Genomic DNA, 121,857 nt, shown 5'->3' with positions numbered 1-121,857 from the left:
GTTGAGTCAGGTACATTTAGGAGGCTGACACGGATAGGAATATATCTTGAAGGGTTGATTTCCTGTGACATATGGTTAAAATATACTGTCATGAATTTTGTTTGAGATCGAAGCTCGACTAGTCGTTCGAAATTATTAATTACCATGGGATTCAGCACATCACATCTTATTAGCAGGCGTGATGAAAGCTCCCAAAATCGATCTTTTAATGGAAGAACTCCCGCCAGAACTTCAAGACTCATTGTATGTGTCGAATGCATGCAGCCTAAAGCAATTCGCAAACAACGGTACTGAATTCGCTCAAGTTTGATAATATGAGAATTTGCAGCGGAACGAAAACAAACGCATCCATATTCCATCACTGAAAGTATCGTTGTCTGATACAATTTTATTAGATCTTGCGGATGAGCACCCCACCAAGACCCTGTTATTGTTCGAAGAAAATTTACTCTTTGTTGGCATTTCGTTATCAGATACCTAATGTGTCCTCCCCACGTGCATTTGGAATCAAACCACACCCCGAGGTATTTGAAAGTCAAAACCTGTTCGATTATTCTTCCCATCATATGAAGCTGAAGTTGCGCGGGATCATGCTTTTTTGAAAAGACGACCAGCTCTGTTTTCTCCGCAGAGAATTCGATACCAAGATGAACAGCCCAAACGGACAATTTATCTAAGGTATCTTGCAATGGTTTTTGCAGATCAATAGCTTTGGATCCAGTAACTGAAACCACGCCATCATCTGCCAATTGTCTTAGTGTACATGGGGTTACTAGACAGCTGTCAATGTCATTCACGTAAAAATTATAGAGGAGCGGACTGAGGCATGAGCCTTGCGGGAGACCCATGTAGCTAATTCTGATTGTTGCCAAATCGCCATGTGAAAAATGCATGCGTTTCTCTGACAAAAGGTTGTGCAAATAATTATTTATAACCGCTGGGAGTCCATGTTGGTGGAGCTTGTCTGAAAGAACATCAATGGAAACTGAATCAAATGCTCCTTTAATGTCTAAAAATACAGATGCCATTTGTTGCTTTTGAGCGAAGGCAATTTGGATGTCAGACGAAAGTAATGCAAGGCAATCATTCGTCCCTTTATTTCTACGGAAGCCAAACTGAGTATCTAACAACAAACCGTTCGTCTCGACCCAAGTGTCGAGACGTCGTAGAATAATTTTTTCGAACAATTTTCTGATGCAGGACAACATCGCAATGGGTCTATATGAGTTGTGATTGGAAGCTGGTTTCCCCGGCTTTTGAATGGCGATAACTTTCACTTGTCTCCAGTCAGGTGGAACAATATTTTGCTCAAGAAACTTGTTGAACAATTCCAACAAACGTCTTTTTGCGAGGTCGGGCAGATTCTTCACCAAGTTGAATTTAATTCTGTCCAATCCAGGAGCGTTATTGTTACAAGACATGAGTGCTATGGAAAATTCCATCATTGAAAAGGGGCTATCAATGGAATCATCATTTGAAGAAGACTCCCTAACAATGCTATGCGTAGGAACGGAATCTGGACAAACTTTCCTCGCAAAATCAAATATCCATCGATTCGAGTACTCCTCACTCTCATTTCCTACGTTACGATTCCTCATTCGTCTGGCCGTATTCCAAAGAGTGCTCATTGAGGTTTCTCTTGACAAACCTTCCACAAAATGTCTCCAATAGCTGCATTTCTTAACCCGAAGTATGTTCTTGTACTTGGTTTCTAAAACCAAGAATTTTTCAAAATTCTGAGGAGTTCCTCCTCCTCGTTTTAAAAACGTCTTGAAAGCATTTTGTTTCGCGTGTTTAGCATCTGAGCACTCTTTGTCCCACCAAGGATTTGGAGGTCTTCTGTTAGACGATGGACCAAGAAATCGTTTGGTTTGGGCTTGTTCTGCGGCCTCCAGAATCGAACAAACGAGGAAGTCATATTCTTCAAGTGGGGGAAGCTCTTCCATTGAAGTTAAGACACTTGAAATATTACTTTGGTATTTAATCCAGTCAATATTTTTTGTCAAATCATATGGAATATTAACTGAATTAGCAATGCCTTTGTTACTGCTAATTGAGATGATGATTGGTAAATGATCGCTACCATGTAAATCAGGAAATACTTTCCAGGTGCAATCTAGTCGAATTGAAGTCGAACAAAGAGATAAATCTAATGCACTTGGACGTGCAGGAGGTCTTGGGATCCGTGTCATGCTACCCATATTTAGTACCGTCATGCTAAAATTGTCGCAAATATTATATATTAGAGATGATCTGCTATCATTGTAAACGGAACCCCACATCATTCCGTGCGAATTGAAATCTCCTAAAATCAAACGTGGAGCAGGAAGGGCTTCGACAATTTCATTAAGCTGTCGTTGTCCAACTTGAGCTCTTGGAGGAATATATACCGAAGCAATGCAAATGTCCTTTCCTTTAATGTTTATTTGACAAGCAACAACTTCTATACTAGAAGTCGAAGGAATGTTTAATCTATAAAAGGAATAACATTTCTTAATTCCTAAAAGCACTCCACCATACGGGGAGTCTCTGTCGAGACGTATAATGTTAAAGTCATTAAAATTTAAGGCTATGTTTGATGTAAGCCATGTTTCGCACAAAGCAAATACATCACATTTTTGACTATGCAACAAAACTTTAAATGAATCAAGTTTTGGCATGATGCTTCGACAATTCCACTGCAGGACAGTGATTGAATCATTTGCGGCGGATGATAAATTATCCATCAAATGATACAAAACCTGAAAGAGCTGGCCATTGAGCTGATAACTGTTTCAAAAAAGTTCTAGCTATTGGAAGGAATGCTGTTATGATGGTCTTTAGAGGTTCAGAAATATTGAATGCAGCGAAAATCCATTCTACAATTTCCGAAAATTTCAGTAATCCTGTTGGTGAATGTGAAATGGAGCCCACTGGATTATTGTCTTTTCTTGAGCTAGTTCCTGGATTGGTTTGTGAATTTGACAAACCAGGAGGCACAGTTTTTGGTTTTAAATTTGGCTTTTTAGCTTTAACACGGGGATCTTTAATCGTAGTAGTGACGTAATCGATTTATAGCACTGAAGCATATTTTTGATAACTACCGAAATCAAACTAAACGAATTTGTATCAAAAAAGAGCCCAAATTCGTGTTAGAAATTATTCTAATAATAAAATGTTTTAATGAGACTTTTTAAATAAATCAAAATAAAAAGTTTCCGAAAATGTTTGGTATGAGCGAGCATTAAGGTGCCATTCAGTGCCAAAATAGGACGCGCAAAACTTCAACAGCATGAATAGAAGTAATCATCACACAAAGCGTATCGTGCAAAACCGATTACATATCAATTTTTACTTAATAAAACTTCACTATAGTCATAATGGTATTGATGCTGGTTAAAATACCGAAAATACTTCTTGTTTTCAATCGTTCTATAATCTATGCTTGCTATTAAACTCAGGCATATACATTGTTAACATGTTAGTCAGTACATATACATATAACCTCATGTTAGTCAAGTATGAATATTAGTGGTTCATAGTTCTAGTGTAATAGTAATCAATATCAATAAATATTAAATTAATATATATATATATATATATATATATATATATATATATATATATATATATATATATATATATATATATATATATATATATATATATATATATATATATATAAATAGTGAAATATTCACAAATCCATTACGGGTCACTTTAACAAGCCAAAATAACGTTTGGTAAGTCCACTGTGCTTAATCACTGAAAATATTCCTGGTTTCCAAGTGTCGGGTTTGCCTGTTATGCTTTGTGTGACGATTCGTTCAACTCAAACGGTTAAAACTTTGTGCGCATTTTTTTGGACTACATTTCACCTTAAAGGGCTATTCACACCTTTCCGATTCGGTTCAGTTCCGTGATGGCACAGTGCTTTCAGGGCGCCATCAGTGATTTTTACCAGAACCCTTCTGTCCCTTTTCCGTTCTGGCAATGGACAGGTGCTGGCAGACCGACTTCAGTGAAAATAAAAAACAGCGTTGACGACGAATTCAAGTTTGCCGAACGGACGCTACACAGATGGCGAGCTGCATGGAAACGGCACTGCACCGGATAAGTGTGAATGCGCGCATAGAAACCAAATGAAATAATTACTTACGAACTTAACGGGAGTTCGTAAAAGTTTACAAAAAAAAATTGGAATCATATGATTTTTTTCGAAACGGAAAAAGCTAATGCAGAAAAATGATGCGTGAGATAGTTGCTAAAGAAATCTAAGGTGTTTTCCGGGTTATTGAAATTTGAAGCATCTACTCTTAAAAACACGTGCCTAGTAATATTCAAATCGATTTATCCATGTCAGAAAAAATACAGCGGAATGAGTTTGGTCGTTTACGTCATTTAAACCAGCAGAACCGTAAGTAACAGCCATTCGAACTTCAAACCAATATTAATTTCCAAACAAGCCTATGTTTATTGAAATCGGTTTAGCCATCTCAGAGAAAATTGTGCGGTAAAAATAAAGTGCGCTTGATCGGTTACTCCACTCATACTATCATATATTCGGAAACAGAATTGACAGCCAGCTGTTCTTCGAACTTGATCGATGACTTAAAGGCAAAGGCAAAAAAAAGCGAATGGTATTACTAAGCCACAGTAACTTTATCTAATACACTTCAATTGAAGTGAAGTAAACTATTTGAAAAATTTAAGAAAAAGTGCGTTTTATGCTCCACGTTAAAATTCGTTGGGAACATTATAAACGACATAATGTCAATGCGAATTTAACAAAACGTTGTTTGCCAAAGCTTCGGTCATGGTAGAGGTAGTACCCCATTCTCCCCTAAATTACGCGAAGTGACGGGTAAACATCCATCAAAACAACGGAATCAAGCTCATGACAACCACGGGGCAATATGTACCCTCATAAAGCTTCTTCTTTTTCTTTAAAGAAAGCTTTAGACTTTTCGTTGACGAAATATTTGCCAGGTGGACGATTGTTCACTACTATTCATTAAATTGATAACTTATGGATAATTGTTGTAAGCGAATTATTGAGCATTTTGCCTCATTTCGGGTCGTTTTGCCCCCAAAAATTATTATTATTATATCGTTTATTTATATCCGGTTTCTAACCGGTGCCCCCAAAAATATGAGACGATAAATATGACGATTTTTCTATAAAATTGCAAATACATCATCTGTATTAGAACTAATTTCAGAAACACGAATGATTGGCAAAGAAGTTCATTGGTTACACAATGAAAATCGTCTTCCTCACCCTAGAAAATTACTATGGAACGAACATCAAAAATTACTTATAACAGAGACTTATTTGGGTTTTTAAAAGTTTTCCAGATATGATTGAACCATCGCTACCAAAATTTTATAGTAATCTGTTGTTATGGCGGACTTTCAGTTTCATTAAAATTTCAGTGAAAAAAATTGGTAACTTATGTGAAAAGCAAAAGATGCATTATGCCTCGGGAATACGTTTTACCCCATCTTCCCCTATATCAAATTTTCATACATTTCGAAAGACGTCTGTCCAACGAATGAAAAAAAAATTCTTGCTCTAACTGTGATGGAAATCCTAAGTCCGATTACTTGAATCAAGGAAAAAAATCTTCGCTCATTCGATTAGACGACAAATACGAGTCAGTTCATCAATTTTAAATTTGCAGAATATACCTGAAATTCAATAAAAACAATTTACGGTTTATTCTATTCTACATCCATAAAAGACGTCACGCCGCAAGGGGGAGGAGGTGTTTCACAAAACGTGACCTTTTGTGACAGGGGGAAGCTTTTTGGAATGTGACGTCCAATATTTTCAATGAACGCATTTTTGAAATACCTAATTATATTACTACTTTGCCCTATTTCCTGAAAAAATCTCCACAATAAACGTTTACATTCTATAGGAAAACGTGTATTTGTTGATGTAAAAGCTTCTTCATGTGAATTCGGAAGTGAATGATGCAGGAAATCATTTCTGTTGTGATCAGCAAAAGAGCACGGAGGGGTGAGTAAATTAGCGAAATTAATAAATTTGCCTAATATGAGTAAAAAACTACAAGGATCAGCCCCATGAGGTTGTTCGAGCCATTGATGTGGAACAAGGCAACCAAAATTTCTAATGATCTATAGTCAAACAGTTCAATCAATCGTCACACTTTTGAATCCGCAGTTGCACGAGAGTCCTAGATTGATCTAGATTAGGAACCAACACCGACTTGATACATTCAAATCGAATCGTAGAAATATTTTCAATCAGATAATGAAATAATATTAATAATTGATACAAAATATACTGAGCTGTGAGTGTTTACAACCTGACCACATTTCTGCGTGTATTTTTTCTTGAGTTTCTAATTTGCACCCCTATATAGAAAATAAAGATGTGTTGCACATAAGAAAAGATGCCTTCAAACGGTTTAACTTAAGTTATGCACTGACAATTTAAGTCAATGTCTACGAGTTTGGGTGCACCAATCGCTTGGAATTATGGATTTTTTAACTTTCGGAAATTATATGATAGGTAGAAAGCAGATGTGGAATATAAACCACACAAAGTATGAAAGAATTTCAAAAAGTTTGTTTGGTCGGTCGTATCAAAATTTCATGCTTCTTGATGTATTTTGAATTCATTCAGCAATACCATGTTGGCGGAGTAATATCAATAAAACCAGTAAATAACATTAACATATATGTTGTGATTATCAATAATTATAATGATAAGACAAACATGTTCAATCATAAAGCATGTCATGCAGCTGATTAATTTACCCTGGTTAGCTTGAATATCATACACAGAAGTAACAGCCCGGGTTAACATTATTTAGTTTGAAATAAGAGTTAAAATATCCAAAATCATTTCAAAGCCTGCATGAGAAAATAGCAACAAAATATAAAATTCTACCATTGTAACTTCAAAGCAAGAGCAAAACATTTATAGAAGACGATTTTTTCAGTATTAGATTTTCTAGATTTGAGAATAGAATTTATCTTATCTTATTCTGATGCAGTATATTCAATTGTATTCCATTTAAAAAAGGAATCACTGGATCAATTGTACTTAATGAAATTGATATGACTCATCAATAACGAAATAAGATATAATAACAATTTTTGATGCTAAATAGAGTTTGTCTAATCTATCAAGAAGATTCCTTCGATTAAAAAACAAGAAAATATGAAGTACTGCTAAGACAGCACAGGAACATCAAGACAGGATATGATGATATTATTTGTTATTATTTTGATTTTCGTTTACTATTCACATCTACCCGGAAGTAATGCAAGTTTTGGTAGGGCAATTCAAACGCGCCTTTCAAACGCAGCGCCTGCTGTGTGCTCAAACCCTGTGCTCCTGTTACTTCCAAAAATGTCAATGTTAATGTCACGTCAAAAAGGGTTTTATTGAGTTTAATCAAAATAGTGCATCCTCATTAACATCATCAACCAACTGGAAGTAAAACAAAGTTTTTTGTCGCTTTAATCACTATGTGGTGTGAAATATTTTTCTAAACTAATTTTGCATGAAGCATTGCTATTGCGTAGAGAATGCTGTCAAATTAACAATATCAATGTGATTACGGTCCAAACTTATTATTTTCATAAAATTTTCATCAAGCATTTATTTTTCTTAATCTAGTATTCATTTTATTGCGAATGAAACAACGGTTGCGTACACGGGATGCATCAAACGAGAATATATGTTGAAACTACGTAAACCGTAACGTAACGAAACCGGTATTTTCCCCAACTCTGTTGATAAGGAGTGTTAAAAGAGCATTTTCCAAAGATACAAAATTGACAATGTTCCATGATTTTTGTAAAGTTCCATTGACACACGTAATCCTTGGTTATAAATTCCTGCAGGATTGCTGTTATTACTAATTTTCACACCCCCCCTCTGAGAGGTGTGAAAATTAGTAATAACAGCAATCCTTCAACGATTTCAGACGAAGATCATGTCATGTCTTATCTTGATCATATGTTATTTTCCTCCATCAAGATCTAAGCTGATCGAATCATCCAATGATTAAACTTACATGAATCAAGAATCATTTTAGCTCAAAATCACTATCGATTTTGTGTGACGGAAAATCCGTACCTGGTCAGAAGTGATCTTTACTGGGAAAGATCACAAGCGGCAGTGCTCTCGATTTTATGAGGTTTTGAACTTTATTTGCTAAGCCCTGTAAGCTACACTAAGGAAGTATGATTCCTTAGCTAATGAAATAATATATCTGTGTACCGCTAGGAGAATTAAAACAGATGATTAAAATGTTTCATCAATTCCAATCAAATACTTTTGTTAAACTATATAATAAATATTAATAGAATAATTTCGATGGTTTTGTAGTCTTAGAGATATTTTTTAATCTAATGACAGCATGTAATAAATCGATTTTCCCTCATATTTGTATTGTTTGTCATACATATTAAGTATGTATTGAGATGAATTTTATTTAGTTTAGTATCACAATTTGTGAAAAAGGGGGCGACGTCTTTTATGGACAGCCCCTATGAGAAAAACAAAATTCTATAATAAATCAGCGAAAAAATGAAGAAAACATTAAACATAATTATTCTAGCAAATAAATAATGTATTTCATATTTAGTTACTGAAATTTACCCTACACACACTAAGTGAAAAGCTACTTTATACACAAAACCGCTTCGGAATTTCTTATGAATATTTACAAAGATTTAGAATGATATTTATATAAAGAGGAGAACTACTGCTTCAAACACTTCTAAGTTACAGCAAATGGAATCCTTTTCTTAGTCTAAAACGTACTAGAATATAAACTAAATCCTAGAAACGATTTTTTTTAGCCTAATTTAACATCCTACTGTACTGTCATTTCGTTACACAAATATCACTAAAAGTATTTCCATGAATTGAACATCATATGCTCAGGCGGCATTGGCATCAGAAGAAAATATCCCCTATAAAAATTTCACTGTATTCTTCTCATTCAAACAACGAATGTTTCTTTCGATTTTCTTGTACTAGAATTCAATACTTAATTTTTGCTTATTTGTTAATCATCGCGTGGACTCGGTCTTTGTGTTTCGTTTTCTCATTCTCCGGTTCATCCTTCATTTTTGACCTCCTTTGTGTTGTACCGGTTTCGGGATACAGCCTATCGATTAAAGCTCCATGTAAAGTACTTGGCTTGCAGCAATCGCGGCGAGAAATGAGAATAAGCTCGCCGAATAGATCACGACCGTTGTCGTACCGAATGCATCAATGACGCTACCGATGGCAAGGGCTATTATAAGCTGAAGAGAATAGAAAGAAGACGAAAATCGATTTAGTTGATAAGATTCATTGCTGTAGCTAGAGTTTTGATATTACTAGTATTCGCCGTGACTAACCTGTGCCAAAAACAGCATACTACTCATTATAGATACGTCCGCTCCGAACCCCCGCCGCTGGCTCGATTCTACGTACATTCCATCCTTCATGGCAAACTGTTCTTACAGAAAAAAAATATTACATTATGTCAGGGTGATTGATCGATGGGAAATGTAATTGTACATTTCCAGTCGGGCTTTCAAAATAAGGATCAAATTGAACAATTCAAATTACCGAGTTTTTCGCGTGGTATTGTGAGATCAACAGAAACGGAATCGAGTAGATGGTGGCGTACATGATTCCTACGGTGGAACAGCTCACGAATACCATCCACTTCTCGTTGAACAGAGCCATCAACAGCATTCCGAGGCTATACGTTAACAGACCACCGATGTAGACCGGCCGTGCACTGGAGGAAGCAAAAAAAAAACAGACCAGCGTTAAAGGATATTCGATATAACAGTAATTTCATGCACTGAGAATGCAAGAAGATTGAGATTGAGTAATTCAACGATTTGGGTTTTAGTCTTTGTTAAGACGTAGAGCCGTCATGAGCTAGTTTTTAATATGATCAGTATCTAACGAGGAAAACAGATTGAAGCCTCTCTAATGGCTTCGACTTAACAGACGTTTTCTTTTCCAGATGTGATTCTTGCTTCCGGTAATTGATGAAAAAGTTCACTAACCAGAAGTAGAGTAGCGAAATATACATCAAGGAATGTTTACAAAAACGACTTCTACCCATGATTCGAAGCCACAAGGATCCTTTTGTCTTCTGGCCAGATCTTGCTTCTTGCCACTACTCAAAATCAACGGTAGAATGGAATACTACCAAAAATGTCACTTTCGTCCCAAAAGACATGAATCCACAAAATTGCCCACAACTTCGACCAATTGAGGAATTTTGGGCATTAACGAAGGCACATCTTAGGAAACATGTCTCGACAGCCGAAACCATTCAACAGTTCGAAAAAGATTGAAAAAATGTGTTAAAACTTGTCGCCAAGTAGTCTGTACGGAATTTAAAGAGGAACGTTCGCAAGAAGGTGCGCCAGCTAGTCTACAAAAGCTAAGTAACAGTTCGGCTGAAAAGTTCGTATCGTTTAATAGAAACACACATTTTTTTGCCAAAATTCGTTTTTATTATTCAACATAATTGCCATCAGAGGCGATACAGCGATTATAGCGATCTTCCAACTTTTCGATACCATTTTTGTAGTACGATTTGTCCTTTGCCTCAAAATAGGCCTCAGTTTCAGCGATTACCTCTTCATTGTTTCTAAATTTTTTACCAGCGAGCATTCTCTTGAGGTCTGAGAACAGGAAAAAGTCACTGGGGGCCAAATCTGGAGAATACGGTGGATGAGGGAGCAATTCGAAGCCCAATTCGTTCAATTTCAGCATGGTTTTCATCTACTTGTGACACTGTGCATTGTCTTGATGAAACAAAACTTTTTTCTTCTTCAAATGAGGCCGTTTTTTTGAAATTTCGTCCTTCAAACGCTCTAACAACGCTATATAATAGTAACTGTTGATGGTTTTTCCCTTTTCAAGGTAGTCGATGAAAATTAGACCATGCGAATCCCAAAATACAGACGCCATAACCTTACCGGCCGATTGTTGAGTCTTTCCACGCTTTGGGTTCGGTTCATCGCGTGCAGTCCACTCAGCTGACTGTCGATTGGACTCCGGAGTGAAGTGATGGAGCCATGTTTCGTCCATTGTTATATATCGACGAAAAAAATCGGTTTTATTTCGATATAACAGCTCCAAACACTGCTCAGAATCATCAATTCGTTGTTGTTTTTGATCGATTGTGAGCTCACGCGGCACCCATTTTGCACAAAGCTTTCTCATATCCAAATATTCGTGAATAATATGTCCAACACGTTCCTTTGATATCTTTAGGGTGTCAGCTATCTCGATCAACTTCACTTTACGGTCATTGAAAATCATTTTGTGGATTTTTTTCACGTTTTCATCGGTAACAGCCTCTTTTGGACGTCCACTGCGTTCATCGTCTTCGGTGCTCATATGACCAGTACGAAATTTGCAAACCACTTACGAATTGTTGCTTCGCCCGGTGCAGAGTCTAGATAACACTCATCAAGCCAGTTTTTGGTATCGGCGGCACTTTTTTTCATCAAAAAGTAGTGTTTCATCAACACACGAAATTCCTTTTTTTCCATTTTTTTCGCAATAACAAAAGTAGCTTCACTCAAAATGCAATATCTCACAAACTAATAATCAGACAGCTGTCAAATTTATACACGTATCTTTTGAAGGTTGGTACTAACTGAAAATGGTATGGATTTAATTCTAGTGGCGCCCTCTCATAGAAACGATACGAACTTTTCAGCCGATCTGTTAGCAAATGTTGAGAATAATATTCTGTTGTTGTAGTTTAATATTATAAGTATATCGAATAAAATTTGAATATCTAAAAAAGAACCTTTTTTCAACAGCCTATATGGTAGAATTTAATAAATAAGCGATTCCATAGAACAACATTTGAATTTAATATAATGAAAGAAGTTGAAAATTAATAAACTAATAAAAAGATTCAAAATTAGGCCTATATTTATTTATATATATATATATATATATATATATATATATATATATATATATATATATATATATATATATATATATATATATATATATATATATATATATATATATATATATATATATATATATATATATATATATATATATATATATATATATATATATATATATATATATATATATATATATATATATATATATATATATATATATATATATATATATATATATATATATATATATATATATATATATATATATATATATATAGATATATATATCATATCGATTTTTCTTTGTAACTTTGGATCTTTAGAGCTTAGGAACTTGGGAAATTCGAAACTACAGAACTTGAAAACTTGTAAATATTGAATTCGGAAAAGTAGGAGCTTGAGGGTTGGGAAAGTTTGGAACTTTAGAACCTTAGGACTTTAGAACTTTAGAACTTTAGAACTTTAGAACCTTAGGACTTTAGAACTTTAGAACTTTAGAACTTTAGAACTTTAGAACTTTAGAACTTTAGAACTTTAGAACTTTAGAACTTTAGAACTTTAGAACTTTAGAACTTTAGAACTTTAGAACTTTAGAACTTTAGAACTTTAGAACTTTAGAACTTTAGGACCTTAGGACTTTAGAACTTTAGAACTTTAGAACTTTAGAACTTTAGAACTTTAGAACTTTAGAACTTTAGAACTTTAGAACTTTAGAACTTTAGAACTTTAGAACTTTAGAACTTTAGAACTTTAGAACTTTAGAACTTTAGAACTTTAGAACTTTAGAACTTTAGAACTTTAGAACTTTAGAACTTTAGATCTTTAGAACTTTAGAACTTTAGAATTTTAGAACTTTAGAACTTTAGAACTTTAGAACTTTAGAACTTTAGAACTTTAGAACTTTAGAACTTTAGAACTTTAGAACTTTAGAACTTTAGAACTTTAGAACTTTAGAACTTTAGAACTTTAGAACTTTAGAACTTTAGAACTTTAGAACTTTAGAACTTTAGAACTTTAGAACTTTAGAACTTTAGAACTTTAGAACTTTAGAACTTTAGAACTTTAGAACTTTAGAACTTTAGAACTTTAGAACTTTAGAACTTTAGAACTTTAGAACTTTAGAACTTTAGAACTTTAGAACTTTAGAACTTTAGAACTTTAGAACTTTAGAACTTTAGAACTTTAGAACTTTAGAACTTTAGAACTTTAGAACTTTAGAACTTTAGAACTTTAGAACTTTAGAACTTTAGAACTTTAGAACTTTAGAACTTTAGAACTTTAGAACTTTAGAACTTTAGAACTTTAGAACTTTAGAACTTTAGAACTTTAGAACTTTAGAACTTTAGAACTTTAGGACTTTTGGACTTTTGGACTTTTGGACTTTTGGACTTTTGGACTTTAGAACTTTAGAACTTTAGAACTTTAGAACTTTAGAACTTTAGAACTTTAGAACTTTAGAACTTTAGAACTTTAGAACTTTAGAACTTTAGAACTTTAGAACTTTAGAACTTTAGAACTTTAGAACTTTAGAACTTTAGAACTTTAGAACTTTAGAACTTTAGAACTTTAGAACTTTAGAACTTTAGAACTATAGAACTTTAGAACTTTAGAACTTTAGAACTTTAGAACTTTAGAACTTTAGAACTTTAGAACTTTAGAACTTTAGAACTTTAGAACTTTAGAACTTTAGAACTTTAGAACTTTAGAACTTTAGAACTTTAGAACTTTAGAACTTTAGAGCTTTAGAACTTTAGAACTTTAGAACTTTAGAACTTTAGAACTTTAGAACTTTAGAACTTTAGAACTTTAGAACTTTAGAACTTTAGAACTTTAGAACTTTAGAACTTTAGAACTTTAGAACTTTAGAACTTTAGAACTTTAGAACTTTAGAACTTTAGAACTTTAGAACTTTAGAACTTTAGAACTATAGAACTTTAGAACTTTAGAACTTTAGAACTTTAGAACTTTAGAACTTTAGAACTTTAGAACTTTAGAATAGTGGAACTTTGTAAAATTGAAATTTTTTATTTTTGGGACCTAGGAATATTTAAGCTCTTGAACTTTTGGCTGGCTAGACCGATTCGCACAAACTGAGATGCTAATGAAAGATTACTTGGTCCCATCGCCTGCTTTTGGTTCGGGAGTAACGGTGTAAAATGTGCAAAAAAAGAAGAAAATACACTCAATTTTCTCAGAGACCGCTCATCCAATTTTCACAAGCGTAAGTTCAAACGAAAGGTCTTATAATCTCATATAACCCAACTTTGGGTTCAAAAACTACTGGCGGATATGCATAAAATTTCATTTTCAGGAGCATGTTTTTTATACATGACACGGAAATATCTAGCTAGATACATTCAAATAACCGTATAATTCTTCAATCAGACAGGTATGGTTAGTTGATTTTTGGTATAACGGATCATCATTCCGATTCCGAAAGTACCGGGAAAGTGTTCGTGTGGTTCAATCCGGAAACAACTAGAATTTTTGGAAACGCGTGACCCACCTTCATAAACTCAAATTTAAATGTAAAGTATTATGTTTCCAAAAGTTGCTGTAGAATTTTATCTAAATCTGGCTTTCGGTTTCGAAAATACCGAGTAGTGTGAATGAAATTGCAACCTTCAATTTATAGGTTATACTAGTTGCTGACCCAATGAACCGATTTCTGCTATACCGATTCCCAGCTCTCGGTTCCGAAAGTACCGAAAGTATTAGGTATACAAATTTATAGTAATCTGATAGAATTTTAACATATGCTTATCATGAAAATTGTCGTATTGTGAACTATGGAGGCTTCTCCCTTGTGAGGTCGGAATCATGTCATTTCTTGTAGATTGTTTTTTGACGGTTGAATGAAAGGTACGTAACTGAAATTTTGCACAGTCATTAGGTAAGATTTATTTATGACATATATTTTTAGGAGAGCCAAATACAAAGAACAGAGGAGCTCTATAAAGCGCGGTAATTGAACAATAGCTTTGAATTTTTTTTTTCGTATCTCAATGCCTCTAGTTTATTCTCTGCTCACCTTTTTACTGAACATACGCTAAAAAAATCAACGATCGCCCAATCGCTTTTGAGTCGCCATTTATAAATACCTCTCCTCCCCTATTTTTCTTATTTGACTCTAACGAATATTATGTATTATACATACACCTCGTCTAAATTCTGTTTGCTTTTCATACAACCATACACATACAAAATACAATATCTTCAGGAAATGACATGATTTCGACCCCACAAGGTAGAAACCCCCAATTTTATTAAAAGTATTTTTTTTCATATCTAACCTGAAACATTTGATGATCTTCTCTATGAACACTGAATAGAGAGCAGCAGAAGCGGTGAAGATGGCCATTCCCCAGCAACCGAATCTCACGCCTTCTTCGTATAAGTTGAGTTCTGGTGAGCCTACTGGCGCCTACATATATAGTAAAATATCAATGAAACATGGAATTGTTCAATATCAATATAATCATCTAACTTACAGCAACATCACCCCCGTAGACGGCAGTGCCTACGAAATCCGTGAAATACAGACAATAGCTGAGATAGCCTAATTGAGAGAACCATTGAGTGATGTAAATAATCACTAATGACCGAGGCATGTGACAGATATTTTTGATGAAGTTGGAAAAAGTTAGTTGCGGGTCTTCTTCTTCTTCAATGGTAAGGGGGACTATTTCCAACTTGTTGGGGTCTTTGACAGAACTGGAAATGTTGTAGATGGTTAGCTGCCGTCGCTTCTCAGCCTCGAACATAGTCTGTGTGATTGGACGTAGCATTTCATCTGCTTCCAGTTCAGGTAGCGAAACTTCTCGGAAGCTAGACAGCGATGCAATCAAACCAACGACCATGACAATAACAACAATTGAGAAAACCGTTGCCTCATTGCTTCCCATCAGGGATCCAAAATCCGTTTGTACCCAATTGATTGCACCCAGCATGTACCCACCAGTTCCACCGATGCCACCAATAATCATTGCCGTGGTAAGAACTCGGGTGTGATCCTCTGGAAACAGTCCACTGTACAGTTGTTGTTAAACACAGACAAAATGAAATGAACTTACCTAAAATGCACACATCCATGAAATAAGTCCGTCCTACTCCGCTGCTAGTCTCGACATCAAAATCCGTCAGTACCAATCCGATAACGGTGATCAGAACACCCCACCGAAAGCCGGTCATCAATTCCACTGGCACGTCTGGATCCCCCAGTAGTATTCCGATATCCTTGCCATGCGGCAGAATCAATAGCCCGGTTATACACGCAGCACCCAGCGTCAGCAGAATCGGTCTCCGACGACCCCAAAAAGCTCGAATCTGATCGCTGAAGGACGCTATCATGGGGGCACAAAAAAATCCCAAAACCGGAGCAAAAGCCCAACCCATGGTCATTACGGTATAGCTGAGCCCATTGCTCAGCAACAGTGGAGTGACGTACGCAGTTTCAACCGCATAGCAGAACTCCACACCCAGCTGGTACAACGTTAGCCATAGTATCTCCAAGCGAGTTTTGGGTCTGGAAATGAAAGGGTTCATAAAGAAGTTAGTTTATCGTTGATAAAATAGTAATAGTAATAACAATAGTCAGTTGAAATTGGTATCACACATTTCATAAAATCAACCAAACACAACCAACTTCACAATTGGCGAAAGCAACCGATTAACGTGGGCATTCTTTACTGTACGCACAGATAGGTAAATGATACGGCATAGTTGCACGAAAAACTCTCGTATAGATGCACCAACTTAAACATGGTATGCCTCGTAACATGAAATAAACACTGAGAAAGTTTTGAGATCAGTTTGGAGATATCGTGTTTATTTGACGTCGTCGGCCTCGAATGAAATGTCGATTTTTAAGGTTATACACGGAACGACCGAAATCAGCTCTGCGCCTAATTCGTATTACTGTTTTTGAATTAGTTGATTTTAACAACAAAATTGCCAAAATAACTATGAAATTAGTTAAAATTGAGAATTTACTTTGCTGAAAAAAAACTCTTATTTTTAGAGAATTTGTTTAGTTGGCGAATATTTTGGACAGAAACCAGCAATATTTCAAACCAACACGAAATTCTCATTGACAACTAATTTTGTTATTAAAATCAGAAAATTTGATTCTATTTGTCTATCACTATCATTGCTGAAGGACAGTACAAAGAAAACAAAAATGAAATTGGTTTTATTAACAAGTTTATTAGCCAAAAGCCCATGAGAAGTGTCAACGCAAAACAATCCATTAAACAGCTAAAAAGGACAGTCTTGTTGAAACTGCTTGCAATTTATTTAGATGTTTTTCGCATGTGTTACGATATATCCATATATAAATTTCTAAACCGATATGTAAAAATGACGTAAACTGTTAGTGGAAAGTGTATTTATTCCAAATTTGTGCGCATTTGATTGTGCGATTGTGCGTAATAATGTTTTTACGCGGAACAGTGAAGTGAGTTTCGAATGTACTCTAAATGTACATGTCAAATGATGTTTTTTGTATCTTCCAACCTTCCGGGCCACGCCGTCCCGTGTACTACTTGTATTCGGTTTTTGTTCTCCGAGTGCTCAAAGTATTCAGTGAGAGAGTCGATTTCGCGAAGTCGAATGAAGAAAACAGCGATTTAGAAGAAAAATTTTCAAAAAGAAGTTTATGTTTCGTTTATGTCTTTTTCTCCAATACAACATCGTATTTATACCTGCCAATATAGAAAAGATAATCGTGACTGAAATTTGTTTCGGTAGGAGTGTGCCATCTAGTGGCTAGTAGTCACTACGGTGTTAACGTTTTTTCAGTGACAGTGCGCCATATAGCTGCAAATTGCAGAAGCCAATTCAACCATTTGTGTTGGTTGAAAACAACGTTTTATTTCTCTAATTCATCTAAAAAATTTGTTGAATGGAAATGAAGTGTGCCTTAGCTAAGAAATGACAGCAGGTTTAATTGGTGAATTCAACTAAAAAAATAGCCATTTCAACAAATATTTTATTATTATTAAGGGAATTAGAATTAAAAAATCTAAACTAACAAAAGTAAGATTTTTTAGTTGTCTCAAAAAATAACTAACTAAAATCAGAAAATCAACTTATATCTTCGCCAAAATGCTGATTTCGGTCTTTCCGTGTATAAATACAACAAGGTAAATAAAAACTACTATAAATTATCGTACTAAGATATGCATTTTAATCTTATTAAATACTTGCAGCAGTAATCGAAGTTACTTCACGGAGTCTAAATGATTCAAAATTCAAGAAAGTTTTAAAACCACAAGGATAATTTTTTTTTTAATATTACCATTTAATTCTGTTATAAGTATATCACGTCACTATACAAATTCACTATGTATCTCACGACACTATAAATCTTGTATAATAAACGTCACATCACATATGCACATTTCGAATACAATTTATATTCTTCTTCAGTGTGATAGTTTTGTTTAGTTATTGCTAAAAATCATTCTGTTCAAACACTCAAACGAAAAGTTAATTTTAAAACCAGCTAAATGATCAACAATAAATTTATTCGGAAGTAAACTGATATTTTACTAATACTTTTCTTGAATATATGTAAGTCAAGTCACTTTTTGAAAGATTCCGTAGTAAGAATACCACAGATTTTATTTTAAGCTTTGAAATTTTCTTTCAGTTGAAATATTAATTCAAAAATAGTTTATTTGCTCGGAAAATTTTTCTTTTATTTATGCTCGGAAAAATTTTCGCTCGTGTCATAAAGTAAAGAAATTATTTAGAAAATTCAAAATTTCAACTACATGAACTATCAAGTCTATGTATCTTTACACATAATTCGAATTCATTCATACGCTAATCTTGCGGTCTTGTCTCAGACATTCTCTACTCCTAGATTTTCTGTAAACCACTGCGATTAGTAGGGCAAGAAAAAGGGTAATCTCTAAAATACTTTTCATGGCCCATTAAAAGAACACCAAAATGTTTGTATGGGCATCCTCTTGCATAACCTACAAATTGAAACAGTTCTCTGGTCGGTTAAGTAATCTCTGAAAAAAACACGTATTCCGCAACCTGAATATGAGAATCGGTTATGCCGAAATCGGTTCGTATGGCCACCAACTATCATGACATAACTCATGGGCTGAACAGTCCCGGGCCCAACACATAGATGGAGCTAGTTTTATTGCAGTCACCATTTTGCCTTTCTCATATAGAAAGGCTGTACAATCACTGTGAAACCCAACGTTTGAACCGAGGGCCGATTTTCATATACCATTCGACTCACCTAGACGAACGCAAATGTTTGTGTGGAGTTCTGCTGATTGTGTGTGCATATGTGTGTATGTAACAAATAATGTCACTCAATTTTCTCAGAGATGGCTAAACCGATTTTCACAAATTCATTTTCCAATATAAGGTCTTATGATCTAACAAAGTGCTATTGAATTTTATCCAGATCCGACCTCCGGTTCCGGTAATTACAGGCTGATATGGACAAAAAAAGGAAAAAAAAACTGTCACTCACTTTTCCCAGAAATGGCGTGGCCGATTTTCCCAAGCTAAGGTTCAAACGAAAGATCTTACGGTCCCATATATCGCCACTGAATTTTATCTTTATCCGACTTCTGGTTCCGGAATTACAAGGCAATATGTGCAAATCTATGAAAACAAGCGCACTCAATTATTTCGGAAATTTCTTAACCGATTTTCAAAAACTAAAATGCAAATGAAAGTCTTGAAATTCTTAAAAAAAGTCCCCGAAAAGTTGATCCAGATCCGACTTTTAAAGCGCGATAAATGGAAAATTTTCAATTCCATGAGGATGATTATCCTAAATGCGCATCAAGTGTCGATCGAACGATGACGATTTCTAGTAAACAACTTCCGTTCTAATAGCGTTGTAATTAGTGTTCATAAAGCAAAGTCTTGGCATTACATTCCTTTGGTGGAATTTGGCCTTTCTGTTTCAACAGACTTCGCAGCCGATTCTTAGTGTACAGAATCATTGCATGGCTAGTACTATGGATCCTACTGACACTAAGAATCCTTCCAGGTCGGGGCTCGAACATACGACATCTGGCTTGTAAGACCAGCGTCCTATGCATTGAACCGCCAATCCGGGACATACACACTATGAAAAATCATGTAAATTTGCGTCTCGATAGATGCACCTAAAAGGAACGTTGTAATTCACTTAAATTTTCAACACAAAGCTTGTAGAAATATGTTTTAACATCGAAACAAACTTAAAATTGAATTTTACATGACAAAAGATGTAAAATTCTATCATCACCACATAAATTACGGCATGCTTGAATTTACGTCCAAAATGTCAACAAGAAACAGAAGGAAAATGAGGGTATCGTACACACTTAGGAAAAGTTACATCTTTATAAATTCGCATAAAAGGAGCGTCGCGATTCACTTACATTCACAATACAAAGCATGTAAAGATAAGTCATATCATTAACTTCATAGTTAGTTTAGCTGAAGCCTACATCGATACAGACGCAAAATTTATGTTTAAATGTAATATTGTGTCATCACCGAAGAAATTACGGCATGCTTGAATTTACGTCAAGCGTAAATTTCTTTTTTTTAAGAGTGTAGGTTGAAACCGACACGAATAAAAATCCGTTGCCGGTGCCATGAAAGCATGAACTATGTCAATCATACCTTATTATTCATGATTTCTTGAGCAAAATGGTTGATATCATGAACAATAACTCATCGACCATGAACATTTTCATGATATCAATTATTTTGCTCATGAAATTTCATGAGAAAACATGTTTCGTGATTTCATGATTTTTAATCCTGGCACCAGCAATGGATTTTTATCCGTGCATACAAACTATCGAGATTTTATTCAAGTGCCAAAAAGGAAAAGTATTTTGAAGAATATTTTGAGAATATTAGTGATATAAACAAAGCACTATTGCGCCACTAGGTGGATTCAAATAGGTCCTCTTATCCATTAGTGCAACTCATTTGAAGGTGGAATTAAACTTGTTGCCTGTTATGTTTGATGCCGGGTACTTTGATTATAATCATGAGATTTTTGTGTGAGGCCCCCCTTCGTAAATGGTTCTCAAGGCTGCAACTGGTACTTTAACTCGTTTTTTTCTCTTACTATGCATCCTGCATTCAAAATATGCCAATCATGATGACTGGTGGTGCCTATTGGATCGATAATTCTCTATATAGTGTTAAATTTGTTCTTTCACGAATCAATTTCAATACGTCATTCTATTCATTTTCAATGTTAGACGAATACAGAATAAATGATTTTTTTTTTGTCTTTCTTATATAGCATTTCAATGTGTTTTGTCGCTTACGTCACTTATACCATCATATATCTGGAACCAAAAGTCACAACCATTTGATCTTCGAACTTGATCAATGACCCGACAGTAGCTTTCAAACGAGCCCAAGTTTGTTGAAATCGGTTCAGCCATCTCTGAGAAAATTGAGCGCGTTCAAATACAACGCTTTTTGTCGGTTACTTCACTTATACAATCATATCTCCGAAACCAAAAGTCACAACCATTTGAACTTCGAACTTGATCAATGACCCGACAGTAGCTTTCAAACGAGCCCAAGTTTGTTAAAATCGGTTCAGCCATCTCTGAGAAAATTGAGCGCGTTCAAATATCTTCGAAAAGTGCACACACATACACACACACATACATACACACACATACATACACACACACACACACACACAGACATTTTCCGATCTCGTCGATCTGAGTCGAATGGTATATAACACTATGAGTCTCCGAGGCTCCGTTCGAAAGTCGGTTTTTCCAGCAATTCTAATACCTTTCTATAGAGAATGGCAAAAACCGTTACTTTTGTCATGATTAAAAAATCATAAAACCAATCATTTTATGTTTTCCTGAAGTCATGATAATTGTTTGTGATTTTATGATCCGAAGGATTTGAAGCAAGGTTAATACGTTTTCAGCCATGACAATTAATCATGGTAGAAAACACGTTATTTGAGGAATGTATTCCGGATGTCACTTTGAATCAAGTGATAATCTGATAGATTTTGGAATAGATTATTGAGAGTACGAAAAGGAGACATTGAAAAAATGATAATGAACGGACTAGGCACGGCTATGCTTTTCATTTGGCAGACAGCAAAGTAATTAGTAAATTAGTATGGTTAAATCTGAATGCATTCGTCTATGTTTAATTTTGTTGTTAGAATAGCATTCTAAGAGCTAGCATAAACCAAAAAAGAATTCGATTATAACTTTGAAACGCTATCTTATTAAAGTCATGAAAACTGCTTTACTTGGCCACCTGTTTTAATTTTTTTTTCATAGACATAAAAGCACAAGCTGTATTGACTTAGTTAAATATTTAAAACAATACGATTTTTCAAGCAGTATAAAGTTATCATTACTCGGTTAGTTACATAAGTATTTCTAAGATTTCGATATGAAATTTGTTTTTATGAGTTCAACTAACACGTTTTTTCACACAATTCATTTGAGTGTATTCTTAAAAGCAAAATCGAGCCCGGAACAAGATAACACATTTTTTTATCTTTGAAAACGAAATATTTTCATAACAATTTAAAAGAAATCGGATTAAATAAATCAAAATTATCTTCTAAGGATATCTACTAAGTGGAACTCACTTTTTTCTCTTACCATGCATCCTGCATTAAAAATATGCCAATCATGATGACTGGTGGTGCCTATTGAATCGATAATTCTCTATATAGTGTTAAATTTATTCTTTCACAAATAAATTTCAATACGTCATTCACTTTATTGCTATTCAAAGGCGTAGCATTTGATCATTATTTGAAGTAAAAAAATCCAAAACCAAAGGAATCGTATTAAAATGTACGTTCAACACTCTATTTAATTTCATTTATATTTAAAATCTTTATATTTTTTAACATAATGCCTGAGTAGATGCCATCACCATCGTAGCAGAAAAACGCCCAAAGTTACTCTCATCAGTTAAAGATGCGTTACGTTTAAATTTAAGCGAAGTTAGTTCATGACCTGAAGTTAGTTCATTTTAACCATGATATCGGTATAGCGATCGATTAAATGGAATGATGTGAAATTTTAACACAGAGGGCAGTAGTGTCCTTGATGCAATGCGAGAATAAATCAGCTAAATATTGTTTACAATTCGATTTCAGTATATTTCCAAAATGAGTACGCCGCCGCGAAATACATGAAAAAGTTGTGCGGGTCTGTCGGTATATTGTCGGAAAAAGACGAAAAAGTGATTTGTGACCTGTATTTGAAAAAAAAGTTTAAATATATCGTGCGGAACTTTTCCCAAATTATTTGAAATTTCGAAGTACTTTGCCAAAACTGATGTTGAGTGAAAAACATGTGCAAAATTTTCCCTAGTAAAAGTAAAGTAAATTACAACAAATCTATTTTCGGCTATAGTTTTTGTGTGTTTCATTTCTCGAAAAGACAATATATGGAACACTTGTAGAACTAATTTGATACTATGATTTTGCTGAAGAAAGTATGTTGATACGTTAAGGCGTTTAAGAGTTATGTAATGTTTTTGAGTTTTTTGAAGGTATTTTTAAAACTAATTTAAATCAGTTAAAAAAATAACACCCTTAAAATTTTCTCTTGAATTTTTATTTATATAATGACCTTTCAGGAACCACATAGGATACATTTTCATCGATCTGGCATCTAATTAATATTGATATTTCAAGCTTGACTAGTTTTTGAAGAAAAAATAATCATAACTTTTTACTGGTAGCTCATATGAAAAAGCTTGGTTAAGCAAAATTATGCGCAATAATTAGTACAACAACTCTTTCGAAGAAAACTTTTCCGTAGAACGTTTCACAAAAAAGTGAGAACAAAATAAGTGATTTTTCAGGAGCCACCCTACTTTTACTTGGGAAAATTGATATAACTCGATCAAACGAAAAGCTACAGCTAAACTTTATTGCACAACAAAATTATTTTTGAGTTCAATTAAAAAAGTTAGATTTCAGATTTCAATCTAAATGAGTACCATCCTAGTAACATTTTTCATCAAAAGGAGCGCCATTTGATTACAAACAACTTTCGTGAAGACACCAACTACAAAAAACTAATATATAATAGTGAAAATATTTTTGTCACGCTAATTTCCCATTTCGGACCATAGTGCAATCCAATTGAGAACGTTCGGACTCAAATTAAGATGAAGCTTGGGAAGAATCGACCACACAATTTGAAACAGCTTGTTCGCCGAAGGTGTCAAGCCATTATAAACGCTGGAGAAGACTGGACTTGCTATTAATGTATTTGCATGCAAGTTTTTGATCTAATAAAACAATATTCAAAAGTATTTTCATGTTGAGTCTTTTCATTTTCTCACAACAGTGACCACACTCTTATGTAACAGACTGTACAAGCTGCTTAAAGTAAAAACGTCAATTTGAGGAGTATGTTTTTCATAAGTAGAGCACATGGCTACTTTTAGGTAACGAATTCTTTAATTTTGTTAAAACATTTCTCTAGTTTGCAGAACTATCATGTTAGTCTATGACTAAATGAACACATTCTGATTTTCATAAAATCAAATTCAAATAACAGGACTGATAGTCCCATAAATAATTTGCTGCATGTTATCCAAATCCAATTTCCGGTTCTTTAATAACAAGGTGATATGTTTTAAATTTTGTAACCATCATACGAAAATTTTTTTATGTTGGGCTCAAAACTGTTCCTAGTTGTATTTCATATTAGTTGATGCTTGTTCCGGGTTGGCATACATAGGGCACTGGTCTTACAAACCAGTTGTCCTATGTTTGAGCCCCGACCTGGAAGGATTCGTAGTGTCAGTACACGAAACGACCGAAATTAGCTCTGCGCTTAATTCGTATTACTCTTTTTGAATTAGTTGATTTAAAACAACAAAATTTCCAACATATCAATTCAATTAGTTAAAAATTGAAAATTTACTCTACTGAAAAAACTCTTATTTTTAGAGAATGTGATTAGTTGGTTAATATCCTAGACACAAACCACCAATATTTCAATCCAACACGGAAGTCTCACTGACAACTAATTTTGTGACTAAAATCAGAAAACTAGGCTCTATTTTTCCATCGCCATTATTTCTGAAGGACAGCACAAAGAAAACAAAAATGAAATGGTTTTATTAACAAGTTTATTAGCCAAAAACTCATGAGAAATGTCAAAGCAAAACAATCCATTAAAAAGCTAAAAATGACAGTCTTGTTGAAACTGCTTGCAAATTGTTTTGATGTTGTTCGCATGTGTTACGATATATCCATATATAAATTTCTAAACCGATATGTAAAAATGACGTAATCTCTTAGTGGAGAGTGTATTTATTCAGAATTTACACGGAACAGTGAAGTGAGTTTCGAATGTTGCACTCTAATTGTATATGTTAAATGATATTTTTTGTATCTTCCAACCTTCCGGGCTACGCCGTCCGCTGTACTACTTGTATTCGGTTTTTGTTTTCCGAGTGCTCAAAGTTTTCAGTGAGAGAGTCGATTTCGCGAAGTCGAATTATGAAAACAGCGATTTGGAAGAAAAATTTTCAAAAAGAAGTTTATGTTTCGTTTATGTCTTTTTCTCCAATACAATATCGTATTTATACCTGCCAATATAGAAAAGACTACCACGACAGAAAATCAACTAATTTTTTCGTCAAAATGCTGATTTCGGTCTTTCCGTGATGATAAAAGTCCAGCATAGTATCTTTACATGGACACTCGTACCGTTGATCAAAATGGGTTAACTACAGTAAACAATTTGGTCGAAATATCCGGTAGAGCACCGTAACGTTTCTGGAAACCAGTTGCTCGTTACTTGATGAAACCGGTTAACCTAACACTTCACGAAGTCCGATGCTCTTGGTATTGAGTATCGGAAAGACTGGTACCTTTCTAAGCTGCCGCAAGTCCTTCAATAAAGGTAAACTGCTTTACATGCTTACGAACCCCATCTGGTTCAATCCGGAACAACCAACTACTTGAACTTGTTTCTGCTAGCGTTCAACGGTAAAGCCTCAGCTGCCGGGTCAACTTACCTGAACAGATGCGAGTAATCCTTTTTCTGGTTCTTCGCGTGCTCGAATCGCGTCCGCAACATACTCTCCATAATGGCAGCATCATTCGGCTGATGGAGCGCAGTTCCCTTTTCCGCAATGTGATTCATTCTGATTTCGTTGTTGTTGTTTTGTTGTTCTCCTTCAAAACTCCACTTTACGAAAAAAAAAAACACAAATCCGCTAACACACGATCGACTCGTCACGATCTACTGCTATTATCAACCGAACGCCACTGTAGCACAAGCCGAATATGACTGCGGTATTATTCCAAGACGCACGTGCCAACGACCCGCACTACTGTTATGGTTGCCTCTGATCAGGCGGTTATCCTGCTCGAACGAAGCATCCTACTGAACGGACGGGTAAATTCCATAGTTCTACTACTGTTGACGCGTTCGATTGAAGCTATTGTTGTCGAAGTGCTTCACTAATCGCATACAAAATATTCTGTCACAATCCGAACGATCGTTCCGAGCGAACTGAAACCGTGGAAAAATGGCAGCACACCATTTATACTGAATCCACTTGGAGGGAGATAATTTGTCACCCATTCACAGCAGCAGATAATACGTTATGGTTCCAATTAAAAGCCCATTCCGCACGGGTCATTGGTGAACATGAATAATAAAAATCGCAATCCGATTTTCGACGACTGCTATATAGATTAGCTTGTTTTGGATTCGGTACCTTTAGCAGCTGCTGTTAGACATGTGTGTAATCATCTCACAGTTATTGTTGTAAAAATGCCACGGTAATCAGATTCCGTCTAGTCCATATTCAAGCGATAAGTCTACGTTGGCACTTCAAATCGTTCGTCTCATCGGGACGGCGATTGACAAAGATCCTGCTGCCTACAGGCCGAGAAGATTCCCCCGAGAAGCCCTCACTACAGGTACTGCTGGAACTCGCTTACCTTATCGGTCTCTCTGCTTGTGAATAGACCGTGAACTCGTGTAGGGGTAAACGTAGAACTGAATTACAGACACATTGTCGCGTTGTCTACAGTAAAAATACGAGGAGAGTTTTCTTCGACGCGATAGTTCTTCCACTGGCTGATAAGAGCAAGCTACCTTCCATTGAGAAGTTACATTTATGACTATACAGATCGGTGTTTATGTTTTCGGTGCTCGCCCTTCATTCAAATTTCAGTAATAAAGTATCAGGGTTTCAGAAATGTGTGATGCCACACCGCACTCCAACAGAAGATGATCATAATAAAGGTGACAAGAATTAGCTCATTGTTTCCAGTATGGTCCTCGTCGTGTAAAGAATGTACTACTCATAACATAATTAGAGTCTTTGATCATCAAAACAAAAAAAGAACACACTGACAAACCGACTCAACATTTAACTATTATTATTTGAAATGGATTGATCAGTTACGTTTGGCCAGTTATGGAAACTGATTACAATTGAGTATTGATCAATCCAATTAATGAGCGGTACGCGAGGGCGAAACAGGGTAATAAATAAAATGCATCGCTATTCATGTAGTCAACCTTGGTTTGATTGCCATAGGAATCAGGTTTTCTCTGATCGGCGAGGCGAATGACCACAAGGTTATATAACATATGAATTAACCCCTGGAAATGCAAATTTGAAATATTTTACCCAAGACAAAACTCCTTAAGGTTATTAAGTATCATTCTTTTTGACCTCATTTCAGCAGTACGTAGAGTTAGACAAATAATTGAATGATTTTAATATTTATACAATAGGACAAGTATTGGTAACATTGGTAATATACACAATATCATCTGGCATAATTACCCATTGTTCAGCATTTCGGTTGGTTACCGCAAAACTCGGACATTAGATTTCACCGTATGCGTGATCATGTTTGCTCCATCCCTTGGTTTCCTTTGCATACATGTAAGATATAACACTTACCATGACAGGATCATACAACACAAGAAGGAAGATGGTCACAGGTCTACTCGGGTTCCGAGGGTTATCAAAACTAGGGCTCGGGTAATTCAAATGTGTTCAATGAGAAAAAGTTCTACGGAATCAGCGACTGCATGACATGGAAGATGGCGGAGCGAAATCGAGGGATCCGGTAGAAATTCGGTAATCCTGTTCACAAAGAAGATAATTTTGTTTACCGTTCAGGCGTAGCCAATGAGCATATAAACGTGTATCTAATCAAGCATCCTGTGTTATAGTATTTAAGTTGATGACTTCATGGTGACAAGATAACCATAGAAGTCTATATTCGGATTTTAAGTAAGTTTATTCCTCTGTGAATTAAAGAAAAGTATGGCCCATAATCTAATGTTGCATTTCTACCAGATAGGACTCTTTGCCACATCTCGAACCGCACTCAGAAGTTATTGCAAGATCATTTGCCGTTATGACGAAGGACATGTGGCCGCCTTCCAGCTCCGATCATAATGCACTGAATTACTCAGTATGGCGCATCATGAATGCCTAGGACTGTTCTTAACGAAACCCGCGTACAGTAAGTCTCAGAAAAACTGTGCACCGGTACTCTAAGAGACATATCCCGCTCTCATTTTCATAAATAAAAACCTGTTTTAATCCACCTAGTGGTGTAATGATGCCTTTCTTATATCAATCATACTATCATATATAATACTGTGGCATTCTTCAAAATATTTTTCTTTGATTCTTGAAAGAATAACCGAAACCGATTTGTTTGGCCGTCTACTGACAAAAACTATCAATTGAAGAAAATTTGAGTATTTTTTTGCCCTTTTCAATGATGGTATAAAATTTTTAACAGACTTTGCCCTATATTTCCGAATCCGGAGGTCGGATCCGAATGAAATTAAGGAATTTAGTATGAAGCCCAAAGAGCTTTCATTTGTATATAAGTTTATGAAAATCGGTCGCGTCATCTATGAGAAAAATTTGAACACATAATTTCTGTTTTTTTTTTACATTTTACCCCAAAACTCCGGAACCGAAAGTCAGATCCAAATGAAAATCAGGAATTTAGTATGGGACCTAAATAGCTTTCATTTGAATCTAAGTTTGTGAAAATCGGTTCAGCCATTTCCGAAAAAGTTAGTGCAAAAAACGTTACATACATATATACGCACATACACACACACAAACATTTTGCGTACTCGACGAACTGAATCGAATGGTATATGGCATTCGGCCCTCCGGGTCTCGGTGCAAAAGTCGGTTTTCACAGTGATCGCACAGCCTTCCTATACGAGAAAGGCAAAAATATCGGAACCGAAACATTGAGATTATTCTCATTATCACGCATACGGTATTTTGATTCCACGCGATAACCTTAACGAGTTGTTCGGATTGTTGACATATGACTACACAACCAAACGGATCATTGCCATACTCAAGCATTCAGCATAATTGAATGCATTCTTTTAATTTCTCATGGTGTTTGTGGATTCCAAAAATTGTGCTAGTTTGCTTTTGTTTCGGATAATCGAAGAGTTCGCTTTCGTGTCACGTACGGTATAGCCGTAAGTCACGTTCAGTCGGGATGACAATATAAGTGAACATCAATGGGCTAAGATCAATGTGACTACTTCAAATGGACATATTCTATAATAAAAACGTGTTTAATCCACCTAGCAGTGAGATGATACCTATTTTTATCAATCCGCATGTGTTTTTTGCATGAATATTCTTCGGTGTTTAAGTTTTCATGACATTATTCTAATGACCCTCGTTTTAAGCGACAATTTGAGAATTTAATCACTCATTACTCTGTAATGTCGAAACTGCAAATCGGATCGAATTTGAATCTAGAAGTGTGATAATCGATTAAACATGCCATGATATGTAAGTTCCACTCTAGAGTTTACGGTAATTTAAGGTACTTCCAGAGCCGGTATTCAGGAACCAGCATAACCCAAACCGATTCGTATGGCCATATGACGAATAAATTACAACAGTTTTGAGTTCAACTTTGAAGCTTTTCGGGATTGTCATCTTCTATATCGGTTTGAATTTTAAAAATTCATCATCATGTAATTCGAGAACCGGAAGTCATAATTGGATAAAATAATTAATTTTTGTATATAAGTTTGTTTTAATTAAAATTTTTGTATCTGAAATTTGATTAGGCTTTTTTTGAGAAAACGATTGAGCTTTGAGAAACGATTTTATACTGGAACCGGAATTCTAAAAGCGGTATGGCCGAAGTCAGATAAATTCACCTGAGTAGCTGTACACTTTACATTTGTTTCAAAACATTTGAAAATCAGTTAAGACATCTTTGAGAGATCATAGCACGAATTAAATTTTTAGGTGCCTTCTGATCGACAACTGAATACCACTAAAACTGAAAAAAGTTAATTTTTTTATCGACTATCCAAATCTGCTAACCCGATAAACCTGATTAAATTTTGTGGAATAGACATTTCTATACAATCCCCGAAACCGGAAGTTGGATCTGACTGAAAAGCAAGATGTTTTATAGAACTTTGAAACTTTTCATTTGAATCTTAGATGATTCTTAGATTTCATTTGCATCTTAGATCGGTTCAGCCATCTTCAAGAAAAATGAGTTACACAATTTTGATTTCGTTTCACATATCATCCTGTAGTTCCGAAACCAGAGGTCGGAACCAAACATAATGCAGGAACTTTGTTTGGGAGCATACGACTTTTCGTATGAATCTGAATTTGTAGAAAAGAAATTTTCCGAGAAAATTAATTGAAGTTATTTGTCACACACGCATTTGCTGATCTCGACGAACTGATTCGAATGGTATATGGATGTTATGTTGTTCCAGCATTTATTGCTGTAAGTAGTTTAAAACCAAATAATTAAAAAAAATTCTGCCATCATCTGGTTTATATATGTCATATTCGAACGATTATGTTGCCAAAAACGAGCCGTGCCAAAATCGGTCCGAGGCTAAATGTCATGAAAAAGAATGCTGTACACAATCCTTTTGGTTCTTAGAAACAATTGTATGTAACAGTATAAAAAATCGTGTTTTCCGTTGCTCCCAAGTATTTCTTTGTCATACAGCGCTCAAAACTCCTACTGCTGGAATAGGGGGAAAAGTCGCTTACAGAAAAATTTCGATATCTCCGTTAAAAATGGACGGATTTTAACAATCTATGGCTTGTTGGATAGGTATTACCGTGCGGAATCTAAGTCTGAAAACATATTCTGTTTTCAAGGTCAATTGTGACAGATACTGTCAAAAAACTGAAAATTTTGACATAAAACTTTGTATAACTCAAAAAGTAAACATCCGATCTCAAAACCATTCAATAGCGTTTTGGGTGACGGGGAGACCTTTCATTTGCGACTAGTTTGATGAAAATCGGTCCAGCCATCTCTGAGATCTCGACCTCTTAGTTGACAACACACATACGGACACACACACATACACACACACACACACACACAGACATTTGCTCAGTTCGTCGAGCTGAATCGATTGGTATATGTCATTCGGGCCTCGGAAAAATTTTCCGGGGCCTCGGAAAAATTTTCGAAAGTTTGAGCGAATTCTATACCTATTTTTTATATATATAAAAATAGGTAAAACGTGATTAATCCACCTAGCAGTGAGATGATACCTTTTTTATCAATACGCATGTGTTTTTGCATGGATATTCTTAGGTGTTTTAGTTCTCATGACATTATTTTAATTATCGTCGTTTAAAACGGCAAATTGAGATTTTAATCACTCATTACCCTGTAATTTCGAATCTGCAAATCGTATCGAATTTCAATCTTAACGTGTGACATTCGATTGAACATTCCATGAGATGTCGAAGTAAGTTCCACTTTAGAGTTTTTCGTCATTATTTATGGTACTTCCAGAGCTGGTATTCAGGAATTAGCATAGCCCAAAATGATTCGAATGGCCATAAATTATTACGCCAAACAATTTACATGAAATTTATAAACTCATCATCTGTAATTCCAGATTCGGATAAAATTCACCAATTTTGTATGGGACCTTAAGTCCTGTAATATTTGTTTTTGAAGTTCGATTTGGTCTTTTTTGAGAAAATGATTGATCTTTGAGAATCGATTCGATACTGGAACCGGAATTCTAAAATCGGTGTAGCCGAAATCAGTTAAATTTACCTGAGGAGTGTGTAGACATCTTTGAGAAATTGTAGTGTGAATTAAAATTTGAGGGTACATTCCGAATCCAAAAACGAATACCGCTCAAACTGAAATAAATTTATTTGGTAATCGACTATCCAAATCTGCAAACCCGATAAACCTGATTAATTTATGTGAAATAAACATTTTTATACTAATCACCCTGCATTTTCTAAACCAGAAGTCGGATCTGACTAAAAAGTAAGAAGTTTTATAGGATTTTAAGACCTCTCATTTGAATCATGGATGATTCTTAGATTTCATTTGAATCTTTGATCGGTTCAGCCATCTACGAGAAAAATTAATTGCATTATTTTAATTTCGTTACACATATCATCCTGTGGTTCCGCATTCAGAAGTCGGATCCAAACGTAATTCAGGAACCTTGTTTGGGAATATACGACTTTTCATATGAATCTGAGTTTGTAGAAAACAGTTTAACCATCTCCGAGAAAATTGAGTGAAATTATTTGTCACACACGCATTTGCTGATCTCGACGAACTGAGTCGTATGGTATATGGAAGTCATGTTCTTCCAGGATTTATTGCTGTAAATAGTTTAAATCAATATAATTATGGAATTACTTCCAACTCGATAATGCTGGTATCATCTGGTTTACATATGCCATATTCGAAAGATTATGTTGCCAAAAATGAACCGTGCTAAAATTGGTCCGAGGCAAATTGTCATAAAAAAGATGCTGTACACAGTCTTTTTGGTACTTAGAAACAATTATATGTAACAGTAGAAAAAATGGTGTTTCATGTTGCTCCCAAGCATTGCTTTTTCATACAGCGCTCAAAATTCCTTCTACTGGAATAAGGCTTACACAAAAATATCGATATCTCCGTTAAAAATGGACGGATTTTAACAATATATGGCTTGTTGGATAGGTATTACCGAGCAAAATCTAAGTCTGGAAACATATTCTGTTTTCAAGGTCAAATGTGACAGATACTGTCAAAAAACTGAAAATTTTGATATAAAACTTCGTATAACTCAAAAAGTAAACATCCGATCTCAAAACCATTCAATAGCGTTCTGGGTGACGGGGAGACCTTTCATTTGCGACTAGTTTGATCAAAATCGGTCCAGCCATCTCTGAGATCTCGACCTCTTAGTTGACAACACACATACAGACACACACACATACACACACACACACAGACATTTGCTCAGTTCGTCGAGCTGAATCGATTGGTATATGACATTCGGCCCTCCGGGCCTCGGAAAATTTTTCGAAAGTTTGAGCGAATTCTATACCTATTTTTTATATATATAAAAAAGGTAAAAAGGGGCTGGTACCGGATCATTTGCGATCAAGGTTATTGCATTTGCCTTCGATTTCAAGGGTTATGACCTGTAGTGAATTAGATTGAAATGTTTTGATTCAACAGCAAATGCACTGCGATGTAAATAAAGTGCTAGAATTGATTTTAAACAAACAAATAGTTCAATACTTATAAAATTCGTATTATTATTACATTAAGCTGAATAAACATACATGCGTCTTGAAGTCCAGGATTTATTCCACTGAAACATCGTTTTGACATAGGGCTACTTTTCTATACAGGGGTACAAATGCAAAATACGAAACTGAACTGTATTCAAGTTCAACTATTTAACATAAAATCGAAGTGCTTGCAGAAGACTGAATAGAGTATTTCTGATGCAAAAAACTTACATCGATTATATATAGTTGTAAGGAGAGCACGAAACTCGTTGCTCAATTTTATCCCATTTATTTGCTTGTTATAATATTCAGATTAAATTTGATCTGCAATCCTTAAGCAGATCAATGTTGGTCCATCCTAACTAGCACCTGTAACTTATTCATGAAAAACCAGTTTTAATTTAAGTGATGATGTCTTTCTCATATAACTCATGTTTTCATTAATGTTATTAAGGGATTATTCAATAAACTTTTCTTAGAATTTTGGATAAGAATAAACAAATTTTCTTGGACATACACTAGCATGAATTTTCAAATGTTTAACAGTTTTGACAGATTTTTGCATTTTCGTCCTAAATGACGGTTTAAACACACCCTGTTGTTCCGGAACCGGAAATGAGATCCGAACAACGAACAAAAGCAGTCTATTTTCATAGACGTTGACCTTTCTATTTGAGTCTAAGTGTGTAAAAATCGAATCAACTGTTTCTAAGAAAATGTAGAGAGTTCCGTTTTTGAGATTTCGACTACTAAGGAGTGTATCGAAAAGTAATTAGCAACATTGATTATTAAATAAAAAAGCGAAAAACACATATTTTGACATCAGTTTTCGATATATTGTAGAAAAATTACATTTTTATGCATTTCACTGATTATATTGAAGAAAATCTTAGTTTCTGTGAAACGCTCGCAATTTGGACTTGACATTCTTCATCAAATTCTGCACAGTTACTTTTGTGACTATCCTGGTGGCAGCTGTCCAGTTTTTTTTTAACTCCTGCATGTTTTGGGACACTGTACCTTCCTTCCGAAAGTACCGCTTGACAATTACCCAATACCTTTCAATTGGCCGAAGATCCGGGCAATTCGGTGGGTTGATGTCCTTTTCCACGAATTGTACATTATTTTTTGACAACCACTGTAGAACGGAGTTGGCGTAGTGGACTGAAGCCAAATCCGGCCATAAGAGAGGAGGAGCCTTATGCTTTCTGTACAGTGGCAGCATTCTCTTCTTCAAACATTCTTCCTTGTACATCTTGGCGTTAATTGTGCCCTTCGTGAAAAAATCGACGACCGCAAACCACAGGTACAAATTGCTTGCCAGACCAACACCCTCTGTCCAAACTTTTCCATCGGCACCGTGGTGTCAGCGTCGTCCAGGTCCTGGTACACCGATTTCGTACAATATTGCGGTCCGGGCAGCGCTCGAGAGTCTTCCTTGGCGTAGGTTTCGTCGTCGATCCGTCTTTATTCTGTAGAATCCGGTTATAGAGTTTTCGCGCGCCTGAACTTGCTGTACCAGGGACTTTTTCGGCACCTTCTGTTTCTTGTACGTTTTCAGCGAGTTCCGAACTTTGATCCGTTGAATCATCCCGATGCTGGTGTTGAACTGCTTGGCCAAATTCCGCGTCGACACCGATGGGTTTTTCCTGATGTACTCAACCACTTTTAAGTCCCGGCCGGGCTGGCTGAGACCCGTTTTCCTACCGGATCAGGGCAAATCCTTCATGGAAAGGGTCTTACCGAAATTCTCGATAATATTTTTGACACTGGTGTGGTGCACTTTCACCCGTTTTGCAATTTTGTTGTACGTGACACCACTTTCTGAGCACCAAGTGTGCAGAATTTTCTTTCACGTTTTCCGGATCAATTCGACTCATCATTGAAATGATAAACCGTGCCGAAACCAATCGAAGGCGCAGCTGTTATTGACATGTAAACAAACATGTCACCGCAAAACACGCTGCAATAAATTAAGCCATTTCAGAGTAATAACTGTTTGAATGTTGCTAACTACTTATCGATACACTCCTTATCTCGGTACTTCCTGAACCGGGAGCTGAGAACCGGTATAGTTAAAATCGGTTCGTTCGGTCAGCAACTAGCATAACCTACAAATCGAAACAGTTTTGTTCCAAATTTAGAAAAAAAATGCAAGTTTTGAAAGTTTTTTGCATTATCGCTCTATATGACAGGTTGCAATTTCATACACACTACTTTGTATTTCTGGAGCCGGAAGCCAGATCGATCTGGATAAAACTCTACATTAAATTAACGTTTCTGAAAAACTGGACTGATTTTCGGTTTGGAGCACACGACCACTTTCTCTGTACTTCTGGAACCAGAAACGATGATCCGCCAAAATCAACGTATGTGATCATCAAACAACCGGTACAGGCCTAGTTGAAAAATTATACAACTATCTGCATGTTTTTGGCTCGATTCTTCCATGTCATGTATAAAAACACGCTTCTGAAAATGAAATTTGTATACTTGTTAGCCTGTTAGCCTGTTCTGGAACCGGAAGTCGTTAAGACCTTTAATTTGATCTCTGAGAAATTCAAGTGAACTTTTATACATTCATTTTGCACATTTTACCCAGTAACTCCGAAACTGGAAGTTGGATCTAGATTAAATTCAAGAGTAAACTATGGGAGTGTAAGGCCTTACATTTGAATCTAAGTTGAAGAAAATTGGTTGAGCGGTTTCTGAAAAAAATCGAGTGTACTTTTTCTTCATTTTTTGCACATTTTACCCCGTTACTACCGAACCAAAAGTCCTATCCGTATTAATTGCAGCAGCAAGTTAGGGGACCAAGAGACCTTTTACAAAAAAAAGATACATGAATACACACATACACACACAGACACACATTTTGCGTGCTCTACGAATCCTCCGGGCCTCGCTTCAAAAGTCAGTTTTCACAGTAATTGCATGTTAGATATATAAGAAAGGCAAATACTATAACATTGTTTGATATATTTTAACGTGTATGTCTTACTTTACTATGAGACGCCTTTTCAAAATTTACTTTATAAAGGGTGATTTTTTAAGAGCTTGAGAACTTTTTTAAACAATAAAACGCATAAAATTTGCAAAATCTCATCGGTTCTTTATTTTAAACGTTAGATTGGTACATGACATTTACTTTTTGAAGATAATTTCATTTAAATGTTGACCGCGGCTGCGTCTTAGGTGGTCCATTCGGAAAGTCCAATTTTGGGCAACTTTTTCGAGCATTTCGGCCGGAATAGCCCGAATTTCTTCGGAAATGTTGTCTTCCAAAGCTGGAATAGTTACTGGCTTATTTCTGTAGACTTTAGACTTGACGTAGCCCCACAAAAAATAGTCTAAAGGCGTCAAATCGCATGATCTTGGTGGCCAACTTACCGGTCCATTTCTTGAGATGAATTGTTCTCCGAAGTTTTCCCTCAAAATGGCCATAGAATCGCGAGCTGTGTGGCATGTAGCGCCATCTTGTTGAAACCACATGTCTACCAAGTTCAGTTCTTCCATTTTTGGCAACAAAAAGTTTGTTAGCATCGAACGATAGCGATCGCCATTCACTGTAACGTTGCGTCCAACAGCATCTTTGAAAAAATACGGTCCAATGATTCCACCAGCGTACAAACCACACCAAACAGTGCATTTTTCGGGATGCATGGGCAGTTCTTGAACGGCTTCTGGTTGCTCTTCACTCCAAATGCGGCAATTTTGCTTATTTACGTAGCCATTCAACCAGAAATGAGCCTCATCGCTGAACAAAATTTGTCGATAAAAAAGCGAATTTTCCGAATGGACCACCTAAGACGCAGCCGCGGTCAACATTTAAATGAAATTATCTTCAAAAAGTAAATGTCATGTACCAATCTAACGTTTAAAATAAAGAACCGATGAGATTTTGCAAATTATATGCGTTTTATTGTTTAAAAAAGTTCTCAAGCTCTTAAAAAATCACCCTTTACAATAATTTGTTATATATGTCCAGCAGTTTATGATGAATGAAATTTTCAGTAGTATAAGAAAAAACATGTAATTCAAAATTGAAACACCGTTCATGTTGTATAAATAAAATAAATAAATAAATAAATAAATTAATTAATTAATTAAAAAAACCGCTTAAACTGCGAGACGTCATCTAATCCGTAGCTAACTCCTAACCGGGAAAATTGTTCTGCCAATTAAACTACTCTGCATATGAGAACACATGAAGAGAAAGTTCAATTCATTAGAAGAAACCAAGTATGCTTCGCTGTACTTGGTCACCACGGCATTCATTCGCAGTCCTATATCTACGGAAACAAATTAAACGGAACACACACACTGATCACAAGTCTATTTTTCCCTTCTACTTCGCCGCCGACACCGATTCGAGATTTTGTCAGCATTATACATCTATTTGACGATCTCAGCGGATTCTAGTCCCGTGCGGTAACATTTTCGTGGTTTTTATTACACAATTGCATTCACGTGTTAATTTTCCAATCTGTTCTCTCCGTTATATACTGATCGTATTTGAAACTAACTCAAGGCGGCTCTACGTCTTAACGAAGACTCGTAGTAATTAGGCGTCGATAAGATAAATGGTTCTGAATAGCCGAATTAAAATATATTCTTGATTTGTTTCATTTCGTAAATTTTCACATCTAGTGTATTGAAAATACCAATCTGTTCTACAACACGTAACGAACAAATCAACGAAAGCGTTAGTCGTGTTCACGAAAAATTTCATTTACGAACAAAGATGGGAAAGCGAATTTTTTAATGGATATTGTTATAAATACTTTTTTTACCACGTTCGACGAGTACATATCAATAATTTGTAGTGGTGGAATTCTTAAAATCCAAGACGACATGTTCAGGTTTGAAGATATTTCTCAAATTGCTATAGTTTTTTATTCTCATTTGTTCCGCTTTAATTTAATGTATGATAGAATATGTTTATCGTTTGCACCTAAGCATGGATGCATCTTTACAATTATGGAAACGCATTTGTTAGTTTTATTTGCATTCACGTCCTCCTGTTATGTCTCTGACTTTACACACTCGCCTTTTTTATATGATCGATTTTCTCGATGATGGCACAACATTCCGCTTGTTTGAAAGCTGCTCAAGGGTAAATGATCATTTCCACTTCTATTATTGCTGATATTTTCGAGTGCAGTGATGTTACCGAATAAGTGTCAAGGGGTCACATGCATATTTGATTCATGTGGTTCATCATTCCGAGCCACGTGCTTAATTGGGTATCAACATTATTGCTTGCCAAATGATTTAATGATGGAACGCATATGAGTGTTCTAGCTATACCGTAAACAGGATCAAAAGTTCTGATATTGTTTACTAGAAGATGCATTGTGTGCAATGTAATCAGCTGGATGATTAATGTTGGCCATCGTAGACGTGAGTTGAACAAATCACATTATAGAACGATTTTTGTACGAATCAATCCTGTTTAAATAATGAGATCAAACAAAGATGTTTGTCTTGCATTTAGCTTGTTGAAGTTCGTTCGCCTCGGATAAATTCGGGTGGATTGAAATCCATTAGTTGTGAGATTTTATGCATTGACTCGAACGATAAACTGGTATACTCATAATCACTAATCACTTCTCATCTTCACTCCTCTATAACAGAAAAATTGCACAATATTTTCAAATAAAACTTTCTGATATAGATTCTCAGTACCGAACTACACCATTCATCAATTGTAGGTGGGCTACTAAACGAAATGATGTGGTGTCGACTAATGAGACGACTATTGATAAAACTATTAAACGAATTCAGTGCTCATGTAAAAGTTTATGGACACAATATTTAAAGGAATTTTAACTTGAACTTTCGTATGTCCAAGAATTACTCATTTTTATCGAAGTGCGGAAAAATTCGACGTACCAAGGTTCATTTAAGGGGCGGGTAGGGTCTAACACTTTTAAAAAATCATCTATTTTTTTCTTTGTATTTTCTGATAGTAAAACATTTCAAGAATATTCTGTGAAATTTTCAAGCCTATCGGAACAAAACTCAGCAAGTTATGGGCCTTCATCTTTGTTCATCTTATACTGCGAAGAAGTAAGAACTCTGCACACAGGCTTAAGATTTCTGCTTCGATTGACTTAAAAACTTGACAAAATATTCTTGAAATGTTCATTATAACAAATTATAAAAGAAAAATATATGATTTTTTTTTAATATTAGACCCTGGAGTAATAAATTGTTTCCATTGATTTTATACACAAAAACTTTAAACGTGTTTTCCTCTAAAACAGGTTTTGAAAGTCCGTGTCCATTGTCATTCAAAAACTACGGCACCAATTTTTTTTTCAACTTTTGCACACACTTTCTACATATAAAAAACTAGATCCCAACGTTTTGCTTTTCGTTGTTTGGTACTTTGGGGAGGTTTCAAAACCACAAAACGGCGGATTTTTTCATGAAAAATAGTTTTCACTTTGAACAACCACCAAAAATTGAAAAAAAATCAAACAGAGACTTGGGGTCTAGAAAAACTTCTACTCTAACTACGCTGGTTTGATTTGTTCACTTCTGTGGACACCGCAAATCATGATTTTCAAGAAGCGTCCTAAAAATACCTCTTCACCGACTAATTCCTCAATATTTTTTCACGAAAAAAAATACAAAATGTTGTTTGAATGATGCTTCTCATCATGCAAAACATTTGAATTTATTTTGTTGAACGATCATTCTGACAAAATCAAATGATGTGGTGTCGACTAATGGGACGACCATTGATACAACTATTACACGAATGCAGTGTTCCTGTAAAAGTTAGTGGACACAATATTTAAAAGAATGGTAACTTGGAATGTCCAAGAATTACTCATTTTATCTTTCGATTTTTTAACAATATCAAACATACGTACATACGAATAGTACATATTTTGTTATGTTTGTAATTGAGATTGTAATTCGACTCAACTGATGTCTATTTCGAAGTAGTATTGATTTACATGTAGTGTAAAATTAATTAATTTTTATGAGCTTGCCCTGAGCATGGCTTATCGAATATATTCGATGAATGAAAAATTATATTTACTCTGTGCCTATTGGAGTCTCTGTATTACCAGAAAATCCAATTTTTTACACAACCGGAACTGTGCTATTGGGCTGAGTATAATCTCGTGTAACCGCCTAATATAAACATGAAACGGACAAAGTATTTACGTTAATATAAAACTTCGAGCACCATGCTTTGATTATTATCGCTATCGCTGCCATAAATTACGACGTGTATATTTCATCGCAAAATTCCAACTAATTTATGACCAATAGCAGCAAGGCCTGTAACGTCAAGTGGTTCGTGAGAATAGGTACAGTACGGGTATGCACTGATTTCCCTTTTGATCTACCCACGCAAATAATTAACAAAAATCAATTGCTTAAGCTTGAAAAAGCTATATGTTGACGTATCTTTCGGCTACAGTCGCTTTTGAAGTTCCAATTAGCATAAGCGTAAACAACGAATTTCTCTGACCTAGAAATTTATTATTATTGTATTTCAATGCATCAATTTATGGACAAGTGTTTTAGTAGAATATGTCAATGGTAATACCTAGTTGGGTACGTAATGGCCTTTGATCTTCAATACACTGGACTCTCAATTAATGCGCAGAATCGGGGTTGCCTGTTACAAGTTTTTTTCGGGTAGGGAATCCGAATTAAACATTTTTTTCACTTTTGCTCAGTTAAAGGAAAAGTAGCGCAAATGTTTGCCCAGGTTAATACACCAAGGCAAAAAGCATTTGAACCAAAAAGCAAAATTGAAATGTTTAGGTTTTCACTAAGCAGTACAATTTGAACTGTTCTGCACTGACGAGTCGAGGATAAAACTAGAAGAATAGTGAAAACGGTTATGTGCATTTAGCACCTAACGGCTTTTAGACATGCCTCTAAATAACTGATTTCTTTGAACAATGCAACTAAATAATTCAGTGGTGTATTCAGCAACACTCCATTTACTGAAAAGTGTTGGATTCATATAGAAAGATTATGCAATCACTGTGAAATCCGCCTTTTGAACCGAGGCCCGGAGGGCCGAATGTCAGATACCATTCGACTCAGTTCGTCGAGTACGCAAAATGTCTGTGTGTGTGTGTGTTTATATGTGTGTATGTGTGTGTATGTGCGTATGTATTTATGTAACGTTTTTTTGCACTAACTTTTCTCGGAGATGGCTGAACCGATTTTCACAAACTTAGATTCAAATGAAAGGTCTTGTGGTCCCATGTAAAATTCCTGAATATTATTTGAATCCGACTTCCAGTCCCGAAGTTAAGGGGTAAAATGTGCAAACAAATTAAAATATGTGTTCTAACTTTTCTCATAGATGGCGCCACCGATTTTCACAAACTTAGATTCAAATAAAAGGTCCTGCGGACCCATACGTAATTACTGAATTTCATCTGGATCCGACTTCCGGATCCGAAAATATTGGGTAAAGTGTGTTAAAAATATTATACCATCACTGAAAAGGGCTAAAAATGATTGATATGAGAAAGAAATCATTACACCACTAGGTGTAATAAAACACCATTAATAAATAAATTAATAAAATACCATTCGACTCAGCTCGACGAACTAAGCAAATGTCTGTTTGAGTGTGTCCGTCCGTGTGTGTGTGTATGTAACAGAAATATGCACTCACTTTTCTCATAGATTGCTGAACCGATTTTCACAAACAAAGATTCAAATGAAAGGTCTCATAGTCCCATAGCCTGCTATTGAATTTCATTTCGATTCGACTCCCGGTTCCGGAGATATAGGATGATATGTACCAAAAAAATGAAAAAAATATGCACTCACTTTTTTCACAGATGACTGAACCGATTTTCACAAACTAAGATTCAAATTATGGTCCCATAGCTTGCCATTGAATTTCATTTGAATGTGACGTCCGGTTCCGGAGTTATATGGTAACCCGATCAACAGAGCATAACAAGATTCTATCAAAATTATAAGTGATCTTAATATTTATATCTCATTAAGTTATAAATATGATTCCAAATCAGAAGCAAACATTCCAGTTCGGTTTTACATCTCATCCAAGTCAGTCGATAAAACAAAACCGCTTACGTTCGGGACAGAAGAAACCAAGTACAGTATTGTGTAGTGAACAATAGAACGACCTCGAAATGAGTAAACCAAACGAACAAAAGCTACCGCCGATACGAAAGAATACAATTGTTGTTGACTTCAGGCAGTGCAAAATTCGACCTTCGATACGAGAACTTGAAGGTTTGCTTAAGGAGCAAATGCATCTTGACATTAAACGTGTGCATTTACTTCAATGCAATAAGACGAATAATGTTGTTTACATACAGTTTTATAAAGAGTTGGATGCAATTCAATTCGCAAAAGACAATAACAATGTGCACTATGTGGAGCACGAGAACATTAAGTACAACATTCCAGTATATATGGATGATAGTGCTATAGAAGTGCGTGTGCATGATCTTCACTCAAGCGTCGCCGATTCTTATATTCGCAAAACTATGTCCCAATACGAAGGGATTCTCTCTATCGAAAAAGAAAAGTGGAAGAATTTTTCCCCCGGTATTCTAAATGGCGTACGTTTATTACGCATACACTTGAAGAGGCCTATACCTTCTTATGTGATTTTCGGTCAAGATACAAGAATTCCGTGCAAATCACTTATTACCTATGACAATCAGATGGCCACATGTCAATATTGCCAAAAAGCTGTTCACTACGGTAAGCCATGTGATAAACTGGACAAGGAGACAACTACACCAAAGGACAACGGTGCTTCCTTCACACCAACCCAAAGCAACCCCAGTTCACCTGTGACAGCCACCAAGTAAAGTTTTTATTCAAATATTAATTTTAAATTGAAAATAAATATTTTTCGAAATGATTTTGCACTTTTTCTCTTATGAACAAAGAAAGGTAAGACAAAAGCTTTAAAACTTGACTAATATATATGTATATTTTCACAAGCTTGGAGTAAAATGAATACTTAAATTCTTCAATTTTATCGGTGGCCGATTTTCGAAAACACAGAGTGATAAGTGTTAAAAATTTCATAACGTCTTCAAAAGTGACGCTGCAATAAGCGGAAAATAAAATCTAAACTGAACTCAAAAACAAAATCTAAACTCAGCTCAATACTTTCTCGATTTATAGGTCTTTTAGTTGCAGATTGAAAATAGCGACTTTATTTTAAAGGACACCGGATGTACTGAAAATAGAGAAAAAAATCTTAAAAAATTCGTATCGATTTATGTTTAGTTATTACTGTACTTTATAGTATGTTGATCTGATGATTTTTTATGTAGTTCTAAATAAAAATATCTTCGAAAAGTGCACACACATACACACACATACATACACACACACACACACACACAGACATTTTCCGATCTCGACGAACTGAGTCGAATGGTATATAACACTATGGGTCTCCGAGGCTCCGTTCGAAAGTCGGTTTTTCCAGCAATTCTAATACCATTCTATAGAGAAAGGCAAAACTGTGTTAATATTACATTGAAAAATGTTCACTAGAGGCACTGATGATATCATCATGGCCTAACGCAAACTAAAGTAATATCGAATCACTTTCACAATTTTTGGATCAAAAAGCAGTAAAATCGAAATGAGTTGGTTAGGTCATCAATTAATAAGATCTACGAATTGCAGATATCGAATTTTGCCCGTTGACATCTATATCATTGCATGAACATTTTTAAATTCATGAATCAGACAAAAACGATTTATTGCACCAAAATACCTTCGATTTGAAAAGTTCAATCTATCCATATCTGATGAATTTATGATAGTCGCATTTCGTAGTATTTTGATTACTTGCAATCCGGAACCATCAGCTGAAATTCGAAATTTGCAATGTAGATTTTAAAGCGATCGACCCGCATTATGAGACTTTCCATTTGAATCATTTTCCTTTGAGTTAATCTAGGTAGATATCAAACAATCAAACCGGAATGAAAGTTCAATTTTGATGGATTTTGAACAATACTTGCGGGGCTTCAGGCTGCGAATATCGCAAACTAATGTGACTAATAGGCAAATGGTTGATCATCAATCATAAAAACTTGCTATTTGAATCGATATTATATACACATCTTCTGATTTTTCACTGTCTTTCAAATGAATTTTTATTCTAATCTAAATTTACGAAAATCGATTCAGCGATCTCCGAGAAAATTAAGTGCACTTTTTAATCAAATTTGCCCGTCTATCGACATACATACACGTACATACAATTCACTACTTAAGTTGAACGAGCGAAATGATTCGAATCGAAAGTCGAATTTCCTCAGATTCTATAAGGTAGTTTTGTTTCACTGAATTTAGTCATTTCCATTCAGTTACAACTATTCTTCAGTACCAAAAAAAAGCTTGCTCATAGTTCTAAAATAGCCCCTTTGTCATTCCTATGCCGGTTCGAAGGAAACGACGAAAGAGGTGGAGAGCAATAGATTATTTTTGTAGCAATATGGACTTACACTAGTTCTAGGATGCCAATATATCCTCCCAACCTCAGTTGGTTCTCATGCCCCGATGCAATCCTAGCGTATGTTGGCAAATCAAAACTTCCCGGTTCAAAACCAGTCGCTTAACTGTTCATGTTTTTTTTTTATCGCAAATCAAAGCACCTAAAGGTATGCAATTTCATCTTACTTCGCGAAATCTATTTTTAGATTGCACGATAGAGCCTTTCCCTTCAAAAAATGGGTAATAACAGCTGAAAAGTCGTACTAAATTTGTAAAAAAATTTAGATATAATATTGATATTTACATATCAAGGTTTGTAACAATTTTGTTATAACCCAGGTTAAATTGAGTTACAATTTTTGTTATTTTAACTATTAACGAGACCAAGACTATGACTAATTTAGATAGAAAAAACGAAACAACCCCAGATACAATTTTGTTATCCCTTGTTGATCGGGAATATGTGAAAATTTGAGAAAAAGTTTACACTCAATTATCTCTGGAATAACTCAACCGATTTTCGCAAATTAAGATTCAAGTGAAACTAAGATTCTTATATTATCCTAAAATTTTGTAGAACATTTTATCTGGATCCGACCTCCGATTTCGGAACTAAAGCGTGATAAGTGGAAAATATCAATTTTATTAGTATTTTTGCACGAACGATGGTTAAAAGCAGGTACAAAGCCCATAAACTGTCTGATAAAATCTTCTAGTTTGCAGAGCTTGTTAGTTTGTGGGCATGAAAACTTAATTCGGCACTACTGGTCCCCACTTTTCCTGTTCCGAGCGCACCGAAAGTGGAGAAGAAAAACCAAATTCACTTCGATTTCTCTGCGATGCTTAAACCGATTTTCACAAATCTTGATTTGAATTAAAGTTCATACTGTCTTTAAAGCTACTGTGAAATTTCATCCGGATCCGACTTACTTTCCGCTGTAACAGGACGATGAGTGTCAAAGTTTTCGGATCGCCATATAGAGTTACAATATGTACCACACCGAAAGAAGAAAAAACACAAAACGAACAAGGCATGCTTTGTTCTATTTCGTACACGTTGTGTAGTGATGTCAATAATAATAATAATAATAATAATAATAATAATAATAATAATAATAATAATAATAATAATAATAATAATAATAATAATAATAATAATAATAATAATAATAATAATAATAATAATAATAATAATAATAATAATTATAATTATAATTATAATAATAATAATCCTACTACATGTTTCATGCTACTGATTCATGCTGTTTAGATTGACTTACATATGCAGAAGTAACCATAAATTACGACGCGTATATTTCATCGCAAAATCCCAACTAATTTATGACAAATAGTCGCAAGGCCTGTAACGTCAAGTGATTCGTGAGAATAGGTTCAGTACGGGTATGCACTGCATACGTCAGTGATTTTATGAGCATTGATTTTACCTTTGATCTACCCACGCAAATAATTAACAAAAATCAATTGCTTAAGCTTGAAAAAAGCTATATCTTGACGTATCTTACGGCTACAGTCGCTTTTGAGATTCCAATTAGCATAAGCGTAAACAACGAATTTCTCTGACCTAGAAATTTACAAACCTCGGGTCCTTACCCCTTCTAATACCCGAAAACCGACAAAATTTATTAACCCGAACGCAATCCGCACCCGTTTAAAATGATAAATGTTTCGCTACCGGTTGAATATCACTTCGACACTTCGACCTCGAAGGCATTCACACGTGAATGTCTAGCCCCTAGCAGACTTCCGTATTTGATTAGTTTTTTGATGAGAGTCGTGTCGTGGATCACTGGTCGCTAATGTTCCAATATCTATGAGCACTTCCGCAACATAATTAAGTACCTTATCTACTTCCAAGGTGGTTTATTTGTTTGAAATGTATCGATGTCGTCGGCAATTCCAGAGGAATTATTGAAATTAGAATTTCGAAGAGAAATATACAACTACGACGGCCGTGTGCGAAACTTTGAAATCTCTCCTTATCCAGTGAGTCCCTGGGGGAAGAGTGATCTCTTTATAACTATTTTATATAATTTCATTTTAATAATCACTTCTATCACACTGTTAGTTGCAGTTTTTCTTTCTTATCCAGCCAACTTACTATTCCTATTGCTGCTGAGTTCACGTCGTTATTTTTCATAACTCATATTATATCTTATCTTGATGGTTCAATTCACCGAAACCCAAATAAACCGCTGGACGGAAACTTCCTCCTCTTTTGTTCGATTCGAGAGAGGAACCTCTCGGTCATTGATAATAGCGGGATCAGGGATGTATTCCGTTTTAATGAATCGGTAATATATAAACATTATACATTTTTTAAATAAACGTATACATTTTCGACTGCTGAGTCTCCCATAAAGGGCGTATGCGTTAAAAATGCCACACTCATATTTACCCACCAAAATTCAACCGATTATCATACTTTCTTCCACATTTCCAAGGAATAAAATACTACGAATGTGTTATTATTTACAAAATTTGTTTCATTTGATTTCGTGTACCATACCGAGTGCTGTACAACCGATTCACCTAGAGTTTTTGTAGTTTTTACGTTATTTTCCTTCAATTCTGGCTCTGTTTTATTAGTTTTGGAATGTATGCAAAGTTTCATTCTCTTAGTTGTTCCAAACGTGAAAAAGACGGAAATTACAATCTGCCTCTTGTAGTAAAAGAGCAGACAATCAAACAGCATTCATAGAGTCTGACGATAGCCAGACTACGATTGGCGCAATGAAGATGACAACAGACTATTTTGAACATTTTCTCCTATACAGTAGAGATGGTCGGGTATCGGGTATTTTACCCGAAACCCGACCCGTACCCGTACCCGACGGGTTTTTGGTCGGGTACGGGTAAAAATTTTTATTTTCAATCGGGTACGGGTCGGGTACGGGTAAAAAATTGACTGCTCACTAGGGTACGGGTCGGGTACGGGTAAATTTTTTTTCTGATCGATTACCCGACCATTTGTACTTCACATAAATATGTTTACACGTTGACGAGAATTTTTTATTGCAAAACAGTTCTTCCGAAAAATAAACAATTTGATTCAAGGGGTTTTGACATTTCCAGAAAAAAACATTTCTTTTCTTCATTTAAAAAAAAGCGATCAAAGAAGTTCAATTGCTGTAAAAACCACCAGCTACCGTTAAGATCGTGGGTGTGGGTTTGTGAGGCTTATAAAACGGGCATAGTTGACAAATTAATTTAAATCAAAATCATAATTCATTTTGCTTTGTATTAAAAAATTGTAACCAAAAAAATTTCCTGCGAATGTTCAAACTACTTACACTTGAAGGACTCACCGTTCACCATTTTCAAAATTGATTTTTTCACACCGGGAATACACGTACATTGTTTGATGTTTGGTCAATACACGTAAACGAACTGATGATACTCTATTCATTTTAGGGGATGCTCGCATAACATTCATTTTCGTCACGTATAATATTCAATTAGACATTTGGAACCATTTTACGTGATTTTTCAAGTGATTTGAATGTGAATTTTATTTGTGTGTCAAGATAATGAGCACGCTTACTTGTGGCTCTAAAGAATCGAATCAAAAGTCACACTGTTTCGTAAAAACCATACCTACCCAAAATTGAATACAACGGTTATTACGACATATTGGGTAAATATGCTTCTCGAAAAATTTGAGTAGATATTACTCCCTTTGTTGACATTTGTAAATGAGTATAAAGTACCAAAGACATTGAAAATCTACAGGGTCCGCCATCTAACATTTATTTTTGAACTAGCGGTTATTTCGACATTAGTAACCTCAATGTCACTTCTGATTTGACAGAAACCTAGTTGTATCCTTCCGCTGAACGAAAATGGTTGTGTATACGCTTGAGAAACGCGTGAAAATAGTGCAGTTTTACTTTAAAAATCATGGTAATGTTGCGGAATGTGTGCAAAAAAAATCATCTTCTCGGATGAGGCACATTTTCATCTCGGCGGGTCTGTTAATAAGCAAAATTGTCGCATCTGGGGGACGGAAAACCCGCACGTTATCGTGGAGAAGCCGATGCATCCTCAGAGAGTGACGGTTTGGTGCATCATTGGCTCATTTATCTTCGTAAATGAGGCAGAAGCCGTCGCCACGGTCAATGGCGAGAGCTACCGCACCATGATTAGCGATTGGTTCTTCCTGTTACTTGAAGAGGAAGACTTGGACACCATTTGGTTCCAACAAGACGGCGCTCCGAGCCACACAGCCAACGCTACGATCGATCTTCTGCGCACAGTCCTCCAGATCAAATTATCAGTCGAAATTCGAATGTCGTTTGGCCGCCTCGGAGCTGTGATTTGACGCTATTAGACTATTATCTTTGGGGAGCTGTCAAAGATAAGTGTTATGTGGACAAGCCAGAGACAATTCAAGCCTTGAAGGACAACATTCGTGCAGCCATAACTGAAATAAAGCTGCATACAATCGAAAATGTACTAAAAAACTGGACCGACCGTATGGCGTACTGCAAGGCCAGCCGAGGCAGCCATTTGAATGAAATTATATTCCACAATTAAGCGGAAGGATTGTACTTTAATATTAAAAAAATAAATTTTGAAATCGGATGAACCGTTTGTGTTTCATTGCATGTTTAAAAAAAAAGTTACATGGCGGACCCTGCATTCATGCTTCACAGTGTATTTATATTTTTAAATGTAAACAAGCATTTTAATGAATTTTACTTACCAACTAGAGTCTGATACGGCTCGATATCTAAAACACTTTAATTTTTCCATACTGAATTTTGGTAAAATTTTTACTACTCATTCGGGTCGGGTACGGGTACAGGTAATTTTTATTCGGGTACGGGTCGGGTACGGGTAAAATTTTTTATTTTTTTTCGGGTACGGGTCGGGTACGGGTAATTTTTTTAATTATTGATCGGGTACGGGTCGGGTACGGGTATTTTTTTTAATTTTTGATCGGGTACGGGTCGGGTACGGGTAAATTTTTTTGCTGATCACTCGGGTACGGGTCGGGTTCGGGTATAAGAATTTCTATACCCGACCATCTCTACTATACAGTGCTTGAGTGGAAACAGAGGCTGGGGTGGCGGAAGCCCTATTGGGATTATACTGAGCTCCACATCGGGAAAAAGTTTGGGTGTGAAATTCCTCACCTGCAATCTCGTTTTTTGCCTTTCTCATATAGAAAGGTTATGCAAACACTGAAAACTGACTTTTGAACCAAGGCCCGAAGGGCCGAGTGTCATATACCATTCGACTCAGTTCGTCGAGTACGCAAAATGTGTGTGTGTGTCTATTTGTGTATGTAACGTGCACTAACTTTTCTCGGAGTTGGCTGAACCGATTTTCACAAGCTTAGATTCAGATGGATTGCGGTCCCATACACAATTCCTGAATATTATTAGGATTCGACTTCCGGCTCCGGAATTATGAGATAAAATGTGCAAAAATTGTAAAAATAAATGCACCTACTTTTTTTTTAAGATGGCTGAACCGATTTTCACAAACTTTGTTTCAAATGAAAGCTCTTTAGGTTCCATACTAAATTCCTGAAGTTCATTAGGACTTGCCTTCTAGTTCCGGAGTTATGGGGTAAAATGTGCAAAAATTGTGAAAATTAGTGCTCCAACTTTCTTCGGAGATGGCTAAACCGATTTTACCAATCTTAGATTCAAATGAAAGCCCATTGGAGTAAGCAAAAAACGTAAAAAAATTTCTAAATTGACCTCAAATCTTCTTCAATTGATAGTTTTTGTCAGTAGACGGCCAAACAAACCAATTTCGGTTATTCTCTTAAGAATCGAAGAAAATTAATTTGAAGAATACTACAGTATTATATATGATTGAATGATAGATATGAGAAAGGTATCATTACACCACTAGGTGGATTAAAACAGGTTTTTTTGTACTTCCCTTCGAAATAAAACAACTGCCTCCAGTTAACTCACCTCCCACACTTCTTCGCTCCACACCTAGGTGCAATCTGTTCCACCGTCCCTGCTGGTTTCACTAGGAGATTGGTAGTATCTATCATCTTTTTCCGGGCAGTACCAGCATAGATATTGTGCGGAAGCCGGCGTGGAAAAAACTTGTCCTAGAATCCCATGTCGTAAAAGTCGTTTCGTTTTTCCTTCAGTTTTCACGATTTTTAACGTTTCACATCTTGTTGCTTTAATTTAATAATTTATTTTATCATTCAACAAAAACAGTTTTTCTCAAAAAAGGTTTTTTCTTAATTTTTCGACAAAATTATTTTCTAGCTACTGAGAAAATGATTATTAGGTAGTTTTTCTTCTTCTGTGTAGTGCTTATCTCTCAAGATTATAAATAGAATGATATAAATCAATTAACGCGAAGATCTATTGATATTACGATGCCTAATATCATGAAAATAAATTAATCGTTTTTTCTCGGTAGCCATCTTAAGGCTTATTCGAGACAAAATCCGGACAGATTAAATTTGGAATGAAACAAATTTTCTTGTAAATAACTTATCGAAATTCCAGGATGTTTTATCATTGTTTTAGATTTGTTTCTTACGTTAGATATGTTCAAAAAAACTTTTGAACATATCAAAATCGGCTCTGCAACTTATCACTGTTAAGTTTCACAATACTGTCGAAAAATCATTGTAGAACATTTTTGAGTACATCTAAAACGATTGTGCAGCAAATTACCAACTTTCTCATGTTTCACTAGCAGTTATAGAAGTTCTGCCAAGATATTCACATCGTCATGGAACTGGAAGGAACTATAATAGTTGTGCAACTTATCAAAAATGGTACCAATAACTAATAACAACCTTTCTAGATCTCAGTAGAGCATTTGATAATGTAAATGTTGAACTATTACTAAAAAAACTAGACAATGCAAGGCTGTCCTCTCTCTCCCATAATTTCCAACATATTATCACCTCTATCAATTAAAAAAGCCAACTAACTCCATCAACAACAGTACTAATTACAAGAACAAACTAATAAACCAGGCTTTACCATAATGAACGCGGAAATAGTCGCTATCATAACAGCATTAGAGTACGCAATAATTCAGAAAACAAATAAATTGGTTATATTCACAGACTCCAAAAGTGCATGTCAATCTCTAAAAAATCAAGACAATAGACATAACTATCTCATCACAGAATTCAAAAATTTAACATTAGATTACAACATTGAAAAAATAATTGTTCAGTTTATCCCGAGTCACATAGACCTGATAGAAAATGATAGAGCTGATCATGCAGCAAAATTAGGCACTACTAGAAACACTATAGAAAACGACAATCTCACATTAACAGACCTCCAATCAGCAGTTAAAACAGAACTTTGGCCAATATGGCTAAATAAATACAGTAATATATCTGAGGAAAAAAGACGATTCCCTTTCGAACATTCCAAATTAGTATCACCAAAGCCTTGGTTCAAACAATCATGGCTTAAACAATACCATCTCACCAAACAATAGTCTTATCTAGAATTAGAACAGGTCATACAACAACCAAAGAGAAACTTGCGCAATGGAATTACTTACCAAACGACCGCTGCCAATACTGCAATGTTACTGAGGACCTGAATCACATTCTGTACAACTGCAGTCAGTTCGATATAATTAGAGTTTGCTTCCCAGTATTACATAATAAAACAACACTTAGTGATTTTTTTCTCAAAAAAAACGAATGAACAACTGCAAATAGTCGGATATCTAAGAGCAATAAAAAAACATGTTTGAGTTGTCAATAAAACTATAAAAAGAAAAACAAAAGAAAATCGAACTCAATGACTGCTCGATTACAGCCGCTATAAAAAAAATACACACCATAAATCATCATCACAATATAGCATCAAATCAGATTCTATTAGCTAAAAAACTGTCCCAGAAAGTATGGACGCAACCACCCCAGGACGCAGCTGAAGGAATACCTTTAATCACACCAGTAGAGAAGGCAAATGCGCTAGGCCAGCAGTTTGTGTGTTCTCACAATTTAGGACTCAACATTGTTAGTCCACATGAAAGAGCCGTTGCAGATAGAGTAGCTGAGGTTGACCAATCAGACAGCTTAGTTCCTGAGGAAAGTAGAGTCACTGCGAATGAGCTGATGGCTATTGTGAAAAAATCCAAAAATATGAAGGCCCCCGGTTTCGACAACACATTCAACATTGAGCTGAAACATTTGAGTATTCGCTCATTTGTCTTCTTAGCTAAAATTTTTAACAGGTGCTGGGAGCTTGGTTACTTCCCTTCAAAGTGGAAGTTAGCTAAAGTTATCCCAGTTTTGAAACCGGGGAAAGATCCTTCCCTTTCCAAGAGCTATCGGCCCATCAGCTTACTCGCTGCCCTATCCAAGCTGTTTGAAAAGTCAATACAAAGGCGAATTCTTGCTTTCGCAGATGAACAGGATATATTTCTGGAAGAACAGTTTGGGTTCCGGAAAGGAAGATCCACCATCCACCAACTCACAAGGGTTAACAACGTCATCCAGCAAAACAAATCAGTGTCCAAAACGACTGCCATGGCAATATTGGGTATTGAAAAGGCATTCGATAATGTGTGGCACGATGGCCTGGTGTTTAAACTGCATCGGTATAATTTTCCCATGTATCTTATTAAAATTATCAAAAATTATCTTGCAGATAGAGCTTTCCAGGTTTCTCTGATTATTCACTTTCAGAAAGATTTACTATTCCTGCTGGTGTACCCCAAGGAAGTATCCTATGTCCCATTCTATACAACATTTTCACATCAGACATCCCACCTCTTCCAGGTGGTGGTGTTCTGTCACAATTTGCTGATGATACTGCCATTCTTTACAAAGGTCGTGTCATTAATGCTCTGAAGAATAAACTACAGACAGGTCTGGACGCTTTAACGGAATATTTTACAAGCTGGAAAATTGTGATCAATGCAGCAAAAACTCAGGTCATCTTGTTTCCACATTCAAGATCTCCAAAACTTGTTCCATCAGACGAATGCCGAATACGATTCGGTGATGAGGTCATTCAATGGTCCGATGAAGTTATCTATCTAGGACTCACCTTTGACAGACATCTGATATTCAGGTCACATGTTGACAAAATCGTTCAAAAATGCAGCATACTCATCAGGTCTCTGTATCCGCTGATTTGTAGAACATCTGAACTGTGCCTGAATAATCAGATGGCTGTCTATAAACAAATCATCTACCCCGCAATTGAAAACGCAGTCCCTGTTTGGCGGGGCTGTGCACGAACACACAAACTTAGGCTTCAGCGCATTCAAAGTAAGATCTTAAAGATGATTCTAAATCTACCCCCTTGGACAAGGACTAGTGAAGTACATGAGATGGCCTCACTGGATATACTAGAACAAAAATTCGAACAATACTGCACGAAATTTGAAAAGAGGTGCTCAATCTCTGAAATACAAATAATTCAAAATTTGTACGTATTAGGTTAGGGATAGTTATAAGTAGGTAGATATTTTATTAATAATTAAAATAAATATTATGATTAAACATTAGTATGTAAAACAAAAGTAACTAAAACACCTATTATTAATAACGAATCGTATGAACAACAAAGATGAAAGGCCAAAGGGTCAAAACACTTGTACTGTAAAATGTTGATGTAATACACAAAAATAAGATTAATAAACAGATATTTATGCAAAAAAAAACGTAGTCCGAAACAAGAAGCATCGATCAGGCCGAGGGTTCGAAAGCTGTACAATACGATTCTTGCTGGAAATTTGAACTGCATAGTCATGGGCGACGAAACCTACGTGAAACTCGATTACAAATCCTTGCCAGGACAAAAACGACTTCTACCCATGATTCGAAGCCACAAGGATCCTGTTGTCTTCTGGCCAGATCTTGCTTCTTGCCACTACTCGAAATCAACGGTAGAATGGTATACTACCAAAAATGTCACTTTCGTCTCAAAAGACATGAATCCACCAAATTGCCCACAACTTCGACCAATTAAGGAATTTTGGGCATTAACGAAGGCACATCTTAGGAAACATGTCTCGGCAGCAGAAACCATTCAACAGTTCGAAAAAAATTGGGAAAAGGTGTCAAAACTTGTCGCCAAGAAGTCTGTACAGAATTTAATGAGGAACGTTCCCAAGAAGGTGCGCCAGCTAGTCTACAATGGCTAAGTAGAAAATTTCCATCCATGGAAATGACCATCAATGTCAACTTCCCTCTCTGAGCAGCCTAGATAGCCGTGTAGTGTCGGTAGCGGTTTCCCAACTGGCTAAGAATAACGCTACGGTCCACCTGTACCGGTAGTATAAGTCCACTAAACAGGTAAGCCGTGTGGCATCCGGCGGAATTATTTTCTACCAAGAATTGATCCACTGGTTTCCTGTTCCATGTCGTAAAAGGCCACAAAAATAGGATCTCCTAAGTCAAGGTGTATTTCCGTGCCGATGACTGAATGGCTGCAGGAGGTTAAACAATGCAGTCGTGAACGGAATATCTTGGGGTTTTCCCTTACTGTGTTAAGCGAAGCTCTGGCACAGTGGACGACTTCTTTCTTCGCAGCTCGTGGGATTTAAATGATTAAAACATTTAAAAAAATCCTTACATGGTTCGCTATAGGCGATTACAAGCCAATATATTTGGTTTCTTCTAGTTGTTGTACGATAAGTGCTGGAGATGGGGTGTTCATTACTCTGATTGATAATGGTTAGAGTGGCACAAATCAATCTCCAGCATAAACGTACAGCAACTATGAATCTATCCAGACTTCTGCAAGAAGGTAAAGCTTCTATAGCTTTGGTTCAAGAACCATATTTCCAAAAGGGAAACTTCTACGTTGGAAAATTGTTAAACCCAGTCTTTGTTGCCTTCAACAAGACCGGAATGACAAATCCACGTGAAATGCCTCGAGCATGCATACTTGCAAATAGTGCTCTCGATGTTTCTCTCATATCGGAGCTCACAACTCGGGATATTTGTGCTGTCACAGTTGATATGTCTATTGATGGCATAGACAGAAAATATGTCTATTGTTCGGCATATTTGCCGCATAACCAACCTTCGCCAAGCGATGACTTCAAAAAGGTTGTATCATACTGCTGCAAAAGTGATTTACCGCTTGTAATCGGCAGTGACATAAATGCTCACCATATCATTTGGGGCAGCACAGATATAAATTCGAGAGGCTCTGATATGATGGAATTTGTGAGCAGTACAAACCTGCACATAGTCAATGCAGGAAACCGTCCAACTTTTGCGAGATCTGGAAGAGAGGAGGTTTTGGACGTAACTCTCTGCTCTGATAGGATTGCGCATGAGTTGGTGAATTGGCTCGTCTCCAATGAGCTTGAACCTTCGTTGTCTGATCATAAGTACATCTTCTTTGATCATTCAAACGTTAAATTTGATATTATCACATATCGTAATCCCAAATCTACAAACTGGGACCTCTATGAAGAGGGCTTGGCGACTAGATTTTACGGGTACCAACCAACAATTGAAACCCCAATTGATTTGGAAAATGTTGTCGACGAGACAAATTCACTCATAGTTGCAGCTTATGAAGAGGCTTGTCCACTTCGGATTGTGCGAGCTACTAGAGGAACTCCTTGGTGGAATGCTGAACTTGCTAGACTAAGGAAACTATGCAGAAGAGCTTGGAACCACCGACGCAGAGATGGGTCGGGGGCATTCGTGTCGGCTCGAAGGGCTTACAAAAATGCTCTTCGATCGTCTGAGCGAAGTGGTTGGAAAAGCCTCTGCACAAATGTCTCTAGTCTCAACGAGGCTAGCAGATTAAATAAGTTACTTTCGAAGTCTAAGGACTTTAATGTCAGTTTCTTAAGAACTTCAGATGGTGAACACTTGTCTGATGAAGGTGATGTACTTCACTATCTTTTTAACACTCACTTTCCAGGATGTATGGATCCATCACCAACAGCTCTTCCCGAGACTTTTTCAGGTAGTTACGATTCTTGGGCCCTTGCTCGAAGCGTTGTGACGATTGAATCGGTCAAATGGGCAGTTGAGAGTTTTGCTCCGTACAAGTCTCCTGGAAAGGATGGAGTTTTCCCAGTGTTACTGCAGAAAGGGTATGAACATTTCAAACATGTTTTGAAGAAAATACTTACTTTTAGTCTTGTGACTGGATATATTCCAAGAGCCTGGCAGGAAATAATTGTCAAATTTATTCCCAAAGGCGGTCGCGACACTTATGAGGAAGCGAAGAGTTTCAGGCCTATCAGTCTTAGCTCATTTCTTCTTAAAACAGTGGAACGCATAGTAGATCACTACATCAGGAATGTTAGTTTGGGCGTGCATCCGCTACATGGAATGCAACATGCTTACCAGCGTGGAAAGTCCACTACAACCCTGTTACATGATGTTGTGTACAACATTGAAAAAGCTTTCTCACAAAAGCAATCTTGCTTGGGAGTTTTCCTAGATATTGAAGGTGCCTTTGATAACGTGTCTTTCAATTCAATTCTGGAAGCAGCCCGTGGTCATGGCATACCTTCAAGTATCACAAATTGGATACACGCAATGCTTAGCAATCGACTTCTTTGTTCATCGCTTCGGCAAGCAGAGATTAAAAAGCTGAGTGTCTGTGGGTGTCCTCAAGGTGGTGTACTATCCCCACTTTTATGGAACCTAGTCGCTGATGGTTTGTTAAGGAAACTTAATAACCTTGGATTTCCGACTTATGGTTTTGCCGACGATTATCATATATTGATGACCGGTATAAGCATTAACACTCCCTTTGATTTAATGCAACAAGCCCTGCGATCTGTTGAACAATGGTGTTGTCAGGTTGGATTATCTGTAAATCCGGGCAAAACATCAATGGTGCTTTTCACTCATCGTAGGATAATCACAGGAGCTCGTCCGTTACAGTTCTTCGGTTCAGAGGCTACTGTAGTCGATCAAGTTAAATACGTCGGGGTTATTCTTGACTCAAAACTGAATTGGTCTGCTCACATTGATTTCAGGATTAAAAGAGCTTGCATGGCTTTCGGCCAATGCAGACGAGCTTTTGGAAAATCATGGGGACTCAAACCCAGATATATTCATTGGATCTACACAACTATTGTTAGACCAATTTTAGCATATGGATGTCTTGTATGGTGGCAGAAAGGAGAAGTCGCGACAGTTCAGTCAAAGCTAAATCATCTCCAAAGGATGGTCCTAATGGCGATGACAGGAGCATTCACGACAACTCCTACTGCTGCTCTAGAGGCGCTACTGTGCATTAAACCACTACATGTGTTCCTAAAACAAGAAGCATTATCTTGTGCATACCGTCTTAAGGTTACAGGGCTTTGGAACAGTAACCCATTAGATTATGCAACCAGCCACACTCGCTTGTGGTCTCAAATGGTTACGTGGGATGAGTATTTACTCGCTCCTAGTGACCTAACTCTCACATGTAGTTTTCCTTTCAAAACATTCAATGTGAGCTATCCTCTTCGTGAGGAATGGTTGTCTGGTTGTCTGGAACGACAACTTGATGAACACATAGTTTGTTATACGGACGGTTCTCTGTTGAATGGTCGTGCTGGTGCTGGTGTCTACTGTCGTGAAATGAGGTTGGAACAGTCTCATTCACTTGGTAGATACTGTACTGTGTTCCAAGCAGAAATTTACGCGATTCTGTGTGGAGTACAATCGGCACTTCAGCAGAGGATCTGTGGTAAACGAATTTATTTTTGTTCCGACAGTCAGGCAGCCTTAAAAGCACTCAGTTCGAATGACTCGCGGTGGAATCTAGCGATCGCATGTCGAACTCAAATTGAAGACCTCAGCATTTCAAATGCTGTTTACTTCTTATGGGTACCCGGCCATTCTGGTATTACTGGAAATGAATGGGCTGATGAGTTGGCTAGAGCTGGTGCAACGAATGATTTCGTTGGTCCTGAACCAGCTTTACCACTTTCAACTAGTTGGATAAAGCACAAGATTCGTTGTTGGGCTGCATCCAAACATGCCAGCTACTGGCGCAGCTTGCAAACTTGCGCTCAGACAAAAGCATTTCTACCAGATTTAAATCTGAAAATGTCAAAGTGTCTACTGCATTTCTCCAAGCATCATTGCAGTATTCTGGTCAGAGCTCTGACTGGACATTGCAAACTCAATTATCACATGGCTACTATTCAACGTGCTGAGTATTATTCGTGTGATTTGTGTGAATGCGATTATGGTACTTCATATCATCTGATATGTAACTGTCCCGCATTGACGCAGCTACGTATCCGGGTTTTTGGTTCTCCATACATGGTTGAGTCTGTGTATGCGGAGCTAAAATTGAAGGATATTCTCTCGTTTCTCACCCAATGTGGTAAGGAGCTATAGTCGGAAGGGTTCATCGTTCTTCCTGGAGTGAATGAATCCCTTCTGTGTTCACCTTAAATAGGGTTTAGCAGATTGTTTGGCATCCTTTAGGGGTTACCGAATTTACTTCTGCTCGTACATACTGCGAATCGTTCTGCATTCTTCCGAGAGTGCAGAATGGTGTCGCTTTTGTAAGATCTCTAAATCCTCTCGGGGGTTGGAGGTTTTATTAACAGCAGACTGTTCGGGACCTCGTAGAGGTTCAGAATTTACTTCTGCTTCCACTAAATGTGATCCCCAGCAGATTGTTCGGCATCCCTTAGGGGTGCAGAATTTACTTCTGCTTTTATGTGTTTTTGTGTCGTCAATTTTTCCCATCCTCCTAGTCCAACCCTTACCATTTCCTTTCAATCCTTCCCTCTTATATATCGGGAAAATGATGCTAAAAACAAATTGATGGCAAGGCACAAATCTCCAAATATCAAGGGGAACGTGCCATTTGAGCCAATTTGTTCTGATTCCTGATTCCTGATAGGAAACATGTCTCGGCAGCAGAAACCATTCAACAGTTCGAAAAAAATTGGGAAAAGGTGTCAAAACTTGTCGCCAAGAAGTCTGTACAGAATTTAATGAGGAACGTTCCCAAGAAGGTGCGCCAGCTAGTCTACAATGGCTAAGTAGAAAATGTTGAGAATAATATTCTGTTGATGTAGTCTAATATCATCAGTATATCGAAAAAATTTTAATATCTAACACTTGTGAATTATTTAGAGCGAAATCAAAGTGCGTCCATACTTTCTTCGACAGTCTTTAGCAACACAACTAAAAATAACACAAGACCTGGTTTTATGGACCGACAGGTCTGAGCCAAACAGAGAGTAAAGAAAAAAATGGTAATTTCAGCGTTCGTTAGTGCAGTTTAAAGTGTTTACTCATGACTGTGATAAAGCAGCAGATAAAGTATATTTTTATAAAAAGTATCATTAAGCGTCATTAACCCTAGAACGCTCTTAGGGGTAGAGTTATACCCTAAAAAAGGCCATTTTGACGTAATACAGAGACTTGTTGTACCAACAATTAAATATTTGAAAAAATATACTCAATACTCAGATATTATTATAGGATCTGCTTTGCAAAAGGTTCTGTAAGAAGACCGTACCGCCTGTTTGTAAATACTTTGCAATATATTAATTTAATTCTGGGTTACAAGTGCACCCCAGACAAGCGTTTACGTATAGAAAAAGTCACGAGAGTATTTTAGGATTAATAAATGCTTTGCTGATAGAACTAAAATATAATTAACGTTAGTTGCTCACGTTCTAGACTAGCTAAATACCGAAATAATATATGATGAGATTCACGTCACTCAAAGGACATTTTGAAGGCATCGGAAAAAATTCATTGCGGTTTTTTCATCTTTTTCAATAGCAAGTGTATTTACTGATGAAACTAATTTTCCGGTTAATTTTTTTTCTCAAACAACGTACATTAAGTCAAGGTGAAAATAAGCCTTATAAAATAAGATTAGAGCTCTGCTAAAGATCCGGGTTCCGAATTTCTAAGTGATAACGATAGTGAATGCCGCCTAATAGCTCCCCATAAAAATTAGATCGATGTCTGCGACATTGCCAATATTACTCATCGAAACGGAACTGTACTGTTTATATAAACAACCAAAACTGCTCAAACCATCAAGGTAGTCAAATCCGGTTGAAACTGATTAGCACTTGTTACTTGAAGAGCTAGGGTCGACAGGTACATGACGTTTATTAAATAGTTTTCAAATATCGTTGTCGTAAACCCATTTCATCTTTTCAATGCAACTTCAAGGCGACATTTTTAATTGAACAAGAACCATGAATATTAAAACTCATAACATTACATCTTTCAATATAAAATATATACTTGCAACTAAAATTATTAACTGATGATTGATGATATTTATCACCTTAATTAAAACATGAATAGTTGTTTTGATCCATGTTGAAGGCATACTTCCGGAATAGAATTTTCGTCTCCATCGATTACACAATATGGCAGTGTCTCATTTTAATTGCCCTTCAATACAGTAAATATACCTTCAAACATGCGTCAATGTTTCACCAGACGAAAGCAATAAAGTGATTGCGTCTTTTATGCACCACATACCGAATAGCACGAAGCCGCTATCTTTTTATGACAGTACAGCGAAAACGCTGTGCAGAATTTCGCTGGTAATTCCAGTCAATTGGCCCAAAAATAGCCTTCAACACTAAGTGTCAAATCAATTGAAATCAGACACGTAGATGACGTGTGACATTCCGATACTGCGCTCATTCAAACTTTTATCTAATTTCTCTGATTAAAAGATAGTGAATACAAAACAAGATTACCTTGAGATAGTTATGTAACTATCTTAAAAAAAAGGCTTGTCACAGGGAAAGCGAGCATTTTGCTTTCTATTTTTAGTTTTTTATGTTTTCAAAAGATGGCTCTGGCAGTTATGAATATTGAACAGTAACCGCTGATGTCGATAGTTTCAAGAGGTTTGACATCTGTCATTTATATTCAGTTCATATTGCCTCGAATTTTGTCGTGAATACGACTTACTTTACTATGGGGCGCTTTTTCAAAATTTACCCCTTGAGAGAGTGATAAGTTTTTGATCGTGAATGTCTCTCGTTGCATCTAACGTATCAACATAATTTTTGCTACATGTCATCGGAAATATGATCACAATTTTATGATAAAACTTTCAGTTGTGTGACGTAATCTCAAATAGTTCAAAATTAAACTTTTCTAAAATGTTTGGTATCAACGAGTATCAAAGAGGAAAACACATGACGATTGTTTGTCTTTCTCGTATTTTGAAAGCTTATAGCTCAGTGATCTGTGGAAGGATTTATATAATCTAACTACCAATAGAATCGAAATTTTTCGACTTAAACGTGTATAGCAACATTATTGAAGTATTTCAATAGTATACTATTGAAAATGCGATTGATATTCGGAAGTGTTAAGGAACTAATTGATATTCGGAAGTATTAAGGAACATGTCAGTTGTTTTCGTATTCACGACATTCAGTTATGTCTCTGACATTACCCGCCCGCCATTTAACAAAAGGGTTCGAATACAAAACTGACCAAATTTGCAAGTTATGATTATTGTGAGATCTGAGATGGGACACTGATCATTCGCAGTCTGAGCATGGACGGAGTATTGTTCAATCGGGTTGTCGTCTAAGTTGTGTTTCATTTCAATCAGAGTATCAATGGGGAGGACAATTTCTAGAATTTTTTCCGGCCTTTACTTCACGAAACATTTCCGAGCAACGCCGGGAAAATCAACTAGTTCGCGATGAAGTTCTGCCTATTCTTGTACAGGGTAAATTTTGAAAAGGCGCCCCATAGTAAAGTAAGACGTCAAGATAATTTATGAACAAGTGAAACAAGTGAAAAGTGATCCTAATGTGATATTTTGCTTCACTAATTCTGCCGATTTTTCGGATCTTCATACTATTTGCACATCTATAATAAAGCTGATAGAAATATATTAAATGCATTCCATTTATCAACTAAGCTAGGTGACTCCAAACTTAAACTATTCAACGTATTTGTTTATCACATTAAATTCCAATAAATCTAAAATGTGTGATAAATTATTTTACAACATATAACAATAATAAAATTAAGGTGAATCTTAAGCCCGCTACTGCTGGTGAGATTACGAATTTCCACGATCTTTACAAGTCCATGTAGACTATCTGCGTTGCCGAGATAGCCGCCAAGAAACTGCACGTCCCGGCAGCAAAGATGACGGCTTTCGTTGAACCCAGCCACGATATGAACGTCCCGATTCCCAGTGAAACTATGATCTGGGCCAAGAAAATCATCCCTCCTACGACCGCAATATCAGTCGCCAAACCTCGTTTCCTTTCAGGCTCTGCTGATTTACCGGGTTTGTTGGATTTGAACTAAAATAAAACACGATCATTAGTTTGGGCAAGAAATCGCTAGTTTGCTCACAACTCGAACCTGTTCTTTAGCGTGGTACTGTCCCAATAGAAGAAAAGGCATGGTAAATAGCAGCGCATAAACGATTCCGCCGGTCGCACTGAAGACGAAAACGGTCACTCTGTTTGGGAACACTGCCATCAAAATCATACCAACGGCATCCAGCAGCAATCCACCACAATAAACTATTCTGGCTCGCAAGATCTTGATCAATTTTTCGATTGTAAACGAGTAGCATGAACACGCTAACGAATAGATTGCCAAACCAAAACATCCATATCGAACTCCTTCCAGATACAGCTGGTAGTCTTCTGATGTGGAATGTGCCGCCGGATTTCCTTTGAATACTTCCTCGCCAACGAAGTCAGTGAAGTACAAGCAAAAGCTCAAATGACCCATCCAGCATAACAGATTCGTGAGACAGAGAATCGCAATCGATTTAGGCATTACAAAGACACTCTTTAGGAAATCTTTTAAATTCATTGCTTTCTCCTCGTCCTCCGAGTCAGAATCGATTGGCACCGGTTCCACCGCACCCTTTTCGATCTCAGTCAATGCATTGTTAATCAATTGCGGTGTCGGCTGGTCCTTGTTATCAATCATCTGTAGCTGCATGGTAAACGTCCGGCTGACATCTTTGATGTAGAAAATCTTGTCATTCAGCTTGGCTCGCTCCCGCTTGATGGTTGATTCCGTGAGGGGTTTCAGCAGTTCGTCCTTTTCAATCACCGACAGTGGTATCTCGCGGAAGCTGGTGACGGTAAGCAGCAAGCATACCACAAAGATAACACCCACTAAGGTGAACACGGTTTTGATGCTTCCTCCGAGAAACTCTCCGAAACTGGTCCCATCCCAGTTTATACCACCGAGGGCATATCCGAGGCTACCGCCGATGCCTGCCATGATGGAGAAGGTGCTACAGGCACGGCCATGGTCCTCTGGAGGTTAGAAAAATGAAAAATAATACAAACAAAGAAATATATAAATTATGAAATAAGGATTCTCTGTGAATCTGGTAGAAACTTTAGCTAAAATCTAGGATTATGCGACTTAAAAATATACGATGAACTTAATGAGAATGTCAGAAAAAATGTTATATCTAAGGCAGCTAATTACGACTCAGTGTTAGCAGATCAGTGTCAGGCATGTGGATAAAAAATCTACCCTAGGCGATTAGTGCGGATGCCGAAACCATTCGAGTGTGTCAAAAATGCACCGACGTCTAGGCCGGCACTCGGTACGCAATGTACCGTTGCAGTAATCAGCAATTCACACTGTTGCAAAATGGTACTTCCGAAGGGCAAAATCTTTATACATTGGAGCATTCATAAATTAGGAGATGAGTTTGAACCGAAAAATCGATTTCTTGACGTAAGATTACGAGTTTTTATATATGGGCTCAAATTACAAATTTGGAAAATAAATCTTAAAACCGATGATTAAGTTTTAAGTATCTACAGCTTGGCCAATGACCAAATTGGTTCAAATGGCACGTTTTAGATAATAAGTGGTCGAAGCTTCCATCAATAAAGAACAATGTCTAATTTTCTCAGTTTTCGAGGCCATTATCGTGACAATTTAGTATACATTAGTTCATTTTGTTTTTCATATAGAATAGACGCTACTATCTAAACCTGTACACAACCAAAATTAGTATCGAACCGATTAGGACTTTGCGCGGTTGCGCCAACCGTTCAAACAACCCCAACGAGGTAGCTGATTTAAGATTATTTAGTCATCTTCTAAAAAGATCTACAAACTAAAGAAAATTTTGAAACATTTTCAAAAAAATGCAGGTTTCACACGGTAATTTAGGAAAAAACATTCTTCAATTCAAATTGTTCATGCTAATCACTCTGTAATTCTGGAACCGGAGATCGGATCGTGAAAAATTCATAAATTTTGTTGCATCTTAAGACCTTTCATTTAAATATTAGTTCAAACTAGGTTTGACTCCCAACACCAACCCGGAATTCTAAAAAAAAAGTCTGTAATTTTGTACAGGACAACGAGACCTTTTATTTTTAAATAAGTTCATAAAAATCGGTTCAGCCATTTTCGAGAAACGTGAGTACAATATACATACATACATACACAACTTATACAATTTATAAAGGTTACCAAATCTTAAAATGTCTTAATGAGCGTTACGGAAATGAAACCATGTTTGAATGGATTGTCTGTTGAATTCAACCTTGCGTGAGTGTGTTGATCCTATTGTCTCGAAACAGGACACAATGCAGTACCAAATAATTGATACTGGAACTGACCTTAGAGTTTTTATTGAAGACTATCTGATTGGTTCCCTACATATAATAACCATTTCGCTTGGATTGTTAGTAAATCCAGTGTTAGCACTAACATGACATGAACACATTTGACACCAAACTGAATTGACTAAACGTCATCCAGCTGAATGTAGTCTGTCTATCACATGAAAGTGCGTTTACAGAGTCAATTCATGGATCAAAATAATTGCTTGTTTATAAGATATTTAAGCAGTCCGGTTCAATACTGTGACCGGTCTAGCCCCAGTCTCCTCTATATGACACTAGGTTTAGGTTCTCATAATGAATGTAGAACGTTTTTATATGGAAAAGCTAATAATTCCTGAATTTTATTTAGAACCGCTTTCTGGTTCCGGAGTTACATAGTAATAAGTACAAAGATTTCAAATTTAGAGTGTTTTGTGAAAGACACCATATAAAATAAAACAGAATCTTCAAAACTGCTAAGTTGCAGATCGTGTTAGTTGATGGTCAAACAAACCCTCTTCGACAATACCGGTAACCAGTCTCCGGCTCCGAGATCAACTTTGCTTCAATTTTCATATTACCAGTAATGAGAAAGACATCACTGAAAAACGTCACTAGGTCCGAGGTCAGCAACCTGCGGCTTGCGATCCACATGCGGCTCTTTAGTTCTATACGCAAATATTGTTTTTCTTTTCATAACTAGTGCTCAAAAACCGATCTTAATCGATCAACAAGGATTAGAAACCACTTCTATTTCTCAACCATTTGTACTCGTGTTTCACCGAACCGCATTGTCAATGTCAACATTTTCGGTAAAATCAGTGAAGGTTATTTGTAGAAATATTTGTAGAAATGGAGACTCAATTTTCTGCCCAATAAAGTGCAATATATAATGTTGGGACGTTTTGCTTTGTGCTTGAATGAAATGAATGCATTTCTCAGTGAAAAAAATATGAGCCATTCTGAGTTAGAGACTGGCAAATGATTGCAAATATGTCACCTAATTCGACAAGTTCACAGAATTCGTCGATTTTTTTCGAATTTCCAATGTAGAATTCGTTTGGAAATGAAAATTTCGGTCTAAATATGACATAAATCATATACCAATAATTCGTCAAGTAACGGAGTTTCACAAGAATAATATTTACGAATATTTACACAATTTAACACTTGAAAATGTTTCAGAATGCATGAATTATCGTTTAACCCTCCGTTTGACTGATGGGTCCAGCCGTTTTTCATTTTTACCATCAATTTTACATATTTATAATTTATCTATCGACTTGAGGTTTCAGGATCAATGCAATTTGCAATATAGACATTGTCCTCGAAAAACGGCTGGTTTGAAACATTACCCTCGGTCTGACTAATGGTATCTGGCTGGACCCCATACATTTTGTATAGAAAGACATATGATATAATATATGTTTGTGATTTTTTTAAATGTGTTTGTTGTATTTCTCCATTCTAACCTCCATTTAAGTTCACATCATACATATATAAGTGTTCATTCATAAACGTACAAAGTGAAATTATTCTATTAAACGCTCAAACGCTGATAAATTATTTCCTAAACTTAGTTTTAGAATCCTAAGTTGTGTTTCGCAATTATTTGTCTATTATTCAAATTTAAATCTGTTGATAGTAGAGGTTAAAAAATGCATTCTTTATGTCATCCTGATCGATCGAGTCTCGTAGACAACACTGTAATTTTTAACAACATGTTAGGTGTGATGGCATTGGTGGCCTATTGCATTTGCAAAGAACTCGAGGATACAACAAAAACAATGCAAGATGCACTTTTCTCCATTCTTTGTCTAGAACTCTAGTTTTGCCGAATAATGTCCATATAATCAAACATTTTGTCGTTCGTTCGTCTATTGAAACTTTTTTCGGTAAAAAAAAAATAAACAATCCATTGATTGTTGTGGCTAATAGTACAAGCATCGGTGCCGAAACACTTATGATCAAAAAAGAACCAGAATTTTCGTTTTAAAATTCCCGCGCTTGTCCAATCGGTAAACTTTTATTCTCTCAACTTTGGCAACACTTTTATACACTTTCTGTCAAATTTTGACGCATATCGTACGATTGATTTTTGTTTGGCGTCTATACAAAGAAGTTGAAAAATTTTCGTGTGGCGATTTTTATAATGGATGAATATTTAGAACAAGGCGCGTGCATCAAATTTTGTGTTGCAAATGGATTTAAGCGTTCCGAAACGTTGAAAATGTTAGAAAATGCCTTTGGTGAATCGTGTCTAGGAAAAACACAGGCATACGAGTGGTATAAACGCTTCAAAGGTGGTCGTACAAGCTTGGATCATGATGAGATCCCTGGCCGCCCAACAACATCTGTTACTGAAGAAAACATTGAATCGGCGAAACATATCGTGTTGCAAAATCGTTCTGTACCGATTAGAGAGATTGTTGTGTTATTGGGCATCAGCCGAATACATTTTAACTGATGTTTGGGTTTGAAACGCGTCGCTTCTCGGCTGGTGCCAAAAAAGCTGAATTTCATTCAAAAACAGGGTTGGTTGTGTCGCAGTTTTTGGCCAAAAACTCAACCAATATCATCAACCAAGCACCGTACTCTCCAGATATGGCCCTGTGAGACTTTTTCCTCTTCCACAGACTCAAAATGTCATTGCGGGGAACGCGTTTTGAGACCATAGAGACCATAAAAGAGAATTCGCTGCATGAACTAAAGGCCATACCTTCGGCGTTTTATAAAACTTCTATGGAAAATTGGATCAAGCGTTGGCATGTATGTATTGCCGCAGGTGGAGAGTACTTTGAAGACGATAATAAAGAAATTTATTAAAAATTGAAATTTCGCTTTTTACCTTTTTTTATAAATATAAAAAATAGGTATAGAATTCGCTCCAACTTTAATGTCATTTACCAATCGATTCAGCTCAACGAACTGAGCAAATGTCCGTGTGTAGGTGTGTGTATGTGTGTGTGTCTGTATGTGTGTTGTCAACTAAGAGGTCGAGATCTCAGAGATGGCTGGACCGATTTTGATCAAACTAGTCGTAAATGAAAGGTCTCCCCGTCACCCTGAACGCTATTGAATGGTTTTGAGATCGGATGTTTACTTTTTGAAATCGAAGTTACGAAGTTTTATGTCAGAATTTTCAGTTTTTTGACAATATCTGTCACAATTAACCTTGAAAACAGAATATGTTTTTAGACTTAGATTCCGCACGGTAATACCTATCTAACAAGCCATAGGTTGTTAAAATCTGGAAATGCTGGAAGAACCTAATAGTCATATACCATTCGAATCAGTTCGTCGAGATCAGCAAATGCGTGTGTGACAAAAAATTTCACTCATTTTTTTTCGGAGATGACTCAACCGTTTTCTACAAACTCAGATTCATATGAAAAGTCGTATACTCCCAAACAAGGTTCCTGAATTATGTTTAATTCCGACTTCTGGTTCTGGAATTACAGGATGATATGTGAAACGAAATTAAAACTGTAACTCATTTTTCTCGTAGATGGCTGAACCGATCTAAGATTCAAATGAAATCTAACAATCATCTAGGATTCAAATGAAAAGTTTAAGATTCTATAAAACATATTGTTTTACAGTCAGATCCAACTTCCGGTTTCGGAGATACAGGATGATTAGTATAAAAATGTCTATTTCACATAAATTAATCAGGTTTATCGGGTTAGCAGATTTGGATAACCGATAACCAAATAAACTTATTTCATTTTTGGTTGTATTCAGTTTTCGTTTCGGAAGGCACCCAAAAATTTAAATCGCACTACGATTCCTCAAAGATGTCTACATTGATTTTCAAACATTTTGAAACAAATGTGAAATATATAGATACTCAGGTGAATTTGTCTGACTTCGGCTACACCAAATTTCGAATTCCGGTTCCAGTATCGAATCGTTTCTCAAAGCACAATCGTTTCCTCAAAAAAGCAAAATCGAGCAAAACGACGGACATTAGAATAATGTCATGAAAACTGAAACCCCGAAGAATGTTTATGCAAAAAACACATGCGGATTGATAAGAAAACGTATCATCTCACTGCTAGGTGGATAAGGCACGTTTTTCAATAAAATTCCGGTTCTTTTTTGATCATAAGGTATATGCAAGAGAGATTGCAAGATATGTTTACATGAAGCAGAAAAAAATACCGAAAAACTTGTTTTTAATGCTTCAAATTGTTCATATCCAGTTTGCCAATAGCATTCAAAGGTTCAATACATATGTTTTGTTTGCCTAAATACTACAACGATAAACTCATAGAAATGTTCTGATCATATGTCATGAAAAATATCTTTTTGTATATTCAATAAAATTTAAAAAAAACGCTCAAAAACATTATTGGTTTTATTAGTCCCAATTTTCCGTGTAATATCTTTACTTAATAATATTTCAGAAAATCGTATGCCATGTAAGAAATGTAAGAAACGAAATTATGAGGTTTGTATAGAAATGAACCTGAATACAGTTCAAATTTACACCGAAATTCTTAAAAAATACACGTAAATGAATAGGTCAGACCGAGGGTATAAAAATATCTGTCAGACGGAGGGTTAAATCAACTGTTAAAATGTCACTATTTTTCACCTGGAGCTGTTAGCGGAATATATTCAACAGTTGCACTATTTATATACCATTTAATTTGCACTATTTCACTGTCACGTTATTACACTTTCACAAAGTCACTATACTTTAATGAAGCATAACAAACGTTACAATACAGATACGCGTATTTCGGAATGTTATTTACATCCTTCTTCAGTGTATCGGTTTCATAAGTTTGTTTGAAAGAATGGTGTAATGCTGCTCCTTTTATACGAAATGTCTTATTGTCAACGGGTAAAAACGGGAAGAAACAGGTAGTAACAAACGGGTAGGAAGGTAGTTTGATTGTCAGCGGAGTGCAACAAACTGAAGAAGTGGGATATTTTGCTAAGAGATTAAGTATTACCTAAATCTATTTGTATCTTATGTTTAGGTAATAACTTGAATAGCCAGGAGGGCTTATTTCCTTGGTCACGATTTAATAATGAAATGGAGTTATTTTTGAAGATTTCTAAACTTTCGGCTGTGTCTAATTTCCATGGGTTGGAAATTTGTCTTATGATTTTTATGTCGTTGGTAGTGAGTTCATGATCTTCAGAAAAGGCATGTTCAGCTACTTTTGACTTGAAATGATGTGGTAGTCCTTTCTCTAATTCTTTAGATGCTTTCGCTATTGCAGCGACGTGCTCTTTGAAACGGATGTCTAGAGTTCTCTTTGTTTGTCCAATATATATTTTATCACAATGAGAACACGAGATTTTGTATACCCCAGATTTTTTCAAATTATCCGTAGGATCTTTTGTAGAACCTAGTAAATTTTTCAATTGACAGTTCATGCTGCTGAATACTAAATCCAAACCAAATTTATTTAGTTTTGATTTCAAAGGATGTGCAATGTTTGGATTGAAGTCCACCGATATTCTTTTTAAATTTTCCGATAGGGGAGGCAGAGTTGTAAGTGATTGTTTTTTCAACAATCTTAATTTTTTGTCGAGGATTGTTTGGATTGAACGCTCTGGATATCCATTGACCTTTCCAATTTCGAAAATACAGTTTTTCTTTTTTATTGCAGCATCTCTCTTAAGGGATAAGGTGAATCATATGGTGGAAAGCTGCCATATTGTGTTGGTTGGAATGATTAGAAGTATTTGGTATGACCCGATCTGTGTTGGTTGGATTCCTGTATATCTCGATATTTAAGGTTTTTGCCTCTCTGACAATGAGGATATCTAAGAAAGGTAAACTGTTGTCTTTCTCCTCCTCATAGGTGAATTTAATGTTTTTATGTAAGTTATTAATCATTTGTAAGAAAGTTGATAAATCATTGCGTTTGATGATACAGAATATATCATCAACGTATCTCCACCAGCGATTAGGTAATAATCCCTGGTTTTTCAAAAGTTCTTCAAGATTTGCCATAAACAATTCGCATAAAAACGGTGAAAGCGGATTACCCATTGGTGCCCCTTGTAACTGTTTATAAAATCCGCCTCTGAATTTGAAGTAATTTACATCCATACAAAGCCGAGTTAGGTTCAGATATGACCTTACTTTGCTTTTCCATAAACTGTTACTATGTTGAAGTAACCAATCTTCTAATAGATTGATTGAGTCTTTCACCGTGACACTTGGGAATAAGGCGGTTACATCGAATGACACCATTATTTCGTCTTCTTCGATTTCACCAGAGTTCTGAAGTTGAGTCGTAAATTCTTGTGTGTTGGGGACTGATCTACTGAAATTTTTTTTTGGCATAGAATGACATTCTTTTACTAGCCATTTGGCGATTTTTTGGTAGGGGCTCCCACTAAAGAAATAATTTCCCTTATTTCGTTACCAGGTTTGTGAACCTTTGGTAGTCCTTTGATTTTGGGTAAAGAAGGGTTAGGAACTTTGAGGTAATTGAGGTTGATGTCGAAGTTTGGATTACATTCAAGAAGAGTTTTATCCACTTTTTTGATAATTTCAGGAAGGGGATCGGTTCTTTGTTTCCTATAAGGACCGTTATTAATTTTTTGGGTTATCAAGTTGTCATAATCTTGTTTGTCCATAATAACTACTTTATTTCCCTTGTCAGCCTTTACATAAAAAATAGGCTTTTCTCGCAATTGTTTCACTAGTTCTTTTTCATCAATGGTTTGCTGATTATTCAAAGAAGTACTTCTAATGACGTCAGCTATGATAGTTCTGGTGTCATTTATTTGAGGAAAGGAAAGATCACAGTTATTTAAACCTGTTTCTATGTCTATAATAACTTGTTCGAGATTTACTTTTGAAGAAATTGCATAATTTAAACCAAGATTTAGAAGATTAGTTTGTTCATTGGTAAAATTTTGAGATGATCGATTTACAAGAAAATCCTCCAAAAATTGTACTGGAGGTTTTGGGGGACGGTCTGAAAGATTTTTGGAACGTAAATTTTCGAATTTCTTATGAAGAAGAATTCGTTTGCGTTCGGATTCGCAATGTTCTGCAATTTTTACTTTGTTTAGAAAAGTTTCGAAGCCTTGGGGATATTGTTTCGCTAGTTTTAAGTGAAGGTTATAGCATTCCAAAGTTTTTACGCTTAGTTGCAGTTTTCAGTAATTCTTCAGTCAGAAAAAAATACAACACGAGCGATAACCTCAATGAACCATTCGGAAAATTTCACAGAATATTTTCAACTAAATTTCGAAGATATTGTCAGGTGAGTTTTTAATTTGAAACGGAAAAATAGCAAAAAAAATACTATGTCTTTAGCGTACTGTCCTCAATCCACCAAAGGCATACAATTTTTTCTATACGAGCGCTGATATTTTGCCCATCAACGAAAAATATCCTACTTCAATGTGCAGCGATGGTTGCCTAGCTGTTGGTACTGATGCCGATTAAATATCAGCCGACAGTGCTACTATACATTACGTTCGTTATGGAACTTGACCTATGAATTTTATAGGCACCGTAACTGGTTTGTAGTTCACATATGATAATTACGGGGCTGCTGTCAATATGAACCGTTACCGGGCAGGGTTTCTTCGTAAGCCGAATGACTGCTTAAACAACTTAATTATTGATTTCCAGCACCCTAAAATGCTTAGCTGATCATATCGAACTGTGCGACATCTCGTTGGGTCAACATTTTCGAGTTTTCAGATTGAGCTTCAATATAAAGAAAACGTAACTGTTATAATGCTATTGTAAACTAATTTCCTTTGGTTTTGCGACTTGAATCTCTTTATCTAAACGGCTAACAATTTTGCTCACCTGGTAAGCAAACATCCAACAAATAGGCTCGAGCTGGTGTTTGACTAGTATCTGCACTGAAGTCCAGCAACAGCGTTCCAAGAATAGTAAAGAAAATAGCCCATTTGTATTTCATTTCGTGCTCAATTATTTCCTCTTCGACTCGATAGAACTGGTACGGTATAAACTCCGTTAGGTTTAAGTTCAGCACCTCGGATAGATTGCTAGACTTATCCGGAAGGATTTCACCCAGATCGCCAAACCATTTGCCAATATTTTCACCGAACGGAACCAATATGCATCCTAGAATTATTTATTCAACGCATCGGTTATTCTAAAATCAAAATCTAACCACTGCATTATGCTACCCACCGATAATCATACTAACGGACAGACCCAGCAGAACCGGTCTTCTACGACCCAGTTTCGAGAGGCAACGATCACTAATGGTTCCCAGGATGGGTGCCAAAAAAAATCCAACCAATGGAGAGATGGCCCACACCAAGGTCATCAGTTGATGTTCGACTCCGATACCAAGTAAAATGGGTGAAACAAAAGCTGTCTCTGCCGAGTAGACGAACTCTATACCCATTATGACAAAGGAAAGCCGCATGAAGTCCCAGCGTGATTTGTTCCTGAAAAGGTGATAAAGTGTGTTACAATGGGAAATGCCAGATATAACAGTATACTTTTAGAAAGGATTGTGCAACCTTCCACTAAGAACACTCACCGGAACACGTGCGAGTAGTCCTCCTTGTACCGTCGGGCATTCTGCTCGCGAACGCGGCGCATCTCCCGAACCAGCGGGTCATTCCGCAGTTCGGTGTGGAAGTTACCAACCGGTCCGGCCACCATTGTGTTTTCCTCGTCGGTGAGCTTCGAGTAGGCTGGCTGCGAACGGACGTTTTTCCCGTACTTCGGTGGATCGTCGTACCCCCTGCCCCGACCACTCGGCTTTGGATTCTTCCAGATCAAGCTGCTTTCGAGGAAGCTGACTGCAATTAAATTTAGGGCACATTTTATATTTCGAAACATCAGGATTCAGGATTAGAACGGCACAGGATTAGTTGTCAAAAAATGCGACTTTGATAGCTTCGGTAAGTTAAGGATCTCGAAATTTATTCTCTGGTATAAGATTATTGTCTGCCAGTTTGATTAGTTGTAAGTCATTGATTGCAAACGGCTGTGCATTATCTCTTATAACATTCGCATGCTGTACCGTAGTAGTTCAAATACCGACCAAGTTTTATTTTGCCATGTTAATGTTTTGAATGGATTCACAACTATTTCGGCTTAACTGGCTGTTAAAGAGGAACATTTAAAATATTTGAAGAAAACACGAACAGTTTAAAATTCACTCAACTACAGTATTCCCTTAATTGATGAAGGTTGAGATCATGATAGTCGGATGCAATACATTGCCACGTAATACTGAAAAGTGAAGTTGAAAGTGGCTGCGTCAACGTAATTCTTAATGTTTCTGTTTGCAAATGGTTAGATCATGCATTAGTTGTACCGAACTGAGCAATAGGTCCTACCTCTGATGGAAGCTAACATAGCGTTAAACTTTTCCTTTAATCCCATGATAGTTGGCACTGCTGATATAGGAAATGATACTGGTTAATATAAATAGTGACCAGATAAGTGAAATATCTAGCATTCATGATGTGATTGTGACAATATGCCCAATATGCTGTGACAGGGTTTTATTATTTGCCAATCAATCATATAGCAACCAAAGATGCTTGGCTTGATTGATGTTGTGGTTCTGCTTGTAGGGTGTGAACCATGAAACAGAGCAATTATGTTAATGTCGAAAATTGAGCTCAGAAAAAAATATTAATTGAATTGGGCGCTATCAAAATAAAAGTTGCAAAAACGCACGGCTCGAGGGATTTTCTTTTCTGCTCCACAGGAAGAATTTGATTTCGAATACACTTAAACATATTAAAAACGTTTCCACGGAGAACCCATAAATCGCAAAACTGCAATAAAGAAATTATCATTTATTTACATACCTTATGATCAAAAAAGAACCGAAATTTTCATTTTAAAATTCCCGCGCTAGTCCAATCGGTAAACTTTTATTCTCTCAACGTTGGCAACACTTTTATACACATTCAGTCAAATTTGGACGCATATCGTACGATTAGTTTTTGTTTGGCGTCTATACAAAGAAGTTGAAAAATTTTCGTGTGGCGATTTTTATAATGGATGAAAATTTAGAACAACGTGCGTGCATCAAATTTTGTGTTGCAAATGGATTAAAGTGTTCCGAAACGTTGAAAAAGTTAAAAAAGGCCTTTGGTGAGTCGTGTCTAGGAAAAACACAGGCATACGAGTCTAGGAAAAACACAGGCATACGCTTCAAAGGTGTTCGTACAAGCTTGGATCATGATGAGATCCCTGGCCGCCCAACAACATCTGTGATTTCGATATTCGTGGTGTGGTGCACTATGAATTCCTTCCGGACGGTCAAACGGTTAATAACGAATATTATTTGGCCGTTATGCGTCGTTTGCGTGAGGCCATTCGCAAAAAAGGCCAGACTTATGGAAGGAAAACTCATGGATTTTACACCACGATAATGCGCCGGCTCACACAGCGTTGGTTGTGTCGCAGTTTTTGGCCAAAAACACAACCAATACCATCAACCAAGCACCGTACTCTCCAGATATAGCCCCGTGTGACTTTTTCCTCTTCCCCAGACTCAAATTGCCATTGCGGGGAACGCGTTTTGAGACCATAGAGACTATAAAAGAGAATTCGCTGCGTGAACTAAAGGCCATACCTTCGGCGGCCTATAAAACTTGTATGGAAAATTGGATCAAGCGTTGGCATGCATGTATTGCCGCAGGAGGAGAGTACTTTGAAGGCGATAATATAGAAATTTAATAAAAATTGAAATATTGTGTTTTGCCTTTCTCATATAGAAAGGTTATGCAATCACTTGAAAAACCGACCAGTGAAAATTGGCCCGAAGGGCCAAGTGTCATATACCATTCGACTCAGTTCATCGAGCTGAACAATGTGTGTGTGCGTGTGTGTGTGAGTGTGTGTGTGAGTGTGTGTGTGTGTGTGTGTGTGTGTATGTGTCAAATAATCTCACTAGGTTTTCTCGGAGATGGCTGAACCGATTTTGACAAACTAGGATTCAAATGAAAGGTCTCGTGGTCCCATACGGAATTCCTGAATTTCATCCGGATCCGACTTCCAGTTCCTGAGTTATAGGGTAAAGTGTGTTCAATATTGTACACCGTCACTTAAACCGGCGAAACAAAAAACGTAAAAAAATTTCTAAACTGGTCTCAAAACTACACAAATCAATAGTCATTATCAGTAGGCAACTAAACAAACCGATTCCGGCTATCCTGGTTCCCGGTATCCGGTTCCGGAAGTACCGGAAATAGTGGTCATATATAACAAAATGGATCTCACTCACTTTTCTCAGCGATGGTTTGACCGATTTCCACAAACTTAGATTCAAATGAAAGGTCTTTCGGTCCCATACGGAATTCCTGAATTTCATCCCGATCCGACTTCCCGTTCCGGAGTTATAGGGTAAAGAGTGTGTTCAATATTGTACACCGTCACTTAAACCGGTGAAACAAAACACGTAAAAAAATTTCTAAACTGGTCTCAAAACTACACAAATCAATAGTCATTATCAGTAGGCAACTAAACAAACCAATTCCGGCTATTCTGGTTCCCGGTATCCGGTTCCGGAAGTACCGGAAATAGTGGTCATATATAACAAAATGGATCTCACTCACTTTTCTCAGCGATGGTTTGACCGATTTTCACAAGCTTTGATTCAAATGAAAGGTCTTTTGGTCCCATACGGAATTCCTGAATTTCATCCGGATCCGACTTCCGGTTCCGGAGTTATAGGGTAAAGTGTGTTCAATATTGTACACCGTCACTTAAACCGGCGAAACAGAAACCGTAAAAAAAATTTCTAAACTGGTCTCAAAACTACACAAATCGATAGTCATTATCAGTAGGCAACTAAACAAACCGATTCCGGCTATCCTGATTCCCGGTATCCGGTTCCGGAAGTACCGGAAATAGTGGTCATATATCACAAAAGTGATCTCACTCACTTTTCTCAGCGATGGTTTGACCGATTTCCACAAACTTAGATTCAAATGAAAGTTCTTCCGGTCCCATACGGATTTCCTGAATTTCATCCGGATCCGACTTCCGGTTCCGGAGTTATAGGTAAAGTGTGTTCAATATTGTACACCGTCACTTAAACCGGCGAAACAAAAAACGTAAAAAAATTTCTAAACTGGTCTCAAAACTACACAAATCGATAGTCATTATCAGTAGGCAACTAAACAAACCGATTCCGGCTATCCTGATTTCCGGTATCCGGTTCCGGAAGTACCGGAAATAGTGGTCATATATATAAAAATGGATCTCACTCACTTTTCTCAGCGATGGTTTGACCGATTTCCACAAACTTAGATTCAAATGAAAGGTCTTTCGGTCCCATACGGATTTCCTGAATTTCATCCGGATCCGACTTCCGGTTCCGGAGTTATAGGTATAGTGTGTTCAATATTGTACACCGTCACTTAAACCGGCGAAACAAAAAACGTAAAAAAATTTCTAAACTGGTCTCAAAACTACACAAATCGATAGTCATTATCAGTAGGCAACTAAACAAACCGATTCCGGCTATCCTGGTTCCCGGTGTCCGGTTCCGGAAGTACCGGAAATAATGGTCATATACACCAAAATGGATCTCCCTCACTTTTCTCAGCGATGGTTTGACCGATTTCCACAAACTTAGATTCAAATGAAAGGTCTTCTGGTCCCTTACGGATTTCCTGAATTTCATCCGGATCCGACTTCCGGTTCCGGAGTTATAGGGTAAAGTGTGTTCAATATTGCACACCGTCACTTAAACCGGCGAAACAAAAAACGTAAAAAAAATTCTAAACTGGTCTCAAAACTACACAAATCGATAGTCATTATCAGTAGGCAACTAAACAAACTGATTCCGGCTATCCTGGTTTCCGGTATCCGGTTCCGGATTTCGGAAAGTGCATATAATAGTGATCTTATTTCGTTTTCTTAAGGATGGCTTACGCAATCAAAGCACTCTTTTATTCTGTACTAGCTGACCCGTCGAACTTCGTCTCGCCTGAAATTATTTTTTTAAATTTGTGTTTTCGAACAGCAGAGTAACCAAACGTTAATGTTTCTTTCCATTATTTTACTGATTACTTGGCTTACAATAAACGAATTACGACAAATTCATATCCAACACAATAACTTCGTCCCGAAGAAGAAATGTCATCAAGAATTATTGTGGATATGTTCAATGCTTTTGTTACGCAAAAACTAAACAAATGCACCGTTTGCCATCTCATCCTTCGAGTCAGTGTATTAAACAGAGATTGTAGATCTCTCTCAAACTAAAGATTTGACATGTGGGATGATGGATTGGATTGAATCATATCTGACTGGTCGTAGTATGACTGTGAGAATTGGCGACTGCGTTACTCCATCATTCATCGAGAGCTCTGGTGTTCCTCAGGGAAGCCATCTAGGACTATTCATATTTCTGCTATATCTAAATGATCTGAATTTCGCATTGCAATGCATGAAGCTATCATTCGCCGACGATTTCAAACTGTTTCATCTCATCAAATATCTGAAAGACTCAAACTTCTTGCAGTCACAGTTGGATGTATTTTCTAACTGGTGCAACGTCAACAGAATGGTTATCAATGCCTTCAAATGCTTCGTTATCTCCTTCTCTCGTAAACGAACCACGATCATGTATGATTACACTATTTCGCAAGCTGTACTAAAACGGGAGACATCAATTAAGGATCTAGGAGTGTTATTGGATTCAAAACTTAGTTTCAAAGATCACATAGAATATACCCTCTCTAAGGCATTAAAGATGCTAGGATTCATCTTTCGCATCTCAAAAAATTTCAATAACATATACTGCCTGAAATCGTTATATTGCGCTCTAGTTCGCGAGTATGCTGTTTGGGCACCATATTATCAAACAGATAAGCTACGCATTGAAACTGTTCAGTGCAAGTTCATTCGTTTTGATTTGCGTCGCCTGCCCTGGAGAGATCCATTTAATCTTCCAAGCTACGAAAATCGTTGTAGACATACACTTCGATTTGCTATCTGTCCGCCGTGATACACAAAAAGCTGTTTTCGTCGCGGACCTCATCCAATCTCGAATTGATAGTGCACATCTCCTACAACAGCTAAGTTTTGACATTCTTCGGCGTAATTTGCGGTTTAATCCCTTTCTCAGAATTCCTCGTGCTAGAACTAACTATGGGTTCATTGAACCGTTTTCGAGTATATGTCGCGTATTCAATACTTGCTCTGATGGATTTAATTTCAATTTATCTCGTAACGCCATTAAAACCCGTTTTCTCCAAATATTTTCCCGCTAGTTTTATTAGGATAATTAGTCAATATGAATAGTTGTTAGTTAGCTTTGTAGTTTAAATAAGGGTAATTTAAGATTTCGTTATGTATCATTTGGTCAAATGTTATTTGTTGATACAAAAGATGAGAAGGTTTTATGCCTGCTGGAGAAGGAGAACCAAAATCTCAGCTCCAGCAGGCTTTTCCCTTGCTCCTAAATAAACAAATAAATAAATTAACAGATGGATGAAAAAGAGATGACCAAGATAAATACTTTAAATTGACCCCGCAAATTTCCAAAAGCAGTCCTCGGGGATTGTTGTTTATCATTGAATATTAAGACTTATTTGTACTGAAGACGTTTAAAATTTAATAGCAAATCCTTAGGGATTATCGAAAGTAATAAACTAATTTTGAACGGTTGTCCATAACCTACTTCACCGCTAGTGATATTACTTAGTCGTGTTTGATGAATGTTCGTAGCAGGATAATGACGGGATCAATTTTCGATTAACGAATTAGCGATAAAATGAAAAATACTTGGACATTCGAAAGTTCAAATTACCCTTTTATTAAATATTGTGTCCATTAACTTTGACATGAACGCTATATTCGTTCAAGAATTGTATCAAACGGCCTCTCATTCGTCGAGCCACCACATCGGTTTGCTTAGTATTCAGTCCTGAGAATCAATATTCTGTTCTAGCGGAATGAACATGAGGAAAGATTATACCTTTATTCTTCTTATCGTTAAAGCCAATGTATAAAACAGCAGATCTCACAACTAATGGTTCTTACATGCCACGATTTCTCCTTTAGATATGATATTCACGATTCGCATATGGTAATTCGTCAAGTAATCCAAAGTTCGGAAAATGAAATGATTTGGCTTAAGCAGCTTACAAATGTCATGAATAGCATCCTAAGCAGACCGTTTTGAAGTTAACCACTCTTGAAAACTTACCCGAATCGGCTGAACAAACTTCAGCATGCTAAATGCCAGGAAAATATTTTCAGCTGAACTCATTATTTCAACAGCAGAATCCTAACATTGATACGTAAAAAAATCGATACATAATTTGATTTGTTCAACTCACGCCCACGATGGCCAACATAATTCATCTAACTACATCTACTGGTAAATGACATTAGAACTTGTGTTTCTGTTTACGATATAGCTAAAACAGTGGCAAGTAATGATTTTGATACCCTATTAAGCACGTGTTTCCAAATGACGAATCAATCATGCATGTAAAATCTCCACCCAAATCTACTCGTTTCGCGCCAAACGATTTTCTAAAGATCTAGTATTCTTTTCTTCAACGGCGAAATACTGAGCATCTCCTTGCGCGCCAAACATCAATTGTAGATCTAGCAATCATTGGCGACTTTTTCAGTGGAAAATTCCATTGTCCATACAAAATAACTTTATTGGTTTTTCCCACTTTTCCGGTAAGTTTTCCTAATTTTTTTGATGTACGAACCCGGTGGGGGTGAAAACTGATCAAACAAAAAAAAGCATCTCAATCCGTCCATCCGTTCTTACGTGATGCGATTACAAAGAATGATCTCTGCATTTTTATATATATATAGATGTTATGCATAAACAATCTCTTGGTTTCTTTCAAAACTCGAAGAGAATTTTTTCGAATAGAATACCACAATATTATATGTACATGAGAAAGGCATCATTACACCACTAGGTGGATTAAAACAGGTTTTTAATAAAATTCCGGTTCTTTTTTGATCATAAGGTATATACCACAAATATTGACGTAGCTCACACCTTTGTTGAAAACGAATTACGAAAATCTCTAAAATTGAATCTATAAGTTTTCAAATTTAAATGGTAACTTTACAGAACAAGTGATGTTGTATAAACTTTAAAGTTCCACGCAAAAAATCATTGTTCTTCCATAAAATTACAAACAAATGATCTCCCTATACCGACCGAAACAGAACTGATACTGAATGGAATTCGAGGTATGATGCAACGATCAAAACCGTCAGCCATGTTAGAGAAATCAAGAGGGCGACATCATTATGGCATGCTGTGATTGTTTCGTAAAATCATAGGTCAATTCAAAACGATTTTTTAGTGGTATACTATTAGAATAATAGAACGACGCAGTTAAATTATATAAATCGATCGACAAATGATTGAGTTATAAGCGTTCAAAATTATGACACCGAAAGGTTACGCGGCTAGTTTTATATTTTTAATTGACATCCGGTTCCGTATAATGAAGAGTAAAGTATTCTTAATGCCAAAAATTCCATCAATTCCGTCAGTTTGCTAGGCCATAAACTAATAAGACCGACAAAATGGAGCAGTTGTTCACTCGGTATAAAAGAAAAGTGACGTATTTGGCATACAACGTTCGACACTCATTACTCAATATTTACGGAACTGGAAATCGGATCCGGATGAAATTCTGCAGCAATATATGATATTGTCAGACCATTCAATCGAACCTGAGTTCCTTTTTGAAGTTTTTGACCTCTATATCCGGTTAGTTAAGCCATCAATCAAAGAGATTTAAAAATTGAAACACTTTCTTGGTCAGATTCATATCGTCCCTTCTAATAATGGTAAAAATTTTTAAACACTCATCACCTTGCGATTTTGAAACCGATAATTGGATAAATGTAACATTCTATAACAGGTCGTGGAACCCTGTATGTATGTACGTAACAAAAATGTGCGCTCGATTTTCTCGGAGATGGCTCGATTCACAAGCTTAGATTCATAAGAAAGGTCTCTTAGTCTCATAGGTTCCTATTGAAATTTACCCGGATCGAACTTCCGGTTCGGGAGTAACGGGGTAAAATGTGCAAAAAATGAAAAAAAAAGTGCACTCGATTTTATCAGAGACCGCGCAACCGATTTTCTTCAACTTAGATTCAAATTAAAGGCCTTTTAGTCCCATGAGTGTCTATAAAATTTCATCTGTATCCAACTTCCCGTTCCGAAGTTATGGGATGAAATGTGAAAAATTAACTGAACCATTGCACTCGATTTGCTCAGAAACACAGTACAGGAAATAGTGGTCGAAAACTGCCAACGAAACTCCCTTCATTTTCTCAGAAACAGCTAGGTCGATTTTCACAAACTTAGGCTCAAATAAAAGTGTCAACGTCTATAAAAATAGATTGCTTTTGACCTTTGTTCAGATCTTCCTTCCGGTTCCGGAATAACAAGGTAGGATATGTTTAAAATTTTTAACCGTTTTTTTAAATATAAAAACCTATTAACTTGGGTCAAAACTGCTAACAATTTAAACGGTTACAAGGATGAGAGTTCAATAATTGGTAACTAAACAGTTCCCATACCCTGGAAACTGACTCACGTGTCAACAGTCGAAAGATATGTTAAAACAAATTTGTAAGGAAAACTCCCTTATCAAAAAACGCTTGTAACCGAGCCTGCCGTTTTCTTCGACTCCAAATAAGATGCAATGATGTATCAGCTAATGTTAATACATTTGCACCGAGAGATTACAGAGTGCAATCAGATTGTTTAGATTCTATAGTTAGTGCGTTTGTTTGTGGTCTATTGCTTCAAATGAGGAACTGGTGATTCGGATATGAGCAAAACAAAGCTCTCAATGTAATTTTTGTTTCACTGCTAACAGGCACCAGGGTAAAGCTTCCGTTGTTGCATTTTTATTACACAACTCCCATCAAACCTTTCTATCCATGAGAGAAATACAACTTTCGAGTTTCGAGGTAGATTAAGCACTCTCATCAATGAAAATGTTTCTTCTAGAGGAAACTATAAAACTATCACTACTGTAATCAGGAACAAATAAAAACAACTCACCACCCGTTGCGGTTGCACTTTTGATTTGCTCGAGCTAAATGTGAACTACATTCACACAGTATCAAATCATCACAATGCTTTTGTTACAATCGGAACTGTTCGGCGGAAGAGCTTTTTCAGCACTGCCAATATGATTTGCGTGTAAGAGTCAGCGGGACGACTAGTCGATTAGTCTACCGATCATCGAAGCTTTAACAATTTTAATATTAACATGCGGCAATTGGTCTTCGTTAAACTAACGTAACGTTCGGCCAGTCGCAGCACAGTTTTCGTCATTAACTCCTTTGCTAATGATCTAAAATAGTATTGAACAATTAGTTGCAACCGCATTTTGGAACTCATACGAGTAGCGATGATCATTATTAATGCAATAATGAAATGGAGATTGATTTCCAAATTACATTGTTGGTTAGTTGCAATCTATTTCAACTACCAAGTTTTAGTAATTTCTAACAAATTATACATCCATTCATCAACAGCCCACAGTCCTTCATGGGATGTTTTGTTTTGTTTTCATAATTATTTATATTTTTCAATCCTTCAAGAGAGGCGTTTTGAAAACATTGTGCTATAGACAAAGACAGACCGCAAATCAATTTTAATAAGTCGTATATTTTAACAAAGAAAAATCCTTCCAATTAAACACAACAGAATCTGAGCCACCTTTGTGCATGCTTACACCGAATTACGCTTAAGGAATCCGACAAACGGTCATAATAACTGCATCGTTAATAATGAGTACAGTTTTGAGTTTCGGTTTACTTCTTTCCTAATAAACTAACGATATCAATATCGCTATATCAATGAATAAATAAATAAATAAATTAACTAATTAAATAATTAATAAATAAACATGCTTGTTAAGAACTCACCCACTTAGAGGCGCTAGTAGGCTCATAAGTTTACGATAGAAATTTTTTTTGCTACATTTCTGTCACCTAATCATTTAAAATATCGATGTTTACGGAAAGAAAATTCGAAAAATCAAATAAATTCAAAGAGTGTAAACAGTCGTTGCAAACTCCTTCACTTGGAGGCGATATTGTGTATTATTGAAAGTACAAATTATTTCGGTCCTTTTTCAAAAGATGACTCTGACTGTTATGAATATTGAACTGTAACAGCTGATGTCAATAGTTTCAAGAGGTTAGACATCTGTCATTAAGTTCATATTACCTCGAGTTAAAAAAAAACTTGTTTCGATTGCGTTAATTATGAGCAAATTTGTGTTAACTAAGCAACATTTTCGGGAAGCTTTAGTGTTCTGTTTTAATTGGAAGCAAAGTGCAGCTGAACCGCATCAAATCCTTGTGGATGTTTATGGTGATAATGCTCCAACTGATAAATTATGTGAGAAATGGTTTCAACGTCTTAAGAATGATAATTTAAGCGTTGAAGACAGGCATCTTTTTGGACAACCAAAAAAATTCGAAGACAAACAGTTCGAGGCATTACTTAATGAAGATCCAAGTCAAACGCAAAATGAGCGTGCAGAATCATTGGAAGTGACTCAGCAAGCAATTTGTGTACTATTAAAATCCATGGGAATGTTTCAAAAGCAAGGCAGTTGGGTGTCTTATGAACTGAAACCGAGAAACAATGAAAGACAATTTTCCACTTTCGAGTAGCTGATGCAAAGGCAACAAAAAATGGGTTTTTACATCGAATTGTAACTAGAAATGAAAAATGGATATTCTATGATGAACCCCAAGAACTAAATTGTGCCGAAAATTCATGGTTCGAAGGTCATGTTGTGGTGGGATCAAAAGGGTGTTGTGTAGTATGAGTTGCTACAACCAGACGATACTATAACGGGCGATCGGTCTGTCTTCAGCCAATTTTTTGAAAAATTGTTCGAAGACACCACTCTGCTGAACAGTTTTGATTTCAAGATACAACACATAAGAACTTTACATGCTCGTTAGCGTCACCTGGGAGATATTACAGAAACTAGTACACTGCTTGAATTGTTTTGAGTTGTAGGATATTCTTTCCGAAATTTTATATCATTAGGTATTATAGATACAGCCTAAAAATCTTTCTAACGTAAACTTGCGAGCCCACTAGCGCCTTCCGATGAGTGAGTTTTTAACTAGCAAGTTATTCATAATGTAGTCCAGGGCATCCTGAACAACTTTCAAGAAAACCAAACAGCTCTAAATCTTGTAGTTTTTGTCTTTATTGTATAGAAAGGCTATGCAATCGCTGTGAAAGCCGACTTTAAAACGGAAGCCGAAAGGGCTGTGTTTCATATACCATTCCACTCAGTTTGTCGAAATCACAAAATGTGTGTGTATATATGTCTATATGTACGTCTGTGTGCATGTGACAAATAATGTCACTCAATTTTCTCAGAGATGACTGATCCGATGTTTACAAACTCGTTTTCAAATAAAAGGTCTTGTGATTTCATAAACTGCTTTTGAATTTTATCCCGATCCTACTTTCGGTTCCGGAATTTCAGCGTGATATGCACCACGCTATTCTCAAACTAAGATGCAAATAAAGTCCTAAAAAATGATCCGAACCCTACTTCCGTTTCCGATATAACAACGCGATAAGTGAAAAAATTTCCATTTCATGAGTATTTTTCCGCAGGTAATGGCGAAACGAGGTGTACATTTTTATAAAACTTACTGGGAAATTCATCTACTTGGTAGATCTTGTTAGCTGGTTGATATATAAACCTACTTCAGAAATACTAGTACCCGGTTTCCAGTTCCGAAAGCACCGACAATAGTGAAGAAATATTTCAAAAACGGAACTCACTTCGATTTCTTAGCAACAGTTGAACCTATTTTTACAAAGCTAGTTGAAATTAAATCTCTCATTATCTTGAAAGATACTTTGCAACTTCATTCTTATCCGATTTCCAGTACTGAAAAAAACCGTCATACAAAATGACGATGCAAAACCTGTACGCATCGGTACGTGCTGGTACAGAAAAAGAAGACACCACCGCCTTTGCGAATGTAGCCCACAGTATTACTACCCACTTAACGTGAATTTCTTATGCAACAGTAACAGGAGCACAGGCTTTCGTTTGGTTTGCATGAGAGGAGAATCAACCAGCTTTAATTCAACAAAATCTTTGTTTTAATAATCAGTATTTGAATGAAATAGTTCACTTTTGATGTGGAACACATCTTTATTTTCTATTACAGCTCAGTCAGTTTAATTTCAATCAGTAATATTATTTCACCAATTGATTGGAAATATTTTTACGTATTGATTTTCAATAGGAAAGCATCGCTCTGATTGGTCAACCGATGTTAAAGCGAAGCGATGAATCTATAAACATAAGCGAAATTATAGCTAAAGTTTCAGTACTACATGTAGCATGCTAGAGGTAGATTGTTGCTAGACAGCAAGACATTCTGTTCATTTGCGCCATAAAACGATTTTAAGCGTTAATTGGTATGGTCTGATGTTGTTTCGTGCGAGTTCGTATGAAATTCCATGTTATTTCATTTTCACCTTAGAAATTTGCAACTACCACAGGGTAAATTTTGAGTGCTTAAGATTAATTTCTAATTTATATAAGATGAACTCGAATGATAATTAGAAAAAGTTTATCACTTTAACCGAAATCGCTGAAAGGTAGTAACGGTAGAGCCACTTAACGCTATAAAAATAACTGCGTGCATACAAAACTTGAACACAAGCTCAGCTAAGAGATGCTCTAATATCGAAATCGCAAAGCAAAGCCTTGGTATTACATTCCTGTAGTGGAATTTGACCTTCTGTTTCAAAAGACATACAAATACAAATCATAACAAACAGAGTCTATATTATGGGTTCGGTGTTCCTAATAAAAATCAATCGAAGCAGACTCTCGTGCAATTGCGGATTCAAAAGTGTGACGATTAATTGAACTGTTCGATTGTCGATCATTAGACCTTGGTTACCTTGTTCCACATCAATGGCTCGAACAACCCCATGGGGCTGATCCTTATAGTTTTTACTCCATTGTTTCAAATTTTCTAAAAGTAGTGTTACGAAAAGCACAATACCTAACACACTAACAAATCGACGGTTGAATGTATCTGTTGAAAGCAAGAGATACTTTTAATTAGTGATGGAATCTATCTGTCAGACTGGGAACTTATTGATCTACGTGTTTTGCCGGATTTAGCCAATACGTTTGCCGAGATTTTACCATCTTGTCAACGATAATGTACGATCACTAGCCGACATTGTGTTGCACCATGTTCCCGTTTTACAAGTTGATTAAAGGGAAAAGATTTCGGTTTATCGCGAAAAAGCAGGCGGAAAGCATTTAACTACCTACCACCCGTTTTCCAAGAGTGATTTGAGGTACGTTTCTTTAGTAAAAGACTGTTCTTATGAGTTTTCCACCATTCAAACGAAATTAAACAGCAGCACCTCGGGAGCACCGATTCAATCGAGTATTTTTTCGGTTGGTGTGATGTCATAAGAATAAATGGATGTTAAGAATATAAACGGAAGATTAATCAATAATTGACGAAATTCAAACTTCTTACTATAAGCAATTTAAATGTAATTCCAGCGTTACTATGCATGTCAAATAATCAAATTCCTGGTACATTTGCGTTCGATCACGTTCGGAAAAGACATGAGACAGGACAATTTAAAGTTTAATGGAAATAGTGCATAAGAAATTTTTAAATTGAACGTATTTTAAATTTGAAGAAAATAACATGTTATTTGGACTTTGACTAATAAAAGTGTTGTTCTCTTGTTTCAACTAAATATTTTGTAAATTCAAGCACCTGAGATAGCATAATTGACTTTATTCACTTAACAAAGATGGTTTGTTTTAAATTGTTTTGTAATTATGAAATAACTATAAAATTGTTTGTCAGAATATTGACAGGAACGCATAACTAAAATATTTACTATTTTAAACAAAACATTTATTAAATCGATGCTAAATGTTAAGTGAAAACAAATATCTATTTTCTGCAATTTGTGACAAAAATGCTTTTAGAACTGAACTAAATTTTTTGTCACTTTTTGCCTTTCTCATATAGAAAGGTTATGCAATCATTGTGAAAACCGACTTTTGAACCGAGGCCCAGAGGGCCGAGTGTCATATACCATTCGACTCAGTTCGTCGAGTACGCAAAATGTCTGTGTGTGTATGTGTGTGTATGTTTGTGTATGTGCGTATGTGTGTATATAACGTTTTTTTGCACTAACTTTTCTCGGAGATGGCTGAACCGATTTTCACAAACTTAGGTTCAAATGAAAGGTCTTAAAGTAAAAAATGCAAAAAAAAATAAAATATGTGTTCTGACTTTTCTCATAGATGGCGCGACCGATTTTCACAAACTTAGATTCAAATGAAAGGTCTTGTGGCCCCATACAAAATTCCTGAATAGTATTTGGATCCGACTTCCGGTTCCGGAATAATGGGGTAAAATGTGCAAAAAATAGTGAAAATAAGTGCACTAACTTTTCTCAGAGATGGCTGAACCGATTTTCACAAATGGTTCAAATGAAAGGTCTTGAGGTCCCATAAAAATTCCTGAATATTATTTAGATCCGACTTCCGGTTCGAGAGTTATGGGGTAAAATGTGCAAAAAAAGAAAATATGTGTTCTAACTTTTCTCATAGATGGCGCTACCGATTTTCACAAACTTAGATTCAAATGAAAGGTCCTGTGGTCCCATACGTAATTCCTGAAATTCATGCGCATCCGACTTCCGGATCCGGAAATTACCCTATATTTGGGGTGGGTTAAAAATTGTGTACCATAACTGAAAATGGGGAAAAACCTTAAAAAAATTTCTAAATCGACCTCAAATTTTTTCCAATTGATAGTTTTTATCAGTAGACGGCCAAACAAATCGATTTCGGTTATTCTTTCAAGAATCGCAGTATTATATATGATAGTATGATTGATATGAGAAAGGCATCAATACACAACTAGGTGGATTAAAACAGGTTTTAAAAGAATGAGTCATTGTGTCAAACCTATAAGTTGTCGTTTTCATATTTTCATAAAAACACCATCCTTCTCCAAATCTTGCTTTCGTGTTCATTATTTTGTGTATGAATAGAGCAAAATTTATTCAACGCTCAATCATTGACGACTCGCCAATTCTTTATTCAATTATGGGCGCTTTTGCTCAACTAGTAAAAAAAAATTGCTGACAATTTCGGCAACAATTGACGTTTCTGGTGTTGATTTTCAAAAGGTCTTTTGTTTTAACGGATGCATAAATTTTAATTTTAAGAATGTTGTAAATCAAATAAGAAGCACCTTCTAGAATCACAGTAACTTATGTCATCAACAGAAAACATATTTTACATGTATGCACTACAATAGCAATATAGCAAGCTGTTTGATAAATCAATCGAAAACCGCCTCGAGACAAGCGGCAGCAATCTCACATGCACTGCAGAAAAGAAATAACCTGTTATTTTGAAACAGCTCGAAACACCGCAAATACTCGGCTGCATTCAAGCAGCCAACGGCAGGACGCGGCCGACATTTATGCCGGAAAGAACTAATCAGCTTTGCCTCACTGCTTCAGTAGTTTCGGAGAAGGTCTCTTGTTCGACAAGAACAACATGCAAAAATTTTGTTCATTAGCGAAAAATAGTCTATTTTCTTCCATCCATGACGAATGGTACAAAATAATTGCCTTGAATATTTATGACTAAGTACTAAGCCAGATTTGCTTTGTCGTTTTTCTTGATGATAAGCAGGCAACAGTTCGTATTAAATGAAGCGTGTAACCTGAACCAGAAATGTGCATCCATGCTCCCATCTCTAAGCAAAACTATGAGTTGGTACTGAAGTTTCGTGTTCAGTGTAATAGTTTCAAATTATCCTAAGCTGCCGAGAATTAATCTGTATATTCTACGCAACCAGATAATTGCAAAATAAAGATAATTTCCTCTTCCCATAAATTCGAAAATTTATAAAACTCTCACCTTGTTTGCGAGCAGTGCACGTCCACAGCTCAAATTAAGCTCCTTGTGCTTTCGATGCGGCGCTCCAATTTGTTGTAGTTGAATGGGTTGCAGCAACTACCCCCCCTACTATTGTCGCTTCTACTGTTGCAAAACTTAATGCGGCGCTTCTTGTACGAATGGATCAGATACAACGGAAGTCCCGACACCTTACTCATAACTTTCACACCTCGCTGGACACTACCCAGGGTGAATTTTTTTTTGATGGACGTGCTGTCTCAGCACGGTTTCAATTGTGATGGTTTCCGAAAAGTCAATAAAACCAACTAAACAATGCAGTTCCGCGCAACTACTAGCTGGTTCAGGTGTTACTCATGATAACATATGGCTAATCCAACGTCGTTAACATAAAATAAAACAATCACGTAGTCCTGAACTGAATTATGTTCGTTGTGTTCCGACGTCCGGAAAATTACACGGTGTAACAAGAGAAGTGATCTAGTCAACGCGAAAAGAAGGTTTCCGACTAATCGGTTGCTGAAGCAACCACGCTTATCAACCGCCAAAGAACTTGGACCGACTGAGAACTCGTCGGATCCCGGGGGCCATATATATGGATGAAACGGACGAAAACCTGAAACGTGATTTCTAGCAGCAGGTTTAAATCTCGACATTTGTCTTCTTATCAGTATTGTCGAACAGCTTCATCATCGCATTGCTGGGCCACCGAGAGTCCTACTTCTGTCGTATCCCATGCAATTAGAGATAACAAACACCATGCGTTTCCGAGTCCAGATCAATTACAGTACGTGTGTGAGTATAGGAGCAAACCACGAAATATACAAAAAATGACTTTCTGTTACAACACACAAAACAAGATAGGTAAATGATTTGTAGACGACTTCTCGTTGTTTAGCGTTGAGATTGGTCGAGGTTCTAGCCCAGCTTTCGCTTCAGTTGTTGTTGTTGTTCATTGAGGTACTAATCGGAAGATGTTATTGCACAGTAACCTACACCCCATAAAAATGATGAAATCACTCTCTTGTCATCAACCGCCTTTTCAATTAGTATCAAATTATTGTATTTCAGTTTGAAATAAACATTTTCAATTACAATGACACTAAAATGAAAACTTCGAATTCATTCAAATTAGAAAAACCTGTTTTAATCCACCTAGTGGTGTAATTGAACACAGTGTACGCTATAACTCCGGAACCGGAAGTCAAATCCTTATAAAATTCAGGAATTCCGTATGGGACCGTGAGACCTTTCATTTGAATCTAAGTTTGTGAAAATCGGTCAAACTATCGCAGAGAAAAGTGAGTGAGATCCGTTTTGGTATATATGACCACTATTTCCGGTACTTCCGATAATGACTATCGATTTGTGTAATTTTGTAGACCAGTTTAAAAAAAAATCACGTTTTTTGTTTCGCCGGTGACTGTGTATGTTACAATATTGAACACACTTTATCCTATAACTCCGGAAGCAGAAGTCGGATCTGGATGAAATTCAAGAATCCTTTATGGGACCATGAGACCTTTCATTTGAATCGAGAAAACGTAGTGAGAATATTTGACACACAAACACACACACACACAAGTGATTGCATAACCTTTCTTTACGGTAAAAACATTCATTATAATAATTTTACCAAAAATATTTAACTTCCCCTCAGAGTCTCCTAGAATTTATTGCAAAACATCGCAACGTAATATGTTAAATAACCATCAAATTACAATCTGCACCAATAAACTGACATGCATTCGGTCAATTTGTAAGGTTTTGGTTCAAACTTAGGCGATGTTACACTATAGTTTCCAAGTAAGTTTTTTTCGCGACAAAATCTGGATACCCCCGAATACGTATATCTCTGAAAATAATTCACCAACGCTTGAAATAGTGCGCAGTCTGATGAACGTATGTCTGTTCATTGTGTAAAATCAATTTTTGGGGGTCGCAATGAAAATCCGGATCTGTCAATTAGAAAACAGCTTTGTTTTCTTGCAAGCACTGTCCATTACGTTCCTTAATCTTTACATTGCGTTTGATAACAGTCAGGAAGGCTGAGAGTGAACGAAAAACGGAACCACCAGAAGAACGCCATTTTGAAGCAAATATTACAGAAAAGACCAAATCTTTCGGTACGTACTGTGACTAGAAAAATAAAAATGTATTTCATGCATACTTACAAGTGCCGGTAAAGTATGAAGTCATTCAAAGTGAAAAGGCGGTTGGATAATGTCAGAGACATGACTGGATATCGTGAATACGAATGAAATTGACACGCTTCCTTCACACTTCCGAATATTAGTGAGTTGATCGATTGTGTGAATTGAGCAAGCATTCCCCTTATTCACTACTAGAATTTGAAACGATGCACCTGCACTAAAGTACAGATCAGTTACATCAAACATTCTGACACACAAATAAATATTATGAAGTAATTCTTATAGTTCAAATAAAATAATGGTGGTACTGAAAAGAACCTTTGATGAAGGCGTTCGTGTTAATGTATGTGCCTCCAAGCGTAGTAGCTTGTGAAGGAGCAAATTTCATATCCAACGTCATATACTTGCTCATGAAAGCAATGAATTCAATGTTATCTTGTTCTATATTGAAATCCCCCACAACTATCATCGGCGTAATTTTACGAGAATACGAGAAACAATGCCAAAAATTATGATTAAGTAAAAAGTAAAGTAAAAAGTAAGTAAATTGTGTTAAACCACCGGTCCTTTTCCGTCAATCACTCTAGAAGAAATGATTGAATTTTCACCATGTTTTTTCTCGTCCGCAGTTGAACAGCGGGAGAAACATGTATCTGAGTATACCAAAGACACCTTCTATTGAGAAATTGACTGTTTAAATTCGCAGCGTTTTTTCGAAATATTTCATTGTTTTCAACCGGAACAACCCGATGGTTTTTGATATTCTTTTATTTATTTATGGTAGTTGATGAGCCAACTGCTAGTACATTGAACATGTTGCATTTTTTAAACCAAAAATCGAAGCCTCATTGTCATTTTACTTCAGCAGTCATCGAACGTCGAGTGGCTTTAGTCTTGTTCTGAAATACAGTATTTGAGTTTGAACTTTATGACAGAATTTAGCGTACACTTTTCATTCACTCATTATGTACGATCTGTAGAACAAAATTTGAGCGTTGTTGAGTCAAACAAGTGGGGGTGACCAGGGCTAGTTGGCCGAAGGAGCAGGTTGGCCGAGTGGCCTTTATGAAAAGGCTATAATGCGCAAAGGTGACATCTATTTAGTGAAGTACCGACCGATGTACCGACGTAATTTCAGGTGTTTTTGTGTCGTCGTTTGTGTAGGAACCCGTTTGTTCTTTTTTCGGCATTCAAAACCCTGAAAAATGGTATGATGGATTCCAGTGTTCTCTTATTTCTTTTAGTGTAAATCGTGGTTGTTCTCGGAAACATCCATTGGGGTAGGTTGGCCGAGTTGTAAATTTAGTGTATTCGTGAAATGCAAACTTTTTTTGAGTGAACTTATATGTTACGCTAATATTGATGATTGTAAGTGTTGTATTCATAGTTAAATAATATGCATGTACATATTACTGTTATTCGCTCGGTGTTATAATTCCCTCATACATATTACTTACTACGAGTTAATACAGTTTTCTTATGAGGAGTGATATCTGCTCGATTCTCTCTTGTTAATAACATTTTATCTGATTTTTCTAGAGTTATGAAAGAATTCACAAATGTGCTCAAAAGATATATCTTCAAGACAGCGTAAACCGTTTATCAAAAAGTCTAACCAGAATGAGTGCGGAAATTCCCCTACCTTTTGCCTTTCTCTATAGAAAGGTATTAGAATTGCTGGAAAAACCGACTTTCGAACGGAGCCTCGGGGACCTATAGTGTTATATACCATTCGACTCAATTCGACGAGATCGGAAAATGTCTGTGTGTATGTGTGTGTATGTGTGACGACAAAAACCGTTGTATTTTAACGCGCTCAATTTTCTCAGAGATGGCTGAACCGTTTTTAACAAACTTGGGCTCGTATGAAAGCTACTGTCGGGCCATTGATCAAGTTTGAAGATCAAATGGTTGTGACTTTTGGTTCTAGATAGATGATGGTATATGTGACGTAACCGACAAAACACGTTGATTTTTACTGCTCTTATATATATAAGGGTGCCAAAATGTTAGGATCACCTCTATTTTTGTTAAGCTCTAGTGCTCAGAAGTTTAAGCACCTCGAAAAAAGCCTTCATGCAAAATTTGAGCAAAATCGGACATGCGTAAGGGGTGCTGCCCAATGGTAAAGGTTTGACAATTTTCGATCTTTTTAGCACCACAGGGGGGAGTACATGAAATTTCCAAAATCGAAAATGTTTTTTGATGCCAAAACTCTTAACACTGCATAAAACATCGGAATTTAGTGCCATTTCAAATAATTTTTTTTTTGAAAAAATCTACTTTCTGGGGAAATTTTGATATTTTTTCTGTGTCCCAAAAAGTCGATTTTTTAAAAAAAAAATTTTTTCGATTTCGAAAATTTCATGTACCCATGATTGGTGTCAAAATTAGTATCCGAAATTATTTAATAAAAGTATGAAATATATTTTAATGAGGCTGTTATGAAAGAAGAGAAAGGCATTATCACACCACTAGGTGGATTAAGAAGGGTTTTTGTTTATTGTTTTGCTGTTTTCATTCTAAGAAAATTTAAACCATCGAAAACAGAAACTTTTTCTAGCTATGCTGATATGGTAAGAGAATCAACAAAAGTGTAAATTGAATCAATAAATCTTATGTGGAACAACCAAAACAAGAAATAATAATAACAAAATTGAAATTTCGTGATTTCTGTGTTCTCCGCATATAACCTAATTTGAGCAATAAAGAAGTTTCGTAATCGTTTCGTCTCTGACAGCAGCTCTTGAATGCCGATAACCTGCAGCATGTACTTCTACACAACAGTTCTGACCTTAATCGGAAATTCTAATGGAAATTGCCAAACCACACATAAATGAACCCAAACAGTTCGGTGCTCAATCCGAACAGTTCAATGGCTATTGCCGGCTCGGGTGGAGAATTTCACGTTCAATGTCATATTCTTTCATGTTTACGTTATCAGTAGCAATTCTTACCTAACTTTTTGAGCGACTTGGTTTTACAATTCAGTGTCTGATGTAACATATAAACGGGAAGGAATGATGACTGAGTAATCAGGATTGGAATAATTGAATGATCCAGATCACGTATAAATTTCACCTGGCTGCGTTACCGACCCGGGAATAACTTAGTAAATTCAGTGACCTCTACATATTTGATCTGCGAATTGATTGTTTAAAAGGGTCATTTACTTTTTACTTTGTTGGGGAGTTAGGTTTTTTTTCAAATTATTATGCAGTGTATCGTCGAAATTAGATTCGAACCTACTATTTTCCTATGGTGCAACCATGAATCCAACCGAGTTACTCAAGTATGTGTAAGAGCGCATTCTAGAAAGCAAGAGCGCTGCTGCTGTGTACAACCGGCTGAAGTTAAAATTATATCAAGCCTTTTCTTTCGGTCTGTTTCTCCGTTGGGTAAAGATAAAAAGTTAAAGCTATGTCAAAGATTACTTTAGATCATGAATCAGAAATTATGCATTTTTGATGACGTTTTCATCAGTAGTGAGATAATTCTATTCTTTATCTTAATTGATTGGATAAATTTCCACATTACCACAAAGAGCAATATTTTAATAACAACGATACTGCTACAAGTGAAATAAAAAATATAATCGAAAACGAAGACATTACATACATAGCAGCTCCGAAGTATCTAAAGCTATAAACAACGTTCCTCTTCGTTCCCCTGTTGGACCACACCCTACTATTACACCGACTATGATAAGTAAAGCATGCTTTAAATTAAAAAGCTCTACAAATGCAGGACCTGATGGTATTCCTTCAATAGTACTAAACAAGTGCTTGGATAGCCTCGTCTTACCACTGACAATGCTGTTCAACATGTCACTTCAGTTGGGAACATTTCCTGACCTCTGGAAAAAATCTTACATTTTCCCGGTTTTTAAGAAAGGCAACAAATCAGATATTACAAATTACCGTGGAATAGCCTCCCTATGTGCTGTTTCCAAGTTATTTGAAATCATTGTTCTCGACTTCATAACTCATAAGTTCAATGACTATATATCTGAAAATCAACACGGATTTATGCCTAAACGGTCAACATCTACTAACCTAGTAACTTACACATCTTTTATCATGCAGTCCATGCAATCTCGTCTTCAGGTAGACGCTATCTACACTGATTTTTCAGCGGCATTTGATAAAATAAACCATCAAATAACAATTGCTAAACTTGACAGACTTGGCTTTGGTTGTTCTTTACTGAATTGGATGCACTCATATCTTACTGGTCGTGAGATGTCGGTAAAAATAGGAAACTGTACAACATCACCGTTCGCTGTGAGTTCTGGAGTACCTCAAGGAAGTCACTTAGGACCGTATATACTTCTACTCTACCTTAATGATCTGCATTTCTTACTGAAATGTTTTAAACTATCATTTGCGGATGACTTCAAACTCTACCATCTGATCAAAGAACAAGAAGATGCACACTTTCTGCAAGCTCAATTGAATACATTCGTTGAATGGTGTCACTCCAACAAGATGGTATTAAACGCCTCTAAATGCTCCGTCATATCTTTTTCCCGCAAGCACTCAGTATTAAGATATGATTACAATCTTTCGCAAAATGTTCTTAAGCGTGAATCGTTCGTGAAAGATTTAGGAGTTATTCTTGATGATAAACTTAATTTTAAGAATCACATTGACTACGTGATTTCGAAGGCATCGAAACTCTTAGGCTTCATATTTCGAATTACCAAAAATTTCACTAACATACACTGCTTGAAAACTCTTTATTGTGCACTAGTTCGATCATCGCTTGAATATGCGGCTGTCGTTTGGTCACCTCATTATCAAACTGATGTCGATCGTATTGAAGCTGTTCAACGCAAATTCATTAGGTTTGCTCTCCGAAATCTACCATGGAGAGACCCATTAAACCTCCCAAGTTATAATGATCGTTGCCGACTGATCGAACTGGATCCGCTGTGTAATCGTAGAAACGTCTACAAGGCTGTTTTCATCGCTGATTTAATACAATCACATATTGATTGCCCTGATCTCCTACGATTGGTCAACTTTGACATCCATCGTCGCAATCTTCGTTCACATCCATTTTTACGAATCCCTCGTGCTAGAACTAACTACGGTTATAATGAACCGTTTCTCAGTATGTGTCGTTTATTTAACAGTTGCTCGCAGGTCTTTGATTTTCATCTCTCGCGTAATGCGATGAAACGCTTATTCAACGATTCCTTAACTATCCAGTAAATAATTGTTCACCATCTTCATTGGAAACTAATCAGATTCGCCGAAACTAACCTGTTCGTCCTCCCTCTCATTTTCTCCGTCTTCCACCATCTTTTTGTTCACTAATTAGATCTACATGCCGGTTCTAACCCCGTCGTTCGTCCACGCTCACTCATTGCTCCCTCAACTAACCTTCTTCTTACATCTTTATATCCACTTTTCTCTTCTATCCCGCCTTTCAAGGAAGCTGCTCTGTAATGCTGTAATATTGTGTCATCAACTAGTTATATAGTTAGTGGTTTAGCTTTAACTGTTAGTTTTAATTGTTAGTTTTAAACGCAAATGTATCTGTTGGATCATTGTAATCTGTTGATACAAAAGATGAGGAGGTTTTATGCCTGCTGGAGAGAGAAATTGCTATATTTCATCTCCATCGGGCTTTTCCCTGCTCCCCAAAATAAACAAATAAACAAATAAACAAATAATTTATTTGGAAAAGAATTATAAATTGACTTATTTTGATTTGTAGTTTCGACATAAAAACAAAAGCTCAATGCACTAAAACATGATTGAAAAACTTGTTTAAAGAAGTAATTGTTAGTGGTATCAGAATGTTTTTTTACAAAATACTGCGCAATTCTTCAAAACTTTATTCGTTAACTGTAGAATAAAACCACCTGAATAGAATAACACGTCACTCAATAAGTCGTGTTATTGACACACAGATGGCGCTATCATTGTCAAATACATATGACGTTTATAAAGTACCAACCTTAAAAAAAAACTATGAGAGAAATTTCATGGCATTTCGATTAGTCAGAAAAATATGACAGCCATTTAAGTGAAGCTACTTTTATCATTTTCTAAACAATCTCATTTGGATTATGCTCCATCGAAAAAAACCATTTGTTATTAGTTTGTGGAATTCAAACATGGTCTTACAGACACCGATGATGATGAACATTTTTGTCGTCATATTGAGGTGGTTACTACAGAAAATATAGAAAAAGTTATAAAGATATCAGAAGGTAGTACCATGCAAATAAAATTAATTTTTATATACCGGACAACGGTAAATACGATGGTGAATGAAAACTGTCAGTCGGCAACCACTTTATGAATTTCAAAGGCACGAGGTTTAAATTAATTAATTCAAACAAATCATTCATTGGGTGTTGGTTATATTGGAACAGATAAACAATCGTCTACAGGAGGAATTTAATTCCAATAATAAAATTTTCCAACCCATACATTTTTACTGCCTGGGGCTTATTCTGGGATATGTGTCTAGATTACAAAAAGTTACATAAAATCTAAGAAACGGACTGAAACTTTCAATCCCCTTCTTCTTGCAACTTTTGATCCAAATATCATTCTGCTTATTTGAAATTTCTACTTTTATTATTTTTATTTGGCATGTGAAGGTGTAATCCAACAACTAGCCGTCGTGTATGGACCAAAACCCGGAAGTGCAATCCAAACAAAATTTAACAGCGGGCTATCCTAAGTAACATTTTCAATTTTAATAAGTATTTGTAGCGGTCTTCAGTGTTTCATCATAAGTCTAGCATTAAAATTTTAAATTCCACGAAATCCTACTAAAAACCGTCAAATCATAAAACAAAAGAAAAATCAGTAAAATTCTGCGTTAAATTTATTTCAAAATTAAAGAAAGATGGTATTGCTTTACGATCAACATTCATAAGTATGTGTGTGTGCCATATTGTTTTTCCTTTCTCATATAGAAAGGCTATGCAATCACTGTGAAATCAACTCTTTAACCGAGGCCCGGAGGACCGAATGTCATATACCATTCGACTCAGCTCGACGAACTGAGCAAATGTCTGTGTGTGTGTGTATGTAACAAAAATATGCACTCACTTTTCTCAGAGATGGCTAAACCGATTTTTACAAACAAAGATTCAAATAGAAGGTCTTATAGTCCCATAGCCTGCTATTGAATTTCATTTGAATGTGGCTTCCGGTTCCGGAGTCATATGGTAATATGTGAATATTTGAGAAAAAGTTTACACTCAAATATCTCTGGAACAGTTAAACCGATTTTTGCAAACTAACATTCAAATGAAAGGTCTTATAATATCCTAAAAATTTGTGGAACATTTTATCCGGAACTAAAGCGTGATAAATGTAAAATTTCCAATTTTATTTGTATATTTTTTTACGAACGATGGTTAAAAACAGGTACAAATCCCCTTAAAACTGTCTGATAAATTCTTCTAGTTTGCAGAGCTTGTTAGTTTGTGGGCATGAAAACTTAATTCGGCACTACTGGTCCCATCTTTTCCTGTTCCGAGAGCACCGAAAGTGGAGAAGAAAAACTCCTAAAACTAAATTCACTTCGATTTCTCTGCGATGCTTGAACCGATTTTCACAAATCTTGATTTGAATTAAATTTCATACTGTCTTTAAAGCTACTGTGAAATTTCATCTGGATCCGACTTCCGGTTCCGCAGTTACAGGGCGATGAGTGTCAAAGTTTTCAAATCGTCATATAGAATGACAATAACAGTTCGGCTGAAAAGTTCGTATCGTTTAATAGAAACACACATTTTTTTGCCAAAATTCGTTTTTATTATTCAACATAATTGCCATCAGAGGCGATACAGCGATTATAGCGATCTTCCAACTTTTCGATACCATTTTTGTAGTACGATTTGTCCTTTGCCTCAAAATAGGCCTCAGTTTCAGCGATTACCTCTTCATTGCTTCTAAATTTTTTACCAGCGAGCATTCTCTTGAAGTCTGAGAACAGGAAAAAGTCACTGGGGGCCAAATCTGGAGAATACGGTGGATGAGGGAGCAATTCGAAGCCCAATTCGTTCAATTTCAGCATGGTTTTCATCGACTTGTGACACGGTGCATTATCTTGATGAAACAAAACTTTTTTCTTCTTCAAATGAGGCCGTTTTTTTGAAATTTCGTCCTTCAAACGCTCTAACAACGCTATATAATAGTCACTATTGATGGTTTTTCCCTTTTCAAGGTAGTCGATGAAAATTATACCATGCGAATCCCAAAATACAGATGCCATAACCTTACCGGCCGATTTTTTAAGTCTTTCCACGCTTCGGGTTCGGTTCATCCCGTGCAGTCCACTCAGCTGACTGTCGATTGGACTCCGGAGTGAAGTGATGGAGCCATGTTTCGTCCATTGTTATACATCGACGAAAAAAATCGGTTTTATTTCGATATAACAGCTCCAAACACTGCTCAGAATCATCAATTCGTTGTTGTTTTTGATCGATTGTGAGCTCACGCGGCACCCATTTTGCACAAAGCTTTCTCATATCCAAATATTCGTGAATAATATGTCCAACACGTTCCTTTGATATCTTTAGGGTGTCAGCTATCTCGATCAACTTCACTTTACGGTCATTGAAAATCATTTTGTGGATTTTTTTCACGTTTTCATCGGTAACAGCCTCTTTTGGACGTCCACTGCGTTCATCGTCTTCGGTGCTCATATGACCAGTACGAAATTTTGCAAACCACTTACGAATTGTTGCTTCGCCCGGTGCAGAGTCTGGATAACACTCATCAAGCCATTTTTTGGTATCGGTGGCACTTTTTTTCATCAAAAAATAGTGTTTCATCAACACACGAAATTCCTTTTTACCTTTTTTTATATATATAAAAAATAGGTATAGAATTCGCTCAAAGTTTCGAAAATTTTTCCGAGGCCCAGAGGGCCGAATGACATATACCAATCGATTCAGCTCGACGAACTGAGCAAATGTCTGTGTGTGTGTGTGTGTGTATTTGTGTGTGTCTGTATGTGTGTTGTCAACTAAGAGGTCGAGATCTCAGAGATGGCTGGACCGATTTTGATCAAACTAGTCGCAAATGAAAGGTCTCCCCGTCACCCAAAACGCTATTGAATGGTTTTGAGATCGGATGTTTACTTTTTGAGTTATTCGAAGTTTTATGTCAAAATTTTCAGTTTTTTGACAGTATCTGTCACAATTGACCTTGAAAACAGAATATGTTTTCAGACTTAGATTTCGCACGATAATACCTATTCAACGAGCCATAGATTGTTAAAATCCGTCCATTTTTAACGGAGATATCGAAATTTTTGTGTAAACGACTTTTCCCCCTATTCCAGCAGTAGGAGTTTTGAGCGCTGTATGACAAAGCAATGCTTGGGAGCAACGGAAAACACGATTTTTTATTCTGTTACATACAATTGTTTCTAAGTACCAAAAAGACTGTGTGCAGCATCCTTTTTCATGACAATTTGCCTCGGACCGATTTTAGCACGGCTCGTTTTTGGCAACATAATCGTTCGAATATGACATATATATATATATACCAGATGATGGCAGAATTTTTTTAATTATATTGTTTCAAACTACTGACAGCAATAAATGCTGAAAGAACATAACATCCATATACCATTCGAATCAGTTCGTCGAGATCAGCAAATGCGTGTGTGACAAATAATTTCACTCAATTTTCTCTGAAAATTTCTTTTCTACAAATTCAGATTCATACAAAAATTCGTATGCTCCCAAACAAAGTTCCTGAATTATGTTTGGTTCCGACCTCTGGTTCCGGAACTACAGGATGATATATGAAACGAAATCAAAATTGTGTAACTCATTCTTCTCGTAGATGGCTGAACCGATCTAAGATTCAAATGAAATCTAAGAATCATCTAAGATGCAAATGAAAAGTTTCAAGATTCTTTAAAACATCTTGCTCGTCAGTCAGATCCAACTTCCGGTTTCGGGGATACAGGGTGATTGGTATAAAAATGTCTATTCCACATAAATTAATCAGGTTTATCGTGTTAGCAGATTTGGATAGTCGATAAAAAAATTTAACTTTTTTCAGTTTTAGTGGTATTCAGTTGTCGATTCAGAAGGCACCTAAAAATTTAATTTGTGCTATGATTTCTCAAAGATGTCTTCACTGATTTTCAAATATTTTGAAACAAATGTAAACTATACAGCTATTCAGATGAATTTATCTGACTTCGGCCATACCGATTTTAGAATTCCGGTTCCAGTATAAAATCGTTTCTCAAAGCTCAATCGTTTTCTCAAAAAAGCCTAATCAAATTTCAGAAACAAAAATTCAAATTGAATTAAACTTATATACAAAATTAATTAGTTTTATACATACATACAAAAATTAAGGAAATTTAATCCAATTAAGCTTCAAAGTTGTACTCAAAACTGTAATTTATTCGTCATATGGCCATACGAATCGGTTTGGGTTATGCTGGTTCCTGAATACCGGCTCTGGAAGTACCTTAAATTACCGTAAACTCTAAAGTGGAACTTACATATCATGGCATGTTTAATCGATTATCACACTTCTAGATTTAAATTCGATTGTATTTGCAGTTTCGACATTACAGAGTAATGGGTGATTACAATCTCAAATTGTCGCTTTAAACGACGGTCATTAAAATAATGTAATGAAAACTTAAACACCGAAGAATATTCATGCGAAAAACACATGCGGATTGATAAAAAAAGGTATCATCTCACTGCTAGGTGGATTAATCACGTTTTTTCCATTTTTTTCACAATAACAAAAGTAGCTTCACTCAAAATGCAATATCTCACAAACTAATAATCAGACAGCTGTCAAATTTATACACGTATCTTTTGAAGGTTGGTACTAACTGAAAATGGTATGGACTTAATTCTAGGGGCGCCCTCTCATAGAAACGATACGAACTTTTCAGCCGATCTGTTATGTACAACACCGAAAGAAGAAGAAAACACAAAACGAACAAGGCGTGCTTTGTTCTATTTCGTACACGTTGTGTAGTGATGTCAATAATAATAATAATAATAATAATAATAATAATAATAATAATAATAATAATAATAATAATAATAATAATAATAATAATAATAATAATAATAATAATAATAATAATAATAATAATAATAATAATAATAATAATAATAATAATAATAATTATAATAATAATCCTACTACATGTTTTATGCTGCTGATTCATGCTGTTTAGCTTGACTTACATATGCGGAAGTAACAGAAACGCAGGTTCATTTCGTTTGTTAGATTTCGTTTAATTGGTTTAATCGAAATAGAGCATGAGATAGTAAGTATGAGTTTAACTACGTTCAAAACTGTTCCAATTTGTAGGCCATATTTGTTGGTAGCAAACGAACCAACTTCGGCTATTCCGTTTATCTGGATCCGGTTTCGGAAGAATTGGAAATAGTGATTAAAAACTGCAAAAAAAAGGATCTCACTCACTTTTCTTGGAGATGGCCAAATCGATTTTCACAAATTTATAGGTTCAAAAGAAAAGTCTTACAGTTTCATGTGAAATTCCTTAATTTGTTGTGGATACTACTTTCGGTTCCGGAACTACAGGTTAAACAAGATTTATAGAGTTTGTGAGATTAGATCCGAACAAATTATCCTATTTCTATGCGGCTATTGTTGAAACTTTCAATTGACACCCGACCCCGTATAGTGAAGAGTAAAGCAATTTTAATGCCGAAAATCCCTTGACAGATTTTGACCCGAATCGGAGAATGGAAAGCCTTAATAAAAACGTTTTTAGGACAAGACAAACTGAGTCGAATGGCATATGACACTCGGCCAATTCTTCCACTTTTCGATGTCGTGTTCGGTTTCTCCCTCCCTTGTTTGGTTCCAGTGTAACCGGAGAACGAAGTGTGTCAGGCTCATTTACGCAACCCTGTATTTTACTAGTATACATATGACGAATTTCTTTCTATAGAGCAATCCTTAATTCCAAGCCAAAAAAGAAGACAAAATTTGGATAAATTTGTTCTGATTTAAATGTAATATTTGCGTACGTCTTCAGTGCGGCATACCATTTGTTTTACATGAATGATAAAATTTGTTAAACAAGAAATTACTGCTGAAACATATTACAGTAATTTAAACATCAGAATGTTATTTTACAGATCAAAACCCGCGAATTTGCAGTTCCTGCAAAAAAATTATGACTGGAAAAAAACCTTCGAGTCATAATGGATTTAACGCAAATTTACAACCTTGCGACGAACTGTTTACTCTTGCTAAAACATACAATCCGGTGGAAGGCGAGTTCAGATTAATGAATTCATCGTCAACCCAATGTTTGCAGTATTTCCCTGTGAAATTATAAGTTAAGTCACGTTGAATAGACTTTGGTTTGCAGAACGTTATCGTGATGTGGACACAAGTGAAATTAACGACACAAAAGCTTTCTACAAGGTGCAGTAGTATAATAGGACTATTGTGGCCATGATTCTATTCTTTTTTCAAGCAAAAGCTTCTAGATAAGGTTTCTAGGCTCCAGGTTAGTAGACCCATTTAAATATAGATAGACCACAGATAACATGCGGAACAAAGTTTTCAAAAGCCTGAGTAAAATTTAAATCACCATATATTATTTGCCATGCTGCTAATTCTAAATTGTACGCACAGTTCATATAAAAGATTAGTAAAACTTTACGTAGTTTCATAATGATTTTGAAAACTTTAGAGCAATTTTCATTCGGAGTTCTGCCAACCCACTGAGAGAAGTTTTTCACTATTTTTGTTATGTTTTGAAGCTGTCATGAAAGTGAAGTGAAAGATATATTCGAAAATGGTGAACGGAAGAAATTGCGACACTGAAAATTTCCAAACAGTACTCCCCAGAAGCTGCACTTGAACCTGCTTACTTTCTCCATCCCGAAAAATTATTCATTTGAAACACTCTTCGAGGAAATATATTTTTACCTGTCAATCATATTCTAAAGGAGTTTGAGATTTATTGTATCTTATTGCAACTTGGGTATCTTAAATAAATCTTGATTTATAGAAACTAAAAGTTGATTCGTACGCCTGATAAACTTTTCAGTGAAACATTGAGGCATTCGAAATAGTTTTTGTTAAAGTTGCCTCACGGTATTTCAGAAAGATTACTACTTGTCGTTCTGAATCTCTTTAGTAAAAATCTAGAAGAGAAAGTTATTTTGTTTTTCGAGTGTGCAATTTTTTTTTCTTGAACTTGAACAATTTGAAAAAAGGCAAAATCTCACAGCAATTTTATTTTCTTCATGCGCTACTGAATTCACTAAATTCATTCAATTCACTGATTCCTTGAAAAAAAAACCAGCATTGTGCAATGAAAAAAAAACCTGTTTTAATCCACCTAGTGGTGTAATGATGCCTTTCTTATGTATAATATTGTGGTATTCTATTCAAAAAATTTCTCTTCGATTTTTGAAAGAAACCAAGAGATTGTTTGTAAATTACCTAGTATGACATACTAAAACAATGCTTTGATTGCGTAGGTCATCCTTAAGAAAACGAAGTGGGTTCACTATTATATGCACTTTCGGACCGGAACCCGAGAACCGGTATAATCAAAGTCGGTTCGTATAGCCACCAACTAACATGACACACAAACTCTTCTAGTACGCACTCTAAATTACGATTTAAATGACGGTGTACAATATTGAACACACTTAACCCTATAATTCCGGAACCGGAAGTCGGATCCGGATGAAATTTAGGAATTCCATATGGGACCGGAAGACCTATCATTTAAATCTAATCGGTGGAAATCGGTCAAACCATCGCTGAGAAAAGTAAGTGAGAACTATTTTGGTAAATATGACACACACACACGCACACACACAGACATTGCTCAGCTCGATGAACTGAGTCGAATGGTATATGACACTTGGCCAATTTTCACTAGTCGGTTTTTCAAGTGATTGCATAACCTTTCTATACGAGAAAGGCAAAAACATTATAAAAAATGTTAATAGCAATAACCGGACAACAACATTTTGAATGATTAAATTAAATCAAAACTTAACCGGTTCTTCCAGAACAAATGATTTAATCCGATTTTTGCAATCAAAGTATAATAACAATGTCTTGAAACGACTCATGCCTTGCAAAATCCTAAGTCCGGTGTTTTTGTCACCAAAACTACTATTAACCAAACTAAGTGACTAACTAAACGACTTTCGCATTCATCCGTTCATATGAACTTTAAATTTCGTTTATGAGCACTTATACTTTCCAAATAATATCAACAGAAGTATTTGATGAGTAAATCGTAAGCTCCCCAATTTTTTCCAAAAACAATGTGTACTATTTTTATCATACTTCTTCATCAAAATGCAGCCCAAATGTCCAGTTCCTGAAGAGTTTTTTTACGCTCTGCCACTATCAAGTGAGTGTACGAATGCAATATTCTAGAAGGGAAAAAGTGGTACATATTGAGTAGAAGAGATAAGTGAGATTTATTTACTTGATCGCACAGGCTGTGCCATGTGTGTAGATTGAGCTAGATTTACAGTGGAATATTCCAACAGTTTCGCGCTGCTGATGTTAGCTCTAAGTTTTTCTAATATCATTCAGGTCACTAGGATAACACCATAGCATAGGCAAGCAAACGAGATAAAATTAATTATGATTATTGTAGTAAAACATGACAATAAACATCTCATCAAACTTCGTAGAAAAGTTTTGTCATGACTACAGACGATTGTCATTGGCAGATGGGTTGAGTTGCTGATATTTAAGGTGTATGTGTATAAAACTAATGTGGTTAGGTATGACGAAGAATGACAGTATATAAGCAGTAAAATCGTCTTGCTGTTTCAGTAAGAAAGAACTTTTTCCGCTCTGCAACCTTTATATTACTGTTTTCTGTATGTTCTCTTTGGCATTGAAAATGTCGCATTCTTCACCATACGCGACCGGGTGTAGATGAAGAAAAAATGCAAAAACTAATCGTTTAACCTTTTCCTGTAATAATGTTGAATCATTATAACCCAGTCACTTGTTGATGGAATGATATAATTTAATATCCAATCGATTCGGAAACATTTAATTCAAACATATGAGGTAACGTCATTTAAGTATTTCAGTAGCATTGAAAAATTGGCTTAAATCGACCTATCGCCGAACCAATCACAGTATTCCATAATGATGTCATCCACCTCATTTCTATAGCACGGCGGTCAGTTTCGATCGTTGCTTCATACCTCGCACTTCATTCAGTAGCAGTTCTGCTTCGATCGGTGTGAGTAAGATTTACGTCATACATGGAAAAGTATCACTCCATTCGCACCAAGCGGAACCTATAAATATTTTGGTTAGACTTTTCAAAAATCTGTTTTTGCTTTCTCATATAGAAAGGTTTTGCAATCACTGTGAAAACCGACTTTTGAACCGAGGCCCGGAGGGCCGAGTGTCATATACCATTCGACTCAGTTCGTCGAGTACGCAAAATGTATGTGTGTGTGTTTTCTAAATTGACCTCAAATCATCTCCAATTGATAGTTTTTTGGGTGGCTGATTCTGCGTGGAATACCCCATATATATCGTAATTAATTATTGTGTATTATATTAAAGAGGCTTTTCTAATCTTAAATTGATCCATTGAGGTACTTTTTAAATCATATATGATTACTTCCAGTTAGAGGATATTTTTTGAACACTTTAGATTATAAGTATTTCTGGTAAGGGTAAAATCAATTATTTTGGACGAATCTAAGCGTCAATTTTATCATTCGCATTTAACCTATTCGCTTTGACTAGAATGAGTTTTTAGTTAAGTGCATCACAACCATCAAATTGTATTTATTAAGTGAATCTAAGAATTGTTTTATGTTTAACGTCATTGTGCGTCGAATCTTGTATACACCTCAACTTTGTCAATCTGCTTGACAACTTAAGGGAGTAAATATCTTACTACCGCGTACCATTTATTTTGAATACTTTATTTGATCTTTCCGGACATTTGAAAAAAAGTATTAATCAAATAATCCATTCGAAATTAAGTTTCTCTTCCACTTTTGTAATGATTTTTCAAAAGAATTGGCCCGATTTTTATCAGAAATTGTTCAAAATATGAACTAATTTAACAGCTATTCTTGAAAGTATCATCTCTACACGGGCATCACTCTCGCATTTCATTTCTACGTCAATGAGCCAATGGAATTGTCGCAGTCGAACGAAAATGTATGAGAACGGATACAAGACCAATGATAAAAGATGAGGTTTCGACTTCACGAAATCATATTGTTAGACAAATCGTGCAGCAGTGTATTGTGGTGGGATCATCATTGTAATTGAATTCTCAAAGCTTTTCATTCGTATTGTATGACACGTTGAAAGTATTAGCTGTGAATTCCAAACGCCGTGACGTACATGCATACTCCCTCAATGTATATCCGTCTGAGTGTAACACTTTTGGTAGATGGTAATTCTACTGTGTTTTGTTCTACATACGTGATTCGAATGCCCGAGGCCTAGACTGGGAAGCTCTAGAGCAAATATTTTTATCACGAATAAATGGGTGACTTTCAATTTAGAATACTTAACATCGGAATTGAATGGAATTGAGAGTGGAATCTATTGGTCTTTTTATACTGAAAGCGATCCAATCTTTATTGTTGTCTTTAGACTCTAAAACCTCCAAATGATGACAAGGATTTCCACGATTTGGAAGCGTTGTTCTGGAATTAACCTATTCATGATGATTTGCCAAACAATACTGAGTAGAGGCGCCACTTTACACTGTTTAATTCCACAAATTTTGACTACTATTGCCGATATCGGAATAGCAAAGTAAATAAATAAGGCCTTAAACTAACAAGACCCATACTTTGGAACAGTCTTTAGCACGATTCCAAAGAGTTTTCACATCGTCACCTCAAATAATAGTTTAAAATTTATGACACACGACCACGGTTCTGAAATCGGGTTTGGCAGTGATTACATAACCTTTCTATTTGAGAAAGACAAACAGATTTCCGTTTTTTAATGAAGATTAATATTTTGGTGTTAGTGCTCTTTCAGAATTTCGATTCTGCCGATGGAAAAGATATCCTGCTGCTGAGTGCTGCGCAAGCATATTCTGAACTAAAAAAACGAACGCGAGCACACTTCGGAAACATTTTCGGTTATGGTGATTAGATCCGGTTGGACTTTTAGTGTCAGTTGGAAACTGTTGACGAAATCAGAATCCACGAGTGGTCTAGGGAGACTGAATAGAACAGAAAGGTCATAAAATCTATTCTTTGGAAATGTCATGGTATAATTTACAGAAGAGGATTTCGTGAGTTCCATTCTGGAGTTCTGACTGCTTACTTCTAGAACCGGAAACCAGAAACCGCCAAGGTAAGCAATCTTGTTACAGCGAAAGCCTATGAGGTTTTATGACTCATCAAACGAAGCACTCAGGATTTTAACGATGTGTATTGTCTCTAGAATGTTTATATCGCGCTTGTACGAAGTATTCTGATGTTCTTGAATACAGAGTTTCAATGCGACCAGTGAACATCTTCGTTTGAATTGGAAATATTGTTAATCATAAGTGTGCAGTTACATAGACAATCTCTACGCGATAGGCTGACTCTAATCGAAGAAAATGAGGAAACATAAACTTATATGATACTTTAAAATTTGGAGCTCTCATTATCCTGTTCCGGAACTGGGGCTAGAAAAAGGACTAGGACTCTTTTTTATATCATTTAAGGTAGGACTCTTTATTCGAATATAAGTTTATTAAAATTGGTTCAGCCATCCCTGAGAAATCGATGTGAGTTATATTTTGAAATTTTTCACTTTCTTACCTTTTTCTATAAATATAAAAAATAGGTATAGAATTCGGTCAAACTTTAGAAAAGCAAATGTCCGTGTGTGTGTGTGTGTGTGTGTGTGTGTGTGTTGTCAACTAAGAGGTCGAGATCTCGAAGATGGCTGAACCGATTTTGATCAAACTAGTCGCAAATGAAAGGTCTCCCCGTCACCCTAAACGCTATTGAATGATTTTGAAATCGGATGTTTACTTTTTGAGCTATACGAAGTTTTATGTCAAAATTTTCGACTTTTTGACAGTATCTGTCGCATTATTCCAGCAGTAGGTGTTTTGAGCGCTGTATGACAAAGCAATGCTTGGGAGCAACGTGAAACCCGATTTTTTAATACTTTTACATAGAATTGATTCTAAATACCAAAAAGTCTGTGTACAGCATCCTTTTTCATGACATTTTGCCTCGGACCGACGGAATTCAGCATGGTTCGTTTTTGGCAACATAGTCGTTCAAATATGACATATGTAAACCAGATGATGGCAGAATTTTCAAGTTGAAAGCAATTCCATAATTATATTGTTTTGAACTACTTGTTGGAATAACATAACACGAACATACCATTCGAATCAGTTCGTCGAGATCAGCAAATGCGTGTGTGACCAATAATTTCACTCAATTTTTTTCGGAGATGACTTTCCGTTTTCTACAAACTAAGATTCATATGAAAAGTCGTATGCGCCCAGACAAGGTTCTTGAATTATGTTTGGATCCGACTTCTTCGATTCAATTGAAATCTAAGAATCATCTAAGATTCAAATGAAAAGTTCTAAGATTCTGTAAAACATCTGGCTTTTCAGTTAGATATAACTTCCGGTTTCGGGGATACAGGGTGATTAGTATAAAAATGTCTATTTTACATAAATTAATCAGGTTTGTCGGGTTAGCAGATTTGAATAGTCGTTAACCAAGTTTTCGATTCGGAAGGTACCCAAAAATTTTATTCGCACTACGATTTCTCAAAGATGTCCACACTGAATTTCAAACATTCTGAAACAAATGTAAACTATACAGCTACTCTGGTGAATTTATATGACTTCGGCTACAGCGATTTTTGAATTCCGGTTCCAGTATGGAATCGTTTCTCATAACTCAAGCGTTTTCTCAAAAATAGTCAAATCGAATTTAAGAAACAAAAGTTCTAATTAAAATAAACTTATAGTCCCATAAAAAAATTAATTAATTTGATCCAATTCTGACTTCCGATTCTGGAATAACAGGAAGATGATTTTTTTAAATTCAAACCGATATAGAAGATGACAATCCCTAAAAGCATTAAAGTTGGACTCAAAACAATTGAAATTTACTCGGCAAGCCAATTCATGGCTTACGAATCGGTTTGGGCTATGCTGGTTCCTGAATACCGGATCTGGAGATATCGTAAAGTGGAACTTATTCCGCCATCTCATGGAATATTTAATCGATTTTCACACTTTTAGATTAAAATTCGATCCGATTTGCAGTTTCGGCATTACATGAGTGATTAAAATCTCAAATTGCCGCTTAAAACGACGCTCATTAAAATAATGTCATGAAAACTGAAACACCGAAGAAAATTCATAGAAAAAACACATGCGAATAGATAAAAAAAAAGGTATCATCTCACTGCTAGGTGGATTAAGCACGTTTTTTCTGGTGTTTTCGAAACTGTCACATTTGAATTAAATTTGTAAGACAAATAGTCGCTCACATTTGCAAACTAGAAGAGCTTACTGAATAGTTTAAAGATATTTGCTCCTTTTTGTATGTGAGACATTATTGAAAATTTTAACATTCGTCACTCTGTAATTCCAGAACAGGAAGTTGTGTCCCGACTGTGGGACAATATGATAAAAGCAATGAAAAAAATCGATCTCTTCCCTTTAACGCATAGAACTTCCTCCTTCAATTCTCTATATTCCCATCTGAAATTTACTTAAATTGTAAATCACAATCTATGAGAGTTCTTAAATTCTTTCTATTTGCTTTGTAATTTAAAAGTTTTTTCTCGCAAAACGATCTGACGTTCGTAGAAAAACTGTTTGAAGGCAAACCGACACCAGGTCCGAAAAATGGCTCATTCCTTAATATATCTAGCACCACTGCTGCTAGTAGTCGAAAAATGATTTGACTTTTGGAAATTTTGTAAATTGATTCGAATACATTATAATTTATGATCGTTTAGGAAAAACCAATGAAAATGTTATTTTTCTCGTTCCAAGTTACTTTTTACGCTGAAAACATACCCCATGCCCCCCTTCATACAACACCAGCTTTGCTAATAGAGTATTTAAAACTTTAACTTCAACAAGTCATAACGTTTATGTTAGTCAACCAAGTCAAGGTACTACTTCCAGAAATAAAATACACCAAAACAAACGAAAAATATAGTTGTGTACCCAAAAATAGAGTAGAAACCGTAAATAAAAGACCAACTAAATATTGAGATTTTTTACAATGATCATAAATATCTCAAAATTCAAAACGATGATCTATATATTTTTAAACGTCTATCGATTGCTAGAGAAACTAGCTACAATTTATGCCAAACTAGCAGGTTTCCATTCTCGAAAAAAAACAACCACCAGAAATAATAATCCAAAACTCTGATTTCTCAGACAAGTGGCTCAACAAGTTTTCACAAAGGTATGAAAGGTCTTCCTATTTTATAGGAGGCTGTTCAATCCTATCCAGATTCCACTTCCGTTTATGAATGTTGAAAATTTCAGACTTTGATTTAAAATGACGATTCGCAGAACGTTAAATCCATATGAAACTGTGATAAAATGCAGTCCAATTTGAAGGCCCTGTTAGTTGTTGGTCAAACAAATCAACTTGAATTATTCCATCTCGCAATTTCTGGTTCCGGTAGTACCAAAATTAATGAGTTAGAAGTCAAAAAAGAAACCTATTTCTATTTCTCAGGGATCGATGAACCGATTTTGATAAGCTTAGATTCAAATCAAAAGTCAGTTCCATAGGCATCAGTTACTTTTCGACCGAATCCGACTTTGGTATGCAGACGTATCTTCGAATCTGTGCTTAAAACGGTTCCGATTTGTAGGTCATTCGTTGATGGGTCTTCTTGGACATCATAGTTTCTGAGTTACAACGATTTGAAATAAGTGCACTGTGAAAAAACGACTATTGAACATAGTGTCATATACCATTTGACTCAGTTCGTCGAGTATGCAAAATGTCTGTGCATGCGGGTATGCAACGTGCTTTGAACTAACTTTCTCGAAGATGACTGAACCGATTAGATACAAATAAAAGGTGTTCCGGTCCCATGCAAAATTACTGAATTTTGTTTGAATCTGACTTCCAGTTCCGGAGTTATGGGGTCTATTACATCTTTTCTCGGAGATGGCTAAACCGATTTTCACAAAATTAGATTCAAATGAAAGGTGTTATGTTTCTATAGAAAACTAGCGGACCCCTGTACACTTCTTAGCGCAATAATATTAGGTTTGATGTATAAAATCAAAGCTGCTTATCAATTTTAATGAATATTGAAGAAAAATATCATTATAATGCTCAATGATAGTGACCCCAACCTTTTATATCGCGGACAACAGGATAAAATATATAAAACCGATGGTTTGCCGAAACGCGAACAGGAAGCGTTCAATTTTCCATCTAAAAAAATTCACGCTACAGACTCATAACGGTTGCCCACGCTACAAATATCAGTGGGCATGATTGGAATGCGTGGAATGAAAACATTTTCTTCTTCTAATTTGACATTCAAAATTGTTGCCTCGACAACATTTGCGATTAACTTTTGAACTTTAAACTTTTTCTATATTTGTTCCTCCATTTTCTGCACTTTATTTTGTACTTTGTGTTATTGTTTCTGTAATTTGTTTGTTTGTTCCTGTACTTTCAGAATTTGTTCCTATACGTTCTATACCTGCTCCAGTATTTTTTGTATTTGGTCCTGTAACTTCTGTACTTGTATCTGTACCATCTGCACATTTTGTACCCCTTTCTGCACTCTCTGCAATTGTGCCAGTATCTTCTTTATTTTTTCCTGAACTTACCTTCTTTACTTGTTCCTCTTATTTCTGGTCCTGTAGCTGTCCCTGTGAATTTCTCATAGCTCAAAAATTATCTTTGGATGGAAATTATTTCGAATACTCTTAAATTAAAATAATCGAACGACCCTCATGATTACTCGAGATTAGTGAAGTAGAATTGTAGAGAGTTCTTTAAAAATGTTTTTGGACCGATCTCAACATTTTTCCCCAATTCGGGTACACACGTACACTTCGCACTTTAAAGCAGTTTTTTCCTGCTCTTAGAAGTCCCAAATGATTCAAGCAAAATACAACCAAAATCAGTTTGACGGTTTATGAGCAAGAGAGTGAATCAATCCAATAGGTAAAACATGTCGATGAGTTCCCAAATCTCGGTTCAATCGATGTAATTTAAAAACAGAAGATTAACGGGATGGTTCGAGTACATTGGACGAAACTGTTCATAGTTACTCAAATGCAAATAATTTGAAATTTCGGAATACTTTGGGTTGATATAATTCGAATCGCGTTTGGGCCAATTGAAGACGTTTAGACTCAAATAAATAACCGAACTTGCAATTTGAAGCAATTGACGAAATTTGGAGGTCGTTTCAAGAAAAATTTACACAAAATCCCATCCAAAAAATCCTTTAAAGGTTTTAGAGTTAACGGTCTTAATTTAAAGTGGCAGCTGAGGTGTGCTGATCCTGTTGTCTCAGTGCATTGTGAAAGCAATAATTATATCTATCAAGAAGATACAATTCACATTTCTGGAATTATTGAATTTATTGAACAAAAATTTATTGAACCCAAATTTATATATCTGAAAATGGAAACCTGTATACTGTTCATTTGGCGCCCTTACTTAATTGAACATGTGATTCGAAATAAAGAAACACGTGAATCAAGTAGGCTCAGTGAAATTTTTACACAAATCAGCTCGTTTGGCGCCAAACGGTTTTATTAATAATCTAGTATTCATATATTGCTCTCCAGCGGGCAGCAGCATTGCACGACTCGATACGCACCAAACAATCATTGGAGATCTAGCATGCATTGAATGGAAAATTTCCAATTCTGAACGAACTAATTTTCTAGTTTTTCTCTACTTTCCCGAAGGATTTTCCTTATGTACTATAGCCTAAAACCTCCGCATAAACGTCACCTTTCGAACAAAAAAACTCATTTGAAGATCGGCCCACGCATACCAGAAAACATTAGCAACACACACTTTTTTCGCTATTATTTTATATATATATAATATATATATATATATATATATATATATATATATATATATATATATATATATATATATATATATATATATATATATATATATATATATATATATATATATATATACCTTATGATAAAAAAAGAACCGGAATTTTCATTTTAAAATTCCCGCGCTTGTCCAATCGGTAAACTTTCATTCTTTCAACGTTGACAACACTATTATACACACTCTGTCAAATTTTGACGCATATCGTACGATTAGTTTTTGTTTGGCGTCTATACAAAGAAGTTGAAAAATTTTCGTGGCGATTTTTATAATGGATGAAAATTTAGAACAACGTGCGTGCATCAAATTTTGTGTTGCAAATGGATTTAAGTGTTCCGAAACGTTGAAAATGTTAGAAAAGGCCTTTGGTGAATCGTGTCTAGGAAAAACACAGGCATACGAGTGGTATAAACGCTTCAAAGGTGGTCGTACAAGCTTGGATCATGATAAGATCCCTGGCCGCCCAACAACATCTGTTACTGAAGAAAACATTGAATCGGCGAGGCAAATCGTGTTGCAAAATCGTTCTGTACCGATTAGAGAGATTCCTGTGTTGTTGGGCATCTCTTATGGATCAGCCGAACACATTTTAACTGATGTTTTGGGTTTGAAACGCGTCGCTTCTCGGCTGGTGCCAAAAAAGCTGAATTTCATTCGAAAACAGCGTCGTGTTGATGTGGCTAAAGAGATGATTTCCAACGCAGATAGTGACCCCACATTCATCGAATGCATCATAACTGGTGATGAGGTGTGGATCTATGAATATGACGTCGAAACCGCACAAAAATCGACCTAATGGCGCTTCGAAGGCGAGCCGTTGTTCTAAATCGTCACACGAAAATTTTTCAACTTCTTTGTATAGACGCCAAACAAAGACTAATCGTACGATATGCGTCAAAATTTGACAGAATGTGTATAAAAGTGTTACCAACGTTGAGAGAATAAAAGTTTACCGATTGGACGAGCGCGGGAATTTTAAAATGAAAATTCCGGTTCTTTTTTTATCATAAGGTATATAGATTATTTAATTTCATCTTGATACGACTTCCAGTTCCAGAATTACATGTTAAAGAGTGTAGAACATTTCAAGCAGTAATATAGTGTGACATTTCAAGCAGTGATGCAAAACATGGAAACTATTTAAAAACTGGACTCAAATTACATTCCTAAACCAGTCCCCGGCTTCCGGTTCCGGAACCACCGGAAATAGTGGTCACAAACTATAAAATTGAAACGAACTCACTTTTTTTAGCGATGGCTTGACTGATTTTCACAAACTCAGGTTCAAATGAAAGGTCCTATGATTCCAGAAACAAAAGAGCACGGCACAGGATCGAATGTCTGTGTGTGATTTTTTGTTGAATACGGTGCTGAGGTAGAGACAAATCATAGCTACCTTATGAGATGCGCACCCGGAAGAAAGATAGAATTTCAATGGATTCAAGCCTATTCGAAAAGTATCGGAATTGCATGCTTCGTTATGTTCATGAAATTACTTACGTACGTATACGTACAAAAGTAACAGAAGTGCGGGATTTCACTTGATTCGTATATTTTCGAATAATTGGTTTTTATCGAAATATAGCATGAGAGGTAATCCAAACAACTGGAATTAAAACAAACACTTTGTCTCTATAATCAATACTTAGAAGAAAATATTTTTGTCATTGAATTTGTTGTTGGTGGGTATTGAAAATGAAACAAATTTCTTAAAAACTGTCTTATTAGCTTATAACCAAACAAACTAATCGTGACTGAACCGGTCGAGCTTCGATTCAAATAAATATCTTAGTATCCTTTTGAATGAGGTTTAATTTTATCCGGATCCGACTTCTAAACCTCATCACATTAAAAATGTTCAAAATGGTGCTTTTTTGACCAAATTTTTTTTAAACAAATTGTAAAACTATTTGAACTTGTAGACCTGGCTATTCGATGGCTGTAAAAACTTACTGCAACTGCGACAGTCTTCGACTTTCGTTTCAGGAAACAGTTATTCGTGATGTTCAATATGGATCTATGAAATGATATTGAGAAAGGTACCATTACACCACTAGGTGGATTAAAACAGGTTTTAACAATCAGTTTCAAATGCTCGAATTGTTAAGTTGCCATCATGGTAAAGACACCGATTGATATGACGTAACTCACGTTTCCAAGAATTATTATCCATCATACACTAGTAACCCTGGATCGGACGAATTAAAAATGCTAGTCTGTGAGTATTGTCCGAAAATTCTTTGGCAGGTATTTAGTATTTATATTAGCAAAACTGGTTACTCACATTAGAGTATCAGAATTGGTAGAAAAATAATTGTTTAAATAAATTACTATTATTAAATTTAAAGAAGGAATGACGATGGAATCCAACACGTTCCTTATTTCAATAGATGGGGAACTGAAAAAAATGATCTATTCAAAATAAAATTACTTGTTTATATTCTTTCATTTCCAACACTCCACGAATGATTCAACGCTAGAAAGAAGCTGCATAAAACACTCAATCCTTCCACCGGTTTGTTATTACATTTCATGATTGAATCTACCAGATGTCAACAGTTATCTACAGAAATTTCTACAACCAAATATTGCACACCAACAGGAAAGAATCGCGTGTCTGCGTTGTTAAATTTTGCAATCATCGTGTATTTATTGATTGAACATTGTCTTGTCAGGTATAGCCCAGAAATGAAATTCAATGAAGAACGATGGCATCGCGAAACAAACAAATAAAATTTCCAAGATAGCACAGCAACAAGAGCTAAGCGGATGAACCTAGAACCGCCGCCACTGATCTGAATATGAGAGAAAGAGTTCACATATTTGGACAGTGATAAGCAAGATGCGAAGATCCGCGTCGGCGTAGTGTCGCAAGCTGGACATCGTGCGCTATGGAATATTCCTAAACATAACCGCTTCCATCGCTTGGCTACCGGGCACCGTTTATGTACCATGTCGTGTCGTCAGGGGATTCTGCTTATCTTGGAGAATGTGGTGACAAAATTTCGCCCGGACATGGTCGTGAGTCAGCTGGTTTACCGGGTCATAATTTCAATGAAAGGGTGCCTAGACCTACTGACATTGTTCTCCACCATCATTCAGAAATTAAATAGACTTTCAATTCATTCAGTTGGGTTTTTTCCAACCATGAATTCAACTTCAATAGACAATTCCTGCCTGATAATGTTACATTTGATCGAATCGTGATAAGCATGCAAATTCAAGATGAATTTGCACGTTTTGAAGCCTCTAATAAGTCACCTGTCAAAATCCAGTTTTTAAATTTGGACATTTATATCACAGTAAACTGCAAGCTGATATTAGTTAATGCAGCACCCTCTCAGGTATAAATGAATCTTTCTGGATAAGCAGACTTTTTCCTAAAATGTCACTTTGCATACTTTCCTTTTCCAAAATTTATCTAGACTGTGTTTTGATAAGGGTCAAACTATTTTAACCATTTTTTTTCAAATTTTTCTTGCTGAAAAATGACAAATCCTACAAAAAAGAGTTCCGCAAAGGAACCTGAAACATTTTATTTTTCGGTTATACTAGAACCAAACAAAGGATGGAGAAACCGAACACGGCATCGGAGAGTAGAAGAATGAAGGTTTATTTACGTCTAGTAGTTTTCCATTATGGAGCACTGGAGTGTCGCTCACCGCGTTTTTGTTTATAACTCGTTTTTGAAGAATCAGTCGTACGGTAAAACTATTCGTGAGTTTAAAAATCATTTAAAAAGAAATGGAGGGGCATATTCACAAACTGTAACGGATTCGTCTCGGCCTTATAACGACAATTTTCATTGTTTGCCGCGCCGTCGGAAGTTGGTTTCATTGCTCATCCATTTCAACATTACCTAGCATTTTCAGTATCTTGCTCGCGAACGTGGCTACCACGGTTGGGCATAGTACCTTTTGGCATAACATCGTTTGGCATAATGGTTATTTGGCATAATGGTCATTTGGCATAACACATCAACATGCTGCTGAATAGAATTTGTTCTAATTTACTGCCATTTTGAAAGATCTAATACGGCTACGCCTCATCATTTTTAATGACCTGCTGTTATAGGATGCTACGCATCATGGGAAGTGTATACTCATGGACGACGGAACAAACATGAAACTAGATAAAAAATCCTTACCAGGGCAATAAACCATTGTCTGACAAGAAAACTCTGGCCTGGCAAGCTATATTTTACTACTTCAATTAACAGCAAAATATAAATCATGATCTGTTTACAAAAGCTACCCATGATTCGAAGCCACAAGGATCTTACTGTCTTCTGGCCAGATCTTGTGTCATTTTTTAAGACACGCGAAACTCGTTCCAAAAGGCATGGACCCACCAAATTGCCTGCAAAGTAAGGACCAATGGAATAATTGTTTACACCTTACGAAACATGTCGCGGTAGCCGAGATTTTTTAGAAGTTTGAAAAAGATAGGCAAAAAGTGTTAAAACTTGTAGTTCAAGAAGTCTGTGTTGAATCTAATATAGAATTTTATCAACAGCTGGCGTACCAGCTAGCCTATAATCGCTACATATCTGAAAATACTAAACATTTGTTCTAGTCTAATATCAACAGTATATTCAACAAAAATTCTTGCACAAAAGCGGAAATTTTTCGCTTTCCAAACCTTGCCTATACTCGAAGAGAATCGAACTGGGAAATACTTCGGTCCACAAGCAGAAGCACTTGGGGTTGGGAAATTGGAGTCAACCGTTCCCCTGAATATTTAAAATTTGTGTCGGAACGATTGCGATAACAAAATGTTTTTCATGCATCAATATAAGTGTCGATGAAAAAAACGAAACGGAATTCAGGCAGATTGCTCGAAAATAGTTGGATAGATTTTACCAAGCCAAGATTTAAGTAGAAATAGCTAGCTTAAAAATTTCTTTTAACTAAGGTTTTGGATATTACCTAAATTAATAGTGACAATTCCTTCCATTTTTTATGGATATGGTATGAAAATTATTCAATAAAGGACATGGAAATATACGCATCTGAAATTACGCAGCTAAACATTGTGAACGTATCAAATTCAATAGTTCGATACTCATAATGTATAGGTTTTGTACACAGTTTTGATCGAAACGTTCATCCGATTATTGCGAATAGTAAATATTCCAATTTACTTTGGAGAGATATTTCTCAGCTATATATAGTTTCAAATGTTTTCAAATCCAAGAATACTGAGACTTACCCTCTTTTGGTATCCGTAATTTTAAAACTTGTTAAGATTTCGCAGGCTAGACCTACTAAATTTGGCACAGTTTTCAATACACCCGGAAACCATTAGAAGCAAATCATTGAAACTACATCCTTTTTAAACTACGTGCACAAAACCTTTCTTATTTTGATCGCTGTAAAAAATATACTGTTTATTTTAGCCCGGCTTTAAGAATTCATCTTAATTAGTTTTATATCATTAGATTCTAATTTTTCCTTTTTTCTAGTATTAGGGTAAGAAACATGCTTTTCACTTTAACTTTTGAACGATTTCGATACATCACCAAAACATTTACGCTTACTTTGCGTTGTATCGCTGGTGCAGGAAATTTTCACGCTTCGTCAAAACATTCCGAAAAAAACCACAGCACTCGAACTCAAGGGAAACTAAACTCGGACATCTTCGAACAGCACCAGATATTTATAGGTAAATAAGGCGATAGGCATTGCTAATTATGCATCGAATGGCTATTGACAATCGTTTCTTTCCAATCGACACAGTCCGCAAAAAGTTTGATTGTCTGTCACATTTTCCCGGATATTTCTGACAAGTAATCTATTTCAAGGTTCAAGAAACATACGTTGCCATTAGCAACCGTGTCATTCCTATCGATTTGGCAATGACAAATTGGTCTGCAGGGTACAGTACGGGAAGTATAAGCCGGTATTACCCAAGAATGAGCTTTTGCAAAAAAAAAACGAGTCATTTTCGATACATTTTTGTTTTGTCATTGTTGTGCTGAAAATTCTCATATCTAATGTCAAAATTCATCTCTCTATGTCGTACTTATTGTGGTTGATTATCAAATTTTCGATACCTAGTCTACATCTCGGGGCTGTCGTCAAGGGTATTGTTGACAAGAATTGGTAGTCTCCCGATAGT

The 121,857-nt window shown here is 36.1% G+C and overlaps 2 protein-coding genes across 5 annotated transcripts; both read right to left on the bottom strand.

Annotated features, from left to right (window-relative positions):
* Window positions 1–8,573: 8,573 nt before the first annotated feature.
* On the bottom strand, window positions 8,574–26,675 carry LOC131437829 (proton-associated sugar transporter A-like). The gene is made up of 7 exons (XM_058607441.1): window positions 25,957–26,675; window positions 15,993–16,444; window positions 15,411–15,934; window positions 15,213–15,343; window positions 9,587–9,761; window positions 9,373–9,468; window positions 8,574–9,276 (listed from the first exon to the last, which is right to left on the bottom strand). Exons 1-7 carry the CDS (start codon window positions 26,082–26,084, stop codon window positions 9,145–9,147), a joined length of 1,638 nt encoding a protein of 545 aa, XP_058463424.1. The 5' UTR covers window positions 26,085–26,675; the 3' UTR covers window positions 8,574–9,144.
* Window positions 26,676–62,800: 36,125 nt separating this feature from the next.
* On the bottom strand, window positions 62,801–121,356 carry LOC131435206 (proton-associated sugar transporter A-like). Of its 4 annotated transcripts, none has more exons than XM_058602862.1 (6): window positions 121,277–121,356; window positions 74,049–74,313; window positions 73,691–73,953; window positions 73,340–73,621; window positions 63,305–64,221; window positions 62,801–63,243 (listed from the first exon to the last, which is right to left on the bottom strand). In XM_058602862.1, the coding sequence occupies exons 2-6, from the start codon at window positions 74,171–74,173 to the stop codon at window positions 63,013–63,015; spliced, it is 1,818 nt and encodes a 605-aa protein (XP_058458845.1). In that variant the 5' UTR covers window positions 74,174–74,313; window positions 121,277–121,356; the 3' UTR covers window positions 62,801–63,012. The 4 variants fall into 4 exon arrangements, with proteins under 4 accessions (XP_058458845.1, XP_058458844.1, XP_058458843.1 ...); XM_058602861.1 differs by lacking the exon at window positions 121,277–121,356 and adding an exon at window positions 120,949–121,180; XM_058602860.1 differs by lacking the exon at window positions 121,277–121,356 and adding an exon at window positions 90,484–91,052.
* Between the last annotated feature and the right edge of the window lie 501 nt (window positions 121,357–121,857).

Source organism: Malaya genurostris, chromosome 3, assembly GCF_030247185.1.
Source record: "Malaya genurostris strain Urasoe2022 chromosome 3, Malgen_1.1, whole genome shotgun sequence".
Lineage (NCBI taxonomy): Eukaryota > Metazoa > Arthropoda > Insecta > Diptera > Culicidae > Malaya > Malaya genurostris.
This window is presented reverse-complemented; position numbering and strand designations above follow the sequence as displayed.

Bases quoted from the DNA above. Each gene is read 5' to 3' on its own strand.
- LOC131437829 (XM_058607441.1), bottom strand. From the start codon at position 26,084: ATGAATCACATTGCGGAAAAGGGAACTGCGCTCCATCAGCCGAATGAT. The intron at 16,445-25,956 runs GTAAGTTGACCC...TTTCATTTCCAG, and splicing joins GATTACTCGCATCTGTTCAG to ACCCAAAACTCGCTTGGAGA. The intron at 15,344-15,410 runs GTAAGTTAGATG...CTATATATGTAG, and splicing joins TCTACGGGGGTGATGTTGCT to GCGCCAGTAGGCTCACCAGA.
- LOC131435206 (XM_058602859.1), bottom strand. From the start codon at position 74,902: ATGGGATTAAAGGAAAAGTTTAACGCTATGTTAGCTTCCATCAGAG. The intron at 73,622-73,690 runs GTGGGTAGCATA...AAATAATTCTAG, and splicing joins GTCCGTTAGTATGATTATCG to GATGCATATTGGTTCCGTTC. The intron at 63,244-63,304 runs GTTCGAGTTGTG...GTTTTATTTTAG, and splicing joins AGTACCACGCTAAAGAACAG to TTCAAATCCAACAAACCCGG.